General features: G+C 38.0%; 1 protein-coding gene across 3 annotated transcripts; it reads left to right on the plus strand.

Moving 5' to 3' along the window:
* Nucleotides 1–48,391: 48,391 nt before the first annotated feature.
* RNF180 (ring finger protein 180) lies at nt 48,392–120,363 on the plus strand. Of its 3 annotated transcripts, none has more exons than XM_048930672.1 (7): nt 48,392–48,669; nt 54,197–54,328; nt 57,917–58,012; nt 63,549–64,505; nt 96,881–97,106; nt 99,967–100,092; nt 117,100–120,363. In XM_048930672.1, exons 1-7 carry the CDS (start codon nt 48,586–48,588, stop codon nt 117,300–117,302), a joined length of 1,824 nt encoding a protein of 607 aa, XP_048786629.1. In that variant the 5' UTR covers nt 48,392–48,585; the 3' UTR covers nt 117,303–120,363. The 3 variants fall into 3 exon arrangements, with proteins under 3 accessions (XP_048786629.1, XP_048786630.1, XP_048786631.1); XM_048930673.1 differs by having other exon boundaries at nt 117,103–120,363; XM_048930674.1 differs by lacking the exon at nt 48,392–48,669 and adding an exon at nt 53,541–53,568.
* The last annotated feature ends 1,533 nt before the right edge of the window (nt 120,364–121,896 follow it).

The following is a 121,896-nucleotide window of genomic DNA, read 5'->3' on the forward strand; positions in this document are numbered from 1 at the left end:
TTTCAGGTTCAGTTAAGCACATAGAACTTCCATGAAACAAAGAAAGTTCTGACATCCCCCCCAGACAATGATTAGTAGAAGTTAGCTCACTGAGCACACAGTCTCTTAATCCTCTCAGAAATAAACGCTGTGTAGTGTTAGTTATCCTGCTCTCAATGGAGTAGTTCAGGCACCTAATCCTACCAGCAGAGCTAGAAACCTCAGGAAGCTTTTATCTTCTAACAGTTCAAAAAAATCTTGACTTTTTCAGTTCACCACTTCTTCTTCCTTATGTATATATGGGGTCATATCATAGAATCATATTATAGAATGGCTTGGTTTGGAAGGGACATTGAGGATCATCAAGTTCCAAACCCCATGCAATAGGCAGGGTTGCCAGCCACTAGACCAAGTACTAGATCAGATTGTCCAGGACTCCATTCCACCTGGCTTTAAACACCTCAAGGAACGGGGCATCCACAACCTCTCTGGGCAACCTGTTCCAGCATGTCAATACTCTCTCAGTAAAAACTTTTCCTTCTCAGTAAAAACCTCCGTTCCTTTAGCTTAAAACCATCTCCCCTTGTCCTATCGCTATCCACCTTTGTAAAAAGTCAGTTCAGTGTAGACTGCTGGTCTGAGTTCCTGAGACCACAGATTGTGTAGTCCATTAATCCAACTGGAGTTTAGATGTGAGATTGCCGTTGCCAGGAAATAATCTGCTCTGTGTATTAATTGCAACAACTCATGAGTTCTCTCAGGTTGACCTAAGAAGTTATCAGGAGAAAATAGGCCATTTGTAAAACCTAGGATATGGATGAGTTGTATCTTTTGGAAACACTGCTTCAGGAAAAGAGACACAGTCAGAATCTCTTTTTTTTTCCTGAAAAGGTTCACTTCAAAAAATATGAAATTTTCACCTGGGAAACTAATTTCCCTATTCTTTCTAGTCTTAATAGTCCAAATGACATTATCAGTAACAAGTTCCACCCTTGACCTACCCTACTCAATACATATGCATGCTGTACACTACACTGTTTTACTTGCACCCTTCTTTCTGATGTCTAGATAGAGAAATAGATTTCAAGTCTTTTCTGCAAGTAATAGCATTGGTCATATTACTAATTGAGAGTGTAGTTAGAAATGAATAATCATTAAATTAATCATTTAAATTAAAAAAGTGTAAGAACAGTTCCTGCATTAACAACAGTGGAAATTGGTTAGAATTATCATCTCTATTAAAAGATGTTGAACTGGTTTCCTAACTGCTTTAAATCAGGACAGTTAAATCAAAATGTGACTACTAATGGCCACAAATTATATAAAAAAGCTGAGAACACAGTAAGATTCAAAAAAGTCTACAACAGCTAAAATAGAAAATCCTTTGTCACACAATCACAGACAAAAGATTAACATTGGTTTCTATTGTACTTGGTGATAATGTGTAGGTCATAAATCTCACCCACTGTAAATAATATTCCAGCATTCTCTGTTTCTAAAGTAAAAGAAGGTAAAAAAAAGGTGGACTGAGAAATGTGCTGTTGAAAGGAAATTGATTCTTCGTTACTCCATACGACTGTAACAATTTCCCATTTTTCACTGAATAAGGCACATTCAATCTTTCTTAATGAGGTGCAGGTGAGGATGGTCTCACCTGACACAAGAAACTGGATGCAGATGTATCATTCATTTTAAGTACAGGCAGTAAAGATCCGATCCACTGCATGGCAGCGCAACCATCAGTTTTCACTTCTGGGCTCACCACTGTTAGAGCTACTGCCCTGGCTTTGGCTATCTCCCAGATTTTCCCACAGTGCTTATCTATGACATTCTAATCAGCTATTAACAAATTTTCTCTCTAAAATAGTTTTCACCTGCACAGCTGTTCTACAGGAGAATCAGTGTAATAAAGACCACCTTAAGTGAAGTTCTCATATTGCATACATATGTAATTTTCTAACTTCTTTTTCCATGTATCATTTTTCAATTGTCTTCCCTTAAGGGTTGCTGCAAAGGGATCAGTTTTGTTCTTCTCTGGTAAAATTAAGCTGTTTATTTCCTTCATACCTGAGCTGGATGCCCCAGACTTCCATAGAATGGTGTCCACAGAATGAAGGCAGTTAGGCAAGCTAAAGTAGTTTTTGCCTGAAGGAAAATCCTCTCAGATTTTAATGAAAGTTTTGCAATCATTAGGGCATAGGTTAACCGAATATATGTGGACAGCTTCATAATACTATTTTTTCTCATTTAAATATTTAAAACTCAGGGAAAAACAAGGAATAAAATATGGCCATTTTCAAAGCAAAGTTCTTTTACACATAAGTTTTCATTATCCTCAGTGAGATTAGAATTTCTTCCCACATTTTCTTTTCAGGTTTTCTATGTGATGGAAAAGATTCTCTTTATTTTCCTGACATTAAAATTCACAACCCAAAAATACTTAATAGAAACTAATATCAATGACTAACATTAAAAGCAAAACAAATCGTTTTATTAAATCTAAAAGAAAATGATACATTAAAATGGTAAAAGCCACTAGACACCAAATAGCAATGCTTCTATTAATACATTATCAGTAGTAGTGGATTTTCCAAATGAAAGAAGATAGCAAGGGAAAGTAAGGAGTCAATATTTGTCTCTCTGTATCTCTTGTGATTAATGCACTGCATATGCCTTGATTGTTTATTTTTGTTGCTGTTGTTTGAAAAAGTTACAATTATTCTACTTCTTGTAAATATACATTAGTCCATACGGAGGGATTCCTCCGATTCAGTGGTGTGACTCATAAAATCAAGAAGTGGTTTCAAATTCCTATTCCTGTGACCATTTACTTGTTTATACAAAGTGGAAATGCTCCTTCAAATTGCCTAGTATCTCACCAACAGATGAAAAGTGTCTTACTTAAGTATAGTCAAAAGCCTAAAACTGGGATCCCCACTGGGCATGGAGAAGACCTAAGTTCAAGTCTGTCCTGTAAAACAGAGCTAGGAGGATTTGAGTTTATATGGCCAAGACACCAGGAATCAATTCTGATGATTCCACTGTCAATTACAAAATTGTGTACAAAATTACAAAATTACAGAATCAGTTTCAAGACTTTTCAAAGGAGAAGTTATTTCATTTAAATAGTACTGACCCTTCCACAGATATTAGCCCTAAATTTGCATAGATATCTTGGAACAAAATAATTCCTGCTGCCAACAGTTTTTTTTCTGCAAAGTCGTATTCTTTAGACTTCATTTCCAGATGAGTTTACTGAAGATAGAAGCTCTACTAGGAAGAGGGGAAAATTAGTTTAGATATTAGAAAGAAATTCCTTACTCACAGGGCAGTGAGGCACTTGGCACAGGCTGTCCAGAGAAGCTGTGGAGCCCCATCCCTGGACACATTCAAGGCCAGGTTGGATGGGGCACTGGGCAGCCTGAGCTGATGGGTGGCTTGGAACTGGGTGAGCTTTAAGATCTCTTCCAACCTAAGGTACTCTGTGATTCTATGATTCAATGAATTCCTAGGGTCACAGTCTCTTCCAGGTCTCTAGAGGACTTCATCCATATATAGTGTAACAATTACTAGCTATTTGCTTCTTTCCCATCCATCAGATTTATTCCAGAGTAATTCAGTGCATTTTCTCGCAGATTTCAATAAGCAGATGAAAATCAAGCTCATAAAATGCTGCAGAGACAGAAAACATATATGATTCAGCAGCTGCCAATCAACAGCTAAGGTAGTGCTTCCATTTGCATTAAGCCCTCTCTTTTCTTGTTACAAGTGGCAGGACAATGATTTCATACTGGAATAAATCAGAAATATTTATATCAGAAACACATTGGTTTGAAATTGAAATAAGATCAAAATCAGTTGCATAATGTCTTGCAAACTACTCTGGCATCCAGCTAGGATTATGCTGGATTATTCCTTTAACACATCTCCAAACTTTTTGATTACATACCCCACTATACGTATTTTTATGTTTTCAGTGATAAATTATGTGCGTGCAGTACTACACAAAACATAGAAATTGAAAGAAGGAAAAGATAAAGATGAAATGTATATTGCATGTATATTTTTAATATTAAAAAACATATATTTTTAATATTTATTTCATTACATTTTATTCATTAATGGAAAAAAAGTGTTTTCTGATATGGATCATCTTTTGCATTTCCTGGGATGCATTCACTGTACTTTTGTGACTTTTGTCTCACGAAAAGTTCTGCCAGTGTTTCTTCTTCTCCCATACAGAAGTAATATAGCAAACCTTGCCAGCTCTGTCACCATGATTTATGCAACTAAGACTAAATGTCTCACTTGTTGCGCAGGACCTCCACCATGAGCTACTTTTCTTCTGCAAAGACACAGTATGTCATATGTGAAACACTTGCCAACACAAAAATGCGTGTAGAAACGGAGGTGCTACTGTTTTGAACAATAGACTGGAAAAGTTAGAGAAGGAAAAAAAAACAGAGGGAAGAGAAGATGAGGAGAGGAGAATGCAGAGGAGGGGAAGGAAGGTAAAAAGGGAATAAAACTTGCAAAGAAAACATTTGTTCCTCCAAAACCCATAGTTTCCATCCACTTTCAGCAGGTATACAAAACTCTACACCAAATACAGATATAAGCAGCTCTACTAGTCAGAGCCAGGCAAGGTTTCCAATATGAACTCTATAAGTTAAATCAGTGCACATCTTTGAATAACATATCTTATTATATGGAAATAAATTGGGCTGGTGGAATGCATTAGGAAACAACCTGAACAGGAAAAAGAAAGGAAGGAAGGAAGGAAGGAAGGAAGGAAGGAAGGAAGGAAGGAAGGAAGGAAGGAAGGAAGGAAGGAAGGAAGGAAGGGAAAAAAAGGAAAAAAAAAGAAAAAAGAAAAAAAAAGAAAAAAAAGAAAAAAAGAAAAAAGAAAAATAATCTCCATCATTTCAAATTAAATGACAATGTATTTAAATGTGTTTTAATTGCCAACCAGAAACTGCTGGTCTGACTCAATTTTAAATGCAACTCACTCACAGGAATGCAACCCAAATCCTGAGAATTCCATTCACAAGTCAGCTAATAGCTATGAAAAGAGAAAAAAGCAGCAAAAGGTGTACCACCTCTCAACTAAAACGGCTGTTGCTCAGATGAAGGTGTGCTGGTAAATGTTCTGCCCTTAGAATAGCAAGACACATTCTTTAACTTCCAGTGATTCCAAAGATCTTAGTGTAACTACTTATATGATTAGAGATACCTCCTGATTCAGCAAAATGTTTGAAACAAATGTTGAAACAAGCAGGCATTTACATTCTTTAGTGTAGCTGAATGAAATTATACAGTTGCATGTTGGTTTCAGGATGTGGTCAGGACTTCTTATTCAGGGGCATTTCTGTCTCAGAAAAGCGGATAAATCTGCCAAATCTCTAAATCAGATTAACATGTGAAATGGTGATATAGATGCAAAAAGGAATGACTAGAGCATACAGTCTTAATCCATTAATAGGTTAGAATGGCTTTTAAACATATGTGTGAGTAGTGGCCACAACAAACCAGCACGTGATGATATCGCAGACAGGTATGTCTACATCTTCTTTCTACCAGATGTGACTGGGCATCATTTGCTAGGTAAAATACAAGAAGACTTTGAGTATCTAACATATAATCCTTAGCAGTCTCAGGATGAAACCACTCCATTCTGAGCCCTGCAAATAGCATTTTATAGGCTTCCTATAGAGCTTGCTTTGTTGCTCTTAGTCGTCATTCCAGTTAACGTTAGCAATCCTAAAATTAAACTGGATCTCAGCTGCTCCCTGGACTGCAGCGAGGTACGAAGAATTGCCAGAAAGGCAGCCAAAATCTTCATGTGCAGCTGAAAACACTGAGAGCCATTGAAATTGATGTGGGTAATTTCAGATACTGCTTCAGTTCTAACAAAAATCACCCAAGCAGTGTAGTACCTGTGAAATACATTGCAAATAGCTCTAAATATTACATGAGCTCAGTTTATTTATTATTTTCTGGGGACCTTTTGCTGATTTGGGACTCAGGGATGTTTGTGAAATAGGAAATATGTTTGGAAGCAAGTGTATGGGGCAGGCAAATTATAGCATAGTGAATATCTAAAGAAACAAAAATAACCAACTGACTTCAGACCTCAGGAAGCAAACTGTGCAAAGCCAATAGAAATATGATCAATTTTCATACTGTGAAAGACACAACTCACTCTCACTTTTATCAAACAAATCAGTTTCATGGCTGTTCAGAGCTGCCAAAAGTCATTGTTGAGTCAGGAAGCTGCCAAATGTTCCTAATGTGAAAAAAAAAAAATGAGTAAGTTATTATGGTATAAGTCTCTTATACAAAGATGCCTTTGTGATGTAATAGAGTGGAGTTGGAGAGTCCCTAAGCTATTGTCCACTCAACTTTTAATACCTTGGTCAAGGCCTGATGTTATATAATTTTATAGCTAGCGTTGAAAGAAGTACAATAAAAATTGTTGGCTGGAATGAATATTATTCATCATCAAAGAAAGCAGCAGTTTAAAGAACAATCATTCTTTTGAAAGAGAAATTACGGAATGACTATACCTAGGTTATAGTGATCACATGGTACGTATGCAAGTATTGGAGTTGGCGAACATAAGGCAGACAATATGTGCCCATTTATCAATCTCTCCTCCAAAAACTTTCTCTGTTCACACAGTATTTTTTCATTCCCATCAGTATAGAAGCATAGAATATCCTGAGTTGGAAGGGACCCATAAGGTTCACCATGTCCAACTCCTGGCTCCACACAGGATCACCCAAAAACCAGGTCATATGCTGTCCAGGTGCTTCTTGAATCAGCTCATTGTCATGACCACTGCTCTGGGGACCTTATTCTAGTGCCAAACCACTTTCTGGTGCACACCCTGTCCCCAGCCCCCAGCTGTCCTCCCCTGGCACAGCTCCATGCCGTTCCCTCAGGCCCTGTCGCTGTCACACAGAGCAGAGCTCAGCGCTGCCCTCCGCTCCTGTGAGGAGCTGCAGCCACCATCAGGCCTCCCCTCAGCCTTTCCTGCTCTTGGTCTAACACACCCAGGGGCCTCAACCACTCCTCATACTTATTCCCCTCTAGACCCTCCCCTATCTTTGTAACCCTCCTTTGGATACACTCTAAGAGCTTTATATCTTTTCTGTACTGTAACATCCAAAGCTGCATAGTTCTCAAGGTGAGGCCACACCAGGAATGTCAAACACTGTAATGCCTGACATATGTGGAGAAACCATATGGCATACATGGAGGGCCTATTGTAAGTAAAGATGAGGTTCAAGACCACCTAAAGAGCTGAAGGTACACAGGTTCGTGGGACCCGATAAGATCCATCCATAGGTTCTGAGGGAACTGGATGATGAAGTTGCCACGTTGGTATCCATCATATTTCAAAGGTCATGACAGTCTTGTGAAGCTCCCACTGATTGGAAAAGGGGAAACATCACACCCATTTTTTCAGAAGGGGAAAAAAAGAAGATCCAGGGAATTACTGGCCAGCCAGTCCCACCTCTGAGTCTGGAAAGATCATGAAGCAAATCATCCTGAAAGGCCATACTAAGACACATGGAAAGTAAAGATGAGGTGATTCGTGGTAACCAGAACGGCTTCATCAAGGGGAAGTCATGCCTGAAAACCTTGGTGACCTTTTATGATGGAGTTACATGTCAGAAGATAAAGAACGAGCAACTGATGTCATTTATCTGAACTTGTGCAAAACATTTGAGACTGTCCTGCGTGACATCCTTGTTGCCACATTGGAGAAAAATGGATTATGGATGGATCACTCACTGGATAGTGAATTGGCTGGATTGTCACACTGAGAGAGTTGTGGTCCGTGGCTCAGTGTTCAAGTGGGATCCGTGCTGGGACTGGTGTTATTTAACATCTGTGTAGGGTACATGGACAGTGGGATCAAGTGCACCCTGAGCAAGTTTGCAGATGACACCAAGCTGTCTGGTGCAGTTGACATGCCAGAGGATGCCATCCAGAGGGACCTGCACCGACGTGAGAGATGGTCCCATGCCAACCTCATGAAGCTCAACAAGGCCAAGTGCAAGGTCCTGCGCCTGGGTCAGGACAATCCTAAGCACAAATACAGGCTGGATGGAGAATGACTTGAGAGCATCCCTGAAGAGAAGGATCTGGGTGTGTTCATTGATGAAAGACTCAATATGAGCCAATAGTGTGCTCTAGCAGCCCAGAAGGCAAACCGTATCCTAGATTGCATTAACAGAAGTGTGACCAGCAGGTCAAGGGAGGTAATTCTGCTCCTTTGCTCTCATGAGATCCCACCTGGAGTATTGTGTCCAGTTCTGGGGCCCCCAACATAAGAAGGACATGGATTTGTTGGAGTAAATCCAGAGGACAGTCACAAAAATGATTGGAGGACTGAAGCACCTCTCCCATGAGGACAGGCTGAGACACCCAGGGCTCTTCAGCCTGGAGAAATGAGGGCTCCAAGGGAAGTATGTAGTGGCCTTCCAGTACCTGAAGAGGGCCTACAGGAAAGCTGGGGAGGGACATTTTCTAAGGGCGTGTAGTGACAGAAAGAGGGGAAACAGTTTTAAACTGGATGAAGGTAGATTTAGACCAGATAATAGGAAAAAATTCTTTACTGTGAGGGTGTTGAGACACTGCAATATGCTGCCCAGCAAAGTTGTGAATGCTCCCTCCCTGGAAGCATTCAAGTCCAGGCTGGATGTGGCTTTGAGCAACCTGGTCTAGAGGGAGGTGTCCCTGCCTATAGTAGGGGGAGTTGGAACTAGATGATTCTAAAGGTTCCTTCTAACCCAAACTATTCTATGATTCTATGGCCAGGTGACAGAAATCCCTAGGTCTTCTTCCCTCAGCTAGACAGACCAACTTTGATATATGGCTGGAAATCAGTCAGAAATATATCTGATAAATTTTTATCTACATGCAATGACTATTGCTCTTAGATATGGCATTGTGCTTGATACAGTTTGAAACACACGCTTTTGCAGATGTTGCATATTTATAGTCTAGGATTTTCATTGACATTAGCAGGAAAAAGTTTATCCTAGTGTTGAGCACATATGAAAATATTTCCATAGAGGAAAGAAGATTCTAACAGAACAAGTAGGCATTTTAATATATTCAATCACTGATTCAGTTATAGTTTTATACTAACAGTTAAGCAGTTTGAGAAGCTTAATCCATTGGCAGCAGTTCTGCAACCTCATAATATAAGACCATGGCAGGCAATTCACACTCTCTGTTCTAGTAAACTCACAGGAATGCTTGGGTGCTGAAGTAAAATGTGTGAAAAGGTCCAGAGCTACACTAACAAGCTTTCTTAGGAACCAAAAGATGTCAGGCGCATCTCAATGTGCCTTTTACTAATGGTCCCAGACAAAGGTGCAAGAATTGTCTGAAAGTGGCAATAGACTACAGCTGAAAGCATTCTGAAGAAAGCTCATGAAATTAAAGGGAGCATATTCCAGTGCCTTGCCACATTTGGCTACTGCTTATCTATCCAAGAAGGTGTAAAAAATCCCATTTTACTTTGAAAATGGAGTAGACATCTAGTATAGAGCAGAATAAAGCTGTTCTTATGTTCCTAATAGGAGACCTACATGAATGCACATAGATTGTCAATGAGGTCTCATAAAGATTATTTCAGGTAATGCATGAAAGAAAGTGATTGTGAAAGAAACATCATTAAAATCAGAATGGCATACTGACTTGCATGGAGAAAAATTGGGAAGCACAGTGAGAGACAAATATGGCTTCACCTGTTCTTTAATGGGCAAGCAAGCCTAGGCACTTAAAGACAAAATTAGAAAAAGTAAATTGTAGACTAAAAGACAAAAACATCTAAAACCAGATACTACTTGTAAGCAAAAGAAAGGAATAGATAAGTAAACTGTGTATAGGAGAGCAGTGATCAATCATGGGAGCAGAAAAGGATAAAACATTCTCTTAAAGAGCTGCTTAGAAATGGACTTCTCTTTACAAGGTCAAAGAGATCATAACTCAAAGGAAAATAAGATATTTATATATACTCTACAAATACAGTTTTGAAAGTGCAGGAAAAAAACACAGTTTGGCAGTTGAAGAAGTCCTGAGTAACCTTGGAATGAAATTGAAATTATAACTTTGAATCTGAAAAAGCTAAGGCAAAAATAGCGCATATCTTGAAATGGAATAGGAAAAGACTTGGAGGATTATATATATCAATCTAACACCAGTACTGGTAAAATGATAGAACTATCAATTCTACAAGTACCTGAGGTATAACAATGCTAATAAATGTATTCAGCATAGGTTTGTCAAAATCAAATAGTGAAAGACAGTGTAAATTCTTCTGTTTAGAGAGTCAGCCGAGTGAGAAAGAAGGAAAAGTGATGCTCTGTCATCAGCAGACTGTTGACGCTCTCCTGAATGAAATTCTTATTTGCAACCTAAGGAAGCATAGAATCAGAGCATAAGAGAATCATAGAATCACAGGGTTGGAAACGGCCTATAAGGTCACTTAGTCCACTGTCTCCCATTTCCACTGCTACCACAAGCACTAACCCATCTCGCAGCTCCTCATCCAGATGCCTCTTGAACACTGCCAGGGATGGCGACTCCACCACCATTCCAGTGCCTGACCACTCTCTGAGAGAAATAGTTCTTCCTCCTGTCCAACCTAAACCTCCTCTGGTACAACTTGCAGCCATTTCCCCGGGTCCTGTTCGATGCCCAGGAGAAGAGGCCAAATCCCTCTTCACCACAACCTCCCTTCAGGAAGCTGTAGAGTGCAATGAGGTCTCCCCTGAGCCTCCTCTTCTCCAGACTGAACAATCCCAGCTCCCTCAGCAGCTCCTCATAGGATTTGTGCTCCAAACCCCTCACCAGTTCCGCTGCCCTTCTCTGGACACGCTCCATGGCCTCAATGTCTTTCTTGTAGTGAGGGGCCCAAAACTGAACACAGTACTTGAGGTGCGGCCTCACCAGAGCTGAGCACAGGGGGATGATCACCTCCCTGCTCCTGCTGGCCACACCATTTCTAATGCAGGCCAGGATGCTGTTGGCCTTCTTGGCCACCTGGGCACACTGTGGGCTCATGTTCAGCCGACCATCAACCAACACCTTCAGGTCCCTTTCCTCTTTACAATCATCCAGCCATTCATCCCCAAGCCTGTAGCATTGTTTAGTGTTGTTGTGGCCAAAGTGCAGGACCTGGCATGGTCTAGATGAAATAGTTACCCAGTGGAGAAACTCTCAAACTGTGTGATAATTTCAGTAGTCCTGCATAACTCTGTTTAAGGTACACTTCTGTTCAAGACTTTAATATTGGCCTGGATGGTGAAATAAAAAAATATATTCAGAAATTCTGCGGATATCATGGGACAACAGTTGGTTTAAAATACATCAGAGGAAGGAAAGGAAGACTGAAATTAAGAGCGTTCTTACTATAAGAGCTCAAACTCAGTAGATTTTCCTCTGTGAATTCCATTCATAAAACAAATGCAAACAATATTCACTTTATTTTTATATACTCTAAATTTAAAGGTTAGCTTTTGCCTTTAAATTTAAAAGAGAAGTGTATAGGGAAAATATCTTAACAAATATTCACAGATCTTTGCAGAATTAACTGACCCTCAAATACACTGCTCTAAATCCAACAAAATGACAGAGGTAGTGTACATATTTTTGCATGAATACATGAGAAAAATTTAATAGTTCATTGAGCAACCAATGAGATTAGATGCTATTTTTACTTAACCCAAATGAACAAATCAGCCTGGATAGATGAAATAAACTGTGATGAACATTTAGGAACTAGCAGTCAAGCATAATCACATTTGAGATACAAGTGGAATATTCACAGAATTGGATTCTCTGGGAGGAGATAATAAGAATTGAACAACTATTACAATAGCCCATTATTTTGGAACTACTATATGAACAAGATAACATAAAACAACAGCTAAAATCATTTTGTACATCACAGGCCACCCTGTGGTGTACAGCAGGAAATAATCCATAAACACATCAGCAGGGTTCCTGATCCAGCAACACTGGTGTGTATATATGGAGAGAAATTTCATCACAGCAAATCAAGATATCTCTTTTTCCTTTGTGCTTTTTCTTTGGAAAAAAGACAAAAAGAGTAAACTTCTCACAAGACCTGATACATTTTATTATATGTCCCCGTTTTTTTTTTGGTATCACAGGCTATTGACTCCTTCTGGATTCACAGTGGAGCTACATTAGTTTTGAAAATCCAGTAGAGGACACTCAGGCATGTCTGACCATCTACTAGATGCAGGTCTTGAAAGCATTCTCAGCATGTTTGCTGATGACCCTGAACTGCGAAGTGCTTTTAACTGCCTGGAAGGTTAGAAAGACTTGCAAAGTGAACTAGAGATATTGGAACATCAGTAGCATGAATTTCAACCAAGGAAATACCAGATGCTGAACCTAGAATGGAGCAATGCTGAAAACAGGTACAGATAGAAGTTGAATGTAGGCCTTTATCTAGCAGTGTTCCCCAGGGGTCAGTGCCGGGACTGGTCTTGTTCAACATCTTCATTAATGACCTTGATGAGGGAATAGTGTCCACCCTCAGCAAATTTGCTGATGAGTTGGGAGGAATGGCGGATGCATCAGAAGACTGTACTGCCATTCAGTGAGATCTAGGCAGGCCAGAGAGTTGAATAGTGAGGAGCCAGATGAGGCAAGTGCAGAGTCCTGAACCTAGGGAGGAATAACCATATGCAGGACAACAGGATGGGGGATGACCTGCTGGAGAAGAGCTCTGTAGAAGAGGACCTGGGTACCCTGGTGGATGACAGGTTTGACATGAGCCAGCAGTGTGCCCTGGTGGCCAAGAAGGCCAATGGGATCTTAGGGTGCATTAAAAAGAGCGTGGCCAGCAGGTCAAGGGAGGTGATCCTCTCTCTAGTCTACCCTATTCTGGCCTCTCTTGGAGTATTGCATGCAGTTCTGGGCTGTCCAGTACAAAAAAGACTGGAATCTTCTGTAAAGAGTACAGTGGAGGGCAACAAAGATGATAAATGTCCTGGAGAATCTCTCTTATGAGGAAAGGCTGAGTGACATGGAGCCGCTCAGCCTTCAGAAAAGAATCACAGAATCATAGAATCATAGAATCACCAAGGTTGGAAAAGACCTAAAAGATCATCCAGTCCAACCGTTCACCTATTCCCAATAGCTCCCACTAAACCATGTCCCTCAACACAACATCCAGCCTTTCCTTGAACACCCCCAGGGTCGGTGACTCCACCACCTCCCTGGGCAGTCCATTCCAGTGCCTGACCACCCTTTCTGAAAAGTAACACTTCCTAATGTCCAGCCTGAATCTCCCCTGCTGTAGCTTGAAGCCATTCCCTCTGTTCCTATCACTAATGACATGAGAGAAGAAGCCGACCCCCAGCTCACTACAACCTCCCTTCAGGAAGTTATAGAGAGCAATGAGGTCTCCCCTGAGCCTCCTCTTCTTCAAAGACTGAGAGGGGATCTGATCGATGTCTATAAATATCTAAGGTGCGGGAGGCAAAGGGATGAGGCCAGACTTTTCAGTGGTGCACAGCGATAGGACAAAAGGAAATGGCCCCAGACTGAAGCACAGGAAGTTCTGCACAAATGTGCTTAAGAAATTCTTCACAGTAAGGGTGACAGAGTACTGGAATAGGCTGCTCAGGGGGGCTGTGGATTCTCCTATTCTGGAGATGTTCAAGACACAACTGGACACCTACCTATGCAACCTGGTCTAGGTACCTGCCTTAGCAGAGGCTTTGGACTAGGTGATCTCTAGATGTCCCTTCCAGTCCCTATAATTCTTTGATTCTGTGATTCAGTGAGTGGCTGATGAGTAGCTGAGCAGGAGGGAACATGGGAGTGCTGGTCCAGCAGCTCAGCATGAGATAGCAGTGTGCCCTGGCAATCAAGGGCCAAACTGTATCTTATTAGCACAGCACAGCCAGTTGGGCAGATGAGGTGATTCTAACACTGCACTTGGTTTTGATGCAGCCTCATCTTAAATATCGTGTGCTGTTCTGGGCTCCATAGCATTAAAAAAAGTTAAGGCCCTTGAAAGCATCAAGGAAGCAGCATCAAAGATAAAAAAAATAATTCTATGATTCTGTGAAAGCTAGTGACAGGGCTGAAAGGCATGTCCTCTGAGGAGAGGGTGGGGGCACCTGAGATGTCCAGTTCGGAGAAGACTGAGAGGCAACTTCAATGCTCCCTGCAGATCTTTGAGGAGGGGAAGAAGAGGGAGGTGCCAGGCTATCCTATCCTATCCTATCCTATCCTATCCTATCCTATCCTATCCTATCCTATCCTATCCTATCCTATCCTATCCCATCCCATCCCATCCCATCCCATCCCATCCCATCCCATCCCATCCCATCCCATCCCATCCCATCCCATCCCATCCCATCCCATCCCATCCCATCCCCCCTACCCTACCCTACCCTACCCTACCCTACCCTACCCTACCCTACCCTACCCTACCCTACCCTACCCTACCCTACCCTACCCTACCCTACCCTATCTGACCTAACTCTACCCTACCCAATTCCATTATATCCTATAAAAACAGAAGTGCCTTGTCATACTGGAAATTCGCATCAGATATCTAAGTTAGTAAAATGATGAAGTAATTGTGATTTAGTAGCTCTTCTTTTAAACCATCTCACTCCAGACTGAGGCCATAGTTTCACCATCATTACTACAAAATCAACACATTAATGAATTACTCATTTATGAAAAATTGATCCAAGCATACAGTTTATGGCTGTGTTTATGCTAGTCTATCTGGAACACATTGTGAAATTTATGACAGACGTTCTGCCAAGTGCCAGATGCAGAAGGTTGAATAATGAGCCTGTGGCAGAACATCGAACCACTCAAATGTATGAAAACAACTAAAGCAGACATGATTTTACAGTGGATCAGTGCTTTTGTGTCACATAATGAAAGTGGGTTTGGTCTAATATTGGAAACCCTGAAGCTAGACTCTGGACTGTGCATGTTGTGAAAACATGGCCTGAGGGCGCAGTTGTAGATATTCTTCCAAGTATATTACAGATAGTATAAAAAAAAAAAAAAACAAAAATAAGGATTAAAAATCTGTTTTGCTTATAGATGTGCATTCTTATTTTTACAAAGCTATTTGTTATCACCTCACTTTTGTCAGTGCCAGAATCTATCAGCTGTGCTGCTATGCTGCAGTCTGGGCACTGAAAGAAAGTTTTCCCCAAAGGTTCATAGAATCACAGAACGGCTTGAGTTGGAAGGGACTTAAAGCTCATTCAATTTCAACCTCCAGCTGTGGTCAGGGCTGCTCCCCACCAGCTCAGGCTGCCCAGGGCACCATCAAACCTGGCCTTGAACTCCTCCAGAGATGTGGCATACACAGCTTCTGCAGTCTGTGCCAGTGCGTCACCACCCTCTGAGTAAAGAATTTCTTCCTAACATCTAACCTACATCTCCCTTCTTTTAGTTTAAAGCCATTCCCCTTTTTCTGTCAATTTTAGGACATGTAAAAAGTCAGCCTCCCTCCTTTAGGGTCACAGAATTGTAGTGATTGGAAGGGACCTCTGCAGATCATCTAGTCCAACCCTGCTAGTTAACTCCAACCAAAGCCTTAGCTTCTCCAAAGATGGTGCCTTCATCCCAAATGTGTAAGGTGCCAAGAGCTCCATTTAAATACATTCTGTATTTAGTGAAACTTCCGTAGTCTTTAAAAGCATTGGCTAACTGTGTGCTTCATTACTTAAACATTTTATGAAGGCAAACTGCCAAACTAACAATTCTGATTTATGTCCTTTGTGTGATGCTCAAACAACTTCTGATGTATTAATCTCATCATTGTAATTGAAGGCGATGGCATTTTTTAAAAATATAAACATAAATATATTGGCATTAATGGGCTTGTATGATTGTACGCATGGGTATCATCCTAAATTGGACATACAGAAACATAACAATTTAAATTATGCTAAAGGTATCACTCCTTTAAATAGGATTATTGCAAGATAGGGTTTCTTTTCCAGAATGTTGCTTTATAAATTTTTCTGCCATGTAAAACCGTTTAAAAAAATGTTTCATACTTATAGAAGGAACTGGATGCAATGTGACCATGCTGATGTTTATCATGATTATTTTAGCTCGTGCATATTATTTTAACTTGTAAGCAACTGATATGTCAGCACTGGAAGTAGAAATATTTAATGTGTTTACTCCATAGTAAAATAAATAAATAAGTTAAAAACATTATACACAGTGTCTGTTGTGTTTTAATAATTACTGTTACAAATGAGTACTGATTCCACTGTGAAAGCATGATTTCATCCAAATCTTGTTTAAAAGAAAGTAACTGAAGTTATGTTGTTCTTGTACTATGATTTCACAGCACATGACAGCATTTCTTTTTGCCTTCATGCTGGTGGTAGCAAAGGGGAAAAACTGAGTGCCAAACTAAAAGCTTTGCCTGGAGCAAGTGAGGCCTATGAAAGCAGCAGCCATAAAGAATAGGCAAGCGGGCATCTTACAGCTTGCAACTTCTGAGATCTTCTAAGGGAGGGGAACTAGAAAACTTACATTATTGGAAGAGCACGTATAATAATTACACAATTAGGAAAGCATTTTCCCCATGAAATAATCGTGATGAATGACGTTCATTGTTCACAGCTCATTTTAAAGGATCTTTAGATATTAAGGAATGTGGCCCAACCAAATATTTATGTTGTTACTTACCTGCAGAAAGGTTTGGTCAGGAAAAAATATCTTAAAAATCCGAATGTGGTATCTTCTTTTCCTTTCAGTAATCTTTCTAGTCTGCATTTCAAAGAAGATGCCTTGACAGATGTGTCATGTTAGAAAGCTGTCTCGTGTTTCATTAGATATGCTTAAAATCAAACTAAAAGTACTTGCAGGTAACTGTTTCAAATGTACTTGTTTAAATCCCAGATGCTTCCTACCTAGACACACTTGGCCCACAAGAAGAAAGACCTAAAACTGCAGCAACGAAAAGATTTGAGCAAGGTGACTTTGCTGATGGAGAACTAGGGGAGGATTTGCTTCTGGAATAATGTGTGGTCCACTCAAATTTTTTTTTTCTTTTAAGCTTTTTAGCAAAAAAAAAAAAAATGCTTCTTCGAGGTGGTTTTGTACCAGGTTTTAATGAAATAACTTTTGAAACACTTTGTGATTATGGTGCCATATGCTAAATATTTTGGATTTGAAGTTACAGTGTGTTTTACGATTGGTGAAAAATAAATTATGACTGGGTTATTTTACTCCTGCATTAAAACTGCAAAAAGTGAAGGCCTTATTCTAATGCTGGCAGGTGAGGGGCAGGCTTTCCATCAGCTCCTGCTGTACACCCACCGTGGTGATGGCAGCAGTGTCACACAGGGGAGAATGGTGAAACTCACCCCAGCGGGTTCATAAAGGGCGGTGCCAGCAAGCCAGTAGCCCAGAGCAGAGTGGGCAGCAGCGGAGCAGGGGCTGAAGTAGGAAGGGATGGGGAGGGATGGATGGGCATTATGAGGAGGCGAAGGGTAAGAGGGGGGGCTTCCCATCCCGGTTGCATCACCTATGAACTTGTGAACATAGCTGGTAGAGAAGAGCTCTTTGTCTTCTAGGCCAGGACCGGGACACAGCCAGAGCATTGCACGCTCCTGGTGTCAGCCCTGCAGCTGTCAGTAGGTGAGGAGAGCTCTGCACCACTGGCCATTGCTGTTCCTGTCAGACAGTCTAGAATCTGGCTCCCAATAAATCTTGGATTCACGAATCCTTTGGTTGGTTCCTCTCCTTTGTGCAGTCCCTCTTTCCTTATGATATTTAAGCGTCTTTACACGTGTGTGCCTGTGTGTGGGGTGCGTGCCTGTAGACAAGGACAAAGCATACCTATGATACACGTAAAGAGATCAAACCTGTGCTTAATTAACACCTTCCTGTTTATTCAGGAATCTGTAAACTGATTGCACAATGAGCTCTGAGGTTACAGAATCGCAGAGCTCTATGAAGGTGCATGAGCCAACCGCCATGTGCTCAGGGCAGTGCCATGAGGCAGGAGACAAGGAGGCCGGGGCACCCTGTGCTGCTCCATGCAGACCGCACCATGTGCTCAGGCGTTGCCAGGAGCACAGTAGGGCAGTTTTCATCCAAGGCCGTCAAGGAGGAAAGCATGTCAGTGCCTTAGCTGTTTTCTCTGAGGAAACATCAGTTATCCTTAGGGATTGATCCACACTGATTCAAGTGTGCCTCAAAATAAAGCTGTGTTTCACAAGCCCATTGGTCAGTTTTCTGGTTCTGCGCTCCTTAATTCCTTCAGAGCTCAGGCAGTGCTCTCTCCCCACTGGAGCGCTTGTCTCCTCTCTGAGTGCCTGCGATCCTCCTGGCACACAAGGCCAGTGGAGATGCAGCAAGGCGCAGGGTGCATTTCCAGCCTCTCCTTTGCCAGGATGCAGCGGCATGCTCCCCTTGCCTCTTGTTTATAGGCTCCTTTTATGTACTGGAAGATCGCCATGAAAGTCTCACAGCAGCTTTCTCTTCTCAAAGATAAACAATCCCAACTCCATCAGCCTTTCTTCATAGGAGAGTTGCTCTAGCTGTCAGATCATCTTCATGTTTATAATGATTTGTTCCTTTTTTTTTTTTTTTTTTTTTTTTTTTTACCTGGGATCATTTCATTTTGCAACAGTATCCCACTGCGTTGTAGAAAAACAGCTGAGTAATGATGCCTTAGGGAATAAAGCAGGATTGAGCAGTCAGGGACAGGAGTCACTTAAGTCAGCTTTGCCACTTGTACTCAGTATACAGAATATCACCCACAGTAAAACTGGGAAGGTCTTGAGGGGAAAAAAGGAAAAAAAAAAACCTCAGTATGGGAAGAGGTGATAAAATTATATATGACATACAGAGTTTGTAGTTTCTGCCTGCTTAATGCTGTTAATCACTGCTGTTAGGAAATACTTAAAGGCTGCCAGCAATATCTCTTAGAGGCAAATAGTCTTTCAGAATTCTTCTTGCAATATTTACTGATTATGAAGTGTAACTGCATACAATACACGAAATGTGGAGAGAACGTGTTTTTTAAAACAGATTCACGCAGACATTCTACAATAGCCTATACAATGGAAATCATGTTCAGTGATGAATTACTTTCCACTTGAACCATCTGTATCTGCTTGAAATCACTGAAGTAATAAAATAACTAGTCAAGATTAAAACCTTAGGCAAATAAAACAATAGAATACAGTACCAAAGATTTATTTATTGCACTGTTTCTCTGCATTTATCTTTGACTATACTGGATATCAGAAAGAATAAAGCAGGCCCAACTTCTCCAGACTGTAATTGACTTTATACATCCAGAGCATTACTAAACAGTCAGCTAGATAAACAACATAAAAATAAAATTCTCTTTTTATTAGAGAACATCAAACTTGTTAAAAATCAATTCCATTAATAGAAGAAGAGAAATCCATTACACTGCTTCACTATCTCTCTCACTATCCCATGCACAGTATTGTGCTATCCTCCAAAATAGAGCAGACATTCTATTTTAGTAAGCAGGATCCCAAAGACTATGCCAGTGCCACAGGTGGACTGTAGCTCCTTTGAGAATGATGGGCCCACATGTTTGGCAGGACTCACTCACAAGTCTTCTCTTATCTGCATTTTCACACGGCCTATTTCCACATGCCCTCTACCTATAGTATTTTGCCTATACTTTTAGTCCATGGGAAGGATCCATTCCATAGTTATTCAAAATATCAGGTTATAAATTCGGAAGGAAAATACTAATGACTCCAGCACATCTTCATGAGATAGTTTTCAACATGAATCTTATACGTCATACCAATTTCATTTTTCCTTCCAATCCCCACAAATGCATCCAGTAGCTTCTAGAGATGCCATCTTGTGTGTTGTTTTTTCATCATCTGTTCTGAGAAGCTGAAGACATGCCAAGCTGTGGCATGGCACATTCAGAAATAGCCCAGTTATCACAGGTGCAAATCTCATGTTTAATCAAAATGTTTAAAACTAAACTAATCCTTGAGAAAATATTTGTTCACTCTCCCCGTTCCATCCCTGGACTGCTAAGTGTTTCAAGTTTCTCCCCATGTTCTTGATTTTGATATTTACCACAGTCAAATGGTCAACTTTATACAGGTATAATTCAAGGCACATATTTAACTTTGAAAGCACAAACATTCTTGTCAGGTTTCCCTTCCATAATGATCCTCATAAGGATATCTTGGCATAGTCTTCTAGGAACTAAACTTTCGATGTTATATGTGATCTGAGAGGGGAGTTAATGCATTTTGGCTTCAATTCCCAAGAGAGCTTCAGGATCTGTTTTTCTTTCAGTCAGGAAATTTTCCCCTTAAGTGTTTGACATTGAACTAGGTAAACTCTGCAACATCAGCAGATGCTAACAAGTAAACTGTTATGCAACCAGTATGTAAGATGGCAAGGGTCTGGCAGGAAGGACGGAGATCTCAGTGAAAGAAATAAACGAAATACAAAAATTTCTCAAACACCGATAGAAGAGAGAAAACAAAGTAAACTGCACTGAAACTTGGGCAGTTAAGCATTTATAAAATTGTAGAAAAATATGAAGACAGCATTCAACAATAAATTAATAAGTATACAAATGAACCACTACTGTTTTTTTCTATGTACACTGTTCTCATCAGTGAAATTCAGTGAAATCAATTAAGTAGTTGCTGGTCCAAGTAGGTCTTACTTATGAAATGGAAGTAGTGCACATTTTCTAACTTTTATCTGTTTCCACAGTACTGGATTTTATTGTTTAGATCATAGCTGAGTAAATTTTCCCACACCAAAGAATTTCTATATTCATTAACAGAAATGTGATTCTGCACATTTTACCTTTCTTTGTTTGAAATTCCTGGAGTGTGTCTTCTCCACTTGTATTTTAACCTGATCTCTGCTGTTCACCAGCAGCAAATCATAAAATCACGAAGCAAAATTGGGTCATCTTTTTAATTACCAGCATCTCTCTGTTCTACTACTAAAGTTGTGGAAAATTCATTTTTGTTTTAAATATTTACTCCAGTGTGTTACTTTCAAAAAACAATCAGTCACCTCTGGACAAGTAAAATTTGGAAATTCTAAATCAACTTATTGCACTCAAAGGCTTTGGTCCGTTTGCTTGCTCATTAAGGCCCATAAAGACATAATAGAGTACAGCTTTGAGTGAAGCGAACTTTCTATATGCCTATATCTCTACTATCCTCTACCAGAGGAGGTTTAGGTTGGACATTAGGAGAAACTTTTTCTCTCAGAGAGTGGTCAGGCACTGGAATGGCTGCCCAGGGAGGTGGTGGAGTCGCCGTCCCTGGCAGTGTTCAAGAGGCGCCTGGATGAGGAGCTACGAGAGATGGGTTAGTGCTTGTGGTACTAATAGGAATGGGAGGGTGGTTGGACTAGATGATCTTGAAGGTCGTTTCCAACCTTGCAATTCTGTGATTCTATGATTCTATCTAGACAGTTAAAAAACAAAAATAGGGGCTTCATTGTCCTAGATTAAAATCAAATATTTTCCTATTTCATTTAAAGAAATATTCAACCTGTTTTTTTTAGTGATATAAAAATGGTAGGAGGAAGTTTTTTACACAGAAAGTGGTGAAGCACTGGAGCAGGTTGCCCAAGGAGGTTGTGGATGCCCCATCCCTGGAGGCATTCAAGACCAAGCTGGATGTGGCTCTGGGCAGTCTGGTCTGGTGGTTGATGACCCTGCACATAGCATGGTCGATGATCATTGTGGTCCTTTTCAACCCAGGACATTCTATGATTCTATGATTCTGTGAAAGCCCCATAGAATGCAAGAGTGAAGAAATCAGGGGGGAATTTAAGAAATCAGTTTACAGAAATTACCCAACGAGCTGTTACTTGTACGCAAGACATCCATTCCAAAGGACTTTGTTCAAATAATTATGGCTAATTTATATTGCTCTTGGATGGTTATTTAAAAGCCTCTATTGCAAATTGTTTTCCCATCAAATTCTGTAGGCCCATAAAAATTACTTATAAAAAGTATTACAATCTGATATTGCATATGTTAATACGATATAAATTAAGGACGCCAAGAAGAAGATGAAGAACAAACACAACAAGAAGAAGAAATAGGAAGAGTTAAAACTCACTGAGGCAGTTGAATACACAGGAAATACTGGCAGAAACATCACTGCCTTCCGTATTTCCAAAAATTCTATTATTGCAGGATTTTATTCTGTCTTTTTTTTTTTTTTTAATTGCCTCAGGTTTCCACACTAAAAATACACTAGAATTCAGTTCCAAGTTTGGGAATTGTAGGCAGATCTTGGGAGTTGTGAGCAGGTCCAGGGATACTGAGATCACCTTCTTCTTAATAGCTGGATGGAGATGTTAAAAAACAGGACCCGGCATACTGGAGAAAAAGAAATACATTACAGTTTTAGGATTGCAGCACTAATATATTTTCCTTCATTAAACTTTTAGTTATTTCCTATTTTTGTTCCAGTTGAGTATTTCCTCTTCACTTTTTCATCCTGAAAATGTCCAATGACTGATATTTCTTTAGATACACAATATCTAATATATTATAGATATATTATAAGATATTTTAAAAGAAAATGTATCAAAGGCGATAAATATTAAAGGCAAATCTATCTTGAAAATAAACGAATCTATAAAAAGTATTTTGCAGAGAACTTCCAGGAAGGTGCTGGAAGAAAACTGCTGCGATGGACAGCTGTAATTTAACCTCCCATACTGTTTTAACTCTATTAAAAGTACATAGCTCCTTCAATGTCTGATGTGTATAGTACAAAAATGTTACTAGTTTGCAATCTAAATTCTGTCCTCATTGCACAGGGTCACATTCGCTAAAGTATTGAAAAAGTGATGTACAGAAAAGGATAGAAAGTCTCTCCGCTTTTATCAGTCCAATGGAGCTGCAGAGCTATAGAAAAGAAAAAAGGACTTAATTCCTTATCAATCAAATGTGACTCTATAGAATGACATCTTTACAGAACTTTGGAAGAAAAGAACACAGTATAACTCATCATCACTCTCTTGCAATTACAGGTAGGAATAAAAGATCAAATTCAGAGATTTGATACAGAAATAACTATGACATATTTATAGACATATCCCTAAGAATTTAGTGATGACTGAAACAGTACCCCATTGAACACAGTGGACTGTACTAACTAAAAGATTACATCTCCCCGTTTCTATCAGATTTTTGTATGGCAAAGTGAACTTAAATTAAACAGAAAAATATTCAGTTTTCTACACACCTGAATTGGCAAGAGCTATCTAACTAAAAAGTACTCCAGTCAGTGGAGGCTTTTTTTAATTAAGACATCATACAGTCTCTCATAGTACATTTTTAATGACTCAGAACCATTTTAAATCAGTTTTATTTTTCTATCTATATTCTTCTGAATTTAATCTCATTGGTGGAAAGAAAATTCAGAAGAGGAGACAATCACAGATTACTCAGATTTTTCTGAAGCTGTGCAATATTTACATTGTAATTTTTTGAAGAAGGAAACTTTGTGCTCACTGTACATCCTTGTTCATTGCAGGAGAGGTCCTGCTTATTGCAGGAGAGTTGAACTAGATGGCTTTTAAAGCTCCTTTCCAACTCAAACAATTCTATGAATTTGTGATTTACTTACATGGAAATCGGCAGAAAGCAGACGAATCAATGCTGTTAAAAATCCCATACATAAATATCTTTTCCAAAAATCTGCATTTTTCTAATTGTATCTCTCATAAGGAAACAATCTTCAGAAAACAAGGGAAGTGAAAAATACACATTTGTATCACATGACCTCATAATCCTAAATGCGTGATTGCTTTCAGGGACAACGTAACAGTTTAGTCTGGAGAAGTCTCAGGATGGGGTAGGATAAGGAGAATCTTATCAATGTCTGTAAATACTCCAAGGGAAGACTCAAAGAGGATGGAACCAGGCTTTTGTTGGTAGTGTCCAAGGCCAGGACAAACAGACAATGGGCACACACTGGAATGCAGGAGGTTCCCTCTGAGCACCAGGCAGTACTTCTTACCTGTGCACTGCTGCAGATTGCCCAGACGTTGTGGGGTCTTCTTCTTGGAGGTCTCCAAAAGCTGTCTGGGCATCCTGCTTTTGGTGTCCCTGCTGGAGGAGAGGTTGGACCCAGTGGACTCAGAAGGCCCTCTTCTTAATATTATTTTTTATAGTCTCCTTTTTCACCAATTATTATAACCTACAGGTTATATTCCAAATTATTTGTTTTATCTACAGTACTATCTTTGTAGGTCAGAAACTAGTAATACTGATGGACGTTTACAAAATAAGAACTCTTGTGCTCACAGATATTCTATTAAATGGAATAACAAAAGAGTACTTCAACACCAGTACACTATTGTCATAAGCAAACTGGTGAATAGGGATTTTTTTCCTACCTGTAATGTCATTATTAAAAGCACTCTTCCAGTGAGATTTTCGATAAGATAGGTAGTTCCAAGATGTAATACAAAATCTGGTTTATTGTTATTCCAAAGACAGTCCTCATAAGAATGTTCTGCTTGCAGTTCTTACCTTGTTTTGAGGCCATAATGTAGTACCTGGATTTAACTGCTTGAAAGGTCAGCTCTGGAAATCCATTTTAAAAAGTCAGAGTTCATATAAAAAGTCACAGCCCAGACCCAACAGAATTGTCAAAATACTATTGCTGTAAAAGGCTGCTCTGCTTTTGTTGCTGCTCTTTATGAAAAGGAATATTTAATTATCAGAATTCTACTGATCTACCCTTTCCTTATTCAGCAACAAGAAAAAAAAAACAAATGTAGACGTTTGCTTTTGTTTTCTATTAGACTTCTCAAACCATAGATTCAGGCTCACTCCCATTTATTGATGTCAATAAATATGAAGACAATTATTGTGATGAGACCAAGCCCAGCTGTCAAGGTGTTAGTGCAAAGTCAGCAGTGTTCTCTTTTTTATTATAATTCACAATCCATGCATCCACACACAGAAGTTAGCGTTTGTGATAGAGCAAAGCACTTCTTTTCCCCATCTTCTGCTTTTTCTGTGTATTCAAACTGAAATTTCTTAGTATAGCGATTCTCATATTTTTCACTAAGACTTTGAGCCTCTAGTGATCAGTCAGCTTTCTGCACATCTTTCCACAGCCATATAGCACACTTTAAGCAAGAAGGACCAACAGACCTTTTCTTTTGCTCCAAATGACTTGCAAGTAGAACAGTAACATTTTTGCCTCTCCTTCTATAAAAATCACAAAGATTAATTGCATTGCACTTTTTTTAATACCTCACCCCTATGCAATTGTCTGTCTGGACTTTGCTGCATGAAGAAAATACGTTCAGCTTTAAAAATAACAAGTAGCCTAAGAGCTAATATAGATATTGTCAATTGATAGGTAACGTACAAATATGTGAAGCTTGTTCAGTATTCATTTATGCCTTGTATTAATGGCATTTAGCAAGAAGGAAGGAGACTCATGAAACAGAAATCTTCAAACAGATAATCTTTGAAATGACAGAAGTCTTCAAAACTCCTTTCCTGGCAAGAGTATGAACTACCATTTGGAAATATTTCCAGATCTTCCCATATTTGTGACAGTAAGATTTCAACTGCTCTTGATTTTGTTTTCTCATTATTTGGCTTCTTGATTCTTTTAGACAGACTCTGCACAGTACAGTCAAAGTATCTGAGAAGCAGCAACATAGACACAATGTGTGACAAGCAGCACACTGCATTATCTAGGATTAAGAATAAGACCACTCCAGAGTTTGAGAAGACATCAAAATAATGGATAACAATTAGCAATGACAATGTGAAACTCAAGACTTCAGTCAGAATTCAATTGGTCTTAAAAGGAAATTCCATTTCTATCACTAGTGAGGACAGAAAACATTTGACTACTTATCTCAGAGTCCATTTAAGTCAGATTGGTGTGATTTATAACTATGTATCTTGCCTTCTATTTCTCTTGTGTGCTCAAGTTTTTCTTTGATACTTTTATAGTTAAACAAGTCATAAATTGCCTCTGAGAGTATGAGTTAATCACTTTCCTTCAGCTACATCACTATATTATTAGCTGTTTTCAAGCAAAACTAAATTATCTTCTCAGAGTACATTAAGTCATAGGGTTCGGCGTATCTAGCATCTGTGCCAGTTGGCCTGAACAGGATGAGCATACACAGAGCAGGCATCTGTTTTAGAGTGATATTCAGAAAAACAGGTTTACTCTGTCTGTTTTATATCTTTGGGATTTCTCTCTTATCTCATAATGCTTACAAAGTATCTTGCAATAATGTAGATTGCCTGTGATTTTTAGTGCATATGCACTTCAGCTTGTTTTTTCCTGCCTAGTTCGAGTGAGAAAATGCACTCACAGACGCATTTTAAAAACAGGATCAATGCTTTTACACCAGTAAATCCTGTGACTGAGAGCTGTCAAAATGTTCCATGCATTAGTATGCAAAGATTCTGTTACGGTGAGCATTGTTACTGCTGGCTGAAACTTGAAGCAAGAAAGTAAGCAATTGTGTATCAGCCAGTCTTAGGATATCCAGCAAGATATCAAGGAACCAAAGTCATGCAGGATGGGTATGCTGAAAGAGGGAATGAGTAAGTCTCACCAAGTGAGTGAGATTGTTACTAGGCCTTCAGTATACCAAAGAACAAAATGATATAGCCTCCTAGTACTACTTAATACAACTAAAGTATGTTTAATGCATGTTTCCAGACCATTTGCTATTTCTGAGACCAACTAGGGGAGAACAACTTTCTCCCTCCCTGTACAAAGCATAAATTGAGTTCGTGTAACAGAGTAAGACTCATTAAGACAAGAGATGTATTAAGTAGTTTACATTTACATTGAAAGTAAAACGGAATTTCTCATTGTTTTTCTCTGTGGGACAATGGTTTGTATAATTCCAACCCTCGTGTGAGCAATTCCCCACCATTTCTGTGCAGCAGTAAGAATAGCTATGTAACTAACACCATTGAGAGGTTTTTCTGACGTTCCTAATCACACCTGTTACAAGATCCAGACAGACAGACAGCTAGTCTCTGGTGCCACAAAAGTTCTCCATAGTTTCCTCAAAATTTGCAAAGACAGAAAACAAAGCCTAATTAGAAGAATCCTGAATGTCAAGGACACTGTGACCAAACTCTAATGGCAGAAATTAGGCAAGTCTGACTGACTTCATTAGGTCTTTGCTACTTATCCTCTTGCTATTTATCTAGAAGTTTGGATTTGGAGCATAATGTATTTAGAGAAATAATGTTGAAGTTGTATTAATAAAATATATCTTTGAGATCAAAAGGATGAATTCAATGGAAAATATTTATTTCCATCCATCTTTTTGAGCATCTGGAATTTACAAACAAGGGGAAAGTAGAACAAATAAGCTTTCCAGCAGAAAACTTCAAGGAGGAATGAGAACAAATAAAATACCATCTTAGTTAAACAGGATTCTTTCATTTTGAAAGTGTATATGATTCCTTAACCAAAGACACTATACTCTAGGGAAAAAATATGTTATAGAAATACAGTTCAATAGGAAAGATTCATGAGCTATCTGCATTTTTTAGTAGCCCTCATTGTTTCAGTTAGTATCTAGACTTTCTCTCTTTTCTGCTTGGTTATGATTTTTAGTTTTCTTGCTGGAGGTGAACAGTTTTCTCTATGTTTTCTGAGTTTCCAAGATTTTTATCAGGACTTTCTTAAGTTCTGTGTCCTTAGCAGTTCTGCAGATCAGTCCTTTCAGATTCTAATTCATCTATCTGCAGCTGTGCTTGAAAACTATGTATACTCCAAATGAGAATACAGATCAGTGATGTGGAACAAGAGTTCTGAGAAAAGAATTGAAGTACCCCATTAAGTTTCAGGTCTTAGCTCTGGAGTTAAATGTAGACATTTGAAATACTGATACTGTAAATTATGTTACATTCTGAGGTAAAAAATTCACCTGAAAGGACACTGCAGAGGGTTGACAAATCATGAGGTTTTGAGGGTGTTGTGTCTCGCTAAGAGCAATTGCCAGTTCTGAACACAAGGCAGTGTAGATGCAAACTGTTGTACTTGATGCTGACCGGGAACTCCTGTCCTCCAGTTAATTGATGACAGGCAGCAACAAACAGGATTGAAAGAGTTAAGCCTTGGAGATACTGATTCGGATTACTCCCACAGAAACTGAGAATGTTCCACATGTTTTTAGCAGTCCTCACAGCAAATGCATGGGCATAGAGCAGACTTCTGTGAAAGGCAAGCAAATCACTGACACTTCTGAAGAAGTGGAAAATAGATTCCTTCCATTTTACCTCTGCTGCCAGAAAATCCAGCTCAAAATGAAGAGGGCTTTAAACTCTGTTTTTGGAAAGTATAAAGCCCAGAATTGACCACCTTATGCACAGAGGCAAATTTTAGTTGTATATGGAAACAACTAAGTTAAGTCATTCCTCCTGCTGCCTTTCTACACTGTGAATGCAAGTTGACAGCTGCTTTGCCTTATTAATAGAAATGTGTGGTCTTCCCTTCCACCATGCTTGGAGGAACTGCTAGATGTTACAATGACTCTTGAGTAAAATCTCAACTGAGGGAAGGTGAGATTGTTTGCTAAACCAATACCTTAGACTGCCTTCCAGGCAGTGTGGTGTTTCAAATGGGCAACTCTAGATACAAGGCACATTTCAGCCAAGCTAATTGCATTACTAGACAGTAGAAAAACCGCTCTCGATGTAGGTTAACAGGGTGGGTAATCTATCTGTTTGTCGTCGAGTAAGCAAAAAGGGAATCTGTAAATCTTATAACAGATGGTAGATTTATGCTACAGTCTGTGTTCTTTCCATGGGATTTATTACCATATGTGCTGTTTCTATTTTGCCACCTTTCTGTTTTGATTACTGATACAACTCTATTTGAATGCATGGAGGATTAGGGCTCAGTGTAGTGAAACCAAGTCAGGTTCCAAAAGAGCAATAAGCAGTGTGCTCATCCTTAATGTAAAGATGATAGCAGATCAAAAATTAAAATGATGTATAAGAAATTATAAACTTTATTGTTAGCTCCTTTTTGATATTCAACACAGTGATTTGAGCACTGTTACGAATGGGTTAGAGGGTTACATATGCTTTAAATTAGCACCAGTTAGCACTATCATTAGCATTTGGGTTAACAGTCAAATCCATGAGGTAGATGGCAACTTTGGAAAGCTTCCTTGGGTAGACAGCTATACAGGTGTCTACTTTGTGTTCCCTCATTCTAAGATACAGTACCATTATTTCTACTCCTCTCCATCCTCTCGTTCTCTTCTGTCTCTTTCGTAGTACATTTCAGGTAAGTGACTTAACAGATTAGAGAAGAGTAGGCAAAATGTAAAAACATCTCAACAGAGATGAACTCAAATAAAAGTACCCTTAAGTCCCTGAAGAAACAAGTGAATTAGACTCCAGGATAAGAAAAGGGAATTTGTACCTCTTACTAGTCAGAAATATTTTCCCAATAATAGTAGGCCAGAAAAGATCTGATTCCAGCATCAATTTCAGACATTTCACAGGAGGCTCTTTTTGACACCCTATGGCTCAGTGTTCTGCATACGTTTATAATGAGGAAAAGGATTGCCAGCATCTAGCTTTAAAAACAATTATAGTTTTGGTGCTACAAATGTACCCTGAGCAGCCTGTTCCAGTGCTCTGTCACCCTCACTGTGAAGAGTTTCTTAAGCACATTTGATCAGAACTTCCTATGCTTCAGTTTGGGGTCACTTCCTCTTGTCCTATTGCTGTGCACCACTGAAAAGTCTGGCCTCATCCCTTTGCTTCTCACACCTTAGATATTAATATTCTTTTTGCACCCAAAGATCCCATTGGCCTTCTTGGCCACCAGGGCACACTGCTGGCTCACTGTGTTCTTGATAGTAGTTTTTTTCCACATCAATATTCTGGAATAAGACAGATCAATTCACATTATTGATGTCTCATTGCATTTTTTTTCTATTCAAGAAAAGTTCTGTGGCTTCTGGACAGCATAGCATAACTAATAATCAGAGTTAGTTCTGTTTGTTTAGTGCAGTAAAAAATTAGAACTAGGCAGGTATGCTGGAGAGGGCAACCACAGCCCACTCAAATTTGTATATGCTTTACATATGAAAACTGGCACAGCCAGTTTAGAATATCTATTAGAATACTTAGAATATCTATTAGTGAGAGATGTTGCAGTTTCTATTTAAAACAGACACATGAGATACCAAGACATGACAAAGGAAACATTATTCTTCAATTTTCCTTTTCTCTTAAGTACAACAGTGGAAGATGCTTGCCACACCATAATCAAAAACACAGGACCTCACCTTGAGTTCACTTATCTGTTATCCATGTAATTATAAACTGATGTGATGAGGGTGGATAGTGATAGGACAAGGGGGAATGGTTTTATACTGAGACAGGGGAGACTTAGTTTAAATATTAGAGAGGAATTTTTCACCCAGAAGGTGCTGAAGCACTGGAAAAAGTTGTCCAAGAAGGCTGTGGATGCCCCATCCCTGGAGGCATTCATGGCCAGGTTGGATGTGGCTCTGGGCAGCCTGGTCTGGTGGTTGGTGACCCTGCACATAGCAGGGGGTTGAAACTTCATGATCTTTGAGGTCCTTTTCAACTCAGACCATTCTATGATTCTATGATTCTATGACTTTAAACAAACTGCAATAGCAGAAAGAGAAATCATGCCACAGTAGATGCATACAGGTATAAATATCTCCATCATTCAGCACCACTGAGCACCAGTACTTGAAATCATCATGCTGGTCTTAAAGATGCTAACTTGGGAACCAGTGATAGTAAGACTGCTTAGTCATTTCTGTCAGTGGGTTCCAGCATCTTATGAAAACTGTCAGAAGCATCCACTAAATGGTAAGTTATCAATTCACGGAAAAATTAGAGAATAACTTAAAAAACTATGTGCCAGCCAGTTTGACTGTCTTTTTGAAAACAGAAGAAGCTGAATCTATTCTTTTGCATCAATTTGCATTAGCTGTCGCTTCTATCATACAATATTTTCCTTGGAAAATTATTTCCAGAATACAAATAATACCAGATGAAATCAGAGTTTTAGAGGTTATTTCTGGGGACCATCTAATGATGAGAAAACTACAGGAGTTAATATATATGATTAAAGTGTCATTGATAAATCTCTAATTAAAAAAAGAGATACCATTAGACAGTTACCTAAAAGTTACTTAGCCTGGGGCAGCCTGTATAGAAAATGCTTTTAATTGCTCAAAGTCAGAGAACATTCCTATCACTGATGAAAATGCTGCTCTGGGTGAGGATGAAGTAAATAAACATAGCAAAATGTCTGAATAAAGTCTCATTCTTGGTCTTTTTCTCACAAGTATTTAAGGCCATTTATGTCATGATATTGGGATACTGTATACAGTTTGATTGTATCTCTTTTTAAAGGTCAGCCTTCTGAAACACTGCTTACTTTCTTTTGTAACCTGTCAGTCAAATATAAATCACTACCTCTTCACATCTCAGATACCCCTCAAAACAGAAGAAACAGTCTAAAGAAAAATCCTAAAAATGACATTTGCTGGCAAAACATTTCTCAACACACAGTCTGTCAGAAAAAAAACCAAAAAAACTGCTTTCAAACCGTGTGTCTATTTGAACAATTCCCAATAACTGAATTCCCTAATCCTGTGTGAAAATAATCAGAGTATCTAGAGCCAAAACTATTGAGTAGGTCTCCCATCAATCATCTCCCTTCTGATGTTTATTCGTTTATTCCTCTTGTGCATATCACATTTTGACCAGACATAATATTTTGACATAATGTGGAAATCGAGTTAAACTTAGTGTTTTCTTCAGTGTCAGTGCATGCACTCTTTGCCATTTCTTAATACTTCAGCATCGTTTTGCATTGCCAACTACTTAAATCTTCTTCTTTTGAAGTATTTGTTTTCTGTTAAGATCAGAATTGCCTATTTTCCAGTCAGAGAAAAAAAAAAAAAAAAAAGATTTGACATTATCAAATTGGTAATTCAGAGTCTGATTTTCAGACTGCAAGAGACCATTCAGACAAGTTACAGGTATCCATTACCTTTTACAGTAATGACTGATTCTATGCTTCTGTTTTATTAGAAGACAGTACCTATAGGATTTGGTTCATTACTGGTTCCTTACTTGAGAAGGAATTTTTAGGAGAAGCATTCCTTTCCAGTATGGTACCTATACAATAGCTCTCTCCTCCTCAGCTACAATGACTAAAAAATTAGCATAAGATTTTGCAATTAATTCTGGTGATGAAGACACCGGTATAGTCTCCTGTTGGTTGTTATTACTGGATAATCTTAAAAGTAGCTTCTAAATATAGCCATGCTGATGTCTATTGTGCAATGTGTAAATATACAATACATAATTAAGTAAAGCTACTCATTTACAGGTGGTTCCTCCATTTCTTCCACCTTCTTTGTGCTGCATAGTAGAAGCGTTTCCATGTGTTAGATTAGTAGTTCATGTGCATAGTTCATAATATAGCCACAATATATTGAGAAAATGCTATCATAACAAAGTGAGCCCCTCTTAACAAAGAAAATTGTCCTTTCAGTACCCATCCCAGCTACTGGAAAGGTACGTATTATATTGCTGTTTGACATGACCTAAAGATCAGGAATAATAAACCTCCTTGTTTCAACCAAGTTTCAAGTTTATTCTTTCTACATATTACAGGTACATATTTCTACATATTGCAATTGGTTGCCCAGAACTCTTCTGGGCGTCTTTTAAATTGTGATTTCATTTTCCTGTTGCCAAAAACTTCATCACAGTATGCTTTCTGAAAATTATAAGTTATTCTGTATTTTCCCTCTATCTCATGCTTTGATCTAAAATGTGATCCTAAAACACTGCCAGTTCACTAGCTAAAATGTTATTTGTAACATTAACAAGGCCCACTGAACAGTACTTTCTGTAATACAGACCTGTCACTTATCTCCTCACAATTAGTTTGTGCTTATAGTAATGAACTGTGTTAATTTTGTTTCTAAGCTAGAAATAAGATTGATCTTAAAAGTCCTATTTTTAATAGAAGTGAAAATTTGAGTAAATTGTGGAAGGAAGGAAATATACCAAACATAATGGCATGCTGGCTTTTGTCAGTTTAGTTCCTGGGCTGCTATTCAACACAGTTCACCTTGTCTGTACTGCAACACATCCTTTTCTGTTCTCAGTAAAAATGAGACAAACAAACAGTTAAGTATCTCAGCACAGCCCACATCCTCCTTAGAACTCAAGAAATCAATGCTTGCAAAACATTGCTGGCTCGTGGTAATTCTAGAGATTTTTACCTCGTTAATTGCTCAGAACATACTGATCAAAATTAGATTCATAACGTCCCAGTCATTAGCAGTGAATTAATTGCTCATTACATAGGTTGACTTTTATGAATTGTTTATTTTAATCATTTACTTACATTTTCTCCACAGGTAGTGATGAAATTCATGTTTTAAGTAGTAACAATTTCAGCAAGATGTATCATTTCAGTTTACACTCTAATGAACAAATATGAAAAATTACTTGTATAAGTAACAAAATTAATTTCCCTGTTGAAGATCAAATCTCATTTCATCAATATTTGATTTATAGCAGTCATAAAGATAAATGTCTCTACTATTAATTAAAATATTTCCTTCTTTATCATCTCACACTTCTAATAATCTAACCATTATTTCTGTATTTTTATCTCTAATTTTCTTAAGTTTTTACCTAGTTAACTAAGAATTACAGCCATTTCGAGGCAGTGCTTTCAGCTTATACAGTTGTCAAACGCTGCACTAACTGCTCCATCTCCTTTTGTTGCACTTTTTGTCATAAGCCTTATGCCTGTGCTTCCGCTGGTATTCTAATGTTTGTCCTGTGGGGCTGAAGTCGGGGCATCCCTAACAGGGGAGCATAGACTGTGGAAATCACTCCCTCTACTGGATATTTGAGCTTCTTGCTTTTGCAGTTCGCAATCTCGGCTCAAGCATTTACCGGACTGATCTAATCTGTAGTTTAACTTTCCCAATCTGTTTGGGAACAGTCACAGTCAGGACTTTACATAAAGCAAACTCATATGTACTTTTATAGAAAGAAAATAGATACTGGGCACTTATTTCTGTTGAACTCGGAAAACTGAAATAAACATTTCGTGAAAAAAATGATTATAAAAAAAAAAGAAGAAAACCCATTCCAGGTTTTAAAAAAATACTGAATAAGACCAAGGTAAATAAAAACCATAGCACTAAAAATTAGGAGATAGAAAATATTTAAAAGGGTGAAAAGAATTTTTTTAAAAACTGTTACTGCAGGAAAAAAAAAAAAAAAAAAATCACAGGCAAAGCAGGTACCAAGAAGTGTATAAACTACACAGTTAGGAGAAAATGGAAAATAAAAATGAAAACAAAGGCAGATATATAGACATGGATTCTGCAATTACCCCAAATATGCATTTTCTGAAAGAGATGCAGCAACAAAAATACCTGTCCTTTGTAGCACAGGATTGTAGGACTGTCAGTGCAAATCAGGGTTGCAGTGCTCCTGATCACTGGCAGTTTAATCTCTTCAGGATAGCTGAAAAAAAATTTTTGCCTTCTGCAAAAAAATAATTTCTACATTATTTTCAAAAATTCATGTAAAAATCTGCCAAAGCATGAATTAGATTTCTCAGATTGTAAGAAATGAGAATATGGTTATGGGCACGAGTCTGCTAATGATGTTACTTGTTTCTGTATCAAAGGCAGAATGAGTACCTTCAACTCATTTGGCCAAAGATATGACAGTTCAATGCCAAGCCACATGTGGGTTGCATGGGCAGACGGCTCTGACCCAGCATCATGCAGAAACAGGCATAGCAGTGACAGCTGATCAGAAGCAGAAAACTGAAGCACAAGTGTGTGCTCAGGAGGCAGAACTCCTATGCTTAGATGTCTCCAGCTGTTTTTCCCTGCAGGCCTACAGGCAGTTGCCTAGGCAGGCTCTCTCTACCAACCATGGGCAATATTCTGGGAGGGGAATATGATTCTGTGACCCCTCCTGATGCCTGGCAGTGAGAACACATAAAGTGCAAATGGATTTCTGACATTATTTAATTCTTTTAGCCACATATTCAGTTGCTTTTATAGACATATAATTTTTTTTCCAGTATTTTTAATGAAGTCCATTTTCAACATAATATGGAAAGACTTCTTTTCTTACCTTATTTAATGCAGAATTACACTGTTAAGAATTCAGCTTTAAAGGATGGTAAAATTTTACTATGTGCATTTCCGTATCCCCATCAACTGGAGAGAGATTCCTGTAGTAAACTAAATTTGCTCGTAAAGTAAAAACAGCTCTTACCACTTTGACTCATCAGCTTAGCACAAGGAACTACAGGCTCCCTTGTAAAGTACAATTGCATTAAAGGAGAAAACAATGCTGTTTCTCTTACCTCAGTAAGCAAATGGGGAGGAAAATGCATCAAAACATAAACCTGAAACATATACAATCACAGATCTTAGATTCCTGCAGCAGGGAATAATAGATGAAGCAAGAATTAGGAATGTTCTGAAACAGCAGTATCATGGTCCAAAGGAAAAAGCACTGGCTGAAGACTGCCACTTAATGTAAAATTATGATCACATGCCAACTGTATATCGCATTGCCACTGTTACTTTTGGCACTGTTGAAGAGTTCCAGTCACAGATCATAGGTCCAGTCTTTCTCATGCTCATCTCTAAAGATACACAAAAATTCACTTCAAAATGAAAATTCACAAAAAAATGAAGTTTGGGTGAAAAAAATGGGATTTGGGGGTCCACGTTTTTGGGGAGATTTGGACTTTTTTCAGCCTATCCCCAAAGGGATACTAGGATTGAAATATGGGAATGGGGGGAGGAAAGGGGAAAATAGGGAATAAATAGGAAAAATTGGGGGAAAGCAATGGAGAGAATGGGGGGGGGAGGAAAAAAAAATGAAGTAAAATTGGTGGAAAAAGGAAAAAAAGGGAAAAGTAAGGAAAAAATGGAAGAAAAATGAAGGAAATAAGAGCTGAAAATGAGGAAAAAAATGCTTTAAAAATAAAAAGAGTTCAAGAGGTGGTGGAAAATTGTGTTATTTTGGGATTGCCCCTCTTCCCCTCCCCCTCCCCCCCCTCACCCCCACCCCAAAAAAAAAGGGGGGGGAAAGAAAGCAGATAAATGGGTAAATATTGAATAAAAATTTGGTTTTGGGATGAAACCAGGAGATTTTGGTTAAACCTGGGCTGAAAAGCCCTGGTTTGGGAGAAAGAGGAGGATAAGAAAAAATAGGGGGGGGGGGGGGGGGGGAGTGTTAAAAAATGGGAATCCCCAAAACTGTGCAAAACTGTGGAAAACGCTGATTTTGAGCAAAATGGGGATAAAAATTGTCACAATTGGCCCTAAGGATTTTCAGTTTCAGTAATTCAAGTGGATCATCTGAATGGATGGAGGAAGTGGGAGTGGATCAACTAAATGGGTGTGGGAAGTGGGAAAGCTGAGTAAACTAATGTTATAAAGACTGTAAAGACTATCTTGATTGTAAAGGTTATGTTGTAAAGACTGTGTGTTTCACAGCTACCACCCAAGCTTGGATATCCATCCAAGGCTCCTAAAAATCAATATGCTCTCCATAAATATTAAAATAAAATATTGTAATTTTATATTTTTCCTGATTTTACTTCTGCTTAAAACTTTTATATCTCTGCCCATAAAGCATAATGCTTGGATTCTGTAAATCCATGTACAAACTCCTGCTGACTTTGCTGAGCTTTAAAGAGAACAGATTTGTCCTTTATCCAACTGTAAACAGTAAAATCATGATGAACAAATCAATATGCATATACATTCTGCTCCTCATATTTCTATAATTTTACTACACATTTCTACCCATTTAGCTTTTCTCATCAAACTGCAAGCATCTTTCACCTCAATGACATCTTTATCATGAATGTGAATCAGCATAATAATTAATATAAATCAGCATAATAATTCATACCTTAATTCGGCCTATCTTCCTTTTGGAATCTCCTCATCACATGTACTGTGTTTTTCATAAAATGGCGCGGATTCAGTGTCTACAGGATTTCTCTCTAAACCTTGCTCTTATTCAAATTAATACCTGCTTTGAAGTTATATACTGTATGACTAGAATCACTGGATATTTATAAACATGTAATGTAACATTTTAATCACTTCTCTGTAGAAACTGTGCCCTTCTCCTGTCCTTTGTATTAAACCACATAAAGAAGAAAATCAAATGTTACTTAAATCAAGCATCCATAAACACATATGAATATCTTTGCGTGTTTCTGAAAGAGTGGACAGACTAGCAACTGTAGCAAACAATGCACTTGGCACTACACTGTCACTGGTATCAGAATCACTGAATCATAGAATGGTTTGGGTTGAAAGGGACTATTAAGATCCTCTAGTTCCAACCCCCTGCTATAGGCAGGGACACGTCCCTCTACACCAGGTTGCTGAAGGCCCCATCCAGCCTGGCCTTGAATGCTTCCAGGGAGGGGGGATTCACAACCTCACTGAGCAACCTGTTCCAGTGTCTCACCACCCTCACAATAAATAATTTCTCCCTAGTATCTAGTCCAAAACTACCTTCATCCAATTCGAAAACATTTCCCCTCATTCTTTTGCTACATGCCTTATAAAAATTTCCTCCCTAGCTTTCCTGTAGGCCCCCTTCAGGTACTAGAAGGCCGCCATAAACTCTCCTCAGAGCCTTCTCCAGGCTGAGGAGCCCTAGGTCTCTCAGCCTGTCCTCATTGTAGAGGTGCTCCAGCACTCTGATAATCCTTGTGGCCCTTGTCTTGACCTACTCCAACAACTCTATGATCTTCTTGTGTTAGGGGCCCCAGAACTGTACACAGACTCCAGGTGGGGTCTCTCAAGAGCAGAGTAAAGGGGTAGAATCACCTCCCTCGACCTGCTGGTCACAATTCTTTTGATGCAGCCTAGGACATGGTTGGCCTTCTGGGCTGCAAGAGCACAGTCAGCTCATGTTGAGTCCTTCATAAACTGACATCCCCCAGTCCTTCTCTTCAGGGCTGCTCTCAAGCCATTCTCACCCAGCCTGTATCTGTGCTGAGTATGAATCCAGTGAGTGGTCCATCCATCCCTCAAATTAATTTTTCTCCAGTTTGGCAACCAGGATGTCATGAGGGATAGTGACAAATGCTTTGCACAGGTCCAGGTAGATGACATCAGTTGCTCTTCCTTTACCCACTGACACTGTAACTCCATCATAAAATGCCACCAGGTTTGTCAGGCATGACTCTAGGAGTTTGTCAGGCACAACGCTTGGAGAAGCCATGTTGGTTACCACGAATCACTTCATCTTTATTTTCCATGCGCTTTAGTATGGCTTTCAAGATGATCTGCTCCATGATCTTTCCGAGGCTCCGAGGTGAGATTGACTGCCCTGGATCTACTTTTATTCTCTTTTTTGAGAATGGGCATTACGTTTCCCCTTTTCCCATCAGTGGGAGCTTCACAAGACTACCATGACCTTTCAAATATGACGGATCGCATCTTGGCAACTTCATAAGCCAGTTCCCTCAGAACCCATGGATGGATCTCATTGGGTCCCACAGGCTTGTGCACCTTTTGATGGTCTCAAAACTGTTCTTCACTTACATCAGGCAGATCCACCTTCTCCAAGTTCTTATTACTGCTCTCTGCCTTTCAAGGTCTTACAAAGTAAAATACTTTGGCAGATAAGAACAACTATTTGAGGGCATCTCAGATACATCTTGATGGACTGATGCAACTCAGTTCAGTTGCAAGTGACTAAGGTCCTAGCAAAGTTTGAAATGCTTTCAGGTATTCCACCTGATCTGCAACCATTCATCCAGAGACCATGTCAGATATGTCAGTGTCACAAAGATGTGAGTATCTTAAGCAGTGAAGACGTGTGTGGGTGTATAAATCAAGCTTCATGTCAAAATCATTTAAAATATTTAGAATACCAGTTGATAAGCTCTTACAGTGCCCGAAGTTTATAGATCTCCGGATTATGAACCACTTAATTTTCTCAGTGTTAAAGCCTAATCCCTTCCTTAAGAAAATGCAGCCCCACTGCCCTCAAGTTATCTGGGAGCAAGGGAGGATCCTTATTTATAAAGGGAGCAGGGAGGACCTGAGGAACTACAGGCTGGTGAGTCTCACCTCTAAACCTGAGAAGATCATGGAAAAGATCCTTCTGGACAACATGCTTGATCACATGAGGAATGAGCATATGATCCAAGACAGCCAGCACAGCTTCACCAGGTGAAGATCATGCTTAACCAATCTGGTGGCCTTCTATGATGGAGTGACGGCATTGGTGGACGAGGGGAAGGCGACCGATGTCATTTACCTGGACTTGAGCAAGGCCTTTGACATGGTCCCCCACCACATCCTCATCTCCAAATTGGAGGGATGTGGATTTGATGGGTGGACACTGGATGGATAAGAAACTGGTTGGAAGGCCGCAGACAGAGGGTGGTCATCAATGGCTCCATGTCCAGGTGGAGGCTGGTAATGAGCGGCGTCCCCCAGGGGTCTGTACTGGGACCGGTGCTCTTCAACATCTTTATCAATGACATCGATGACAGAATCGAGTGCACCCTCAGCAGGTTTGCTGATGACATCAAGCTGAGCGGTGCGGTTGACACCGTGGAAGGAAGGGATGCCATTTAGAGGGTCTTCAACAGGCTTGAAAGATGGGCCCTAGTGAACCTAATGAAGTTCAATACAGCAAAGAGCAAGGTTTTGCACTTGGGCTGAGGGAATCCAAGACATTTATATAGACTGGAAGGAGCAGTACTTGAGAGCAGCCCTGCAGAGAAGAACCTGGATGTCCTGATGGATGAAAAACTTAACATGAGCCAGCAGTGTGCCCTTGCAGCTCAGAAAGCAAATGGTATCCTGGGCAGGGACAGGGAGGTGATTGTCCCCCTCTACTCTGCTCTTGTGAGGCCCCATCTGGAGTGCTGTGTCCAGATCTGGAGCCCCCAGTGCAAGAAAGACAGGGAGCTGTTGGAGAGGATCCAGGGGAGAGCCACAAAGATGATCAGGGGATTGGAGCACCTCCCTCACGAAGAAAGGCTGAGGGAGCTGGGCTTGTTCAGCCTGGAGAAAAGAAGGCTGCGGAATTACTTCATTGCAGCCTTTCAGTACCTAAAGGGAGCCTACAAACAGGAGGGGAATCAACTCTTTGAAAGGGTTGATAACTGCAGGACAAGGGGAAACGGTTTTAAATTGAGGGAGGGGAGATTTAGGTTGGATGTCAGGGGGAAATTCTTTACAGAGAGAATGGTGAGGTGCTGGACTAGGATGCCCAGAGAAGTTGTGGATGCCCTGTACCTAGAAGTATTCAAGGCCAGATTGGATGGGGCCCTGGGCAGTCTGGCCTAGGATTAAATGGGGAGGATGGTGACCCTGCATGTGGCAGGGGGTAGGAGATTCACAGTCCTTGAGGTCCTTTCCAACCCGGGCCATTCTGTGATTCTGTGATCTGCTCTTTGAGTCTGAGATAGGAGTGTCACTAAACTATGGCAAAGGTCTTGAAAGTGACTGCTCAGTTAGCTCATAGCTTCTGCTTGAAAAGAACTGAGCATCATAATTATGTGGGTGTGCGTTCTTACTCACTAGCTCTGATGGCATTATTCTCAGCACTAGAACAGAGAAATGCCCCTTGGGAGTCTCGTTCTTTGTTAACTCTTTGAGGTGCGAAGCTGCCCTGAATCACGCAGCTAAAGCAAGGAGTTCTGTTCCAGACAATTGGTACTTAATTCTGGCATCAGAAATACTGTTTTGCAGGTACCTTTGTTGGAATAAACCAAAGTTTACATTTAGGGATTACAGAATGGATTCTACAGCAAAAGCAAGCACAGTAACACCAAATTAAACAAAGCCTATCTAACTAAAATGACAAAATTATTTTGTGTAGCATCTCATTATATTACATATTTTAGATGATTACATGACAAGATGAAAAATTTTGAATCTCTCTGAGATCTGGCAGCAGAATTCACAGACACAGTATTTCAGTAATGGCGAAAATATTATGAATAATCAGGCATGAGTGTAGGAGGTTCTTTTGACTACAACAAAAAGAATATTTGAATACAGTATCATGTTAGAAAGATGAAGCTTTGAAGTCTTGCCTTTTATTACATCTTTAAATTGCATATTCTAAGCACAACAGAATGCATCAAGAACACAATTCTTGATTCAGAAACAGTGACATGTAGAAAAATAAACACAAGTTTCCAAAAAGGAAAACTAGAAATTACCTTAAAATGATTTACGACAATTTAAACTGATGACTATGTGAGGATAAAACAAGTAAGCTTTTCATAATTGAGAATGTTAATTATGTAGCAGCGGAGACATGAATGCAAACAAGATAACTGAAGTAATTTTAGATGATCTGTTTTCAAGGAGAATGAGACAGTTTAACCTGGGGTGGCTTCTAAAAAGAAAACCAGCCTGTTACACATACAATTTAGCACTGATGAATGAAAGAAACTTTAACTTTTTCCTACTGTTTCCAACTAAAAAAGTCAAATTGACAATTCTAAAAAAGGAGTGAATTTCAGGCTGCTCTAAGAAACTATATTACATGACAATACATAATAAAACAATATATTAGGAAATATTTAATTTAGACAATGGTAACATAGCAGATGGCCCTGGAATCTCTTCAAAGCTTCAACTTTATCAAAAAAATTTTGTGCAAAGATGCTCAGTATTTTGGAACAAGCTCAGCATTGGAAAACAAACCAACAAAACAAGCAAACAAACAACGAAACAAGAAAAGCATATTTTATATCGTTTAGATCCTTTCTGAAGGATATAAAATATATTTTTACAACCTTAAGAAATTTTTTTCTTCATATTCAAGAACTGATGAGCTTCTTACAGCATAGGAAAATCAGGTCTAAGTACACAGAAGCATGCTCAATCGCAAGGTAGCAAATTACCAAAGATAATATTTTCCCAGAAATGGGAAGATTTAAAAAAACAAAAAAACAAAAAAAACTGCTGTAAGTGTAATAACAGAGGGCTTGAAAGAAGCTGCCAGATCTTTAAATCCCACCACCAGCTTCTGTAAACTTGATAATCATGCAGCTATACTCCTTACTCTTTTTTGTTAGTTTGTTTTTTTCTCTAATACTTCCCTTACGAAGCAATTTCATTAATTTCTTTATTGGGACAGATACAGCCTTTTTATTTCCACCATAAATTTTTTAACAGCCAATTCATATATTCTTTTTTACATATATCTCCTAGGCTCCACAGTCCAAGTTACAATTTGCCTTTTCCAGGCTACATTACACTGCCAAGGCATAGACATCCTGTGACTAATTAGTATACTCCAACAGTTCTCCCTCTTACTGCTTCCACTGGACGAGTCCCCTCCAATTACAGTGGAAACTTTTGCTACCATTTGTTTCAGGGTACATTTGGATCTGAGAGACAAAATGTCTCAGGAGCAGAGGCAAGCAAGCTTATAGCAGCACAGAGGATTATGAGTTTTGTTCAGCATACACACTTCTCACACACAGGCATCCATTTTATGTAATCCCTGGCAAGCAGAAACAATAAACAAGAACGCTATTATTTACCAATCCTTGAGAGATAGCAAACCACCAAAAAGGAGAGAGAAGGAACATGCCAGCAGTGGATTTGATAGCTAGTGCCAGCAAGACAGCAAGCATCCCCTGCTTCAAAGTGTACTTTTCCTCTCTCTCCCACCATAGTCTCTTTCCCGCTTTTATTCTCCCCAAGGTCTACAGGGGTTTTTCCACTTGCATGCTGTATCTGCATGACCAGTGTATGTTATGGAGCCCAGGAACACCTGCTTGCAAAACAAGTCCTTGCAAAAACAAGACTGACCACCAAGGTCAGCTCTCTCTGCAATAGATCCCTTAAAACTATCCTATACCTAAAAACTTACAATACTTTGCTCCATCCCTGTATCGTTCTTCAGTTAGAGGCCTGTAGGTCCCCAACACGTCATTCTCCAAGTGTATAGCATTGCATGTTATTCATTTGAATCTCATACATTTTCCAATTCTCTAATACCTAAGGTCACCTACGTCTTTCTTAATATTCTTTGCAAGTTCCAATTCAGCTGCAGTTTAAACATATTTTATTCTTGCTCTACACTTAAAAAAAATAACTTTGCTGTTCCCGTATTTGGTACTCTTTCATTCCTGTTTTTCTTTTTCAACCTATTTTTTTACTCATCCATTTAGTTCTAAAATCTTTTCAGTGATTGTCCAGCATTATTTTTGCAAGTCTTTACCTCACTTGCTTAAATTACACCTCTGTGGTTTGAATAAATTTTACTTTAATTCCAGATATCCTCTCCATTCAAATTCCTGCACACTACGGACTGGCAGAGCTAAAGAAACTGCAGTTTTGTTTCAGTTTCTTTAGCTTATCTAAGCCTCAAGTCAAGTTCTATACTTGAAGAAATACCTTGGTCTTTCCATTTAATTTAAAATAAAATGACTTAATCAAAAACCTTGATTAAAATGTATAATGGTAGATTTATCTGCAACATCATTTTTTTTTTACATTCACTCAAACTAGATATAAAATAGCATAGAACCTTCTTGTAAGGGTTTTTAATGTATTTTTACATTAAAATGTCTTTCTAGTAAATACATGTCTTTCCAGTGTAAAACAATTATATTAGTCCTTCGAGATCCCTGAAATTCCCTTTCCTATGCAAGTCTTACAGCCATTTGTGCAGATATGTCTTTTCTATCCCAAAACTGTCCAGTAGATCATAAATTCTTTGAAGCTGGGATACCACAGATACCAAAGACAGTGTGTTTTTATCTTTAGCTGGTTAATCCGTGTGTTCTTCCAGGTCACAGGAAAGGTGCTATGAGCAAATAAGCTGTGGAGAAAAGTGATGCGAGGTCTATTTTCCTTATGAATATTTCACTTGTAGGAGCTAGTTCCTAGCAGTGATAAACAGAACACAAACTACTAAGCTTCACTGGCAATAATTTGCATAGCACACCACCTTCAAGGCATTTTCTTTTCTCTATCTCAAGACAGCAGGATTCCTTGATCAGCAGGACTCTGAAGCACTGAGAAGATCCCTGCATCTAACACAGTTTTGGATTCCAGGGAATAAGTGACCACCAGGAAAGAAAGTGACATTAAGAACTACATTATAAATACATATAGCATATAAATACATCTGACAGACTTACACACTTAAAATTTTGTATCTTAGTTTCAACATGTTCTGTGACCACACAAAACAATTTTAGACTGATCTAGTTTTCTTTGACAAGAAGCACAATCAGAAGATTTGTTTAAAGATGGATATTCTGTATAGGCATAAGATTTCATAAATGAGAAAGATGAGCTTCATAGATCTGGTTTGGAAGCTTAATAGCAAATATAAGCCATTATCTTCAAGGGAGAGGAGAGGAAATGTCACTTTCTTACAATTAATATTCTATTTGGAAAGATTCTTCAATGGTAAATCATACTGAACATAAGGCTGTGTTTTTGAAAGGAATATAAAATGCTAGATGATACTCACCATAGAGTGAAATGTTATGCTTTACTGTTATCGTAATGCCTAATGTCACCAGAGTTTTTTTCAGAAATCAGACCTACTGTGAAGGAGTTTTGCCTTTCAAATATGCATTATGCTTGAGCTTAAAAACAAAAATACAGACAAAAAATGTTAAGAGCAACAATACATATCTTCCTGTGTATCATATTCCTAAAGTTCCATTTAACATATTCTGTTTCTTCGCTTATTTCTAATGATCTGACTCTAGCACTTCCTACTATAATTTCCTCCAGAACAAATGACAATATGCAGGTCTTGGAGACGACCCCAGAATAATGTGTTAAAAAACCAGAGATGAGTGGGTTAATGCCAATGTTAGTCATTAGTTCAACACTAAATATCTGTATAAAAAGTAATAAATTGGAGACTATGTATTTTGGTAAAGAAAGGAACTTTACATGAGTGAAAGTCTGATTATTTATTTATTTTCTTAAGTAGAAAAGACTTCTATTTTCTAATTCATCACCTCTGCTGGCAAGGAGGTCATATCTACTACAGGGTAGTAAGTAGCCTGCACAAATCACTGCCCCACTGCAATGTGCTTCAGTGTTCAAAGATAATACATACAGCCTTCACAACAGCCTTCCTGCTATCTCAGTAGATCAAAAATAGTCCCTGTTTTCTATCTTACTGCTTGTCAGTTCAGTATTGATAGACTGATAGCCCACCATAGACCATCCAGATCACCGTGGGATATCTCAGTAAAACGCACTTCATGTATATACCCATTTGGGAAATAATTCTACACCAGGCTGTCACATACCCTAAAGCTACAGCGTGAGCAATAACTATTCACCTTCTTAGTGATCACTTTATCCTCTCTTATCTTGCACAGGCCAGCTGTTCTGTTCTCATGCTGTGAGAGACAAAAACTACCTGTAAAACAACAGATAAGCTAACCATGCAACTGAATGTCTTGCTCAATAAAATCAAAGGTGCAGAACAAAAATTCTCAAAATATAATTTCATAAAGTACCATGGTTTTATCTTACCTCATTCCATTCTGTGACATAAGCCATACACTACCTTTCTTTTCCTCAGTGCCTTCTTCACTGCTATTTCTTCTGAAGCATGAGATACCATAAAATTCCTGTAGTTAAAACCTACATCTTCCTTAACAAGAATCAAATGAGATGATAACATTTTAAAAGAGTAAAATCTCCTTGCTCTAATACTCTCAACATCCTTTTATTTCAGAAGGGGAAGACCTAAATTAGCAGGCAGTCATTTAAACCTGTCTTTTATACACTCCATTCATTTTCCTGTTTTGCTTGCTATACATGCTTTTGAAACACCTTGTAAACCACAACTAGTCATTACCAATAAACAATGCTTTTCCTAAATAGTCCTTTCAGATAAAAATTGAGCAAATTGTACCACACTGGGAATTACTTCAAATTAACAGTCTCTTTCTTCTCCTACACAACCATGGCTAAGCACAGTGGAACTTGTTTACTGTGAGCATTTTACCTGTGAACCTACCTACCTAGAGAAGGTCTTTGTGTAGACCTTTTCTACTAAACCAAAAAAAAAAAAAAAAAAGAAAAGAAAACAGAATCACAGATTCACAGATTTGTAGGGATTGGAAAGGATCTCTAGAGATCATCGAGTCCAACCCCTCTGCCAAAGCCGGGTCTCACAAGAAGAACAAAGAAGAAGCACCAAACTGAATAATTACTAAAAAGAATGTAGTATTGGTGTTCTCAGCAAATAAATAAATAAATAAATAAATAAATAAATAAATAAATAAATATTCCAACGATAAAGCAGGAAGATAGCTGATCATAGGTCAGGATAAGTTTGGTTGTACTTTTATATATTTTAAGATACACATACATCAGTAGGACTCCATGTAGTTGGAAATGAAGAAACCTACGCTATGTCCTAAGGGAAAAAAAAAACAAAAAACAGACTAATTCCATAGTTACACTGCAGTCTGCTAGAACAGGGTAGCAAAGAGCAAAACTTAGTGGAATCATAAAATCACAGAATCACAGAATGGCTGAGAATGGAGATCATCTGGTCAACAACCTTCTCAAGAAGGGGCACCCTGAGCAGGCTGCCCAGTACCATGTCCAGGCAGCTTATGACAGTCTCCAAGGAAGGAAATTTCTCAATCTCTGTGCCTCCTGATGTTCAAGACAGTGTCTTTAATAATATGCTTTAACTTTTGGTTAGCTGGTCAGGCAGCTAAAACGGCCAGGTAATTTTATTCAATGATCGTTGTCCCCTCCATCTGAACTATTCTAACTCTTTGGACAACATGCGGTCAAATAGTGAAGAAATGTTTCCTGACACCTTGACAAAGCCTCCTATCTTCCTCCTGCATCCAGTTTATGTCCATCGCCTCATTATCACAGAATCACAGAATCACAGAATGGCCCGGGTTGGAAGGGACTTCAAGGATCATGAAACCTCAGCCTTTCTTTGTAAGGGAGGTGCTCCAGTCCCCTGATCATCTTCGTGGCCCTCTCCTGGATCCTCTCCAACAGCTCCCTGTCTTTTTTGTACTGGGGATTCCACACTTGGACACAGTACTCCAGATCGGGCCTCACAAGAGCAGAGTAGAGGGGGACAATCACCTCCCTGTCCCTGCTGGCCACCCCTCTTCTGATGGTGCCCAGGATACCATTTGCTTTCCAAGATGATGTAACAAAGCATCAGAGAAAAGAGCCTGGCTCCTGTCCTTTTGCATCCTGGGGTGTACACATTGATAAGATGTCTACTAAGCCTCCCATTCTCCAGTCTGCACAGTACCAGCTCTCTCAGCCCCTCATTACTGCAGGTGTACCCCAAACCCTTCATCATTTTCAAGGCCCTCTGTTTTACTCTTTCCACAATGTCCATGCCATTCTTGTACTGTGGAACCCAGAACTGGACACAGCACTCCAGGTGTGGCCTCACCAGAGCTAAATAGAAGAGAAGGATCACCTCCCTCAATCATTTATCAACATTTCTCTTAATGAAGCCAACAGTGCTGTAAGCTTCTAGACGCATGGGCATATTACTGACTCATGTTTAACCTGGCGTCCACCAGGAGCCCCAGGCCCTTTTCTGCAGAGCTCCTTTCCATTTGGATGCCCCCAGCATGTCCTCATGCCCGGACTGTTCCTCCCCAGACGCAGGACTTGCATTTCTTTCTTGAACTGCATGAGATTCCTATCAGCCCACCACTCCAGCCTGTTGATGACACCAGGTCCTCTGGTGCATTCCCCCCAATTGCGTGTCCAGGTTTTCTCCCAGACAGCTCCACATGAATTGCAGCAATTCTGTGTAAAAGTTCACAAAACTACTTACGTATTTCATTTAAAACTTTATCTTTGCTTTGGTGCCCATTAAGGCACTCAGAGGCTGCAGAGGAGCTGATACACTGCTGTACTGCATCCTGCTGCTTGCAGTTTTTCTGCTCACACTGGTTCCAGTCTGGCTGCGCTCGCTCTGGACAGAGCTTCTCCCTGAGTTCAGAAAAATCCTGAGCACAGGCGGGCATCGCTGCTGACCTGGAGTAGCCTAATGCATTAGAGTACCTGCACTGCCGCCTTTATGGAAAGGGCTGCAGCAGCGCAAAGCATTTTTGTCATTTTGTTACCGTTCCTTCTTTTATTGAAAAGTTTTTATTCAGCTCTCCCTAATCCACTCCCGCGTCTCACCTCTGCCGCGCCCAGCCCGGCACACCCCACACCAGCTCCCCCCCTCTGCCAGGCAGGAGACAGCGCAGGTGCCACCCTCGGGCTTCCGCGCGGCACGGCCCGCCGGACCGCCGCCCGCTGCCCGGCCTCTGCCGGCACCCCGTGGGGAGGGCTCGCGGCAGCGCCCTAGAGGACCGGCCCTCCCCTGGGTGACCTCCACGGCAGGCAGAGCCGGCCGGGCACCGCGGTGGCTGAGCGCTTTCCGCAGCCGTTTGTCTCCTGTCTCTTCCCGTTCGCATGAGCAGCTGCTGCTGCGCAGCCCCTTCCCCGCCCGCCAAGGCGGCGTCGCCTCCTCCTCGCAGCTTCGAGCAGCGCGGCCCGGTAAGCGGAGCGGGGCGCGGGGAGGGGCAGCGCCGCAGGCGCTTAGGCCGCGCCGGGGCACGGTAAGGGGCGGACACCCACACCGAGCCCTCGGGTGCTGCCCGCCCCGAGGGGAGCCGGAGAGCGGCGGCGAGAGCCCCGACTCCTCTTAAGAGTTTACTTAGCGGTACCGCCGCCTGACAGCGCCCGGAACGCGCGGGAGCGGGGCCCAGCGCTCCACGCGCCGCCCACGGGGCGGCTGCCGGCCCCGCTCCGAGGCGGTCGGTGCCCGGCCGGGGCCTGGCCGGCGCGGCGGGGGCGTGCGCTGGCGGATGGCGGCTGGGCCGGGACGCTGGGTTGGCTGTGGCTGTGGGCCGGTAACTGGTGGTGGGGAGCTTGTGTGCCACCAGGACGTGCGTTACTGATGGCCCAGACCCTTATTTTGTGCGGCAGCCGATGTTTATACGAACAGAACCATTAAACAGTCTCGGAACAGTCAGTGGGATTTCGCGCAAGAGGAAATTTACGTGCCAAACCCTGGTTTTCCATTGACCCGTTTTGTCTGTTGTGTCAAAGCAATTTAAGCACTCCGTACTCTCTTCATGTATGGTGTAGACTCATCAACTTTGGCAGCATGCAGCAGGATCTTTTAGGAAATTAAGTAACACACTGAAAGTGAGACATTCCTTCCTATTTTTAAGGTTAACTGCCTTTTAATTTACTACTATTGCTGGAAGGGAGTGTTATTGAGGCCCACCACCCTCTCATCAGCAGTGGACCGTGACTTGGGCTGAGTTCACAACAGCTGCACTGTGGAGCAGTTCGCAGTCCTGTGGGAGAGATGTGCACATCAGCTCACACATGTTGCTGATCTGCTGCTCTGGCATCATTTTCTTTCTCTCCTTATAACATGAGGAGATAACCTCATGTTATCATCATAACCTTTTTGAGAAATGCAGATTGTGTACTTTTACAAGTGTCTCTTTAAAAGAGAAAAACTCTGGGGATTGCACCCCAGGAAAAAAAAAACTCACCTAGCAGTGAGTTTTCACGTGTGCTTGAGCTCCTTGTTTTCCTGTTCACCAGTGTTGGTTCCTCCCTTTTCAGGAATAGGAATTTCTGGTGCGTACACTTGTTGCCCAACACAGTTAATCTCGCTTCTGTCACTCTACCTCAAAGCTTCCAAGCATCTACTATTTTTTCAAGACTCTCTGTCACTAATGCTTAGTTAATGTGCCCTACTTCCTTGCTGCAACCTAATTACTATTGTCATCTTCAAGGCTACAGTATTCCGATGGGGTCACAGATGACTTTTGAACAAAAAGCATTGAGAGCCACTTTTATGCAGTTGAGAGGAGGGCAAACCTAGCTGAAGAGACATGCTACATCAGGCTTTCAACAGAAATACAATTTTATGTTTAGCCTTTTGCTTTGCACAATTGAGAAACTTTGGAGGGGCTTTCATGTCATGATTTGTAGCAGTATTTTTGAGAGCAGATGACCAAAGCTGAATAAATTATGGTGTTTGCATTGTATAAGAAACTTGAATGAAACATCAAATGGGACTTCCTACTTATGAGAGGTTACCAGTAGGCAAAGCATCCCATTCAAGGAATATTGAGTAAACAGGAAGCTGATTATCAGAATTTTCTCAATTTTTCTGCTGCTTCATCCTTCACATGATTCCTGCTGTTTTCTTCACAATAATCCCACTAGCTTTCTGTGTTGTTGCTCATAGATTTCCAGATGGATAGAAGGGAAAAATGTTTTTATTGTTTTTTCTTCACTTAACATACTGATGAGCATGTATGAGCCTGAAAATCTTGAAGAGCTCACACAGAGACTGCACATGAAAATTATTTACCAGTTATTCTCTGCAGTAATTGTTTAGTCTTCTGGTGTGTCCTGTTTAAAAAGAAATCTAGTGAATCTTATGTTATTTTCCACTCTAAGAAGGCAATGTCCTAATCTTTTCTTCCTCATGAGAATTTGTCTGGTCAGCTCAATACTGGTAGCACTTCATATTGAGTTCATATTGAATTCTGCAGCCAGATTGGATCGTAGCTGTGTAAGTATAGATGACCCTTTTCAAAGAGTTCACGGGATGGTAGTGACAGGTGGAGATCAAAAGAGCATGATCTGTGAGGAGATAGTTAAAGAATTTATTTTATTTTAACCCAAAGACAAGTCTGAAGGGAAGCTTTAAATTGTGAAGTGTTTCTGTGTGGAAGGAAAAAAAGATATTTTGTCCTCTGAATTCACACAAACAAGGGAATAAATAAGGTTTAAATTGCATGAAAATTTAGATTAGACATGGGTTATAATAATAGAAGATAACAAAGTAGTGAAATAGTTAGGGAAGGTGTAAAATCTCCATCAGAAGCCTTTCAAGTGAAGTTTAGAAAAATGTTTTAAGAGAGTACAGAGTTTCTGAGTTGGGAAGAAACTCTCTGTTCCAGGCTTTTCTGAGAATGAATCACAAAAGAAAAGTTTGAAAGACATAAAAACAAACCCTAGAGGAGCAAATGCTTTTTTACACTTGGATATATCTGCATGCTATTTTGGAGGCAAGTATGAGCTTACACAAGGCCAATAATCTTGAAGCAATACAGGCACAACAAACATGGCCCTGTGCCAACCTGGAAAGGCCCACTGAGGGGGACACTGTCTAGTTTCTGTGTGTCTGCCTCTCAAAATCTTAGGTCTTTGCATTGGTGTCATTGCTGAAAGGTAAGAACAAGGTGCCTTGTAACAGTTTTAAAGGCAAACCATGAGAAATAAAATGTACGTATATTGAAATGTAGCCAGAACACTATGGCTAAATTGCATTTGATTAATAAAAACACTTCAGAACTCTGTGTGCCCACTTTTATTTGAATTCCAGTTTAAGTTATTTGCAAATCAAATAGAAATGAATGCTTGTTGAAAAAATTATAAATGTTTAATCTGTTGTTTTCTTAAGTGGTGTGTGTAGAAACCTCTGTACTGTGTTAGTGTAATTTGTAGCATTTCTTCCTTCAGCAAGATCTGCAGAAAGGACATACATGTAGAGTTTTAGTAGTGTCACAGGAACTTTCCTTTTTAAATTCTGTGAGGCCAGAAGAATAATTCACCCACTGTAATATTGTTTTTAAAAGTATTTGAATTTTAACGTAGGTGGTTTTTTTTTCATCTAGATGAGTGTCAGCATTCTTGGTTACGCTGTGCAACTTGTGGTATGCAGATTATTGTATCTATAACATATTGTACGTTTATTTTTAAATAAAGGTATAGACCTAAGCAAATACTTACAGTGTTTAACAAGAAAACAAAACTTAGTTTTTGCAGCATAGCAGTGATTCCTTGCTAGGCAATATTCAGGTAAAGGGAATGTTTACATTGCTTCGAATGTGACGCTTTCATTAGGCAACCTTTCTTTAAGTGTCTTGAGCATAGTCTTTTAAATGCAGCAACTGCATTTATCCAACAGCCTGTTGTTTGTTCAGAGCTCTTATCACTGATTCATACCCCACTTCAGCAACTATCATCACCTTCAAATGAAGCAGCTTTTCGATCAGATGACAAAACAGTTTTTTTCTACTTAGTATAAAGGAACTAGGCTACATACAGAGACTTAAATATATGCAATTTGAATACATAGATTAAATATATATGCTGTATAAGACAGATATCACCAGTCAAAACGATATGGCTGCGCCTGAAATTCCCTTTTGAGCTAGCCTTAGGCAGAGTTTTTCAGGCCGTACTGAGTCTCAGATTTGAGGTTCCCACTGAGCTGTAAAAATTGTAAGATTAAATTAATTTTAGGAGTGCTATGAAACTGAGTAATTTCAGCAACTTTAAGGTGTTTGAGTGATGTACATGTGTAACTGGTGATCATTTCTCCAAAGTCCAGTGCCATAGTTTTCACTGCAAATTGGTACATACTGCTTGTAAAACCCTATGGAACCTGAATCTGTTCTTTGTTTGTTTTTTTTTTAATATTAGTCTCTCACATTGTTTCACAGTCTGAGGTTAATAAGAAGAAGCTGTGATTCTGCTTCAGGCATTTGAATAATCAAATTTTTGTCACAAACAGAACAGACTTTCCAGTGTAAATTCTGCCTTATCTATAAGTGTCTCTATTATAATCTTTTGTTTGGCCATCTAAATGTACATTAACAATTTCCATTCATTTGTTAGAAAAGAAGACAAACGGAATCTTCATAAAATTTTATCTTAATTTATCATGATGTTGAAAAAACAGATTTAATGTTTGTCTTAATTTCACTTTCTTTGATTTTCACTTTCTCTGGATCTAGTTACTGAATGCTCTGTACACAATTGAGTTATGTGATGTGTGAACATGATGTTTTAGTTCTTCCTCGTTAAACCATATTCGGACTCCATACATATTTAGAAAATGTAGGAAATTTGCTGAAAAAACCTCAGATATAAATGGAAAAGTACAAATACTGTGTGTTTGTTTCCTAGTCTTCTATTCACTAAGAAAGCAAGGCAGGAAAAGACAAGGCAGAAATAGGAAAAACGCAAAGACTTATGTGGCTCAGTAAGCCACATGGCTATAAAAGCAACAAATGTTGATGACCTCAGAGCAAAAAATACATTAAAATAAAGTTGAAATAACTGCAAAGTCAGACATTTGTACTGTGGAAGAACAGAGATTATTTTAATACTAGTTTTAGATTTTTTACCACAGCCTCCTTTATGGAAAGGACTGTGGTATAAATGTGCAGTTTAGCAGTGTAAGCAGACATAGTTGTAGCATAATCTTCCATTTGTTTGTGTATGCATAAAAGATCTTTTGCTTTTTTCCAGGTAGCTGGCACAAAGGGGTAAAACAGAAGCAGGAAGAAAGAGGAAAACCTTTGGGGAAAACATGGCAAATAGAATAAGGCTAGAGGACACCAGAGAAATATTGTAAGATAGCAAGGCATAGAGAGAAAAATATTTGCCTGTCTTAATTTAAGTCTTAACTTTGTTTTACAGGAAAGTTGATTTAGGTCTGTGAAAAGCTTGGTTGTACCAGTAGCACTGGTCATCTTACATAATGTTATGAAAGAGAACAAGCCTTTAGGGGCATTTTGAGTAAACAACCTTTGTTTTCATGTCAGCATTAACTTTTGTTATGTGACATCACATAAATGTCGGTATGTGTGCGTTAGATGTGTCGGGCAACAATGATTTATTTCTGTGGACCTGCTCTGGGAAATGATATGATGTGGAAGAGGAGATTGTAATTGGGAGGCTGGAGTTCTCTCATCTCTTCTGTAAGCACTGAGGAGACGGGGTTTTTTTTGGGGATTTCGGGAATTTTGTTTTCCAGTTCCGTATGCAACCTGGAAATTAGATCAGCTGTTTTTATTTACTTTCTTAAAGTGGTTAGATGATGTGCTGTACAAAATCAGGGAATGCTTGTAAACAAATGTTAGCCTCTTCCGTCATGACAAGGAGGTAGAGAGATTGATAGACTTCAGAGCTGCAAAACAAAAAACATGTGCTTTTAGCAGGTGACTGAATTGTACATTTTTATGGTCTTTTCAAATAGACTTACAAAGCTGAAGAATCACAAGCTGAAATGAGTAACCAAGAGACTGATGTGCTACGTTGCTGGAGATGTAGAAAATACATAGCAAATTCTGTTTGCCTTGCAAAATGTTATGGAAAAGAGCCATCTGATGTAAGTATAGTGTCTGAAGGGCTGCTTTGTTCTTGTTTTTTAGCTTTTTCCAGAGCTACTGGTTTTTGATAAAGGAAAACCTTTAGTTAGTCTTTCCTTCATTAAATTTGCTTGTGAAGATAAGTACTAAAAAATGGACAATTACATGGAGAAAGATGTAAGCAGTAGTGCTATCAAAGCCAAGTAGTCAACAGTCTCCTAATATTCTGCAGCCTGTCGGCTAATGTTTGTGATACACTTGTCCACTTGCTTGCATATGTATTGGTAACAGTTTACATATAAAAATCAGTTTTATCTTTGCATCTTGTTTTGTTATAATTTGTCTTAACAGGGAACTCTTTATTTCTAAGGTGTATTTTAAATGCTGATGCTGATTTCCAGTTAACTGGTAGTTAACTGTGCATAAAACATTTCTAGATCAGATATCTTTGCTATTAATTTTGAAAGAGGGGATTGTCTGTGCACAGAAACTGTTGACGCATTGCCAGGCTAAATATCACTTAGTAACTTGTGTTGTATTGCTAAAATAAAGAGAAAAATTATCATACAGAATAAAACAGTGACGAAATACTTCTTACTGCTTTGTAAGTTAGTTATCATAAAGAGTTAGAATCCTTCCAAGTACACCAAGAACCCTGTGCTTACATCCTATGATGCTGAATCAGAGAGAAAAAAATAAATAGAATATGTTAATTTTATTTGTTTTTGAACAAACTAGAAACGAAATACCTCACCACTTGTTTTAGCACTGGAGAAAAGCATAAACAATTAAAATTAAAAACAAAGTTACTATTAAGACCTTAGTATAATTATTATTAATAATAAACCCTATTTTATTAATTTATATGCATTTAGGTCAGTAGTCAGAAATCAAATGTTTTTAACACACGGGTTTGCAGCAGCACCTTATTTACAACATACAACATAGAGCATTTTCAGAAGGCTACCTTTTAAAAGCAGCATCTTTTTGGTTTGTTTGTTTTTTATCTGTGTGTGCTTTGGTATTTTTTTTTTACAATCACTGTGACTTTCAGTTGCTAAATTTCTGGAGCCTTAATCTGTGTTAATAGCTGATCTTGAGTTTTAGTCTACCAGGTATATCATTTCAGCAAGAAGAATTTTCATTGTCTTTAGCATTTTCTAATAACTTAGCTTTTCAAATAACTGAAAGAAAGCCTCTTTTTCACCTAAAAACTGTTTCTAGAGGAAGGCTAGATATCAACACACCCACACAAAAGGATAAACTAATTATTGTGTTCTGTTTAGGGTCTTCTTTTGGAATTTATTTCAGAGTTAAATGCTCTATATTTTTGAATGCTAATCTGCCCTACTCATTATGTACCTCCCCAACAACACAAAAGTAAAAATTTTAAATGCCTTTTTCTGAAGCAAAAATTTAACAGTAACATTGGTCCTTTTGAATAAATAAGCAAAGCATTTCCAAAGTCAGCGGTATTTGGATGCAGATATTTCTTGACAGTAATAACTTTGTTCTAATCAAGATCTTTTCATATTTAATGCACTTATATCAATTGTTTGAGCTTCTTCTGAAATAGTGTATTGCTAGTGCGTTGTTAGTGGAGTTACACCGTTTGTAAATTTTAGCCCAGATTACGACTATGTAAATACCTATAAATTTAGAAGGAAAACTTCAGTTCTGGAACACTGTTATTCCAGAAGATCATGTGTGTCTGTAGTTGACAAGCGTATGAGAAGATACCTCCAAGTGGTAAGGCAAAGAGTCATCTGCTGCATACATAGTAGGAAATTCCCCTTTTCTGTATAGGTTTTGTGGGCACCTTATTTAAATAACTCACAGAATATACTCTTGTCTTTCTCACATTGCAAAGTACACTGATCACGTGTCCAATTTTAGTTCTTTTTGCAGTTTGTTTTTTTTTTTACCTTATGCTTCGCTTTGTGGAAGGGGACATCTTTGCAAAGTCAGTCAAGTCTAGTGCATTCCTTAGGCAGTGCAGCTCTTTTGACACAATCTGTGGGGCCAAGCAGAAGTACAAATGTATCCTGTGCTACTCCAAGTACTAAGACATACCTTTCAAGAGAATCTTTTAAGTTCACTACAAATGTATCAAGATTCAAAGGTGACTTGGTTGTTGCCGCAATACGCTTTACTGTATTTCAGGATAGACTCAACTTCCCATAGTATGGATGTGATCTTAATTTCCTAACATACTGTAATCTTAGAAAGAAGATTAATTTTCTGCTGATTTCTTTTATGATTAAACTCATCTTGCCTGCAGAGCATGAGCGTGTAGAATATTTTTCATAGTATATGCTAAAGTTTTTTTGTTTTGTTTGCAGTGGATTTCCACTCCTTTCATGGCAAAATATGTGGAACTTTAAATTGATAGTAAAGATCCATCTTTATTTTGAGCACTGAAAGTGCTCTTTCGCTAATTATGTAGATAGCAGATAAATGTAATTTAATGCTGCTTTCTGAGTCAGCAGGAGACAAGAAAAATAGTAGGGTAGTAATATTTTCAGTAAGTCATCTTTCCCTTTTGAATTTTAAGCTTGCAATAGAATATGTTGCTTAAATATGAGTAAAAGAATACTCTTATATCAAATCTTAAAACTAAATATTAAAGTTATGTATACATTATAAATACTTTACATCAGAATTAGGTCTAAGTTGAATTTTATCTAGGTTGAAGTACATGCAGTCTATTTTATAGAGAAGAGGAAGGTGATATCATAGATAACGACAAATTAATCTGTTTCATTACATACTGTCATTAAGTGGAGAATTCCTATAAGTTTGTCTGCAGTATATGGTCCACTTTCAATTATCGGAATAAAATTTTTACTCCCATTAGTTCCATAACTTAGTAGTCAGTGTTTTTTCCACATTCATCACCTTTAACAAAGGATTTTTGGACTTTGACACTTACTAGAGCTTATGTCTTATCCTTAGAACTTTACTGACATTCAAAACTACATTAAAATGTTTTAACTACACCTATATAATTTCTGTGCTAAAGGGTAGTTAGGTAATTTTATCTATTTTAGTGTGAGTTATTGAAATGCTCTATCACTCTTACCAACTTTCTTTTTGTTCTCTTTATTTGGTCACATTATTGCACATAAAACTCAAAAATTAGAAGGTCCCTGTTTTCTCAGATAATTTTTCTGAAAGCATTTCAAAAGTGATTATAAATCAATTCATGCAATAGTTGTCTAGTACTGACCAGTCTTCATATACTATAACTTAAGTTCTTCCTGCCTTTATGGAAAATTGTACCAGCTGATAGAGCATGTGAAATCAGTTTCCTTATATAATTGGAAGATCAGCTATTGCATACTTTCTGTTCTTGCAAACAAAATAAAAACACCTCCAGACGCCTCCATCTCCACAGTGGAGCCTGTCCAATGTCCTTAGATTCAGAAATAGTATATTCCTGACAGCATCTACTTGATTTTTGGCTTAAAGAATGTACCAGCATCTTTGAGTATCATTTGTTAATAAAAATATTTACTGAATTTGGGAGGCTGGTATGTGACTATGTTCAAACAAAAAAAAACCTACATGAATGTTGAATAACAATACGGTGTTTATTTTTTCAATAGATATCACGGCATCCAGCTGTTGCTCAGGAGTCTTGCAACATTTGGCATGTGAGCTTAGAAGCTATACCAGAGTGGGTTAAATGCGTCATTGAGAAGGTAGATATATTTTCCTTATATCTTTATCATCTAACAAAACGTCAAATAAGGAGGGAAGAAATTTGAAGGATACTTCTCTGAAAAGATCTATATATATTACAGAGACTTTGTAACTGAAGGATTTTTTTTTTTTTTTGGTAACCTATATTGTTATGGAAGACTTTTATATGTATTATTTTCTTATGTACAAGGGCTGCTCTGAAACAAATGCCTCCTACTTTACTATGTTGGCCCGCCGCTCCGTAGGCAGATGGTTATGGTATGTCAGTAGAGGTTAAACCTTCCCACCGATATTCCATTCCATTTTGTTGATATACAACATATGGCAGCAGCGGGGCAGACTGGCAAAACAACATCTGACATGGAAGTGTGTACAAAGGAAAGGTGAAGAATTGAATTCCTCCATGAGGAAAAAGTGCACTGTTCAGTTCATGAGCAAGCAAAATTGCTTCTACAGTTTCTTGGCAAAACTAGACAAAGTATTCACAGGTAGGCCAATAGTCATATACAAAAAGAAGAGCTGAAGTCACCCAGCTGGTAAAGGGGACCTCTGGCTGTCACTCCTTGACTCCTTGACAGGAAAAAGCCAACATCCAAGTGACACTCTCTTTTCAGTGGCTGGCCCTTATATGAGCCCAGGGTGACTTCCCACTGGGTCCACACGTTCTGTATTAAAAATGTATGAATTATCAGGGCTTTGGCTTTGTTTTGGGTTTGGTTTGTGCTGATCATTGCATCTTTTAGTACTAACACCTGTGGACAGTAACATTTAAGGTTTTTTTAGAGATTTGTTGTTGGAATATGATGTAATTTCTTTCTTTTACATGTTGAGATATTTTTTTTTATGTGACTAGAAAGTACTTGCTTACTTGGAAATTCCAAGGTCTGATGATGAGCTAGTGTCAATGCATTTGAGTCTTAACTGCCCACTGAAAAGTATAAGACATCTCACAACTGTTGAAATTATTGTTTCTATTGACTATATTCTTTTTTTAGGTCTAGAACGTAAATGTTACTTGTAGAATCACAGAATGGCATGGGTAGGAGGGGACTTTAAGCTCACAAGCTCACCCAGTTCTGACCCTGTGCCATCAGTAGAGTTTCCAGCCACCAGATCAAGTTGATCACGGCCCCATCCAACCGGCCTTGACAACTCCAGGAATGGGGCATCCACAGCTTCTCTGGGCAGCCTGTTTCAGTGCCATACCACCCTCTGAGTAAGGAATTTCCATCTAGTATCTATCTTAAATCTCCCCTCTTTAGTTTAAAGCCATTCCCTCTCATCTTGTATGAGACCTTGTAAAATGTTGCTCTGCCTCCTGCTTATAAGCTCCCTTCAAGTACTGGATGGCCATAATGAGGTCCCTCCAGAGTCTTGTCTTCTCCAGGCTGAACAAACCCATCTCCCTCAGCCTTTCACTGTAAGAAAGCACTCCAGCCCTCTGATTATCTTCATGGCTCAGTTCACATCTGTCTTGTGACCCAAGGCCTGGTCGCAGTACTGCAGATGGGGCCTCAGGAGGGCAGAGCAGAAGAGCACAGTCCCCTACCTCTCCCTGCTGACCACCCTTCTGTTGATGTAGCCCACGATACAATTGGCCTTCAGGGCTGGAAACACATATTGCTGGCTTGTGCTAGTCTTTTCATTCACCAGAATCCCCCAAGTCTTTCTCTGCTGGTGTAGGAGAAGTAAGCCAAAACAGTGGTTTTTGTTTGCCCTGCAAACAAATTAATGTTTGATTTTGAGAAGCATGTTCTATTTGCATTTCTTTCTGCTTAGGGTTCAGTATCCAAGTTTTCTTATATATGCAAAAGCAAATATATTTATGTTATATTCTATTTTGTTCTAATCTGTATCTCAAGTGACATTTCTGGTCTAAGCAAATCCACTCTGAAAATGGCAGTGCAAAGAAAAAATGATGACTGTAAAACTAAGCATTCAGAAATTAAGAAAACTTGTTTCATTCTCCCTCACTGCTTTCCTATCTTTTTTGTATTCTTAAACATTAATTAATCTCTTCTGAAAATTAATGAAATCTTGGACCTAAATAGTGCACGACAGAATAGTGCATCTGCTTCAAAAATATTGATCTTTGGGAAGAAAAAGAAAAGCAGAGTGATAAGGTATTTTCTTGCCTTACAGATTAACCTAATCTTGAATGCCTGATCACAGTGACCCAATTTTTATAGCAGTTTGCATGTTCAATTATTTCAGTATAATTGGAATTAATGTTACAATAGTTGTAAATACTCATCTTTCTGCATATGAAAACCCAAAGGTTCATTTTGGAGGCCGGAGAGATAAAAGACCTGTAGACAGTGACTTCTTAGAAGAGATTTAGTGTATTTCCTCAAGATTGCAGAAGAGCAATGTTTCTCTGGTTGTCGAAGCACAGAACGCAGTACTCTCTGAAAGTGTTCACTACCAGTGTTTTGTTTTCTCTTTCATGTCCTGGGAACTCTTGTTTCATTCACTTCTGACCTCTCTGGAAAGATGCTGCAGGTTTATGGATATATATATATGGAGTTTTAAAACAATTTTGGTTTATCCACAGATCCTCCAGATCCTCCTGGGCTCTGAATAATGTTGTGATCATGTTTTATTTTCTCCTTTATGACTCCTGAATCAAAGGCTAAATCATTTTACATAAGCACAAAGTCTATTTGCAGCCTGCAACAGCCCACTGCTTCCCAGCCAGTTCTTTTTTGCCATCTGTCCCTGTTCTTAACCAATCTCATTGGGTTTCATGCACACATTAATATATAGAAAATCTTCAGTAATTACAAATCTCTGATCAGTGTTGCTAGTGCCCATTATTTAGTAGCATTCTGTTTTCCCCATCAGTCTTCATTTTGTTTGGCTTCTTCAGGTAATCATTCCTACTTTTCTGTCTTTATGGAGGCCATTTTTAAATCTGTGTACCCTAAGCTCTTCTAAAGATCTTGCTGGTTTTCCCACTGGCACCGCCTCTGCTGTTACTTCTTAAACTGAATCAGTGGTTTATCAGTGCCTTACCAAGCTCATGGTAAATCAATCCCAGACTCCCTCTTACTGCACTTGATCTCCCAGTTTCCCTGCACGTTGGAAATTGGGATGTACTTTTTCTTCCCTACAGTCTCTAGCTTTCCCATTTTTGCCTGAATCACAGAGTGGCTTAGGTTGGCAGAGCATTCTGAGTCCATCTGGCCCAACCCCTACTCCAGGGGAACGCCCAGAGCAGGGTGCCCAGGTCTGTATCCTGTGCCCAGGCAGATTCTGGAGATCTCCAAGGAGGAGACCCCACAACCTCTCTGGGCAATCTGTGCCAGTGCACAGATAAATACCCAGTATTTATACAAAGTGGGGGAAGATCTCCTTGAGAGCAGCCCTGCAGAGAAGGACTTGGGGGTTCTGGTGGATGAGAAGCTGGTCATGAGCCAGCGATGTGCTCTTCTAGCATAGAAGGCCAAATATGTTCTGGGCTGCATTAAAAAAGGGGTGATCAGCAGACAGAGGGAGGTGATTGTCCCCCTCTACTGAGCTCCTGTGAGCCCCCATCTGCAGTACTGCATCCAGGCCTGGGGCCCCAGCACAGGAAGGACATGGAGCTCTTGGAGCGGGTCCAGAGAGGGCCACTAAGATGACCAAAGGGGTGGAGCACCTCTCCTATGGGGAAAGGTTGAGGGAACTGGGATTGTGTAGCCTGGAGTCTGCAGGGAGACCTCATTGTGGCCTTCCAGTATTTGAAGGAAGCATGTAAGCAGGAGGGAGAATGGCTGTTTTTGAGGGTGGATAGTGACAGGACAAGGGGCAGTGGCTTTAAACTGAGACAGGGCTGGTTTCGATTAGATAGGTTAAATATTAGGAGGAAGTTTTTCACTCCGAGGGTGGTGACGCACTGGAACAGGTTGCCCAAGTAGGTTATGGATGCCCCATCCCTGGAGGCGTTCAAGGCCAGGCTGGATGTGGCTCTCGGCAGCCTGGTCTAGTGGTTGGCAACCCTGCATATAGCAGGGGATTGAAACTAGATGAACTTTGAGGTCCTTTTCAACCCAGGCCATTCTATGATTCTATGATTCTGTGCAGCACTGAAGTTCCCTGCTGTTCAAGGGAGTCTCTGGTATTCCAGTTTGCCAGGCTCTTAGCTTTCTTCCCTAACCTTTGTAGATCATTTCCTTCTCCCTGTCTATGGATTGAGGTTACTACTGCACTAAAAAGTGCTTTTTCCTTATTTTTAGTGCCTAGTCACAAGCATCCAAGAGCATGAGAGACTTAAAGTAAATCTCTGAATTGGCTTAATTGTTCTTAGGGAATGGCATAGAGACAAATTCATCAGCCTTACAAACTACGACTGCATGCTTAATGAATTCTGTGGGATTTGTTTGTGTTTAGGCATATGCTCACAGGTTTATTTTTCTCTGAGTTAATAACATGTCCAGATTTAAACAGGTTCTCATCCATCATATCTTTGATATTTTTGGAATTTTATGTTTTTAACGCACTACGCAAAAGTGAGTTTCTCAAAGAAGTGTTTCTGTAACTTTTTACAGTACCACATGTGAAAAATAACTTTTCTTCCACACACATCTTTTCTGAAACTGCATAAGTGCTTGTACTGAAATTTCCAAAAGTATTCACTCAGACGAATATTGGTCATGGAATCATTTGCCAAACTACCTTGCAAAGATTTTACAACTGAAAACAGTGCTTTTGCTAGAAATGCTAGACAGCTTCTGTATTGGTTGCTAATTTTACTTGATGCACACTAATGAATAACGTGACTGGAGTTGATAATAATGTTTCTCATCTGGGCTGCGATCCTGCAAACACTAGAATATCTTTAATCCTCAAAAAAGTTTCTACTAAACAGATGAGTATAGTTGTGCAAGTATGAAGGAGATTTTAGGTCTTTGATATATATTTCCTTTTCAAAGAGTGACATTAGGTTTGATATGAGATTCATAAAAATGCTGATAATATAAGTAAGCATGTCCCTAATGATTCAGTATTAGGGATTTATGATGGTGTGTTCACACAGATTGCGTTGTTAAACTACCAAAATGGAGGAACCATTTCAAGCTTTCTTGGGTAAGCAAAGAAAAAAATGATATTTTCTTTGTGAGAAATCTCCTTCCACTGTACTTTGTATGCAAGAAATGTATCAGCGCTCAGAAAACTCAGCTGAGAAACTCTGCTTGTCAGCTCCAGATTAACGGGGTAAATTAATTTCCTTGTTTAAAAGGATCTAATGTTTTCAAGGGTATTGTTCTACCTATGAACAAATTATTAAAATATTTTAGAGCCCCTACATTTGAAGTATATGTTAGTACTTGAATTCTTACATTTAGAATAGCTATCACTTAGAATTAATTATCACTTAGTAAGCATTGAATATTTTCTCTGGAACATTTTTTATGGTGGAATCTCTTTTCTTGTGTTGGAAAAACAATAGCTAAACCCTTTAGTAGAAGGACAAAAGTAAATTTAGTAATGATTTTCTAATCTTAGATTTGTAATGAATGTGTTGAATAATGGGGTTTTTTTTGTTGTTAATAGGCACAGTGGACCGTTGGAAAACTGCACTGTCCATTTTGTGAGGCCCGTTTAGGGGGCTTTAACTTTGTTTGCAACACAAAATGCTCCTGTGGACAGCTAGTAAATATACATTTCTGCAAAAGTCGGACTGATTATCAAGCAGCTCGCTCTATTAGATTGGCAAAGTCAGCAGGAAAATGCTTACCTCTCTGTGAAATTAAGTCTGGTTTTAGCAAGAATAGCTGCCATGAAATGGTAACAGAAGTTTCAGATACCAGCCCCCAAGGGCTTTCATACATCACCAGAAAGAATAACGATACTGAAAGATTTACAGAAGCACTTTGTCTAGAAGTAAGATCTCCCAGATTTGTGATGGACAGTAAAAAATTTCCCTTGAAGGCATTAAATCAAAAAGGAAATCTTTTTGCTTCCTGTCTGAATGACGCATGCACACTAAAACCTTTTCACAGAAGATCACACAGTTTGGATTTAAATATCACACAGAGACTTGCTTTGTCACCTGTGTTATTTGAAACTTCCAGTATGGGACCAGTTTACCACATGAAATGGTCAAATGGCCAGAATGAAAATCCATCACTTTATACACCAGGTGACCTGCAATTAGAGTCTAATAATAGTGCTTTTCAGGTCCAACATAGTTCCAGTGCTGGCAAACTACAAAAAAGGTTTCGAGCTATGTCCTGTACCACATTGGTACACAGAGATATGGAAAGTGATGAATGTGGTTTTGAAGCTACTGGACAATCTTCTGGGAATGCCATTGCTGATGAGTCACCTTTTCTGTTGAACACTGCTTCATCTGCAAGAGCTGTAGAAGAGGAACAGTATATTGCACCTGAGAGTCCCATACAGTCTACAAGTATTTCTTTCAACCAAAATCTGAGTAAGAGAGAAAAAAACAAGTTGAAAAGCATAAGGAGAAAACAAAGGCAGCGAGAACAGTGGCTACAGAAGCAAGTAGGTGTTTAAAGTAATTTGTTCTGCTTTTTTTTTGTTTGGCTTACTTTTATTACTTTTGATACTGTTTCTTAATATACAGTTTTAATATAGTGCTGCTGTATAGGGTTAGTTATCCTGCAAACAAGGCATTTCAACCTCTTTCTGCATATAATTTGTCTAATTCAATCCAATCTGCTTTTTCCTATATAAAATCAAATTGTAATGGATAAGTATATAAAACTTGCTTATGTTGGCTTTATTAATGTTTTGTGATGTAACAGCAAATCTGAAGTGGGAAGAAATACAGTAAAATTTAGTCAATGTGATTGAAGGCAGCCTCCACATTCAAATCTTCTAAATGAGAAATAATAGTATTTCAGAATTTCCTAGCTACTACATAATATCATTTTAGGTTATCTTTGCAGCAGGCTTTATTTTTAAAGGTGTCTGCATTTATTACTTATTGTAACATAAGCATTTATTTCTTTGGGTAAAGAATTGAATATTGCTTTTTAGGACATAAGTCTTAGTATCTAAATGTCTTACCTACAAATGTGAAAAGAAGTTGCATATTTTTATCTCATGTACAGCTATGTTTTCCCTCTTCAGACTATCTACTGAAGACCAAAATTGAAAGTTACATAGGATCAGTCCTTTGTACATAAATGATTTTCCCTCTTAATGCTTTGGTACAATGCTACATTACTCAGGCAGAAAGTGACTTCAGGTTCTTTCCTATGTACTGTCAGTAGAACCTTTAGAGTACAGTACAGAATCTAAGCAGAACAATGAATTCAGGGTTGAGAGATAGTTACTTGGAGGCTGACTCTTAACTAAATTTAAGAACCAGCTTGACAATATGAAGGGACATATCATAAGACTTTTTCAGTCTGTGTGTGTGTTATTTTATCTTTGGGATTTTTTTTTTTTTGGTTTAAATTCATATTGCCAAATTTGGAAAACATGTTCAATTTTTATAATTGTACACTGATACTGAAAGTAAAGAACCTTTCTAAGATTTGTATGTCTTCATATTAAATATTTATTTTCTAACAAGTTTAAGACTTACTAGGATGTCAGATTTCCGTAAATGGTTCTAAAAATTCAAGGTCTTTATATTTCTTTTGAATGAAGTGACAATGTAAAGGCATGATGCATAAGAGCATTTGCATGGTCATGTCATCTGCAGTCTCTGCAGCCACCTTCATCTTTGCTAGATGTTACTTTTACGAGTAAAGCGCTGTACAGATTTTCCTAATTTGTGGTAACTGGGGAGAGGAAAAGATAAACTTTAAATCTTTCCCATGTTAGATCATGCTTCTTACTACTATTCCTACTTACATGTCCTCCCTTCTCTTCCAAGTTTGTTTTCATTTCTCTTTGGCTTTCAGATACTCCTCTTGGTAACGACATACATGATATTACATTGCTGCTTAGAAATAAGAAACAGAGCTGTGGGACTCTTTAACCATGATTTTCAGCATACTTAGCACCTATGTTTAAGCAGTGAGATATTAAAACCTAAAAAAAAAAAAAAAAACCAAAACGAAAAACATCATAAACCTCTGACTGATAGAATGAGAGAGTTTTGATAAATGACACTGAGGAGTGTTTCATTTAAGTGCTCTTCTTCAGTGCAGCAAAATCCTTATGTGGATACTTTGATTCTAAGCTCTCTTCACTATAGGTACTATATATCTCATTTTTGTCTTTAGTTAAAGCAGTTTGAGAGAACAGACCTGCAAATGCATCATGCAGTTCTCTGCTTTTGTTTCATAGCATGGTAACTTTACCTGTCAAGTTGTTTTCTTGCCTTCCAGTAAGCCAAAATATGTTCATAAAAGTTGTGTTGTGACAGAATATGAGCTAATATGAAGGTGAAGTATATATAAATCTCAAATTGTGAATAGGAACAATTCTGTGAGCTTCTGACATTAGCTTGCACTTGGAGGTCTGCACTGGGAGTACATGCAGGACTAAGCTGCCCTGCTATAACAGCAGAGGGACCCAAGCTTCCTTTGACTGTTCTGCAGGGGAGAGCTCTTAAAGCCTGTGGAGCGTATAAGCATTTTGTGTACAACATGCAGGCATCTTTGTGTTCAGGAGAGATTTCTAGCACTGCAGTGTATTGTTACAGTATGAAGTATTTAAGTCAAGGAATTGCTAGTGTTAATATTTTTTTCTCTATCTAAGAAATGTAAGATTTTTGTTACAAACTCTTATTTTATATACATCTTTTCATATTTGCATTGTTTGCTATGGTCTGGAGCTCATACTTGTATCCTAAAATATCTCGGACAGAGGTATCATTTGCTGTTCCTCCAGTTATATTTTATTTCTGCTCAGAATAATTTTACATGAAGGAAGACTACTGAGTTAGCTTCAAAACTGCAGTATCAGTTAATCAGTATCAGATGATTTTGGAAATCATCCTGATCCATCTGAAAAAACGTGTCACCGAGTATTCTGAGAGTCTTCTCTGTCTCTACGCCTGAAGTTCTCTGCCTTCTTAGCAGATCTGTATTTCTTTACACTGCTTCATTATTTTATGCGAAATAACACATTGTTACAGCTATCTGTAGTTGTCCCATACAACAATAATAAAAATAAACCATGGTAGGCACGGATATCTGATCAGTTAGATAAACTGTTCTTGCAGTTTACTGTAAGCTAAACCAAGTAAAACAGGCAAGAAAAGTTCAGTCAGAGCGAGTCTGACGCAGCTTTAGTTCAGACCTTGCAGGCTGAGAACAAAGCTGATGTCTGTTTCTTACAGTGGCAATACTGCATTACAGGGCTATGCACTTGCAAACATAAGGCAGTATCTTTATTTAGCTAGTACATTTTACAAGACTCTTGAGGAACATCTGAGCCAAAACTTGTATATCTTTTGATTTTATTGTGGCTATTATCTGATACCTTTGTAATTAAGAGATTAATTCTGTCACAGATTATAAACTACAGTTAGGAAGAGGTATTAGCAATGATGGATTCGTGCCCAAATGCATGATTTACCATTCTGAAATTGCAACTGTACTTTCAGAGGGAGAATTGTACTTTCTTTTGATTTTATTGTGACTATTATCTGATGCTTTTGTAATTAAGAGATTTATTCTGTCATATACTATAGAGTAAGGAAGAGAGATTAGATATTAGCAATGATGGATTCATGCCTTAGTGCGTGACTTACCTTTCTTAAATTGCAGTTGTACTTTCAGAGGAAGTTGCATCTGAGGGAGAAGCACGCAAAAGCTACTGATTTATGACATGCATTTGGAGCTCCTCTTGCATGTCTTTAAATCCCAGCACTTTTGACTTTAATTACTTTTATCAGTAGTCTTCTCACACTTTTATTTATGATTGCAGTTTTTTAGGGTCATTTGTGACCCAGCCTCTTCATGTGATCATGGAACCATAGAAACATAGTGTGGCTGGGGTTGGAAGGGCCTTTAATGATCATCTGCTTCTAACTTCCAGCAGTGTGCAGGGTTTCCACTCACCAGATCAGACTGCCCAGGGTCCTATCCAACCTGGCAAATGCCTCCAGCTGTGGAGCATCCACAGCTTCTCTGGCCTGTCTGGTCCAGCACCTTACATGCGGGCCTCTGAGTAAAAAAAAATTCCTCTTAATTTCTGTCTTAGATCTCTCCTCTTTTAGTAAAGCCATTCTCCCTTGTACTGTCTGACCATATAAAGAATCAGTCTCTATCTTGTTTATAAACTTCCTTCAAGTACTGAAAAGCCACAGTGAGATCTCCCCAGGGCTTCTCTTCTCCAAGCTGAATAAGTCCAGCTCCCCTGGTCTTTCTTCACAGGAGAAGTGGTCCAACCCTCTGATCCTCTTAGTTGTCCTCTTCTGGACCTCCACTTCAACAGCTCTTTATCTGCCTTGTGCTGGGGGCCCCAGGCCTGGATGCACTATTCCAGATGGGACCTCACAGGGCCAGAGCAGAGTGCTACAGTCCTCTCCCTCTCCATGCTGGCCACCCTTCTACTGATGCAGCCCAGGATACGGTTGGCCTTCTGGGCTGCAAGCACACACACTGCTGCCTTACATCCAGCTTTTCATCCACCAGGGCCACTGTATCATTCTCCACAAACTGCTCTCAGTTTGTATACATATTTGAGATTGTCCTGACTGAAGTGCAACACCCTGCACTTGACCTTATTGAACTACCTCATTAGGTTCACATGGGCTCACTTTCCAAGCTTGTCCAGTTCCCTTGGACATCCCTTCTTTCTATTGTATAAACTGCACCATTGCTTGTCAATTTCAGGACTCCCTCTCACACACCACAGTCTCCCACCCCTCTGTATTTTATTGTTGACTATCAAAATCAGCATTTTTTAGGTATCATCATTGTTAATATTAAGTAATTGTTACTACTTCAATATCATATTGATGAGCAGCTGAGATCTACAGAAATATTATATAATTCCTTCTTGCATACACTACTAAGTTTATATTATGTTGTTTATTTTATAAGCTTACAAACAGGTTAGATAATAACAGTTTATGAGACATGCTGTCCCTCAGCTAAGAACAACAATGGAGGTAAGTTACAGCACCATGCACAATGTGAAAAGCAGACTGAACTGCACAGTTATGTAAGATGGCTCACAGCACACAAAAATGAAAGTTCAGCGATACAAGTAAGAATTCAGAAGTACTTTCATATTTATGAAATTTACCGCAGATCAATAGAAAGACAATGAATACACAGTAAGGAGAGAATTTAAGATTGGTTCTTGTCTTGTTACACAATTTTGTATCTTCACATCTACAGATTGTTCTGTTAATGATTCATTGACGCTGCATTTGTGTCAGTTTGATATCTCTGATTCGTTTTCATGTTAACAGACTCTCTGAATGCATATAAAACGATGGTAAATTTGAGATCTGGAAGCTTGCTTGGAGGTGTAATCAGAGAGCAGATCTTGGTTCTGTGAATGCAAGTAGAATTTTTTTTTCAGAAAAAAAGAAATTCCAAACATCTAGGAGCACTAAATTTCCATATTGTTATGTTTTGTTCTGTTTCTAGAACTAATCACTCATGCATTGCTGTGTTCAAAGATACCTGATTTTTTCTCATTCACAACCCCCTTTGATTTTACGGTGTCAAGCATGCTAGTGTTTATTTTTGCTATTGTTTTCTTCCTCCCCACTCACCATGTCTGTATATAGCAGGAAATAACACTAAGTGAGAAGAATTGATTTCTTTACAATTCTTCAACTTTTTTTTTTTTTTTTGTAAAAATTTAGGTGTGCATGGAGAAGTCACTCTAAACATTAAAACAATCTCACACAACTAGAATAGAGATTTCGTAAGAGATTTCGTAAAACGGAAGAGATTTCGTAAAACCTCACTGTTCTGAAGTTGATAAGCTGTCTGGTACTAGTAGGAAATTTTAAAAAAAGTATCAGTGAAATGAATTATATGTAGTACTGCAAAATTCTGAAGAGGTGTTGTAGCTGCATTTCAGAATGAAATGTAAGGGAAGGTAGCATTTACTGTTTAAACTGTAGGAGGTTGTAGTCTTTAAACATATGAACACCTGCTTCAGTCAAAAGTACAAGCTTATACCAAAATAATCTAATACAGTTGATAAAGCAAAAGTTTTCTGTATTATGATCTAACACCCTAATGCCTTCAAAGCTGTGACAACGTTGTTTTTTTTTAAAGCCAGCTATTCCCAAAATTGTATTGGTATTGGTATTTCATACCAAGCTAACACTAGCATGTCTAGAAGAGTGTCTCGGGTAGGGCCTTCTGTTCTTAAGTCAGATTAATTTGCTTATATTCCTACGTCTGAAACATCCTGAGTGTATTTAACTTCTTAGACCTGTTAAATCACTGAGACGTAATCTTAACACTTAAAGCAAATGCTTCTGTGTCCACTCCCGTTAGCAATAGAGTTGGCAGGTTGTCTTTGGTTCATATACCTGTTTTTGTAGGTTTGATTACATTGGAAAAGTAGGATTCTAGAACAGACAATAGGAAAATGTAGCATTGCTTATGGGCATTTGTAGATTTTTGTGAATTTTTAGAATTCGCTGTTTTTTTCCCCACTGTTAAGTGGAGTCTGTTCTATCTCGCTTACAATGGAAAAGGCAAGGTTGTATGAAAAGTTACAGAGAAGATTAAATACATGTGAACCTGGTAGTTGCTCTTGGTTGCATAATGACATAGCTTGTACTGCATGTAGTTGTCCTCTTGAAGTGAGTCTATAATCCACACCAACTTGAGAATGTTAATTATGTTACAGTAAAAATTAAAGTACTTACTTTGGTGGACTAGCAGACTGAATGCAGATTTTATGTGCTAGAAGAAATATGAAACAGAAACAGACTTTTCTTAGATGATCTGACTTCAGGTACAGGGAACTTCTAGAATTAAAAACAAAACACAATTTTTGTAGTCGCTGCCACAATATGTTGTATTCTGGGAATGCGAGAGCGAGTGCCTTGGGAGGTTTATGCTAAATTCTTATTTAAGGCCAGTTTCAGTACCAATCAGCAATTGACTTGGTTAATTGTAAGTAAGCAAATCTGAGAAACCAGTCCAGCTCTGTATTGTGCTTCTGGAACCCAAAGTAACAACAGCAATCACTTTACAAAACACTTACTATGCAGTAAGTTGCCTGACCTCTAACTGTCTTTTCACAAGGAAAGCATGTTTCTGGGTGAAAAAATATGCATGGAAACAAACAGATGAAATCTAGTTCAGACTACATGCCTAATGATTTCAGTGTTTCCTAAGAAACTAACATACCTTATTCTTAGGAGTACATTTAACTTCTACTGAGTAATGGTTAGGACCATTCTAGAGGGATTACTTGTGCCTGAGTCACCTGAATGTTGCTAACACTAAATAACCATAATCTGAAGATGCACCTTGAGATCTAATTCAGTTCTCAGTTGCTTCTAGATAAAACAGACGTTCATTCTTGTGCTTGTCTCCTCCCTTTTGTGCTAAATCAAGTTTGAGTGGACAAGACTGTATATCTTAAACTTAGTTAGGATTATCTGCTTACTACATATATTTATAAAAGTAGTCCGAAATTACAACTTATATTTATATTTTTTATCATTTGGTAGCAAAACTATTTTTCTCTCATATCTTAGAGGAATTAATTCATGGTCATGTTAATCTTTAATGCCATATGGGAATCTCAAAAAAAAAAAAAAAAAGAAAGAAAAGAAAAGGAAAGGAAAGTAAAGGAAAATGTGCCCAGAAAGTGCTAATACATCCTGGGATTATTACATAGATTTAGCTATGGCATTGTCTCACAACAATTATATAGCATGCTATATTGTAAGATCAACAGTAAGATTTTTTTCTGCTGTTTTTTCTTAGGAATAACAAATTTGAAGAAAAAAAATGGTCCAAAGCAGTATGTGCATTGATAGATCAGCAAAAAGTGTGCAGCATACTTATTTCAAAGCTGTGTAGTTGTCATGGACTGCTCTATCAATAATGCCAAATTATAATGATGTCAAACGTGGATACTGATGATTACACAGCTGACATCAAAATGTTTGCCACTGCATTATGGCTGATTTTTGTGCTTGTTTCATTCTTTCCATGAGGAGAACTTGGCATTAGCTTCTTTGTATTGCATTAGACGTTCCTTCCAAAGCTTATAAAAATTATTTCACATACTTCTTTTTTCAGTAGGAATGTTTTGGAAAAGGCTGCCCTATATCTAAACAATAGCTCTCATTACAGATGATTTGTTGCCCCAAAAATGCATTACTTTTTTAAGTACATAAGCATTCATATGCTAGTAACTTTTCAGAAGAGAGGACAGAGCATTATGGAAGGACAGAAATTAATTTACAAATGTACAGTGTCTAGCTGTATTAAATGTACAGTTACTGAAGCCAAGAGCCTAAGAACAACAAAGAACACAAAAACTGCTATAGCACTTATTTTAAATATGTGTAGATTCATACTCTGTGAGTCATTGGATTTGTAAACAATATCTATTTAATTGTGTCGCTTTTTTATAGAAGTGTTTTGCTGCATTTTTCATAAAGACATCAGCAGGCAGGATATTCTAACATATTTATTTATTTTGGAGCACTTCAGAAGTGTTAGATACTTTTCGTTGTGGGTAAAATCAATAACTCTTGCCTCATTGGCATGCAGTATATCTTCAGAAATGATTCAGTGGAAGAGAACAGCCAACTAGAAGGGTTAATAGACCCAGTAAGCCGTGCCATGTTCAGTCTAAAAACACTGACTGACTGAGGATTTGAAATTGGGTATGCTAAGAGCAGTCACAATTGCTCCATGCTTTCAGATTTAAATTTAATCTGATGAAAATTAAGCATATTGTTTTTTTACAGATAGAGGTGTTTATTTGGGAACACAGCACAGCAGAGGCAGAGGGAGGTGATCGTGCCCCTCTGTGCTGGTTAGACCTCACCTGGACTACTGCATCCCGATGAGGAGCTCTGAGTACAGGAGAGACATGGATCTGTTGGAGCACATGCAGAGGGCCATGAAATGATCCAAAAGATGAAACACTCCCCTGCAAGGACAGGATGAGAGAGCTGGGGCTGTTCAGCCTGGAGAAGAGAAGGCTTTGGGGAGACCTTACAGCAGCCTTTCACTATCTAAAGTGGGGCTGTAAGAAAGAAGAGGACAGGCCTTTTGCAGAGTCTGTTGGTACAGGACAAAGAAAATGGTTACAAACTGAAAAACAGGAGGTTTAGATTGGATATAAGGAAAAAGCTTTTAGTATAAGTGATAGTAAAGTGAAGATAGTGTATAGTGTAGTAAAGATAGTGAGGCACTGGAACAGGTTGCCCAGAGATGTGGTAGAACTTATTTCCCAGGATGGACTAGGATTTGAGCAGCCTGATCTGGCTGTAGGTGTCCATGTTTGTTGAGGAGAGTTTGACCCGGTGACCTTCAGAGGTCCCTTCTAACTCATACAATTCTGTGATTCTGTAATCATTCTGGATCATGCGCCTCCAATCCGGACCCCATAAGCCTGTACAGGAGCAAGCTGAATTCTGCACATATTCTTCAGTTCCTTTGTTGTCCTTCCCTGTATCACAGGACATTTGATGTGAATGCAGTGAGGGTTATATGCAAGCTGAATCCATGGTTTTGCACTGTCAGGAAAGAGCATGATACTGAAAATATCTAAGTGCTTCTGTATGAATCAGTCTGAATACAGGCAGTCAGTCAGATGTCCTCACCATGTATTTGTTTCTAGGATCATCATGCAGAAGTATTTGAGCTAACATTGCACAGAAGTGTTTTTGATGTGCTAAATTTATTTCTTCACACCATATTATGGTGGTTAGACTGCTCATATGTTGAAATGGCCCTGGAAACTTAAGATTAGCTTTCATGTGATTCTGGTTGTGTTCTATGAGACCTGCTAAATAAAAGTGACTGTGTAAAGAACCTCTTGTCTTTGCAGTTATGACAGTTAATCACAGAATCAAAAAATGATAGAATAGATTGGGTTGGATAGGACATTTAAGATCACCTAGTTCCAACTCACCTGCTATAGGCAGGGACACCTCCCTCTAGACCAGGTTGCTTGAAGCCCCATCCAACCTGGCCTTGAATGCTTCCAGGGAGGGGGCATTCATGGCTTCACTGGGCAACCTGTTCCAGTGTCACACCACCCTCACATTAAAAAACTGCTTTCTAATGTCTACTGTAAATCTACCCTTTTCCAGTTTAAAACCATTTCCGCTCATCCTGTTGCTACATGCCCTTATAAAAACTCCAAAGTTTTCCTGTAGGCCCCTTTAGGTACTGTAAGGCCACTATAAGGTCTCCTTGGAGCCTTCTTCAGGCTGAACAGCCCCAACTCTCTCAGTCTGTCCTTGTAGTGGAGGTGGTGCTCCAGCCTTCTGATCATCTTTGTGGCCCTCCTCTGGACCCACTCCAACAGCCTCATGTCCTTCTTTTGTTGGGGACCCCAGAACTGGATGCAGTACTCCAGGTGAGGTCTCATGAGAGCAGACTAGAGGGGCAGAATTGCCTCCCTCAACCTTCTGGTCACACTTCTCTTGATGCAGTCCATCTGGGATGTTCATGTTGAGTCTTTCATCAAGTGACACCCCCAAATTCTTCTCAGGGCTGCTCTCAAGCCATTCTCACTGAGCCTGTGTCTATGCTTAAGACTGTCCCGACCCAGGTGCAGGACCTTGCACTTGGCCTTGTTGAGGTTGGCATGGGTCCACCCCTCAAGCCTATCCAGGTCCCTCTGGATGACCCAAACAGGTGTTATACAGAAAGACAGCTGCCAATGTTGAATGCAAGATTAGTTCAGATGAAAGTGATGACAAACATGGCAAATTATTTTCGCTAGGTATTTCCACTGTTATAAAAAGTTAACTTTAATAGAGTAATGATATATTTTGTTTGTATGGCATTTGGGGAATTCTTGTTTTCTTCATGATCATCTTTCCTAATATCAATAATTTACTTTTTATGAAAATGCATATGTATGTGTATGCCTACTACAAACCACACATAATCTCAAAAGTGAGTGATTATAGTCTTATGAAGTATTTTTCTAAGGTAAGTTAAAAGCTGATGTATTACTGACTGATATTAAGGAGAAGTCTGAATTCTTAATTGAGTTTCATTTGGCAGATAAAATAGTTCTTAATTCATTTTTTTATAAAAAGTGATGTAGGTTTCTATCCCCTTTTTAAATACAATAATGAATATTTAATACTTAGTCTGCAAAAATTAGCACGCTCGAAAATGGAGTGCAGTCTAAAACTGAAAATGGGAAGTAGTTAAGAAGCTAAATGAATAAGTTAAGTTCAGGTGATAGAGCTCAGACTGTACCCTTCAGGTACTGGAAGGCCACTATAAGTTCCCCCCAGAGCCTTCTCTTTTCTAGGCTGGGGAGCCCCAGATCTAAAAGTACGCAAGTAATCTTTGGTAAGGCAAAAAATAAAATATCAGTTTCTGTTTCAAGTTAGTGTATGTGCTTTTCAGTCTTCTACAAAATTGTCCTTCTGAAATGCAAAGCAAGAAAAGTATATTGTTCAGACTGCTAGGTTATGTGTTATATGCTTTTCTTGTTATCACAGCGAATTAAATATTCATTTACTGAAAAATAAGAGCAGTCTCATCTTATATTCTGAATCAAAGCCAGTGTCTGAGGTCCTTCTAACCTAACTTTCCTAACTTTTTGCTAAAAAAAAAGAAAAAGGAAAAAAAGAGTCTAAAGAATTTATCTTTTATACCACTTTTTGTCTGTATAACACTCAGGCTTTTACAAGGCCACCAAGTATTGGAAATTTGCCAGTGCAGAAATGGGGTAGGCAGAATTATTTGGCATTGGTTTCTCAGATTGTTTGTGTACTATGTGTGTACTCTAAGAAAGTGAACCTAATCACCAGATTTGGTGCCGGGATATTTTTTTTTCACACAGCTTGTAGAGGTGAAAGCAGTTCCTAGTTTCCTTGTCAATTTTATCTGTAGCTGATTTTCTTCCTCTTAGTTTTCTAGGTTGTTGATTTTCTTTTCACCTTAGTATAAATGTAGAAATTATTTCAGAATGAAGGAATGTAGTTTTGGATCAACAGTTATGAAGTAGGAGCTCCCATCTTATTACTCATGATTTTAGAATACTGCACTTGGCAACCCTGGGAGCGTTCTGGTTCTATTTCTTACAATTCTATTACCTTTTAGCCCTTGTACTACTTTGAGTAGATTTAGGTCAGGGACTAAAATGTAATGGGTACGTTTGTAATTGCTGGAAAAGAGCCAAGGAGTCATCCTTCAGTCTGAAGCATGGTGGCCCTGCTCCTGTGCAGTCTGCTTAGAGCACCTTTCACTCAGCAGTATTGCTCTGGGTCTGAGACCCAGGTGGTGCACCACACTCTGAAGATTCAGTCAAGTACTGGATGTTTCTTCTGTCAGCTCAAAGTGTCTGAGCTGGTAGAAAAGGGCTATGCAAAGGGTAGAAAAGGAGGCATGCAAAGTGTAAGTGCAGTGATTTTTACCACGTCAAATTGTAAGTAGATATTGTATAGCTAAGAGTCTGAGCTGAGCATATGGGATAACATTTCAAATGCAAAACCTTAAGCATTATAGAAGAAGCTGTATCATCATTCATTCCTTTCCTGTATACAAAAATTCCTCCTGCAAAAATAGGTTTTTGTTACTGTTATTTGTTCACCCACCTCTAAATTGGCTTATTGCTGTATGTATCCAGAATGCAGTGCTTCTAAGTGCTTATCACATGTGTAAACTACAATACCACTTTTTAGTGTTTAGCTTTTTAGAACTGATAAAATATCAAAAGTAATGTTTTGATTTTGCAATTTAAACTAGTTTTGTATATTTGCAATTAAATTTCTTAACGTGTATTTTTTTTTTCTATGCTTTTTTCATTTGCTTGGCATCTTTATGCAGGCATACTCATTACTTCTGTATGAAGTCTTATCTAGTAAGGCCGTTTGTTTTGCAGTGAATGCATAGATTGTAGAAGAGCTGTTACATAGACTTCATCTTTGTGTTATTGCCTAATAAACTAATATTCAGTTGCTGGATAGCTTTAACTACTGTGAGTATATTTTTTTAGAAATACGTAGAACTAAATAAAGCATCATTATGTGTAGGAGTTTGCAATGCTTCTTTCTACCACTTAAGAAAACTACATTAGTAATGCATAGTATCTCCACCTGAATGCAGAGGTATAGTTGAACTGTTTTCTGCTGTAGCTGCACAAAGCTAGTACAAAAGAATAATTTTCACGGTTTCTTGCAGTTTTTAAAGATAGATGTTTTCGCTTTTTAGAAACTAAATTAAGAGCAGCATTTAGGAGGGCTTATGGTAACATTTTGCATTAGGAACTACTTTATTGCACTTCAGTATTTTTTTTTAAATAATATTTTAAGTCATTTGTTCTTGATATCAAGTTGTCTCTTCCAGTATTTAAAAAAATAGCTGGTGAAACACATAGGTGTATGTACTGTAATGTAAGGTACAGTGTGTGTAAACATTTATAATGCTTTTTTATCTACATAATTATCCTCCACAATTATACATCAGGTGACATGATTTTGTTTGACTTAATATATGTTTTGGTAAGTATGTTTTAATATACATTTTAATATGTAATTTACGATCTGTAGACCTCCCTGTTCCTTATAGGATGCAGTCATAAGAAGAATAGCTAAACAATTAGTACTTTCGGGGCTGTAGCAGGTTGATTCTGGTCAGCAGGCAAACACTCAGCTTCTTGATCACTCTGCTCTTCTCACTCTGGGAAGAAAATAGGAGGAGGGCAAGCAGACTTGTGGTTCGAGATAATGAGAGCTTAATAGAGGAAATGAAAGCTGCACATACAAGCAAAGCAAAGAGGAATTCATTGATTATTTCTGATCAGCAGGCAGATGTCCAGCTGCTTCCTGGAAAGCAGTGTCTCAGTACACATAGTGGTTGCTTGCAAAAAAGAGACATCACAAGCTTGAATGCCCTCCCTCTTCCTCTCCCTGGACTTCGTTGCTGACACAGAATATCCGTTTGGTCAGTTTGGATCACCTGTTTTGGCTGTGTCCTCTCCCAGCCTCAAGGTCATACCTAATGTACATGCTGTGCTGTGCTTTCTTCCCAGTGGCGTCTCTCGGTGAGATCTGAGTCTGTTTCATTACCATTTCATGCCCCCCTTTATCTTTTGAATGATCTGTGGTTGAGTAGCTGATGTTGACATTGATGGACTTCAGAGCTAATATTGCAGTCAGGCTTAAGAGGGGCAGAATTCACATCGCTGAGTTTTTCTTTCAAGTTGTCTGGTTAAATTTTATTACTTTTGAAGGCTTATCTGCAGAATGAGCATTAAGAACTACTTTATAGTAACAAAATGTTGGGTACTAGAGGATTTGATTTTTTCATGTGAGCTCTAGATATTCTCTTCACAAAGGCTTAATGTTGGATCTTCTGCTTGAGGACTATAGCTTACTTGTGTTAGGAACCTAAAATAAAGTAATGGCATCTCATCAAATTCACTGTGAAAGCCATAAAATAAAATGTAGCGTATAATATTCTATTCTTTTAAGATAACCAGATCCTTGAATAAGATTGCTCCAAACATGCCCTGTATTTGCCTGAGGAACTGACATAAATAATCATCTAAAATGATCACAGTTTGTCAGCTACGAGCTTATATTAAGGAGGCAAGCAATCCATCGGAGTCAAACTAAACAGCACTGCTTTGCTTTGTGTTCTTTACTGTACTGGGTCTTTTATCTTTGACCATTACATTTCCTCATCAGAAAAGACCTTTCCTGTTCTGCTAAAGTAGGTCACAGGATGCTGCCTACGTTAAGGAAAGAAAAGTGAAATTATTTGTAAAAAGATTTAGAAAATACATCAAATCTATGAGGCTTTGAAATATTTAAAATATACTAAACTAAAGAAAGATTCATTTTATCCATTAACATAAGTATCAAAGAGTGATTTTTCCCAACAAAGGAAGCCCTATCTCATTTGGCTACCTAAGACCCTGAACACATCTACTCACAAAAAAAGAAACAAAGCAAGTATGGCACACCTCAGCTGGGAGCCTGGTGTTTCTGTTAAAGTGCACGCCTCGCTTTTGAAGCTGAATGCCTCATCTGGTCAACAGAGTTCTCTCTTCTTTTGCTTTTGGAGATCTTACATATAAGGTGAGTGGTATGTCCCCATGTGCTGTGTCACAGCAGTCATATCCATTAAGTCTAGACCGATGTGGTATGTCCCAGAGGAATGTTTAGTGGTCTTTTTTAGCTAGCACTAGAAAAGTTGCAAGACCCCACTTTAGGCTGTTGGATAATGTGGGATGCTGTCCCACAAACATCTGCCCTCTGCTGAATTTTTGTATGACTGTTTTATTATTTCTCTCTTTTTTTCTATACTGTTCTAAAAGAAGGAAAGCAGGAAATAGAGTAATTTCTTAATTTCAGTGTAGATAATTAAGAATAAAGCTATATTTAACTAATGGTAATAGTAGTGGGCAGTCTTACATTGCCATATTCAAACTGGAATTCTATTGCATTTTACAGAAAGGATTATGTTTATTCTGATCCCAAATTAGAATACAGTGTTTTGACTCTCCCGGAAAAAGAAAACTGCAGTTAATTTTGCATAACTTAGGACAGTGATTCATAAATAAATTTTTCTGATGTTCCTTTTTTTTTCATTCTTAAACATTTTTTATAGTGTTTTTAACATGAAAATACTGTTAGCTGAGCGTTCTGTTTTGTTGTCTTATATTTCTACAAATTTCCAAACTCTCCTTTTACCTTCTTTGTGTCAGTCTGGCAAGGACTTTTTGACTTGCAGCAGTGAATTTTTTGTAATGTCTTGTCTACTGATAATGAATTGTCTTGTATATTGTCTACCATATTCAGATCTGACTATTTGTTTTATCATATATCTAACTAAGGCCAAACACCTGAAGTGTAGGGCAGTGTGTAAAACCAAATAGAAGATTTCTAATAAATATGTATTTCTTAATATTTATTTAAGGATGTGTTGCTGCATGAGAAGGATTTTAGGTAGGGTGTACTAGTACTAATACAACTTCAACTTGTGATCCATAAAATGAGATGATGATGTTTAAGGTGTTTTTTTCCTCAGCTGCTTTTCAAAAAGTTTCAACCTTGTAACAACAGTCTTGCCTGCATTTAATAATCACAAATAGTTTTTTATGGTAACATTTTTATTTTTTTAAGATAGCTAATTAATAGGACTTATTGTGTGCCTCTGTTTGTATCATAAAATATGTAGCTAGAAAATGTACATTTATGAATACACAATGATTGTAGTAGATCTAACTGCACACACTGTGCTGCTATAATAAACTGCTAGTAATATATAATCTCATCTGATGCAGCAGAGTAAGATCCTAGACTTGTCCTAGTGATTTTAGTGGAGCGTTAGCTTCACTCTGCTGTTTACCTAAGCATCAAAAGAACCGTGTCTTTAAAATGCATTGTTTCAATTACAGATCTTATGCATTTTTTGAATCTTTACTTCATCTTCGTTGGAGTTAAATTGTTTTGTATCCCATAGTCTCATTCCAAATTGCCCTTCAGTATTATAGTAAAAGAAATTAATTATTTCTAATAACTGATTTCTTCCATATCATTCTTGGAATTTCAAACACAGGGAATGAGTGAAAAATTTGTACATCTGATAAAGCTGTAATGATAATAGCAATAATAGGAGGGTTATACTCAACATTTCTACTTCTGAAAGAAAATTAAAAATATGAAGGAAGCTTTCTGTATGCAGTTCACTTTCTAGAGTTGTCAGGCCTGAACACACTCTTCAGTGCTGAATTTCTGTTTGTCTGTATGAGATTATTCTGTGCGATGAATTTCTTAAAAAAAATATACTATAAGTAGTTCTTAAAAATGTTTTTAAAAAAAAAGTTAATTGAGCTACCATCAGCAAATGGTATTAACTGTGTCTGCAGTTCACAGTGAAGGATAGTGTAGATGTTTGTGTATGCATACATATGTTTCTAATAAACCCAAGTTATCTGTGGAACACTGTATTTTCTGGAAAACAAAAATTGTACTTAAGCATTTCCTGACTTCTTCTGCTAGTCTTTACACCTTTTTTATTGGTGATATTTTATTTCTGACTGTCATTTACCAATGTATTTTTTGAAGAAAAAATTTACCAGTGTTCTTTCTGCTTTAATTTTGCAGCTTTGTTTTAATCTTCCTGCATGAGTGTGAGCCTTGTAAAGAAACTTTATCTACTATTCATTATTTCTGCATTTTACCAAAAAGGGGAAAAAAACAGGGAAGAAAGTAAGTTAGAACCCTATTAGGAGAGGAACACAGACAAAATGTACTCATCAAGTACATTTTATCAAAATCATCAAGGAGTTGGATTTCTTACAACTTAACAGAATGTGTCAGAGTAGCTTCAGTTTCTGAAGATGATGTGATTAAAAAGCTGTAATACAGTTACTGTTACAGTGCAATTAGTGCACAACATTTGAAGCACATTTTCTTCTTAGGCATTATTTTACCAAATGTGAAAATGGGAACACGGAGAGTATTTCTATACAGATCACTTCATTAACAAAATACATTGCTGTTTATACTTTGCTAATAACGGAAAGATAATGATGAAAAATAAATTCCATAAAAGTGTGCAGTAAGAATATAAGTGTTAGAGGAATTACACAAAATACATCTGAAGGAAAGAACATCCCAGGCTGCAGAATCCTAACCCCCTGTTCTTTTCACTTTCTCAAGAATAAACACTTGTTAGCACTGTTCTACACAGTCAGTTCATTTTGTTACAAAAACAAGACAACAAGAAAAGTAATCTTATTTTGCTGAGCACTGCAGTAGCAGTAGTCCATGGTGCCATTCCCCTGGCTTGCCTTTGCGTCTCACATCCCCTCTGAAGAGACAAACTCAAGAGCATTTCTTGGGCCAGATACCTTCTATATCTTATGGGTCAGGTAAAAATAATTTTGTTTCGTCTGTATCCACTAATAGCCATAGACCTTAGCAGAATGAAAGAAATGTTAAAAGCAATGGATCAGGGTATAGTGTCTAGAATCTCCTAATACTCAACCTCATTCTACATCCTAAATATTGCCTGTTGGAGTACATTCCATAGCAGTTGAGCCAAAGATGGGTTTTGATGTTTTCTCATCCAACTTGTACTTTGCCAGACATTTTCTGCCACTTCCACATAATCTAGAAGGCCGTGTTTCTTTTACACAAAGACACAAAAACAGGAAAAATGTTGGTTTAAAAAATATCATTCCTATATCAAATGGTTGTTTCCTTTACTAAGAAAATTACATCTGCAATGCAAGCGGAGAAGTAAGTCCTCTATCATTCCTGTCGGAGTTTTTTAATCAAAAAAGAACAGTCTTGCAGCAAAATGTTGTTTAAATAGAGACTTAAGACATCATCATGAGCAGAGTAGAACATGTGTCATAAATGAAAGTGTACATAACATCTTAATGCCAGTTGAAGAAGTGCCATGCCTTGCCCACTGCCAACAGGTAGAGTGAATTCTCTTTGAGAAAGGGGGATAGCTGGCAGTGCTTTTTGAAAGATTTCCTTGTTAGCAATCTGCTACTTAAAAATTTGGAAGCTACTATTTGTGGACTAGCTATACCTATAGTAAGGCTTATGTTGTAAAAAATCTGTTACAAAGGAAATGGTGTTTGAGAAATTATGGGGTAAGTAATTGGAGGGTGGTTTTTTTTTAATGTGTGGTCTCTCTCTTAATCAGTTATCAGTTACTTTGAGGTTGCTAGTAGTTCTGTCACTTTGCATCTAATCCTATTTATAGTCAGTTATACACTTCAGCACAGTAATTCTTAAATCCTTCTGTTGGTGAATATGTTGATGCAATATTAACAGTTGAATCCTACTTTTTAAATCCAGGTAGAGAAATGTGAAATAAGCAGATGTTCAGCTCCATTTTCTGTTTCATTATCCTATCTTTCTCAAAGAGGAGCTTTAAATGCTCAGTTTTTTTTAATGCAGGGGAGGTGGATTTTAGTTATTTGATTTCTAAGAAGCTTTGTGAGAGGCTTCATTTGAAGGCAATCTGCAATACTAAATCATAACAGAGAGAAAAGATTGAAATCGTTAGGGCTTGTTATTCAGTCCCCTCAAGGCTTTTGAAGGAAGGCTTACAAGAAGGGAAATGTTGCCACCATAAAATTTAAAATGCTTTTATCATCTCACTAAATATCTTCTGGGGAAAAAAATGAAGTAGGATGTGATAGGCTGATTATACAACACAGATAATCAATGTATTGCATAAAATAGGGTGTGAATGTTTTAATATCTGCACAGCAAATATAGTTTGCTGTATAAGGAGGTTTGTGTGTTTGTAATAATTAAAACTTTGCATGCATGTGTGCAAGAATTTCCACTTATACCAAGGAATAAAAAATAAGCAGTAATTTCTGCTCAGTTTATAGAAAAGATTTGGGTAACAGCTGTTTAAATAGAGTGTCTAGAAAGAGGATTTATATAAGTACCAGCATACTGATGATGGGCCCCTCTGAAGCCATCCATGTTCGTCACTTTCAGACTGAGGCATTTGGTTAAACATGGTTAAACAAGCTTTTGCACAGTTTGGATAACTGGATATGACTGAAGTACAATGCCAAGGAAAAAAGACACAGTGCTTATTGATGACAGCTATCATCACAGAACCATAATTTATACTTTCTGATAAAATAGCATAAAAAATCAGTTGAGATAGCTTAATCAAAATGAGCATCTAGATCTTATTTTTCAGAAAAGCAATATATGGTATATTTGGATGGCATTTTGTTCATGGGGATACCTCCAGGTGTTTGGGTTTTTTTAAAAGCAGGATCAAATTTCAGCATCACCCTCAGAAGACTGCATGAAAGGAAAAGGGTCTTGGATTTTTTCAGTTGATACATAAGGGCAAACACTTTCTATTTTTGGTAGTTTATTGTCTTAATTTTACATTGGAATGTTTATTTGAGATGGAATATAAACTGCAACTTTTACTGAGTCAGAACAATGAAAATATCTTGTTTGGCCTATTTACAAATACTTTTGTTGTAGCTGATTCCTGGAGTTCTAAGCTTAAATCATTTTTCAGATTATCATTTACAACTGAAAATGTTCTGAAAGGCTATAGGAAATCTGTAGGAAATCAAAGAGATTTGAACAACTTGCAAATTCCTAATATTGGGCTATCTACCTTAATTTTCTTCATATTTTTGAAGTGAGGGTGTACTTTTTGTACCTCTGTTATCTATTTGTTTGCGTTTTAAAGAAAAACTCTTTGTGATTTTGTCAAATCATTCCTAAAGTGCATGAGAAATAAATTCTAGGATTCAAGTCTGATGCAGTATGGATTATTGAGTAGTGATCTTAAGGCATAAAAGAGATAAACTAAGAGTGATTAAATCTGATTACTTTCACTTGTATTTATTTTCCTTGGATGTAAGTGAATGTTGTACTTCAACACTGTTTATGATGGAATCTATTTATGTAGTAAATAATTAAGCAGAGTTTAAGGAACTCATCCAAGATGCATTAAATAGATGGCCTGATTGTTCCAAGCAAGCTGATCACCCAATTGTTCCATCCAGTTAAGGAAACTTTTGAAAACTGGTACAATCTTGTAACTGTCAAATATAGATTTAGATCCCTAATTTTAGGATAACGTACTTTAAAGCAATTAATTTCACTCAGTAGATCTTTCTTCTACTGCATTATGTCACAAGTAATGTCTTGATTGTAGAAACCAAAGGTATTAGGATCCTTGTGAAAGCAGGTATCCTGTTTGTACCATCATTTTAGGGTGAGAGGCAGATGTGCCCTAGCCAGTGGAAAAAATTGGTGAGGCCTCACCTCAAGTACTGCGTTCAGTTTTGTACACCTCAGTACAGAAAGGACATCGAGGTGCTGGAGCGGGTCCAAAGAAGGACAACAAGGCTTGTGAAGGGTTTGGAGAATATGTCCTATGAGGAGCAAATGAAGGAACTGGGGGTGTTCAGTCTGTGGAAAAGAAGGCTGAGGGGAGACGTTATTGCTCTCTTCCAGTATCTGAAAGATGCTTACAGTGAGAGTGGGGTTGGTCTCTTCTCACTGGTGACAGATGACAGGATGAGGGGAAGTGGCCTCAAGTTGCGCCAGGGTAAGTTTAGGTTGGATATCAGGAAAAACTTCTTTACAGAAAGGGTTGTTAAGCACTGGAATAGGCTCCCCAGGGAGGTGGTTGAGTCACCATCCCTGGATGTGTTTAAAAACTGTTTGGATGTGGTGCTCAGGGATATGATTTAGTGGAGGGTTGTTTGTTAGGGTAGTTTGGTTAGGTTGTGGTTGGACTCGATGGTCTTTAAGGTCTTTTCCAACCTGAGTGATTCCATGATTCTGAAGGACACCCTGGGCACCCAGCCCATATGGAAGTACATCACATTCCAGTAAGTGCCTAGCTGGTCATAAGCTGGGGAATACTGTAATGGACATCCAGGTGAATGCAGGCAGAACCACAATTAATGTACAAAGGTTGCTCCAAAGGTAATGCTTCCTATTTTACTTTGTTGGCTTATGAAAAGCCATTGAAGAGACAAGTGTTGGTGGGATAATAGTAGAGGTTGAACCAGTATTCCATTACATTTGTTGTCATGAGAGAGATGGCAGCACAGGGGCAGTCTGGCAACATGATGTCTGACATGTAAGGGTGTATGAAGCAGAGTGTATCAGTGAATTACTCCATGTGGAAAAAAGTTGCAGCTGCTGATATTCATTGACGTTTGCTGAGTATTCATGGACACCAGCCACCAGTGAGGTGGTGGCAGGTGTATTTCAGCAGTGGTGACAGCAAGGTGAAAAACAAACCATATGCAGAACAGCTGTGCACAGCCATCACACCACAAAATGAGGAATGTCTCAATCAGCTCATCCACACAAGTTATCTAATGGTGGTATCTATGCTGAAAAAGAGTGTTTTGTAGCTGAGAATTTGCTCTGTTAAATAATGTTATTGTGCTCTTTGTATTTGTTGTAGTTTCCATGCATCTTAGTTTCAGCTGAGATAGAATTATTCTCTTCAGAGTGTCTGATATGATGCTGTGTTTGGTTCTAGGAGAAAAACAGTGTTGATAACACACCAGTGTTTATAGTTGTTTGCTAAGCAGTGTTTTACAGAGCCAAGGCCATTGGCAGCAAAGGGCTCAAGGAGCTGTGAGGGAACAGAATTACGAGAACCAACTTAAACTGGACAAAGGGATGTTCTGTACCATATGACATCAAGGGGAAGGAGTTTTGAAGTGGAGTGGGAGTTCATCTTACCCTCTTGTGCTGCTTGGGGACTAGCTGGGCATTGGTGGGAGGATGGTGAGCAATTGCATCACTTATTATATACATTTGTATAATGTATATATATATATGTGTGTATAGTCATAACTATTCTCCTTTTTCTTTTTTCCTATCTTAGTAAGCATTTTTATCTCAACCTACAAGTTCTACCTTTTTTGTTCTTTCCTTCATCCCACTGAGAGGAGAAGGAATGATTGAGCAACTGAGTTAAACTACACCACCACAGAAATAAAATTGTAGGCATTACTTCTGGAGCAATGTATATACATTGGCTACATTTCTGTTTTAATTCAGTGCTATGATGGTTCTTACCTAAACTATATTCTCTCTATTCTTCTTTTCTGTGCCCCAGAAATGGAGATACATGGAGCTACAGATGGTTTGTAAAGGCTGTTCAGAATAGATGTGGGACTCTCTCTCCAGACAGACCTCTTTTCATGTCATCTTCTCCATGGTCTGCCATACAGTGCACGGAGACTTATTTTAATGATGAGAGTGGGAGTTCTTCACAAAGGGGCCTTTTGTGTGCTATTAACTGCGATTGTGTCATGCATCACTATAAATTGCTTTAGATTTATGCTGAATGACAAGAATTTCAAATGCATTGTTTGACATACAATGACTGTATTTATGCAAAGCTGCCAAAATATAGTAGCACTTCTCTAAACACCCTTTCACAGGCATTTTGTTAAGAGCATTTTCCTTGAAAGAGTAACAGTACATACTCTTCTACAAAGCCTGGAAGTAGATGGAAGAATAAATGCATACAATTGTTATCTCAGTGCTGAAAATCTTTTTGTTTTATTTAAAAGATTTATGAGACGTAATACTAATATTTCAATTTAAAAAATAACTTTATTGATTCTCTAGTTTTTATAGATGCAACTTGACAAGATTGTTTCTTTTTACCATGACCAGAATAAACTACTAGCAGAAGAGAATGTGACGCATAGTGATTGCTTTCTCTGTGCAGAATTTGGGGACTTCTGGGAATTAATTTTGTCCGTCATATTATTTGAAATAATAGTTGTTATAATGATGAGTTACTGTTAACATTCACTTTAGTGTTAGGTTTTCAGGGGTGATATAAAGATTCAAGCATTGAAATGACTGTTATTTGAGTACTTCAAGTAATATGTATTCCAGTAGCCTACTTCTGAATTTACCTTGGTAATTAAATTATTCTAATAGGAAAAATACTTCTTATCAACGAAATGAAGTAGATCTCCTCACCTTCAAGAAATCTTCATAAAAGTTATGTTTGTAGGTGTTCCTTTAACAATAAATTTGATTCTCCTAAGAGAAATTTCCAAGAGGATAATAATGCCAATTTAGATTTATGTTCCAAAATCAAAACAATTACTTCAAAATCAGTTCAGTTACTTCATAAAAGGAACCACAGAGTTTGTCCATGATTCTTTACAAAAAATGTGTAAATAATTTCAAGTCCATCATAATGGGAAACAGATGCTTGTTAAAAAAAAAAGGAGATGTATAAAATAACCAGGTACAATTCCATTATCTGTGTGGGTGGCTTGTTTCAACCTGATTAAAACATTATAAATCAGTATAAAACAGTAGTACATTAAAATACTCATTGCCAGTTCTGGGAGGTTTTTACTGGAATAAAAACATTAGATACTTTTCTTCTCCTTTACCTGTATGTGTGGGATTTGTTTTTTGTTTTTCATTTCTTTCACAAAATATGTGGTTTATTTTCATTTTGAATTATTAATTGCATCTATAAGATGTGTCATCTCTTTATTCCGTCTAGCGGTTTAAAAATTTCAGGCTGATTGAATTGCTGTGCCTTCTGTTGTAAGATGTATTTTAGGCTTTTATTTCACTGTCCCCTTTCTAGTTTTCAATGTCAGTTTTTTAAATTGTAGCCCCTCAGACTTGGATGTTATATTCTAGCAGAGGTCTCAGTAACAACTGGTACAGAATTGCAAGAGAGTCTTTAAAAGCAATCTGTCTAAGCAATACAAGGAGAAATTTCTTTGGGGTAAGCACAGGTTATTTTCTTTAAATGGTTTTCTGTAGCCACATTTTCCCTGTGGGTATGAAGGCATCCTAGCATTCAGTAAATATGAGGAGTTTTTTGGTCCTCCAAGTCTCAATAGAATTGACAGATTTGTCACTTCCTTGCATCATCCATTGGTGTTACCTCTGATCTGGTGCCGCTGTAATTGGCCCCAGTGAAAGGCAGCATGACATAATGTAAGTGAAATGCATGTAGTTCTTTGGCTCTAGATGCTTGACTTCTTGCTTAGAAACCATGGTGAATAATGTCCAGAAGCACTGTTCCAGTGTTTGTAAGTACTGATCCAAGACCCTGTGTCCATCCATAACAGTTGCTCAGTTTCTTGTTCATGGTTACCACAATGTTTCCACCTGAACGTTTTCCAGCATATGACAAGAGATTTATATTTAATACATATTAATATATATTACTTATTTGTATTTCAGGATGCACAACACACCTTTGAAATTATCAGAAGTGATTTCAGAGTATCTCTCAAAGAGTTGTTGCCTGTGTGCAGCCCTGTCAGCACTTTTGATCTATACTCCTGTCATTTAAAACCTACTTAGTTTTCTGAATTATGTTCTGCACATAATGATTGGGTAAACTTAACGTGGTGAGAAATATAGCTTGCCTATGTTGCTTATTATGTCATCATTCAGTATTAAGAAAAGTTTGTAGTTGTACTATGGTAGACATCATTAACTGAAGAAAGAAAAAGATCTGAGATTGATACGGTAAAGTTAGTTTGTGCACAAATATTTGATTAGACAAATCAAATTAAGCATATTTGATTAAGCAGGCTGCTAGAGGATGGGAAAAAAAATGTAGGATAAGGATGTCTTTTCAGATAAGTAAAGTGGTAGCCGTCATGAATAAACATAACTTCAGAATAACTTTCAGTTAATCGAGAGGGAAAGGGAATTTGGGTGTTAAGGAGGATGTCTTCTCTGAGAAGATGGAAGACAGGTAGTTTGTTATTTTCTCTGAAACCTGAGGAAGGTAACTGGAAGTAAGAGAGCAAATATCTGATTTTCACTTGTATTATTTATTCATTTATTGTTGTCTCTTTAAAGCCTCTCATATTAAAAGCACAGGTGTCTCATCAGTACATGCCTTGGAAGCTGTGGTTTGCAGAGCACTTCAGTGAAGGAAATGGATAGCACCATTGCCTGCAGCTATTTCTAAATGACACAAAATAAAGATAAAAATAAATATGCTGCTTGCTTTAAACAAAAGTTCTCTGTGGAAGAAAATGTTCCTTAGTTGTTTTTCCCTTGAGCAATTTATACAACCCAAATGCAGCAGAGAGAGTCTGAAGAGAGACCATGGCTCCTGGTAGTAGGCAGTTCTGTGGAACTGCTTAAGTTGCTTTTCCATGCTTTGAAGTTTTTAGCTTGCCTTTGGATCTTTCTAAAATGTTGTATTGTAGAGTGCAGGTAGTTCAGAGTGAATTATTGATTTGTGCAGATATGTAAGCTGTGGGCATTGGTGCTTGCACTCTATTATGATTCATCTATTTTGAGCTTAGGTTTGCTAGTAGCCTAAAAAGATGTGTATTCATCATATCAGTCAACAAATATAGAGTGCTTGAAGGTATACAATCCCCAGAGGACCTTATTACCTGATCTGAAAGAAATTTCACTAGGTTAGTTAGCAGAGATTTATGATTTTTCCTACTATATTTTGGACTTGATTTGCTTGCTTCCGACCAATTTAGTCTGCAGAAATCAGGTTACACGATTTCTGATCAAAGCAACAACATATTAATGCTCTTTTCGTCACTAGAAGTTGTTAATGTGAATAGGTAAAGCCTACTTTCCTATTTCTTCGTATCTTATAACTAACATATTTATGCATCCTCCCTCGTATGATGATTTGCTCTTTCTTTACTCTCTCTACCACTAAGTATCCCAGCTCTTATTTAGCTGTTAAAGCTCCTTACAGTACTGCTCTCTTATACCATCTCCCCACTTCACTCTTCCAAGTCTTTGTTGCAGACACTTACAAATTTTCCCACAATAATCACAGAATCACAGAATATCTGTAGTTGAAAGGGAACAGAAGGATCTAGTCCAGCTGCTGGCACCACATGAAGCTATCCAAAAATCAGCATTTCTTGAACTCCAGCAGGTTGGGGCTGTGACCACTGCCCTGGGCAGTGTGTTCCAGGGCCCAACCACCCTGTGGTGAAGAACCTTTAGTCTGATATCCAACCTGACCCTTCCCTGATACAGCTTCATGCCATCCTCTCAGGTCCTATGACTGTCACCATAGGGAAGAGATCAGTGCCTGCCCCTCTGCTACTTACCAGAGAGAGCTGTAGACCATCATGAGGCTTCACCAGGCTGAACAAACCAAGTGACCTTAGCTGTATCCTTCACTATCTTTATCGCCCTCCTTTCAACTCTCTTAAAATAGTTTTGAAGTGATGGCACTCGTTTCAGTCTATCTGTCAATTTTTATGAAATTCTTGGGGAGTTCTACCATTGTATCAGATTTGGTTACAATTGACTAATGGATTTCAAAGCTGCTGTGGAACAACCCAACAGATATGGCGATCTGATGAGTTGTATTTTTGTGGGAAGTTAGGCTAAAACAACTGATGTTTTTTTTTTTTCCAATAATAACCAAGTATTTATTTCTTCTTGATCTACTTGTGTACAAAACAGAGCCTGTATTCATTCTTTCAAACTTTTCAGACTGTTAGTGTACAGTTCTGATTATATAATATGAATAAAGTCTTTAGAGCTGCAGATCACTGTAGTATCGTTTATGTTCAGTTTATGAATAGCAGGGAACAGACAAAGGAACAGGTTCCAAGAGACCAAAGGGGACTATGCACTCAAAATGTGAGGTATGCAAATGTGCAGCAAATCATGTCTTCCTCCTGGTTTGTAAACACAAGAAAGTGGCTTTATGTATTCTTCTCTCACAGACCACTGTTCCCATTTCAAGGTACTGTTTGAGATACTGTACATGTAAGAAGGCAAAGGTAATTGCTTCTGCAAAGAAACTATAGTTTATCTCTATAAAGTTAGTTTATCTCTATAAAGTATAGAGATATACTTATATATACTATATGCTTATAGTATATACTTATATATACTATATACTTATATATACTATATACTTATACTATATACTTATATATACTATATACTATACTCTATATAGTATATAGTTTATCTCTATAAAGTATAGTAATCTCTATACATTAGGCATGCAAGGACAGAACAAGGTTTTTTTTCCTCTGAACGAATCTACGTAATAGCTAGTCTGATCGCTACATATGTCATTATCTGGAAAAAAAATGGTCATTATATTATATTACAAATGCAGTCTGGAATGGGATTTACAAAGTTTTATGGAGAGGATGAAGAACTTTTTTTAAGCACTAAGAATTTTCAAGTGTATTTGATGAGCTGTGCACTATTAATGTATTTTTCCATAGTCTTTGTTCCACAGAGTTCTCCATCACTCTTACACAATCTCATTCAGTGCAATGCCCAGCTATTTCATCATGTGCATTACTAGACTTAAGCCAGCACTTCACACTGCTAGGTATTTTTCAAGTCCACCATACAGCACACTACTGTCCTTCTTAGCAATTCCCATATACAGATTATTTCTCATTCTTAGCATCACAAGTACTACAAAATGGTCACCTGATAAAAGCATGTCCAGGCTGAATGGATTACCCCTGAAACTTCCATCATGGAAGTTATTGGAGAGTCTACATCATTCTATTTTAACTCCTTGTTAGAAGTATTAGAGATTGTAGTCCTATGAGGCATGTATAGTCATCTTGTGCTATCATTTCAGGGCAATTTATTGATACATTATTATGTACTCATAAGTCAACTGCTAATTAATTTGGACTTACGTTTACCTAAAGCATTCATAGATACCTGTATTCTTCTGATTAAAAAGTGAAATATATGGAAAACATTCTGTAATGTTTACTTAGCTTCAGAGCCCTTTAAAAATCCACCTTTGATCATTAATCTTTGCTGGCGTAATATTTCTATGAAATACAGCTTTATGTATGTGGTTTTTTTCAGATTTATTTCAGGCAGTTCATTTTGCAAAGTAACTCTGTGAACTGCAGAGTTCTGCAAGTTGAAGAACTGATATTTTCTTCATTACCATTCACTGTTATTATGGACATTTAAAATAACTTTAAAAGCATTCTAAATTACTTCATTTAAAATGACATTTTTTTAAGGCTTTCTCTTCATTGTTTGTCATCATGGTGCACTTGTTGTTCTGTGTGTGCTGCTATCCTGGTTTCAGCTGGGGCAGAGTTGATTTTTTTCTTCATAATGTCTGGAGAAGGCTGTAGGGTGACCTCATTGCAGCCTTCCAGTACCTAAAGGCAGCCTATAAACAGGAGAAGAGTCAACTTCTTGCAAGGGTAGATAATGGCAGGACAAGGGGAAATGGTTTTAAGTTGAGGGAGGGAAGATTTATGTTGGAATTTAGGGGGAAATTCTTTACAGAGAGAGTGGTGAAGTGCTGGAACAGGCTGCCCAGAGAGGTTGTGGATGCCCCATCCCTGGAGGTGTTCAAGGCCAGGTTGGGTGGGACCCTGGCCAGCCTGGTCTACTATTAGATATGGATGTTGCTGGCCCTGCATGTGGCAGGGGGTTGGAGCTTAATGATCCTTGAGGTCCCTGCCAACCCAAACTATTCTATGGTTCTGTGATGCTATGGTGTGATACTATGTTTTGGCTTTACTGTTCTGATCGTACTCCAAATTTTTCTCTCAATTTTCTTTTTCTGGTAGCGTGCATATAAAATGTTATCTTGTTAATGTCTAACCCACTAATTTAGATATTTCTCATTCTTAGAATGTAGAGTAAATCTCACATTAAATATCACATTGTTAATTGATATCTGTGTTCTCTCTGAATGTGAAACAGAATTAAACACTTCCACATAGTTGAGCCAAACTACATTATAATCCTTACATTTAGCTGATGTTGTTTACAGACAATACAAGCAGAATTTGGTACGTTGTTCCTTTGTTATTTTATTAATGACCGTCTGCTACCTGTCCATGAAGTGTTAGTAATTATAGTCAGATGATACTGTCAGTTTTAGCAGTTCCCAAGAGACTTGAGAAGGTTGAAGTTTGTGTGGATTCTTACCTTTCTTTCATTTCTTAGTAATAGTAGTAGCATTGTTTTGCTTTCAGGGTTTTTCTGGTAGTATTCTATGTCTTTTCCTTTTTGTCACTGTCTTCGATGTCTGTCATTTCTCAATTTTGTCTGTATTATAGTTCTGCAAGAGTAGTGGTTGGTCTACTTTAAAGATCTCAAGCACGGAAGCTCTCCTTCTAATACAAATATTCAGGCTTAACTGCAGAAGAAAAATGGTAACCCTGTAAAATATTTGCACAAGCTTAGCACTATCATTTAGAAGTTGCTTTGATTTAACTTTGTGATTTTAAAATAATGCAGTGTGCATAGATAGGTCTTTTGAGAAGAGGGGCAAAGCAGTGATATATATAGATATATATAGATATATAAAGAGCAATGATAGCTCTTCCTCTGATCCACTAATCAAATTACTCATAACTGGAGTCTAATAGAGACATTGGGATGATTTTGATATGCCTTCTAATCGTAAATGGCTCTGAAATTCTCCTGTCTGTTCATCTTACCCTGATTTCAAAGTCTCTGAACCAACAAGAACCCTTGAATTCTCAGCCATTTTGCCACTAGTTCCATCATTTGTTTAATTGATTCATGGAAAATGTTTAACTTGCTGCCCCTGAGCGAGATACCTCAACTACACATCCTCACCACACTTCCTCTCAAGTCAGCCTTCATCAAAACCAGTCAGCAAAGATTGCTTCCACTCCACAACTTTTAGATTTATGCTAGCTTTTAATTATGATTTTATCCTTACGTGGCAGAGTTCTGTGGGTTGGAGCTGGGACTGGGGGATGTTCTTGTCGCACCATATCAGAGTTTCCTTATATCTACCAAAGTCATCTGTGTCATGTATCAAGCTGTGACTATGCTCCTTGCTTCCTGTGCCAGTGTTGTTTCCATGTCATGTCAATGAAATTGTGTTGTGAGGCTTCCTTCATTTTAAAATTACCTAACGGCAGTCAACTCCTAGTGATCTTTTACCATGTTGTTCAGGTGTGGGATATTTGTGCTGTAAGTATAGGGACAGTCTGGGTTAAAGAGAATAATTGATTTGGTGTAATACAGTGCTTCTCTAACACTCCTTTGGGCAAGCTTTCCCCAGAATCTGACAGTTGTTTTCCTGCAGCACAGAACTAGAAACAATAGTCGCAGGCAGACTACATCGGCTGTGCGTCAGGTGTATAACCAAGATGTTATAATTGCAATATAATCAAAAGAGTAAGGCACAGCAAACAGGGATCACAAAAGAGAATAAGTAGAAGAGCTTACCCTTGGGTTGAGCTCACTAGAAGATATCAAAGAGGAGGATCTCCAGAAGAGATCCTTCCCCTCTGGTAGCCAGCTCTTAAATAGGTCCAGGAGGGGTGGAGCCTGGCTCCACCCCTTCCGGTAGCACAGGTGAATTGCCTTCACCTGTGCTCCTCTGGCTGACTCATGGCTCACCTCAGGTGATCAATCAGAGGTTCAGGCCGTGACTCAGCAGTTCCCATACAGTCAGGACAGCCTAGTTGCATTTGCAGTAAATTTCAATACTTGCAAATATTTGCTGGATCCATCTCAGATCTGGAATAGAGAAAGCTGGAGTAATAAATGCTGAGATAAGTGTTACAAGATCCACATACACATTGAGACTCTGGTTTCCATGTGATCTTATGATTGGAGACAGTGCTAAACCCAAGATGTCTCCATGCACCAGAATCTCTTAGCACTTTGGCAACTGTTCTGGAAAGCAGATCATATAGAGTTGAGATAGTCTGGTAGGACTACTACTTAATACAGCTGATAAATTCTAGGTAAATATTTTTGATTTGTGTTCTTAAATGCATTCCACAGTATCTATATTGTTAGAGGCTTTCATTATTTTCACTGGTCGGTGTCCCAGGCAACAGTTGGCTGACAGTAATGAGAGAAGACAGAAATCCAAACCAGTAAGTTATAAATGTAGTCACTTCTGAGATCAACAGAGACTGTCATATCCATAGTAGGCATAAAATAATAGTTATTGTTAGTATTTGCTATACGAGCATCAGACAGTGGTTGTTTGCCGTGGCTCACAAGAAGTTATCCTCAGTGCATTCCTGGAGCCTCCTGGTCTACGCTGCAGCTCACTGTGCCACTTTTCCAGCAGATGTCAGGGTGGTTTAAGCCCCCCAGCAGGATGAGAGGCTATAATTTCAGTGCCACCTGTAGCTGGAGAAAGAAGCCTTATCAAAATGTTCTGCTTGACCAGATGGCCTTTAGTAAACACAAAGACACATGGCTCCCTTCGTTGTCTTAATCTGTAACTCTCAACCAAAGCTTTTGACGTGCTCTTGGCCGTTCTTCACTCTATTCCTTCCTTCCTTGATGTAGAGTTCAGTATCTCCCCTCCTTCCTTGCCCCTCCATTCTGAACAGTTTGTAGCCACTGATAGCCACATTCCAGTCATGGGAATCATCCCTTCAGGTTTCAGTGACAGCAACTACATCATGGTTTGCTAGTAGCACAGCGGCTTCCATCTCCTAGTGTTTGTTTCCCAGTCTGTATGCATTGGTGTAGAGGCACTTCACCTGGGAGCCAACCTTGTTGCTTTCTTGGAGGATAACTCCTTGATTCTTCTTAAGTGTTTTTCTTGAGTTTCCCTATTGCTTTCTCCTTTTGCCTCATATTGTCATAAGATTTCAAGTGTGCTGCAGTGTTGACAGCACATGTCAGGGCAGCAGATTGAGCCACCTGCTAGCACCCTGTGCCACTAATCCAGCTGTGCTGTCCCACACCTTGTTAAGTGCAGGCTTGCTATCATCTCCCTCCACCTTCAACCTTAGTTTAAAGTAGTGCCGATTTAGAATGTCAAGTATGCATGCTGGAGCCTGCAAGAAATCCCTGACTCAGCTGAACTTTCTACTTTAAGGTTTAGTTTCTGCATTATAGTAATAAAATTGTGGCTTGCTTCGAATTGTGAATCATTGTTCATGCTGAAGCATGTACTTTGCTAGTGACTTCTCAAGTGAAGAACAATGTCCAGGTTATTTTTATTTTTAGATTTTAGTTTCGTTTTGCCTCTCTTGGGAAGGTATTCAGTTATTTTCATAATAGTTGTAAGTATATAGTTAAAATTTATTTTAAAAAAATGTGACCACAGTGCATCTGTATTCAACATTATTGCTTTTGTTATTTCTTTTACTGTCTCATATGATTTTTGTTCTCCTTCTATCAGAATACTTATGACATTCCTGTCTTACCAAGTAACCTATATTAAAAATTAATATACCAATGTGTACTAGCTTCTTAACCATTCTTTAAAACACTTTCCTGCTGATTAGTGTATCCAAAACAGTTTTGAGATGAGCTGTGCAGAGATGTTTTCTGTTTCTTTTTCTTCTTGCAGACTGCAAATGATAATCTGCATACAGACGATGAGCCTGAACTCAGAGGAGATAAGGAAAGCTATCTCTGTGCAGTGTGCCTGGATGTTTATTTCAATCCTTACATGTGTTACCCATGCCACCATATCTTTTGTGAACCCTGCTTAAGAATGCTTGCCAAAGACAATCCAACCAGCACTCCGTGTCCACTGTGTCGCACTACAATTGCCAGAGTTTTTTTCCAAACAGGTAACAAATTGAAAGTTTTTACAATGTAGAAAATTATTTCTGATTTTTCATTTGTGTATTACAGAGAGTTACAGAATGGTTGATGTTGGATAGGACCTCTGGAGAGCATCTACTCCAACATTTCCTGTCTGAGCAGAATCCCTAAAGCAAAACCAGGATTGTGTCCAGACAGCTATTGAATATCTCCAGGGAAGGTGGCTCCGCAAATTCTTTGGACAGCCACTTACTGCACTCAGTCATCTTCATAGTAAACAAGTTTTTTCTTGTGTTCAGTCAGAACTTCCTGTGTTTGAGTTTGTGCCCATTGCCTCTCATCCTAACATTGGCCCCTACTGAAAAGAGTCTGGCCCAATTTACTTGACACCTTCTCTTCAGGTACACATTGATCAGATTTCCCCTAAGCCTTCTCTTCTCCAGACTGAACAGGCCCAGCCCCTTCAGCCTTTCTGATAGAAGAGATGCTCTAATGCCTTCATCATTAACTGCCCTTTTCTATGCCCTGTTCTGGAGCTCCATGTTTCTCTTGTACTAGGGAGCCCAGAACTGGACACAGTACTCCAGATGAGGCCTTACCAGGGCATAGTAGAGGGAGAGTAAATGGAGAGGATAACTTTCCTCAATGTGCTGGCAATGCTGTTCCTCATATAGTCCAGGATACCACTGACCTTGGCCACAGGGCACGCTGCTAGCTCACAATCAGCTTGATGTCCACCAGACTCATATGTCTCTATCCACAGGGTTACACTAGCCCCAGACTGTATCTGTACAGGGTGTTACTCCACCAGGGGGGCACTACCCCACTCCTGTCTTTGTTGAATTTCAAGAGATCTGAATAAATATGTAGTTAAAAGTATAGTTTACAATCATCAAATTAGTCTCTTGTCCAAAGAGATAATAGCATGCAATGAGTACATCCAGAATTCATTGAGAGCAAAATTTAGTCTTGTTATCCATTGCGAGGATTTCTTTGTGTTGAACTTGTTCTAGGACTGTTTCATGCAGGCTTAAACCTTTTTGATATTTGAAGTGAGATTCTGATATTTTGTATTTCCTTTCTTCTTGTTGAATAAATCTTACAAACTCCAGGCATTATAAACATACATTGTATCAAAATACTTCACTGAAGTTATTTTTAAATGGCTAACTTAATTACCAAAAAAACCCCTTTTTGGTTTTATGATTTTAATTCTGCTATAAGTGAAAATAAAGCTTGGCAGAGCTACAGAATTCTCCTATCTTCTTTTTAAACCCTTTCTTCGTGGCCTCTGCACTCTTCTATTTGGTATTCCTGTCTTTAAGCAGTAGGAATACATGGTAAGTAATGATCGGCATATATAGAGCAGCATAAATCAGTCTTTTTTACCTGAAGCTTTAAAAGGTGAACTCAGACACCACAAATGAAATTCCACTACAGCGAATTACCTCTGTGGTATTTGGAGGACTTTGCGGCACTTCAAAGTGTACATACACAATAACATAATGGTCCAAAGGAGGACTATGAAGAAGATCAGCAGGCTGGAGCACCTCCCTTACTAGGAGAGACTGGGAGAGCTGGGGCTGTTCAGCCAGAGAAGAGAAGGCACCAAGGAGAACTTATAGCATCCTTTCAGTACCTGAAGGTGGCCTACAGGAAAGCTGGGGAGGGACTTTTTATAAGGCATGTAGTGACAGGATGAGGGGGAATGGTTTTCAACTGAAAGATGGTAGATTTAGACTAGATATCAGGAAGAAGTTATTTACTATGAGAGTGGTGATACACTGGAATAGGTTGCCCAGCACAACTGTGGATGCCCCCCTCCCTGGAGCTGTTCAAGGCCAGGATGGATGGGGCTTTGAGCATCCTGATCTAGAAGGAGGTGTTCCTGCCTACAGCAGTAAGTTGGAATTAGATGAACCCAAACCATTCTATGATTCAGTGATTCTGTGATTCATCTGTCCTGTTGCCTACATCAAATGAGCCTTTTCTATCTTTTCTATCCTTGAAAAAAAAAAACTGCAATGAATAAAGTAAAGTAATAGTACATAAGCTTTTTCAGAGGTCCCTGAAAGGCCTTTTCTTTCTTTTAAGACATACAAGGAATTGTGGCGGCAGCAGCTATGTTATTAGTTTTTATCTGGAGACCTGACATTTAGGAGGTAGAATATTTGTTAAACAATTGAAAATGTGGGTTTTTAAGTTTTTCATACTAATTGCTAACTTAACAACTCTGTCTGCTATCATCAGATCAATTCGTTTTTGTAGTAGAAAAATACTGTTAAACTTTATTTTCCATTCTTTTATTTCTCTGGATGAGTTAGTTTTTCCAGTTTTGATTTGCAGACCATGTAGATATTAACTGAAATTACATCTTCATGAGCTGATAAGCTCTTGAGATTCATAGGTTATTATCAACTTTTACAACCTGTCATTACCATTCTATGAATGTTCCTGTTAATGCTGTATTTTTAAAATGTTCAAAATAATTTTTAGACTTCTCTCTTCTCTGCATTATTGTCTGTTATTGAGTGACAGTGTTAAAACAAAAAACAATACAAGCTGAGAATTAGTACCATAGTCAGACTGATAGATTCATAGAAGTTGTCATAGGCCTGCAAATTAAATTAACTGATTTAGAATGTATTTTGTTTTGTTAGCATTTGACATCATCTTTTCTAAATGTTTTATTTCTGAGGAAAAAGCATGTTTAAATCTTATTCTTGCCGTGTATGGAAAGGATTTTTGATTCAAATAAATTGAAGAGATGTTATAAAAGTGCATTTCACAGTAGACAGGGCACTTTTAATTTGTTGCATAGCCATATACAATTTTTGCTATATTTATAGCATTTATACATGTGTTGTTTCCCATTAATTGTTGTAGAACTGAACAACTCTACAAAGTCTTTTTTCCCTACGGAATATTTGAAGTTACAAGAAAGTTTTCAAAAATCTAATTCTGCAAAATGGCCTCTACCAAGCTGCAAGAAAGCTTTCAGAGTTTTTGAAGGTAAGAACATTGCTTACATATCATTTTAGACAAGAATAATTTTTAGACTTAGTATCTGTATTTGTTGAAGTTTTTTCCAATCTTCATTCAGTCTTGAATAAACTAGTTGAAAATAAGTCTCTAGCTAATCTGTGCTTTAGGAAACCAGCAATGGATGACTGTTGTAGTTGAGTTAAATTCTCCCTCTGTGATTCATACCTAGCGTTCTAGATCTGAACATATGCTGCAAATTTCAAATTTCAAATGTGTGTCTATAAATTTCTATGTATTCTTAAATCTTTAATTTTATGCACATTATCAGGATAATTATATGTGGTTTCCTGTTTTGAAAAAAATGTGGCTGCAAGGAGGAAGAAAGAAAATTGCTCTGGATAAAGTGTTCCCAGCTTGGAGTCTACTCAATAAAGACTACCCCCAAAAAATCGGTCTCTTTTATTAGTAAATTCATATTAAAATTTAGAATAATACCAACTGTATTACTATTTTATTTTATTGGTTTATACATGCAAAATGGAGTAAAGATAGGGATTTTTAAGGGCATGATGGTGATGCAGATAAGGAAATGAAAGCATGGAATTTTAGATGTGAGAATAACTGCCTAATATATTCAGCATTGTCCAAGAAGAAAGTTGGTGGGATATGCTCTTTCATTAGGTTTATATCTAGCAGGTATAGTGGTGGTGTAGTTTAACCTGGCAGCAGCTCAACTCCACACTGCGTTTGCTCCCCCTGCCTCAATGGGATGAGAAAGAGAATTGGAAACAAAATAGAACTTGTGGGTTGAGGTAAAAACTATTTACTAAGAGACCAAAAGAAAACAGAAACAAAAATGCTGTGGTATATATCTCTGTGGTGGTACATTATTGCTACAACCAAAGCCCGGGTCATAATACAGCTGCACAACGACCAACACCCTGCTACCAACTCAACATTTCACCACCTGCCAACCAACACCCAGCAACTCTCAAGCACTGGCTGTCCCTGGCCAACTCCCACAGGTTTATAGTCTTCCTCACTATGTCACATGGTATGGAATAACCCCATTGCTAATTCAGGCACATGTCCTGGCTTTGCTCCCTGGTACCCTAAAGGCACCAAGCCTTCCCTGCCAAGCAGCCCTGCCTAGCTCTGAGCATGCTTCCATCACTCAGCAACAACTGAAATTTCAGTGTACTATTAACACTGTCTCTTTAAAATCTGCCTCTAAAATTTTACTTTATGAAATAAATAGGTGCATTACATTACTAAATATTGGCAACTTCAAAAAGTGTAAGAGCACAATAAAAATAATATCTCAAATAACTGCATCGTAAAATAGATTTAAAAATAGGTGATGTAGTTTTGATAGAACAGTTAGATAGTAAATATGCCTCTCTGGAGTCTGTTGTACTTAAGTCTAAAACCTATGACTTAACAATATCTGAAGTGTAGCCTTTGGTATGCAATGCCAGACTGGAACTGCGTTCTGTAAACACTTCACAATTGCAGAAGGTTTATAAACTAAGGGAAAATCTCCAAAAGTAATTTTATTCCATAATTGTGAATTAAAGAAAAAGTGTTCACAATCTTTTAAATTGAGGATACAATACATAGTGAATTTGCTGTAGTGAGATGCAGGGAGTGTCAAAAACAGACTGAGACAATTAGAAAATTGGGCTTTAAATAGTTATTGAAAACGTTTTCACATCATATCTGAGATAGAAATACATTAGAGAAACCAGGGAAATATGGTAGAATAGACAAGATAGAGATGGAGATGTTGTAAAATAGTGCTGGCTGCCTGTGTGGAGAAGAAGGTTTTGGGTACACCTGAGGATGACATATGTAGTGTTCAGAATGAGAGACGAGAATTACAAAACCACTGTGTTAAAACCTTTAGTGGCTATTTAAAAGTACAAGATTTGGTGGGCTAGTGCGAAATTCACTCTAACCATTCTCATGCTAAGATTTATATTTAATATATAGTCATTGCACTGGAAGTGGGAAAGACAATTTAGAAATAGCACAGTTCTTTTTATGGTTTTTCAATGCTTAATCTAGAAGATCTTCCACCGGTGTTACATATAATGGAATCTGTGCCACATTCTTACTGATGGCATCTGTTTAGTAATGTAATAAAAAGGTATTGGCTTCTGCATCGGGAAGGGATTGCAAGATAGAACAGCTTTTTCAACTCTTGCTGTTACCAGTGGGAGCTCCTAATACTGCAGCAGGCCACATCTGCCATATTGTTTTAGCTAATCATTCTTGAGAGAAAAAGAGTGCTCAGATTTCTATGCATTTTTCAAAAAAGGTAGATACATTGTGAAAGATTTTAATAACACCTCTGATACATACCTTTATCTCTGACTTTAAAAATGCACATTGGGGCACAACACTCAAAAATCTTCCTTTATTCAAGGTTCTTACAGTGATTTTGGATAGAAAGACAGCAAAAAAATTTCATTAACTAGGTTTTGAATTCATCATGTTTCTCTTTTTAAAAAGAAGGAAAAAAGAAAAGTGATACTCTTTTTCAAGTTACTAGTGCTGTGATCTACTAAGAATAGAAACAAAACATTTGTTATTGAAAATAGAAGGTGCAGCATTGATTTTAGACAGAAACAATAACAGTGGAGTGTAAGAAATGTCTCCTCTCCATACAACTCTCATGTTCATATTCAGACTTAGATAAATTATTTCTCATTGTGGCTGAAGCAGAGAAAGTATAGGATAGGACACAAGAAGATATTCTGTTGTTAAGCAACAATTATACATCCATTCTTATTTTGATAGTTTTTAGCTGCAGACATTCAAAACTTCAGTAGTACCTACAGTTGTTCTAGCACAATCTGTACTACCTTTGTTCCTCTTAACTATCCAGCCTCTTATTTCCCTAGACTTTCTACTCCATTTTTTTTTATTGCATTTTTCTCTTTTCATTAATTTCCTTCCTCACTTCTTTGTTTGTCCTTTGTCATACTACTCAATCTGTGGTACCATACAATGCTTACTGACCAGAACACTTTTTTAGCTGAGACCCATCAGTTTATTCAGTATAGCTTGTGGAATCATGATTTACATACATGCCTTTCTTACAAGATGAGTTTATAATATACAGTCTTCACAGTAGGTGGATTTTCTGCCTCAAGGAGACGCATGTTACTGGGACGTGTTGTTTTTGAGCTTCTGTTATGTCCAAAGTACACCAGGGCAGAAAACACGGGATCCAAGCATTGCTGGTTGAAAAGGTCTTATGAGGAAAGAATGAGAGGCTGAGACTGTTTAGCCTGGACAGTAGAAGGCTGAGAGGGATCTTATAACACTTAAAAAACTTAAAGGGCAGAAGTCAAGAGGATGGGGCCAGGCTCTTTTCAATGGTTCCCACTGACGGGGCAAAGGCAATGAACACAAACTGAAACAGAGGAGGTCCCTTTAAAGGTGATGAAAAAAATTCTCTGTTTTGAAGGCAACAGTGCACTGGCACAAGCTTCTCAGAGAGGTTGTAGATTATCCTTTTCCGAACATATTCAAATGCTGTCTGTATGCTTTCCTGTGCAACCTGCTCTAAGGAACCTGCTTTAGGAGGGAATTGGACTAGGTGATCTCCAGAGATGATCTCTCTTCCAACCTCTGTGATTCTGTATCTTAATGTGTTAAAGAAAACTGAACTCTAAGTCATTTTCATGTGTCATCAGAGATGTTTTTTTAACTAATACACCTGCAGTGTCAAGAATATCAATAGCTATAATTATGCAACATCTGGGATTGTGATAGACTGGCCATAACAAAATCAAATTCCCTCGCCTTTCCACGTATGTTTTATGACATGTCTCTAATGAACGCCATCAGTGGTGGCATAAGGAACTGAGTATTGCTGCTCACCAGTAAGACAAGCTAAGAGCTTAGACCTCTTACCCAACTATGGTCCCACAGCTATACTGGATGGACCAAACTGAAATTGCAGGGAAGTTAAAGGTATTATAATTTTCACCCTGCTTCTTACAAATTCCAAAAGCCTTTTAAGGAGACTTTTTTGTCTCATTATGTTGTGTTTAGGATGAGAGAGGATGTTCTATTATTCATTAGTAGATGGTTATGGGATAACAAATAAAAGGATATAAATAAATGATCCAGTGTTCTTTCTGGACAAACATTAGCAGTCTGATCCTAAATGACCCTATGATACAGCTTGCACAATCCAGTTTATTTGTAAGGAGGAACAAAGATGATAAACTTTGCTTAGAGATCTACAATGTTTAGGATAATAAAGCATAAGCCATATAGAAGCAGTTGGATAAGATTGTCATGATACTGTGTCATCTTCAGTAATGTCTACATTCCTTTGCTTTCTTTGTAGAAGTAGTAAAATGGAAAGGTAGAGAGAAGATAAATAAGGAATTACGAAGTTTTGAATAAAGACCTAATGAGGTATGTGTAAATAGACTAGGATTATTCAGCCAGAACAAGAGATTAGGATTAAGAGAGAAGGCTCTGGGGGTAAGTAAAATCTTGAGAAGCATGGCAGAAGTGAATGAGCTGCTGTTATTCACTGTCTCATAATAAAAGAAGTAGGGAACATTAAATAGAAATGTCATGTGGCATACTCAAAATCAACGAAATCCACAGACCTACAATGTGTAATCAGGCAGTGTAGCTTATTGTTCCAAGTTGCCACATGAAAACCATGTAAACTTCTGTTAATGCAGGAGGTTTACAAAGCATGGCAGTTTTTTGTTGCAAAAAAAACGTACAATGAAGTCAAACTAAACTAAATTAGACAGTAAAGTTAAATTAAACTGAAAGATAACACATTTGCCTGTGGAGATCCTTGAGCTGTGTGTCCGTGGGAACTGAGAGAACATACCAGGAGAGGATTGCAACATGCTTGCTTCGTTCTTATACTCTTTCCTTACTGTTCATCAGTTTCACATTATTTGACCTTGTTAGAGAAAGAGTAACAGGGTGATAGGCCTTTAGTGTATTCCAGCACAACTATTCTTTTGAAATCTTACAGTTTGCTAGCAATTATATGTTCAGTTACCATTTTTTACTTAGATATCATGACATAATTTTATGTATTTATCAAATAAAATTACATAAACACTTTGTATTTGCCCTCCAGAAACAATTGAGAACAGTACATAATCCTGCTTAAACCACCCTGGCTACACTAGGAACTATTATCTTTTTGCTATGGTACTCTTTCATCATAGAATCTCTTCAGAGCCTAATATATACCATGGGCTTAGTTTTATGCCTTATGTAAGAGTCTGTTGAGACTACTTCAGCTTGTGACTGATTTCTATGAACACGTGCCAGCAAAGATGCCTTCTGTCTTCATCACCAGCAGGGATTAGCAAGTATCTTTCCGTGCATTTTACTGGAAGTGAGGAATGGTCCTTGCCAGCTAGGCCAAGTTGAATGGGAAAATAAATAGATTGTGGCCTCTGAACATGCCCAGTAAAATTAATAATATTTGTACTTGGCTGTGAACTATTTTTAATAAAGATAATGGCAGACATGCTTCTCCAGTGCACTCCTTCAATACATTTAGCACTAAAATGCACTGGATAGTAGAGCAATTTGTAATAAAGTAGCCCCTGAAGAGTCTCCACTGATGTAAGAATATCTTAACTTGAAAGTTACGTTTGCTCAGTGAACAGAGATTTGATTCGATGACCCACAGAAATCCCGTATACTATAAAAATAAAGAAGAATCTGTGGCTGAGAAGAGGTTGTAGAGAATGTTGGAAGAAGCCTGTAAGTCATCTAGTCCAGCCCCACCTCTTTGGGCACCTTCTACTAGATCAGGTTGCCCAGGGCCTTATCCAGCCTGGCCTTGAACACCTCCACCATCTGCAGCTTATCTGGGGAGCCTGTTCCATAAACAAACAAAAAAAACGATGAACATGTACATTTTTTTCTGCTATCTATCAGGATTTTCTAACAGTTTATAAATATAATTTATCTTAAACATAGTCTATTTTAAATTCAAATAAGGTCTTTCTTGATATATTTTTAAGTAACACTTTTTGGTGAAAATTTATTTTTAATTTTCCAATGAACAAATATGACAGCTCTTCACACAGCTATTTCTGTAAAACGTTGGTCAGCTTCCTAAAACCTGTATAAGTAATGCCAGTATTACAAGTCTTTGAACTCAAAAAAACTATGCCAGCCTTCTCACAAAATGGTTTCTGTTGTATATTTTTCACTTTCTGGAGGAATTCATATTTCTTTTGTTTGCTCAAATGAGAAGTAGGAATTCTCTGAATTGACATTGGCTACAAATTTGAATATCAATCTGTTTGAAGACAGTGGCATGTCTCCAACATAGGTTACAGGAGGCATGCTACCAGACAGCTGGATGTGCAAGTGTAATGATTTTGTGGCAATAGAGTCTTGTCTTACATACAGTTTAGTGAGGTTCTGGCATGCCTATACTGTATATTGTCTCTGGCCTTCACTGTCACAGAAGTAGAGCCAACCATTTTACTTAAGAAAATATTTGCATTACTGTTATCTTAGTGTTCCAGTAAAATTGGCTTAAAACATTAAATCTTTAAGCACTGAAAGTCTTGTGGTAAGCAAAACTCTTCAAAAATTTTATTAAATGATAAGTAATATTATGCCAGTATAATTATTAAGAAAATATAGTAATAAAGCAATTCAAGAAATAGCATATGAAGACAAATTAAGTACACCAAACCGGGGACAAACGGTATTATATTTACACTATTTTATACTTACTCAATCTTGAGCTTTTATATTAACCCTTCCTATAAGTATCAATAGCTGTTGCCTCTACTCATATTTTATCATAGCATTCCCAACAAATGGAAGTTGCAAGGAAATAAGTAGTTGGGAATAAAGCTAACAAGAGTGGTTATTACAAGAACATGATATGAAAGATGAAAGAATCTTTTTATAATTTAGCAAGAGTTGATGACATCTGAAATACAGTATTTGATCAGCTGAGAAGATGATAAAAGTGAAAAACAAATATCATGCAACATGATTTTTAGAAGTATTTGGTGATAAGAAAGTAGGAGCAGTGCAAGAAGTTGCCAGTGGTGGACAGAATTTGAGACTGTGATAACTAAGTGAAGAGACAAGTAAACATGAACAAGAGATACAAAGGCAATAGCAAAATACATATTGAGTTAGAATATTCTGAATTACTTCAATCTGATTTCTCATGTTTGCTATTGATACACATACCACATAGAATTGAATATTTCAAGGTGTTTTTTGACGTTAACTGGTTTTCAGTGTCTATGCTATTACAGTAAGAACAGGTATTCCACAAGTTACATTCACTGTAAAGATAAAACTCATCTACATGAAAATGCTAACAAAAGGGGAAATACATGAGAATTACAGTAACTGTAATATGTGTCATAAATATGTATGTTGAAAACTGTGCTCTTTACAATTAAAGGAATACATTTGTTTGATCTAAAATGTACATAAAATGTGTATTAAGATCCGTGACATGCTCTCACAGGGATAGTGCATATTTTGCATTCATCAGCAAGGCCATGTGGATTACAGTCAGGAGAACTGGGATGGGGAAGGGCAACAGCATTAAAGAAGACAATTTTTCAGTTCACAGAGCTCTGGTGAAAAAGGAGAGCATGCTTTTCAAATTACTGCATATTATTTTTATTTTATCACTCTTAATTCAATTTTTGAATACAGAGATTTTAAATTAGGAGGGTAGGTTTTGCTGTAAATCATTTTAAAAATCTGTCATATGGTGTTGTGCGTGTTTTGTTCTTAGTGAGTTGTAGTTTAGGGGAAAGGAACAAAGACAGCAAATAATGCACTTAGTGATTTTTTAAAAAATCTGCTTACAGACTATCAAAATTCCTTCACAATTCCCACATTCTAACATTTGTATTGTGAAACATGAGATTAGTCACCCCATTTTTGTACGCATCCCAGTTCTTAGACTCACCAATTAGCTTGTATTTGTGAATCAATAATTACGGAATAATCATAGATGTCTGAACAGGCAGACAACATTTTCTAAGCTCACTGTGTCCTCCCATACGCTTTTTGCTTGTTGATTCATTTACTTGAAGGGAAATAAACAGCCCATGACAGAAAACGCGAGTTGTTCTGGCTTTGATCTGAATTTATTAGAGGGACTGGACACAGTAGCCTTTGAGTATTTTTCATGAAATCAGTAAATAGAATTTCAGATTTAAAGAATAAGCAAAAATCTTAGATGTGCATAACTCCCCATGTAAAAATGTGTTTCCTCGCATGTAATGTGGCTTTGTGGATTTCTTACTTCATTTTGAAAGCTTTGTCTTGTTTTATTTCTCAATAGCTTGATTCTTTGATGAGATATACCAGCTGTCTTTCTGGTTTGTGTTCTAATTGGTAAGAGCTAAATTATTCATCTATAAGATAGAAAGAAATAATTTGCTTTATGCATTTTTATTTGGTTGTTAAGATTCAGAAGATTGTTGTTAATTTCTGACAGAGGCACTACATTTATGTCTTTGAACTCGAACTAATGGTAGGAATAGTAGCTGTAAAAAAACTTGAATGGTAAATAATCTGCACTGAATTCCAGTGAGTGTTATTTTAATGGAAAAAATATCTCCTCTCTTTCTCTTAGACAGAGTAAAATTGTCATATCTTTTTCTGTCAGGTGTAAATGTTTGTAATTTTTGTTTGAATTATATGTATGATATTTCAAAGAAGAAAAATACTCCAAATGAGCAGTTTCTTCCTTTCTGTCTGGAAGAAGTGAGAGGTGTTAGTTGTAGTTATTAACAGTAAAAGGTCAAAAGATATGTTAATTCAGGCAGGGCTTTTGTGAACAAATATGTAATATAGGAGCTTAGAGCCTAGGTTTATTTAGATTGCATATATCAGGTTTAGGTAGATAACTAAAGAAAGAAAAAAAAAGATTATCATTTCTAATTTTGAAAAAAATATATGTTGAAAGGTTGAGCAATATGGAATAAAGCTTCCTAAGAGAGGCAATAACAAGAACTTCTCATTTCAAGTGACTTCTGTTTCACTTGCATATATTGCCATCCCAGTTGCTTGGAGAGTTCATAAGGTTTCAAAAGAGTACAGATGATTTCCAGGTAGTAATGCCAATAGTTAAAAATTATAATTGATCAGCAAGGAGTATTATATGTCTAACTGTAGGGCTACCATTTTTTTAGACTTCCTGCTTCAACTGATGAAATGTATGTCATTTAGTAGCATTATCAAATTTTGGATTTCTGCACAATTGTTTTTCTGTCCATGATGTTCTTTTTCATAAGGAACACAAAATCTTGTGTTACCTGTGAAAGGCTTCAGTTTTTTCAAATTCTCAGTCATCAGTTGCTTTTCTAGATTCTTGGTAGACAAGGTGTTGGACAAGTTGAAAGCCAATTACTGTATGTTGCATGCTATGTTGCCTACATGATGCTGATTTTTCTGTGTACAGAGGAACTCTGCATCACGTGCACAGTGAGTTCAGTGAATCAGCTTTTATGGATTTGCAAATAACTGCTTACAAACAATTTATCTCTGTATAAATTTATCGCTGATTTCAGGATTTAAACCAAAAGCTCCATAAAAGCACTATAGCCAGTAAGACAGACATCACAGTGAATATAAAAATTCTCAGATAGGGATTATATGCAGGTGTTTTAAAGACCAACTGCTAGCTTTATTAGGACTTGGATTTTCTGGTGGGAAAAGGAATGGAAAAAAGTTCAGGCTATCGTATAATTTTAGTCAGATGTTGATATGAGGTGGTGGCAGCCAGTGAGAGCCTGGGGATGAAGTCAGAAGGGCAAGACCACGGAAGTGGTCACAGAGTGCAGAGGGAATGTGAAAGGAAGGTAGAAGTAAGATGAGGGTCATTTTAGGGAAGATGGTTGGGCTTTGAGGTGAGAAAGGCTGCAAAACAGATGGCAGAATTTTTAGCATATGAAAGCCAGGTATTCTCATGTGCATCCTTGGGCAAGAGGAGTTTGGAATTTGATAACTCTACAGAAGAGAATGAGATTTTGACATCTAAGACAACGAATGTACGGATCTGAAGTATCTGAGGCAGGCAGGGTAGGTCGGTTTGAACTTTTCAGGAAAAGCAGGAAAAGCTAAAATTCAGACTTTGAGAAAGGCTTGTTGATGGGGATGAATGGCTGTTGTTTGGGGAAGGAACTGGATGCCTTGAATGTGTTGAAAAGTTTGAAACAGACTTGGAGCTTGGGATTCAGTGGAAAATCCTTGCAGGCAATCACAGTGTGACTGCCATCGTCTAAACATGTAGCAACAAATGCTTTTATATTTGTTGGAAATAACTCAAAACTCATGGCTTATTTTAATCATTAAATATTATGCTGTAAACACAATCAGAACATGAAAGAACATGGTGTACACATCTAAGAAGGCTGGTGTGCATGTAAGAAATTCAAGACAAACACTGTAAAATTTCATTTGGGAAACAGTGAAGGAAACATTTCATGAAATGAAGTCTTCTTCCAAGCAGGGCTCATAGAAAGGAAAGCAGACTGAGGAAAGATGGGAAATACACTGGCAATATACTGGAAACAAGTATCGCAAGCTGTACTGTTTTGTTGGAATCCCACAGCAGTCTGCACAGTTCAGAACATTCATCAGTGATTTGCAAAAAGGATACAGCATGATACTAAATTATTCAGTTCACTGATGATAGTAATATAAAAGTATTTTCTGTATCAGAAACTTGAACGAGGCAATACAATACTCATATCAGGTCTGCTCATGACTATAAACTGAAGGATCAGTCTGTCATTCAGACGGAGTCATGTAGACAGGTTGGAGCAAACTGAAGGGAACCTCTTGAAATTCAGCAAGCTCAAATGTGCTGTCTTTTACCTGAGAGAGAGGAGCCCCTAGCAGTGTGATTGGTGGAGTGCTGACTGGGGAGCAGTTCTCTGGAAAGAATCTGGGCATCCTGGTGGAGAGGAAGCTGAGCTGGCTGTATGCCCCAGCATGCTGTGCCCCAGCTGTACTCTGGGCTGCAGGAATAGGAGCATGGCCAGTAGACTAGGGAAGTCATTATCACCTGTTATTCAGCAGACTATACCTGGAATACTGCAAGTACCATGAAGAAGTTGTTAAATTGGAGCAGAATTAGCAAAGGGACACCAATAAGGCTTATTATCTTACAAGGCTGGAGTGCCTACCCGGTGAGGGCAATCTGAGGGAAATGGGTTTGCTTTGTTTGGAGAAGGGGAGGTTTGCAGGAAGATATCGGGGCAGCACTATAGCTATATGGAAGTCACCAAGAGCAAGAGCTTCCTCTTCACACTGGCATGTGACAAGCATGGTAACATGAGAAGCTCAGACTGCAAATAAGATAAATTTTCAATAGGAGGACATTCAAGTGGAGCAGCTACCAATAGAAATGACTCAGCGTTCTGAGCTGTAAATTAGGTTATTGCCTCTTATCAAAAGAGACCTACTAACATCATGGGTAGTTTTCTGGAAATATTTAATGCATAGTCAGAAAGTAAACAGGCATGATTAGGCTCATAACAAAAATGGAAAGCTTCGTTTTGTTAGCAAGATTTGTGGTGAACACACATCTCCAATTTTGCTATAATTTTGCATTTGATTTTCTCAAAGGATAAAACAGAGTGAGGTCTAATATAGAAAGGAAGGTCTGAATTATGGAAGTTTTTCCATACAGAGGGAGACTATAACTTTTTCATTTGGAAAAGGTTTTACAGAAAATATACAAGATTAAGGTAAGAATTAAGAATAAGGTAAAATTATTAATGGTGTTTTAGGAAAAATGTTAGCTGTTAATTAGCGATTAAATCAGCCATAATGGATAGGGAAAAACAACACACACAAGACCATATGGCTACATTTGCGTTTTAGGGAAGAAATTAATAACTTTCTTCTGATCCCATTGGCTGAATGCCCACTAGTGATTGGAGCACATCACCAGTGCTTATTTGAGCTCCTGGAGTTCATCTTCTGGTTTAATTCTACCCCAAGTGAAGTAAATCTATTTGCTCCAATATTACTACATAAAGGGACAAAAAGTGTGTGAGTGGGCTTATTGTGAAATCTAGTTTAAAAGCATGCACAGTCACATCTCAGGAGAGGAGGTCCCATCAATGATGTTTTTAACGCATTTTTCTGAGCATAGCTTTGAAAACACTGAGTCTATAAAGTGCTCATTGCTGCAAGAACACTGTGCCAATCCATACTTCCCTTTTTTGTTAGTCTTTTGGTAGATTTATCTGCTGCTGTTCATATCAATAACACGAGACTGGGGCAAAATTATGTCTGTATATCTGAAACAATTGTTCTTAGGAATTTTAATCTTATATGAGCATTTGCAGTGTAAATGATTATTGTAGCCTGTGCATTAATCAGGCACAATTTACTCTGAAATTGTGCCTCCTTATTATCTTTTCTTCAGTAATAGCAAAATGAGTTCTGTCAACTTACAAAACTGAGAGAATATTTTAAATTGTTGGTAGCCTTAATTGGAGTACTGAGCTAGTACCTCAATATGATGCCACAAAAACTTCGGGAAGAACACATACCACAGATATGCCCGTTCATGTTCTGGTACTAATCCTTAGCTCAATTTCTTGATTACAGAAGTGTGATTTGCACATACTGTTGCTTTTGTTATCCAGTGACTGGTTTCCACTAGCAGTCTTCTAGACTCTTCTGGCACTGTGCGTGTACCTGCATGTGATTTGATTGGATGTTCCTTTTTAGAGTATAATAACACAGGCACAAAAAAGTTAAGGTATGCATTTTAACAAATGCATGTATTTGTAGAAATTATTTAGGAAATGTACTGATCAAATAAGATTGAGTTTGCTTTTTAAAAATGGAGCAAATACATTGGAAATTATTTGGAGCTCTCTCAGCTGTTCTGTTTCATAATGCAAACCCCTTTTAAGTGTTGCTGTACTGTTTTTAGGCAGCTTCACAGCTCTGAGTTTTTGTCTGCAGATGGCTAGAAACAGATGTAGAGACAGTTTATGTCAGCTCTCGCTGCAGACATAGACATTTGAAGGTATTTTCCATGCCACAATTTATTGAAGATAGTAGTCACAGTATGGATCATAGTGCCTGAAGGAAACTTTGGCATGATCATATAGGATTTCTAAATTTGATCCCTTTTCAGTACTGTACTGACATTTATTTCATAATATGCTTCAGGTCAAAGAAACATTTATTGTTCTTTGTTAGCCTCTGCTAAGTTCAAGAATTCAGTTTACAGAGTAGTTTTAATATTGATGTTTTCAGCTGAAGCTCAGTCAGTGCATAGGTGGTAAAAAAGAGACTATTCTAATAATAGTAATAATGGATTTAAAATGCAGTCCATATAATCAGCTGTCAACCTTCAGTAGCTTTACCCATGCTCAGCAAAGCCACAGGGATTACATGTGTTATACACTAACCAGTTCCTGATTGGTACTTATCTTCAGTGCATCAATAGTTCTTTCTCTGTGGCTTTCTATAGCAAGAACTGTAAGAGTAGTTAATATCCTATACTGACACAGGTGTTCTTGAATGTAGAATGATTGCATTACGACATCAAATCCATGATAAAGTAAGTGCATGTTTTCTGAGGGTTAATTGCAGACGTACAAATCAAGAATAATGTTTATCTAAATCCTGTAGAAGGTGAGGAGTGCCAATTCAAAACTAATGCAACTACTTCTGTACATAATTCCCTCGAGTACAAGTTCCCAGACACTAAAATTCGTATGTAAAAGGTGAAGTGAATAATATTGCATTAGTGATAATACTTGTTATTTTCAAATAAATTTTTTAAGAAAATAACGCAAGTGAAGATCTGGCAGTATTTAATGTGTTAGAGAAATAGATAAGGAAAATAGAAATTGGTCACTTGAAATCAAATTAGCATTTTTCAAGTGAATTACATCGTGGTAGAAAGTCACTTAGACTCACATTTTTCAGGATTAAATTAAGGAATTACTGATACTCTTTTTAAGTAACCGAAGATCATGTATTGAATTAATATAATTTGAAGTTAACATAATTTAAAATAATTTAAAGCATAACAGAAGTCTGTATCATTCTTCTCTTTTCGCTGATGTTTAACTCATGCATTTGTTGAGGCTTTTGTTTGTTTGTTTGTTTGTTTGTTTTTGCAGTATTGTAATTTCAAACTCTTTAAAAGTACATCACTGGATTCTTTTCTCTTTCTAAAATCAGGGTAACATATTTAGCTATGAAGTGAATCTTAGACCAATCTGAGTAACTGAAAACCATCATAAAATATTGTCATTCCCTCGACTAGAATGAAGATTTTGTGTATGGTCTCCAAAACAAGATAAATAAAATACTAGAGGGATTCTGATGTGTACAGATGCAGATCTGTAAGCAGTGTGTGTACACAGTGAACTGATACAAATGGTCATAAATAAATAAGTAAATAAATGTGATGATATGGTGGTGTCTAACCATAAGTGGTTCTCCAGAGAAAGAATTTCTCTTTTCAGCAGGCCAGTCACTCTTCTGTACAAAGCATCCTTGAATGATTATGTATTCTATCTGGAATAAAATGATCCATCATTAAATATCTCTAAAACAGAAACAGATCAACAGTTCAGCAGTACAACAGAAAGAAATAGTAGTCTTATTTGGAATGCATGGAAACAATTGTTCTGAAAAGTTCTGGACAAAATATTAATTAGGAGAAGAATACAAAGAAACAGTCAATATCTACCACTGAAAAAGTAAATTAGTGAATTCCAGCAAAGTTCCCTATTGGAATACTTTTTTTTTTTTTTTTTTTTTTTTTTTTTTTTAATAAATTTCCCAATTACCTTGAATAAGGTCTGATGTTATTTAAATGAAAATTACTGGCATGTGAACAATTATATATTAGCCAGTACTAAAGACAGGAACTTCAAGGAATCCTGATTAAACTGCATTAGAAGACAGCACTGCAGCAGATAAAAAATTAATGAATGCCATTGGGCAGTGGTGCACACTGAAAGAGACACAGACTTTATGTCTTCCTATTCACCTTGAGACTCCCACGAGCCATTATGTCTGCTTAGAGGAGAATTTGCATGGTTCTGCAGAGACCCATTATAATGATTGAGAACAACCTGGGAATAGAAGTCCAGAAGGTGCTCCCTTGCCACCTTGTCCTTCATGGATGGGCCAGATCTTCCGCCTTTGCAGCTCACCTCCCACCCTCTTTCCTCTGCCACAAATTGTGTCCAGTGCAGATGAAGAGACATGAAAGAGACCTGTGCAATTTGTCTTGGCATACACATGTAGTGTATTTATCTTACTAAAGATTTATCTTTATCTTACTAAACAGAGAAGTCAGGAAGAGTGGAAAGAAGTTTGTTTGGCGTGGCAATGAGGATGTTCTTGAGGTCTCCCAGAGCCTGTAAAATATTCAGAAATCTCTAATTCAGATGCTTAAATTTCATGATGTATCTCCAAAATGATGGAGAGAAATAGAGGGTTTTGATGGCAGTAAGTAGTAAAGATTATCAGAAATGGAAAAGTCCTTCCTCAGAAAAAAGTCATGATTTTAGGCATTGTGGACAAACTACTGTAATCTGCAGAATGGATAGGCCACCACTACTTGTAGATTTTTTTTAGTAAAAGAAAATATATATATTTGAATATATCAAAATATATTCAAAGATATTTTTTAAAAAAGCTTAATACGATCGAATACATTTTTTTACAGAACTTTTATTTGATTTCTTTAGATCTTTGACATTAAGAGCTTTACAGAATTTAAAGTAGGAATGCAGTTTCACATAGATAAAAGTATGGCATGAGTAACCTTTCCAAAAACAAGAGTAGCAGCACACAAATTACATTTCAGTGCAAAAGCAAGCCTTTTGTGTTGGGGGTTAAAATCAACTTTTCTCAGATGAGATATTTGCAGATTTGATTATTGTGTAACTGTTGAACAGAGATTTCTTTGCAGCTCTCTGTGTCATTTGCTGCTTGTTTTGATTAAGAGAGACTGGATGGAGTACATTCTGCCACTGCTTTTTCACTGAGAATGTCTTCATTTCTGTCTTTCCAGAATGGTCATTATAAATACTTTAAAATTAGTGTGGCTTAAAAAGAAAGTTATACGTGAGGTTACAATTTATTCCAATTTAAAAATATTTAAGTAAATATTCATTTACTTAAAATTTTATTACTGTGAATTTGTTTTCTTGGTGACATGCTAGATGCTCTTTATATGGATTCCTTAGAAGTAGACCCACCAAATTGGATTCATGACAGAGTTTAAAAGTATGAGAGTGTGTGTCTAGACTTGTTAAGTATTTTGAGTTCTGTGTTTTCACACAGGGTTTTTATTTTAACTTGAAAGACTCCACTTGCATCTTCATATATATATTTTAAAGTACTATGAGTATTTTACAAACAGTAATTTAATAATTAAAAAAAACAACAGTTTCTGATATTCTTCAGATAGAGACATAGTATTAAAGCAAGCAGGATTTAAGAGAGTGTTCTGAACAAATACTCATAATAGGAATTCATATATATTTGCCCTCTTGAACAGTATGTACACATATGCATATGGCTAGATTAGTGGAGAATTAACATGAGTAGATTTAAGGAATCCAGAGATAAATTACTCAAGAAATGAGTTAGTGTATTTAGAGGGTTTCACTTCTAGGTCACTGAATGGAATTCAGTGGAAGGAGGTACCTAGAGACAGTTAGACAGTTTCACGGATCTGTGTAAGTATCTCATCCATCTCATGAGATACAGTGTTACCTTTAGGAAGTGCCAACTCTGAGTAATCAAACTTACTATTTGCTAGAAACAGAAGAGCTAGGTTTTAAATCTTTCAAAATGAAGTCTGTGGAGATCTTGTCCAACAAAGTGAGAAAACCTAGCAGTGAGATGTGAGTTTTCCTGCTTCCGTTTGTTCTGTAAGTAACTAAGAGAAGACTTAACTTACTTTTGTTGCAGTCCATCTAGTTGCTTTTATAAAGATGTTTTATCTCATGATGTAATCTTCAGCAGGTTTTCGAAGACGCTCAGATACTGTAACAAGGAGACATTTCCCACATGCTGCTCACAGAATGGACTATATGGACTTTGAAGATGATAGTCGTGGATGGCGGTTTGATATGGACATGGTGATAATCTACATTTATTCAGTCAACTGGGTAATAGGATTTATTGTGTTCTGTTTTCTTTGCTATTTCTTTTTCCCTTTCTAGTCTGTAGAGACCACAGCTAAGGAAGACTGTGAACCACGATAATGTGAATAGAAAACAACTGAAGAAGGAGAAATGTTCGATGTTGCATTTTTGTCATTCAAAACTGCATCAGACTGCTTCAAGCATGCTATTATGCTTTTTGATGCTTCTGCTATGTATGACAAAGTACTCAAGTTTGGTTCCAGATGTAATGCGTGTTCCAGATAATTCTTCTTTCAGTGGCCATTTTACCTTATTTTGGATGGGAACAGGACTTTACTCCTAATGTATAAAATATTTACTCAGTAGAATTACACATTACTGTTTGTTCTTAGAGGAGTTCAAGTATGTGCTACGATAAAAAATAACCCATACAGTCATGCTTAGGGTTGATACTGTATTAACAAAATTTGTAAATAAGTCATTTCACTCATTGGTGCTTCAATTGCTTGTGTATAAAAAACAATAAAGGCAGTTGCTATATATAATCAGATTTGTTGGGGATAGTAGATTTTAAGCACTGCACTATGTAATATATAAATATTTACCAGAGTAATTTCACTGGCATTATCCAAATTCCTGAAAGCTTTGACAACTGATAGACCTGTCAGCTTTCTGTTGTGGGGATATACTATACTCAGTGCCTGAAATCTAGAGCCTATAAACCAAAAAGAAAAATGACACTGCGCAGCATTTGATAAGTTTGTCTTTTCAGCAAATGGCAATCATAAGGAATCAACTAACAACTCGAGATCTGCACACTGAAGGAACTTTTTCTGTGCAGATTCCCAGAGCAGCACTGTACCTTTAGTAGACATTCAGATGACTGCATACAGATCCAGCAACAGAGTTAATGGGGGCGGGCAGCGTGCCTGCAGCTGTGTGCTCTGAGACACTAACTCCAGTAAATAATGGAGGAATAACAGAAAGTGGAGCATTCTCTTGTACTAATTCAGTCTGTGCATGACTGAATGACTATTAAACTACCGTAACAATTTGAGGATACTGTTTAAGTGGGGGCTCACCAGTACTATGTCTCCAGGGAGACCATGTAGGACGACACAGCGTTTATGTGCACCTTTCATGTAAAAGAATTATAAAGCACTTTATATCTATTCCATGTGGATGTTGCTGACTTTCAGTACCAAACCGTACACAGGTCAGCAATAAGTCTGTACTTGCTACTTTACACAGTATTTTCAAATGAAAGTGAAACTAAATTACAGAGAGAATATTTGAAACTATTATGAAAATCAAATGCTGAATAATGATACAAGGTAGCTGAAGGGTTTACTTTTCAGGAAGGTACAAGGAAGTTCTTGTTTCTAATGGCATGATCCTACAAGTACACTGTGGTTTGATCTAAATAGCATTTGTGTTGTAACTGTGGTATCAGGGTTTGTGTGGGAGACCTGTGTTTTTCTCAGTAGGTGGCATACTCCCCTGTTCTAAACAAGAACAAGGAGAAATGTGTAACAGAAGGTGCCATCTGTCAAATGTTATGGAATGAAACCAGAGGCTTTATCAGTGTGCTTAACATTAAACATGTGCTTATGCTTCTTTGCTGAGCATAGCCAACATGCTCAGTATCTTATTGGTCATAAAGAGATCAGGACCAGAAACTTTGACATAATCTCAAAAACAGCTGTAAATCAGCTGCTTATATTTCATTTTCTTACAGGCTGCATAAAACAATTTCTTTGTATGTTTGAGAATATATATGTAGAATTCAAAATTACAAGTCTGAACACACTGAGATAAATGCCTGTTGCCATCATATTTAATACCTGCAAACTCAAGAAGGTAAAATAATTGAGATTAACTATCATATGTGGCTGTGACCATGACAGAAATATATTTTCAGTAATTGCATTATACCTAGTTACATTATCTCTATTTAAAAATGATTGGCTTTATTAATGGTGGTGTAGGCATAAAATTTTAAAAGCTTTTTAAGGTTATAAGAAAGCACTTGGTAAATGTCCTTCTCTATACAAATGCAGGTAAATCTTTAAAAATTTGGAGTGTTTTAAGGCATGGGCTCCTGTTTTGCTACATGCATATGTGTAGGTCTGTATGCTGAAATGCTATCAGTAATTTTTAGAAGTTTTCTATTCCAGGACTGAGATTCTAACCATTTTTTATTTGTCTCTAATGTTATGAACTTCATGCTCCTCTCTCCACGAAGAGAGGACAAATCTACCTGTTAAGCCAAAATTGCTTCTACCTTTTATCTCAGAAAATACTAAAATAAAGAGATATGTAGTGAAAAAAAAATCTTTAATTTAAATGACATAGTCTGAAATTTCAGTAATAATTTAAACTAAAATGGTATAACCAGGATATCTGCTGTAGCAATATCCTTAAGGAAGTATTTCAAAATATATTGAGACATAAAAAACTTAGTATAGATACTAACTAATTATATAAGAAAGAGTTACTTATATCATTTTTAGTAGCAGGTTATGATGAATTATTTCTGAAAAGGGCAACAAGAAGAGGCAAAAATCCAATCTAATATTGGCCCCATAAAGCAAAAGTTGGTAACTGAGGGGTGGCTGCATTTTCCTCATTTGAGTAGAAGGGACAGTTCAGTGTGGCATTCCCAACTGTGCAGCAGCACCTTCCTTTGAGGCCTAAACAGTGAAGTCTCTCTTGAGCTGTACTATTTTACTTCATATTGTTTGTTATTAATTCCAGGTAATTTTTTTTTTTTTTAAGTTTTATAAATTACTGTTGCAACTTTGAGACATCCTCCATAGGGAACAAGAAGTGGTAGGCGTAGAAAAAAAGGTAAATTTTTTGTGTTTTATTGATTTTGTGAGATAAATTCTTTTGTAAAAATACATTGAAAATTAAAAGGTTTGAATCTGGTTTTCATCAAAGACTGTCTGTAAAGTGAGGTTGATATCTGTGGGACCAATTTTCTGGTTAAGTTGATCCTGCACTTCAATCTTGTCTTTCTTATCTGCAGTGATATTACAATGTTTGCAATAAAATTTGAGTTGTTTGTAATATTTTGCAGCCATTCAGTAGCTTTTCCTTGGTGGAATTAAATTTTAATAGTTTTTTTCTATCAGTGTTTTGTTTGTCACCGTGTCTGTTCTTCTTGGGGTACAGCTGGGTTCTGCTGAATGTCTTGTTTCTGTGATTTCCTCTTTTCATATTAGCAGACTTTTATCAGAAATTATCCTGGGTTAAGGTTTCAGTCCTGGTACTGCTTCAGTCAGTTCAAACTGATTAACTGTTGAAGTCAGCATAAATCCAAAATGAGAATGAGAAGTTTGCCTTTTGACTGGCAATGGGACCTTATGTTCATTCAGTAATGTGTTTCCAGCCTAGCGGTGGATATGTTTATAAATCTCTTATGGCGTGCTGGAGGTGCAGTCATCTTTCTTTCCTCCCACAACTTTTTTAAAAAATTCCCAAGAAGTAGCTGCACCTAACAAAACTGGGATCTAAGGTTAGCCTTTATCTCTACAGATACACGTGAACTACATACATATGTCACCAGCAGCATTACCACAGTTACTGATGGAGAAGGATGACAATGAAGCAGAGTTCGGGTTTATTTTGTCACTCTTTGAGAAAAGTAAAACCTGATAATGTGATTCTTTGGGAGAAAAAGCAGCTATTTTAGCTACCATAAGAAGTGAGTCTCTCGTGTAGGATTGCTTTTGCGACTGTATATTCAGCACTCAGCATCCTTTGTCCTTGGCAACTCATACCATTTTGTGAATTGAATGTACACTTTATGACGTGAGTTGTACTTAGAAATTAGTAAGTGAATCTACACAAAGAATGGGTTAAAAGAGGAGAAAAGAGAAGATTGAAATCCATATTTGCTGTTTTATTGGTGCTCCATGAGTGCAAAAGGCAGAACTGACCTTAGCAGTGCAATGGAAACCAAAAGATATTCCTGCAAAGTAGATCAGTGATATTGGATGAGAGGACAATTTTCACTAATTGATGATAGGTAGGATGAACAAAACTCACCTGGACTTGAGCAAGGCCTTTGACATGGTCCCCCACCACATCCTTATCTCCAAGTTGGAGGGATGTGGATTTGATGGGTGGACCACTCAATGGATAAGAAACTGGTTGAAAGGCCACAGACAGAGGGTGGTGGTCAATGGCTCCATGTCCAGGTGGAGGCTGGTAACGAGCAGCGTCCCCCAAGGGTCTGTCTTGGGATCAGTGCTCTTTAACATCTTTATCAATGACATCGATGACGGAATTGAGTGCACCCTCAGCAAGTTTGCTGATGACACCAAGCTGAGTGGTGCAGTCGACACGATTGAAGGAAGGGATGCCACGCAGAGGGACCTCGAGAGGCTACAAAGGTGGGCCCTAGTGAACCTGATGAGGTTCAACACAGCAAAGTGCAAAGTTTTGCACTTGGGCCAGAGGAATCCCAGGCATCCGTACAGGCTTGAAGGAGCGGTCCTTGAAAGCAGCCCTGTGGAGAAGGACCTGGGGGTCCTGATAGATGAAAAACTTAATATGAGCCAACAGTATGCTCTTGCGGCTCAGAGGGCAAATGGTATCCTGGGCTCCATCAGAAGAGGGGTGGCCAGCAGGGACAGGGAGGTGATTGTCCCCCTCTACTCTGCTC

The sequence above is a fragment of the Lagopus muta genome, chromosome Z (genome assembly GCF_023343835.1).
Source record: "Lagopus muta isolate bLagMut1 chromosome Z, bLagMut1 primary, whole genome shotgun sequence".
NCBI lineage: Eukaryota > Metazoa > Chordata > Aves > Galliformes > Phasianidae > Lagopus > Lagopus muta.

Bases quoted from the DNA above. Each gene is read 5' to 3' on its own strand.
- RNF180 (XM_048930672.1), top strand. From the start codon at position 48,586: ATGAGCAGCTGCTGCTGCGCAGCCCCTTCCCCGCCCGCCAAGGCGGCG. The intron at 64,506-96,880 runs GTAGGTGTTTAA...TTCTTCTTGCAG, and splicing joins AACAGTGGCTACAGAAGCAA to ACTGCAAATGATAATCTGCA. The intron at 97,107-99,966 runs GTAACAAATTGA...TAATTGTTGTAG, and splicing joins CAGAGTTTTTTTCCAAACAG to AACTGAACAACTCTACAAAG.